Source organism: Euprymna scolopes, chromosome 46 (assembly GCF_053919585.1).
Source record: "Euprymna scolopes isolate OS-2025 chromosome 46, ASM5391958v1, whole genome shotgun sequence".
Classification (NCBI taxonomy): Eukaryota; Metazoa; Mollusca; class Cephalopoda; order Sepiida; family Sepiolidae; genus Euprymna; species Euprymna scolopes.
Window position 1 is genome coordinate 199580383 of NC_136527.1, and position 140716 is coordinate 199721098.

The 140716-nt window shown below is 24.7% G+C and overlaps 1 protein-coding gene and 1 non-coding gene across 2 annotated transcripts; both read right to left on the reverse strand.

Moving 5' to 3' along the window:
* Positions 1-36110: 36110 nt before the first annotated feature.
* LOC145270325 (uncharacterized) lies at positions 36111-95399 on the reverse strand. Its single transcript, XM_080125973.1, has 4 exons — positions 95273-95399; positions 61205-62709; positions 56170-56362; positions 36111-43377 (listed from the first exon to the last, which is right to left on the reverse strand). Exons 2-4 carry the CDS (start codon positions 62291-62293, stop codon positions 42503-42505), a joined length of 2157 nt encoding a protein of 718 aa, XP_079982099.1. The 5' UTR covers positions 62294-62709; positions 95273-95399; the 3' UTR covers positions 36111-42502.
* Positions 93937-94067, reverse strand: LOC145271988 (U4 spliceosomal RNA). Its single transcript, XR_013866123.1, has one exon. It is a non-coding gene; the product is annotated as a U4 spliceosomal RNA (small nuclear RNA).
* Positions 95400-140716: the final 45317 nt, after the last annotated feature.

The window sequence follows — 140716 nt, forward strand, 5'->3', positions numbered from 1 at the left end:
ATTAATTATCGATTTGTGTTCTATTCTATTTTCTCAAATATTCACACTCGCGAGCAGGGCATTTTACATTTCATCTGGTGATGAGGATGAAAAGATAGAAGGATTTAAAAGCAACTGTTTCATGAACATATAAAGTTTTTAACAGCAAGAATCGGCACTTAGACATGACAGTTACCTGAAGCTATTGTTTGTATTTTAGTTTCAGATGTCGCTTGTCAGGGATCGATAACTCTTCCTTTTCTAAAAGTTAGTGCAAACAAAAAGTATATTTTTTTATATATTTTTAGGTACTCTTGCATAATCTGGCCCGAATACTCGTCAATTCCCGTCAAGCATGAATCGGACGAGACCGGCATTCGGCAATCATTGGTGACAGCCAATCGTCGTAACACACACACACACACACACACACACACACACATATATATATATATATATATATATATATATATATATATATATATATATATATATATATATATGTTTGTTTTGGTTTTAGCGATATGTTTTTGACTGAATTCAATTATTTACGAAAATGCATTTTTACCTAAATGCGAGTTGGGAATAATTTTCCCTTTTAAACAATTTGGTACCCCCACTTGGGGAGCGGTATATATATATTATTTTTAAATATAATTATCCACTGACACGTGTTTCGTCGTCTACGACTCATCAGAGTGGCTGAATCTAGCGAGATTCGAAATCGGGACCCCACGGTAATGAGCCGCACCCCCTTACCGCTGACGGCGCTGACCCATCTCGCTCGACCGTCTGAATATATGGCGATTTGCTTAGATGTTTGTTTTGGTTTTAGCGATATGTTTTTGACTGAATTCAATTATTTACGAAAGTGCATTTTTACCTAAACACGTAGGGTGCAAGCAAATTATACTGAATGTTGCTAAGTATCGATTTGTGTTCTGTTAGATTTTTTTCTCATATCCACATCTGCGAGTCGGAACTTTTTACAACATTGCGTTACTTCTCTATCAAAGGAGGGGGTAATACATGGGAGGTCTCAAAACATGACAAGTAAAGCCAGAATGGTGATAACGCGACACATGGCTGAAATGCACAAACAAACTAGAAACAGGTACTACACTTACATTGTTAGTCGTTTGATGCTGATTGCATGTAAAACATCAGTTTTAAGTCTGGAATAATAAGTTAAGGTCATCGTAAAGTTAACGGAATCGAATCTGATAAAAATAAGTCGCAATTTTCATAATGTAATCATGTGATTATTGTTTTGTTTCTTGTTGGTTCAAATCTAGTTTTTGTTATTTGATTGACTTCGCTATTTGTTCAATTCCTTCCTTTTTTAATTGTTTATGTGAAATATTCAGTTTTGCATTTTTTTTATATTTGGATTATTTGGATTACTGTTCTCATCTTGGATGTAAACAGTAGTTCGACTAATCCAAATAATAATGAAATGTTTAATCTTTTACACGAGGAACAAAATAATGATTACACCGTTTTACGATAAGTTCTTTGGTCTCTAAAGCAATTGATTTTTTTCTTCTTATAATAATTTCACGTTTAAATCGTGTTTTTTTGTCTTTTAATTTCGATTCTTTTATATTTTCATATATTTAATTGCTTAATGAATTGGACACGCAAAATAAAATTTGTATCAATTTACTAAAGATTATATTAAGAAATCCTAACAAACAAACAAATTTTCTGCGTTGGACACAAAAGAAAAACGATTTTTTTCGTATTAAATTCCTGGAATGGATGGTAAGTTTATTTTTTTCACTCTACAAAAATATAATTCAACAACTTTAAAATAATCTTAAATATTAAAATAAGTTTATTTTTTTATTGCAATCCAATATGAAAGGTAAGTTATTTTTTTACGCTTTAAAATATGCATTCAATAACTTTTAAAATAATCTGAAATAGTTTTTTTTTTTTTGCAATACCCCTAAAAATATTCATTCTTAAAATAACATTAAACGTAAAAAAGGTTTAATTTTATTGCGATCCAATAAAAATATTGATTTCCTGAATAAAAATGTGTTTATTTAAGTAAAATTTACGTGATTTCTGCGGAAATCCTAATGTTTACCATAAACACAATAATTTGATTCGAAGTTGGTTGAATTGTTAGACAACTGAACGCTGCTTTTTCAGTATGTAATATCTATCTATCTATCTATCTATCTATCTATCTATCTATCTATCTATCTATATACATATCTATAAAAGTGAACGTGTCTGTGTATCTGTGTGCCTGTGTACATTTCCCTACGCAATAACTCTGTTTTTCGGTTTTAAATATATATATTGACCGTACCGAATATATATATATATATATATATATATATATATATATATATATATATATATATATATATATATATGTGCATATATTTTTAGAAATAGTTCTTTGTCATAATTTACCTATTATGTCGCTAGAGAATTCCGTTTAAATTTTGATATTTTATTCAACGTTTTAGGTTTTGAATAAAGGAATAAGGATTCTTTGCGTTTGTTTTACTGTACACATAGATTCGAAAAAGTTGTCACAAAACAAATATATAACAAATAAATGTTTTAGGTTTTGGAATATTATGGAAAAAGGATTCTTTTATTACGCTTACATAAAATGCTTCTATTATTACGCTTACATAAAATGAACACTTAACAGAAACTAATAAAGAAGAAAAAAATGTATTTTTTGTTTTCCATTACGTCTGAAAAGCCATTCAAAATCTTCCGAAAAATAGAATGAAAAACACAAAATGTTAATGTTTAAGACTTTGTTTTATAAATTAAACTTTAAATGAGCACCAACCCCTTCCTAATCTTCCTAATAATAGATGATTCAATATTATATTTACATTTTTATAAAAAATGTGTTTATTTACTTTCGTGATTTATGAGAAAATAATAACGTTTACCATAAACAAAATAAGTTGATCCAAAGTTTGTCGAATGGCTAGACAACTGTGCACAAAATGTTTTTTTTTACTAAATATTTCGCTTGAGAATTGTTAAATTTTGATATTTTATTCAATATTTTAGGTTTTAGAATAAGGAAAATTTTGTTTAATAAAGTTTACATAAAAGTAGCAGTCATTTATTGGTCATAACCAATTAACAGAAAATTAACATAGAAAAAATAATTGGCAAATGTTTACAATCGAAACCAGCACCGTTTTCAGCATTTTTTTTTTACTTTTTTTAAACCTTTTATATTATTTTAATTATATATTATTTTAAATTTACTTTGTTACTTGGTTTTCCTGTTTTGTTTTACCAGTTTATTTTTTAACACCAAGCAAGGCACATTGCCACTATGATGTATGGGCTACTATCAGGAACCTAAGTTACAGGAGTACTATGTAGGGAGTTTAGCAGCAAAATGTGTGTTTACATTACACTTCTGCATGTCAGTACAGTTGGGGAAGCAGGAAGCCAGAAGAGAATTTTTAAGTCTAGCAGTTCTGGGAAAGAAACAATTAGAATAGAAGGCTTTCAGACATCTAAGGATCTCTACTGTGTAGGGGTGGGACTTTGCTGCTTATTGGGTTTGTCGGAGGTATTTTCATTAAAGAGGGTACAATAGCTTGTAGTTCGTCAGAGAATCCACCATTAAAATACTTGTATGCAATATTTTGTTGATGGGACAGCGGCTGAAGCTAAGATGACAGTTCAGGATCAATCAGGTTGGCGACTCTCTTTTGAATCCTGCCCAGGAGCGCGCAGCTAGTAGCAGATGCACCAGCCCAAATGTCACATCAGTACTCCATACATGGGCGAATGTTAGCTTTGTAGAGGTATAGGATATTTTCAAGTGTAAGTAACTTCTTTGTAGCAGTCTTAGCAATGATCTCGATGTATCTATTCCAACTCATGTGCCATGCCTTTACAGAGTTAAAAGTAGACTTTGTAGCTTAGTGGGGATGCCATTTTCTCTTCCCTGCAACCCCTTCTTCACAGCCTGTCTCTGCATTATTTCCATGGCAAGTGCTCGTCTGAGCTCCAGTCTATGGTCCTTCTCGCCAAACTTTCACGAGAAACACTCGTCTAGCTGAAAACACTATCAATAATTTCCCCCACTCTTTATCTGTGCCTAAACATAAACATAGATTTCATGAACAAAGTTTCTTACTTAGAATGCACACCTGTGGAACTCTCTTTCATTTGCCTGCTTTCCAGCTGACTACAATATGGTCATTTTCAATTCCAATGTAAATATGGTCTTAACGAGCCGTTTCCCTTAAGTAATCCAATTTACCAAATTTTCACTAACAATAACGACGACAGTGTTCCATTGACCACTATATGCTTATTAACCCTTATCCTCGAGTGACATCTAGGCCTTACTAATAGTGACTCTTTTGTAAAATAACATAAGTCAAACATAGGTATAAAAAATTCCAAACATAAAATGTTCACTGACTCCAAAAAATATAATTTCAAACTTTTCTTTAACTTGAAAAGATATATTAATTATTGCGTAAAAAACACCTTAAAAAAGCAACTGTTCAAAATTGGGGTTGCAAATTTAAATCCAACATATTCTGTGGAGATCATAAAATTCTATAAAGTCTCTATCGTAAACAATTTGTGCTTTAGTTCTAATTAAATAACTTTATACTTCTTAAGTCTTCACTTTATAAACCACACACAAAATGGATAGTGCCAGCTCAGAAATGATAAGTAAGCCCACCTAATCTAATGCTCACCTAACAGGGCAGTACAACTGCACAATATATATTGTCTGATTATTATCTAAAGACTATTAGTATTGATACAACACAAACATTTTAAGGCCAATCGAGTTGGCAGGTAAGTTGTTACACACTCCTCACACATAGTATAAATTATCCAAGATACTATTGGTCTATTGTCCAAACAACTCTTACACCATTACTATATTTATGACGTCATACCATCTGGTCTGAACATCATAAACCACATGCAAAATGGATATTGGCAGCTTAAAATGAGAACTAAACTTTGTCAACCTGCACATTAGTTAACTTTATCGTCAACAACGTCTGGTATTTCATATGTAACATTATATCAATTCTTTTCAATTTGCACAATTTTTTATTAATCTGTAAATTGTTTATGGTATGTAAATTGTGCAAATTGAAAAGAAGTTATAAATTGATATATTATATACTGAACATCATAAACATATATTTATTGTATGATTATTATTTGAAGCTGAATTAGTATTGATACAACACATAAACATTTTAAGGCCAATCGATTTGGCAGGTGAGTTGTTACACACTCCTTACACATAATACAAATTGTATGAACATCATAAACCACATGCAAAATGGATATTGGCAGCTGAAGATGAGAACCAAGCTTTGTCAATCTGCACATTAGTTAACTTTATAACTTTATCGTCACCGACGTCTGGTATTTTATGTGTAACATTATATCAATTTATAACTTCTTTTTAATTTTTACAATTTTTTATTATTATTCTGTAAAAGAGCTCTTTAAAATTCAAAACCAATTTCATGACGTCATACTTTATGGCATGAACATCATAAACTACATACAAAATGGATAGTGGTAACTGAAAAATAAAAACAAAGCCTCGCCAATCTGCACAATAGCTAATTTTATTGTAACCGACGTATGGTCCCTAATACAGGGTGACTTAAAAAAAAACAAAGGGCATTCAATTGTTTTTCTAAGTATTTTACAGTCAACGGAGAAAAAAGGGCAAAGACCCTAGTGTTTTTATGTGATCTTTTGAATATAATAAACTAGTTATGACCAAAGTTTCATTTCATTTGGACAAAACACTAAGAAACGGAGCCTAATTAGAGTTTGGGCCCGTTTCTTTTGGGTCACTCTGTGTGTAACAATATATCAGTTTATAAATTCTTTTCAGTTTGCACATTTTTTTTATTTGTTCTGTACAACATGACTTTTTAAAATGCTTAAAATTTGTGATTCAAGTTTAAACACATACATCAATTTTATGGCCGGGTAAAGTTTGCTATACAAACAGTAAAGATGATAATTAATGATAATATGGATACTCAGGGTTCGTTGAATTAGCATATCTTTCAATATGGTACTTACCTAACCTCTGCTAATTTTATTACTTAATATCATCTCAGCACTATAAAAACGATATTCAAAATTGATTGCAGCAGATAAAACATCAGGTGTAACAACCCTCAAAATACTCCACGGTAAAGGGAGAAACACCTTAAAGTAATTAACAAGCTGGTTGTAAGGACAATTTCACTACAGCCAGCAGTGCCTGCCGCTCTGTGTACATAAACCACGACCGACAATGCATATTAAATATCGGCAAGATTCTGAAACAAAGAGTTTGTTCTCGTTTGACTTGATCATCTAGTGTTAATCAATTCACTGTTCAGGTACCTAGTTATGATACATCATCATATATTTTCTATTCAAACCTGTAGACTTGTGGAGCTCTGTTTTCATTGCCTATAACAATTAACTATAACATCTCTAAAACTATATTCATTGCCTATAACAATTCACTATAAAATCTCTATAAACTCTATACCTTAAAAATAGAAAAAAAGAATGGATTTTCTAAATATAATAACATTCTATAGATTTATTATTAAATGTGCTGATCTTACATGTGATTAAGTTTTAAAAATATGTTAAACTTAATTAGAGATGAACAAATATTTTTCACCATTGGTTTGGAATAATAGGATTGACACATTGAGAAATACACGAGAAGAAATAGAAAATGTAATTGTCCCAAGCAAAGAAAATATCAATCTATATGTGGTAGTTGTATTGTTATAAAATGTTTAGTTAAAAATCAAAATAATATAATTAGATTAAATGTTTTTATATGTTAATAATAATTTAAATATTTTGTCATACTAATATTTAAATATAAAACATTAAACACGTTTATTAGTTAACGCATTGGTGAATTATGAATGAACAAATGTTTTATCGTTGATTTTTAACTTTTTTGCCTCAAAATAGGAGAATAATTGGATGTTGTTGTCTGTCAAATTGTACGTTTAAAGGATACAATATATTTCTATCATTATAACAATGACATTATTACATTAGTATTTTCGCACACACACGCATGCACACATTTTCTCTAAAACAGAATAGTTTATAATGTATATATTGAATAAACATATCTTAAAATTGCAAAGGTTTATAAAACTCAATGAAAATGTTTTACACTTTCATGTGTTTCATTGCATAAACCAATCAAATCGTCCGACTTTTCTTCAGTTCATCAAAGAAGAAAATTATCACTTTTTTCTTGGTTCAAAAAAGAAATGTAATTTTATAGCTGATTAGAAAGGTTTAAAAGACATAAAATCCAAAATCCAGTAAAAGAAAAAATGCAAAGGAGGTGTAATTTTAAAGCGAAATAAAAAGGTTTAAAAGACACTAAAATATCTACTGGTTATAGATACAACATTAATATGCAGAAGAAAGAAAGAAGTTTAGTTCAGAGAACATGAGTCGAATAAGCTTATTTTACAGGCCATATTTAAATTCATATTAATCTTTGAGCGTTTATACATTTTACAAATTTATATTACCAGAAGGTGAAAATAATTAGGATAAAAATCATAAGGAAACTAAAAAATATATGATTAATAAAAATACGCTAAAAAAGAGTTGGGTGAAACAATTCGTTGAATGCTAGTAATAATTTGTTGAATTTCAAAAATAAAAAAAATATTTTAATAACAATTAAAATAACTACTAAAAATATCAATTCTGTAATGTTAGGTAAGGTAACCAGTTCAGAGATTTCGAGAGTCTTTTCTTGCATGCAAATATGTATTATCAGACGTTAATTAAAAAAGAAAATTGTGATAATCGATTATTAAAACTGTTTATATCATTTGTATAATAAAATACGGGAATGATCATAATGCATTAAAAAAAGTTGGATTAAATAATTTGTTCAATGTAAAAACTGTTGATTTCTAAAAATAAAAGTAAAAAAATAAGAACTTAATTCTGTTGCATTAAATTATTATGAGTATTAATAAATATGTAACGTTAGGAAAATATCCAGTTTAGTATCAAACACATTATAAATAAGCAGCTATATTTCAACACATATGACCTAAACCGACAGCTATTTTAAAAGACCATATTATTATCCATTATAACTAAGTAACTAGATTATATATTGATTTGTATTTTTAACTTTAATTGACTGAATATTTAAATTCACTTTTCTGGTAGTATAACTTATATTTCTATTGTTAGCATTTTTATTTTTTTTCAGTAGACACTATGGTCGTTGTATGCTTATTGTTTTTAATAATTCTTCCTATATTATTGTTTATTTTACTTTATTAATTCCATAATTACTTTATCTATTACGAAATACTATCCAGTGTAGTATCAAACACATTATAAATCAGCAGCTATATTTCAACACATATGACTTAAACTGATTTTACTTTATTAATTCCATAATTACTTTATCCATTACGAAATACTATGGATAGTATTAAACATTTAAACAATCTGAATATAAATTAAGTGATTACCTCTGTGATTTTTAAATGTTATATAAAGGTCTGTTGCTTGTTTTGTTGGCACGATTAAAATAAACAATGATATTAAAATATTAAATTTTATTTTTTTGCAGATGTTCCTGCTTGAATGTGTTTATGAATATTAAGGGGCCATTCTTCTCCTCAAACATTATTCTATATACAATTGTTTCCTTATGTGGCAGACAACATAAACGTCTGCACTCAACATTAATAGACATATATGTGTGAAGAGTTATTTTTATCCTGCAAATAATTTATTAGCAAATTGTGAAAAGAACATACACACATATTTAAATAAAAAAAAACTACAGATTGAAATTGAGAAATCAGGATAAAATGTCATATTCTTTATAACTTGGTAGTGATAATCTTGCGCCAAGAACAATTCAATTTAAATATGAATATACACATTAGAGAAAACACATTCTTGTGAAGTGTGTGGATATTCTTGTTTTAAACAATCACATTTAGTGATACATATGAGAACTCACACTGGGGAAAAGCCACATTCTTGTGAAGTTTGTGGATATTCCTGTTCTAAAAAATCAATATTAGTGAGACATGTGAGAACTCACACAGGGGAAAAGCCACATTCTTGTGAAACCTGTGGATATTCTTATTCTCAAAAATCAAATTTAGTGAGGCATATTAGAACTCACACTGGGGAAAAGCCACATTCTTGTGAAGTGTGTGGATATTCTTTTACTGAAAAATCAAAGTTACTGCGACATATGAGAACTCATACTGGGGAAAAGCCACATTCTTGTGAAGTTTGTGGATATTCTTGTTCTCAAACATCAACATTAGTTAGACATATAAGAACCCACACTGGGGAAAAGCTACATTCTTGTAAAGTGTGTGGATATTCTTGTTCTCGAAAATCACATTTAGTGTCACATATGAGAACTCAACACTGGGGCAAAGCCACATTCTTGTGAAGTCTGTGGATATTCTTGTTCTAAAAAATCAACGTTAGTGAGACATATGAGAACTCACACTGGAAACAAGTTGAATGCCTACTAGACACTATCATCGAGTGTCTAAGGTGATTCTGTAAAGGGGTTTGTCAGAACAACCTGGCATGAGGATACTTTATCCATAGAAGTAAGTCCTGACCAAATAGTCAAAATCACATAGTATTCACAGCCTAAATAAGATCTCCTCACTCTGGCAAACCCACATTAGCTTTTATAAGGAATGATGCACCTTCTCCAAGTGATATTACATCAAGTAATAGCATGAAGCTGGATACTCCACCAGACTAGATAAATTCTTGTCCTGGAATCCAGTAAGACCAAGAGACCAAAATGAAAGATATACAACAACGTATGAAAATGGTCAATTAAGGGAGAGGAAATTATGTTCTCAATTTCTTTCCTAACTCAGTGTTTGAGAGATAAAGAACGTAAATCGAACATGCGATTATCTATCTCATATAGACTTCAAGTGTTAGCCCCAGGTCGTGGGCTCCTTGATTTCTGCAAGCTTACATCGAAGTAAAATAAAACAAGGGAGAATTGAATGCCTACTAGAAACCAATCTCGTGTATCTTCGTTCTCACTGTACAGGGGTTTACCAGGAACTCTGGTATGCGGATACTTTCAATTTTCAGTTTAAAGTAAACCCTGATCAAATATTCAAATTGAAATGAAAAATAAAACTAAATCAACAAAGTGACAGGATGTCGCCCAGGATAAAAAGGTCCCCTCAGCATGGCTAGGCATTGGGTCATAGGAAAATATCCGTGCACCTTCCTAAGAAGGTATGTTACCGCAAGTAACAGCACTAAACTGGACACTATAAGTAAAGTCAAATTCTAGTCCTGGAATCCGGTTAGACCAAACAAAGACAAGAGGAAAAGACAATATAAACAAGTAAAGGGCCGGGGAGAAAAATATTAAAAGAGAATACATCACTAACTAGAAAAAAATACTTTCAATTGTATCATAAGTACATAAATATCTCCCAAAAGATGTTAGAGAGTCAATCAATCTCATAGGATTAGCAAATCTCTCAACGGAGACAATCTTTCTAGGGCAATTGCTCTTGACATATCTAAGGCCTTTGATAGGGTATGGCATAAAGGTTTACTTCATAAGATCTCTAGCTATGGTATAGCTGGAAATGTCTTCTCAATTATTAAATCATTTCTTTCTGATAGGTTCATAAGAGTAGTAGTTGAGGGGCAAAAATCAGAAGCCCACAGTATTAATGCCGGTGTCCCTCAGGGGTCCATCCTGGGCCCAACTCTTTTCCTGATCTACATTAATGATCTTCCAAATCACATCCTTACATCATTTGTAGACATTTATTCTGGCGACACTACCATTTATGGTAGCACATCTAAGACAGTAAACGACCAAGTTCTCTCCAATTCTCTCTCCTCTGATCTTGAGCATGTAGTACAATGGGGAAAGGAGTGGCGGGTTACTTTTAATGCATCTAAAACCAAGCTTCTCTCTTTACATCATCAACATTCTGATCCCCATCTGGCATCTATTGAAATGAATGGCTCTCGTCTTCAGGAGGCCTCAAGTTTTGACAAGCTTCTGGGCTTGACCATTACTCCTGATCTTCAATGGAACACATACATCAAATATGTTGCCAAGGCCGCTGGAAAAATGGTGGGATCTTTCTATCGATCCAGTAGATATATCACTGCTGATGCAATTCTCTATCTATATAAGAGCCAGGTACGTCCAAGGATGGAATACTGTTGCCACATCTGGGCAGGAGCTGCTAGAAAGGACTTGTCCTGCCTTCATAGAGTTCAAAATAGACTTCATATGTCCTTTTCTCCTCCTTGCAACCTCTATCTCACAGAAGAGATGTACGAGTTTGTCTTAGATGTATCGTTATTTTCATAGAAAGTCTTCGACTGAGCTTCAATCTATGATCCCCCCTCGCAAAACTTTCACAAGAAACACTCGTCTAGCTGTAAACACTATCAATAATTCCCCCCACTCTTTATCTGTGCCTAAACCTAAACGTAGATTCCATGAACAAAGCTTTTTTATTAGAACTGCACGCCTGTGGAACTGTCTTCCGTTTTCCCGCTTTCCGGCTGACTGAAAATAACGATACATCAGAGACCAGCTCGCAAAATCTCTTCTGTGAGATAGAGGTTGCAGAGAAGAGAAAAGGACATCTACGAGGCTACAAAGTCTATTTTGAACTCTATCAAGGCAGGACAAGTTCTTTCTAGCAGCTCCTGTCCAGATGTGACAACAGTATTCTATCCTTGGACGTACCTGGCTCTTATATAGATAGAGAATTGCATCAGCAGTGAGATATCTACTGAATCGATAGAAAGATCCCACCATTTTTCCAGCGGCCCTGGCAACAGATTTGATGTACATGTTCCATTTAAGCCCAGATGCTTGTCAAAAATTGAGGCCCCCTGAAGACGAGAGCCATTCATTTCAATTGATGCCAGATGGGGATCAGAATGTTGATGAACTGATTTTTTCCCCTCAACTACTACTCTTATGAACCTATAAGAAAGAAATGATTTAATAATCGAGAAGACATTTCCAGCTATACCATAGCTAGAGATCCTGTGAAGTAAACCTTTATGCCATACCCTATCAAAGGCCTTAGATATGTCAAGAGCAATTGCCCTAGAAAGGTTGTCTCCGTTGAGAGATTTGCTAATCCTTTGAGATATAACTGTAAGCATATCTGCTGTAGATCTAGCAGAATGGAAACCATATTGTGTGTCACTAAGAACGTTATTTTTGCTGAGATTGTTGATTACGTCTGTATTTAACACAGATTCCAGCAACTTACTCATGACACACAGGAGACTTATTGGCCTGTACTGAAAGGGAAGATGAGCGATCACCTGAATTCTTACAGGGCATACTGATGAGATTTTCCAGGGTGATGGGAAGCAATTTTCCTTAAGACAACGTTTAAACAGTTTTGTAAGTATGGGCGCTAGTTCTGGTTGAAGTTTTTTGAGTAGTATAATTGGAATACCGTCAGTGCCTGTTGCTTTACTGGAATCAAGGTTTTTGATTAGCTTGGCAACATCACGTACAGATGTATGTATATCACATAGCGGGTTTTCTGATACAGGAGGAAATATTGGGGGTTGGCGGCCTTGGTCGCACAGGGTAGAATTAGCTGCAAAGTTCTTGGCAAAGAGTTTGGCTTTGTCTGATGCTGACGAGATTACCCCAGGTCCATTGATGATAGTTGGGATAGAGCACACACTTCTGTTCAGGATTCTGTTTACTGTTTGCCAAAACTGGTGGGAACAAAGCCGCTGCTCAGTTACTTTGGACTTCACGGACTGAGCACACAATTCTCTCGCGTTCTTTATTACTTTCTTACAATGGTTGCTGGCAGTCCTGAAAGCGGCTTTAGTTTCCATACATCAATTACGTTGGAAGCAGTGGAAAAGGTGATTTCTGTACGCAATGACAGCAGCGCATTCTGGAGAGAACCATGGCTGGCTGTTAAGTTTTTGCTGGTACTTTTTCAAGGGTATGAAACGGTCTATACCTACAATTAACCATTCCGTCAGGTCTGATACTATAGAGGACATATCAGTTTTAAACATGGAACGCAGAGGTAGATCTGATCTAAATGTACGGAAGCTAGCCCAGTCAGCCTTACTGTATCGATATACTGTAAAATGGAAAGATACGTCTGGTGACTTATTACATTTAATTTTTATCTTAATTGATACAAAGTGTGGTCGGAAGATCCAAGAGGAGACAGAAAAGAAACTGAACATAGTTCAGGGCAAGTTGTGAGAAAAAGGTCTAGCAGACTCGCATCCTGGCCGTCATTGTCGGGCACACGGGTGGGTCTTGCTTGAGTGGGTCAACCATTCGACGTTGTGAACATTGAAGTCTCCACATACGTGAATGTTAGCTGAAGGATAAGCAGATAGGACTTGGTCAATTTTCTCAGATATGCTTTGAAAGATAGTAACTCCGCTGTTGTGGGGGCGATAGAGAGTAAATATAAATGCAGTAGTGTCAGCTAATGCAACCCGGAAGCACATATAGGGTAAGTTAGGATCTTCTTTGGAAATGTCCCTACCACATGGAAAGCCATCTTTAATATAGGCACATATTCTATGCCCATGGCGATCTTGGGGGTCAGATTTAGAAGTTACGAACTCTTCTATTTTTTTTATTTTACACGGTGGATAAGGGTTCAACAGGCGTGCGGTTCTAAGAAAGAAGATTTGTTCATGGAATCTACGTCTTCTAGGGAAATAGCTTGTCCGATGCCAGTTTCACTTAAAAATAAATGGTCTGGTTTAGTCTCCTGTAATTGGGTTTCAACCTCTGGAAGGTAAGAACGTAGACCCCTGATGTTGGAGAAGGGAACATGGTAGTGGGGGTCTAAGAGAGAACAAGAAACGAATAATTGTTTTGTAGAATATGATAAGTAGAAGGCCCCACCAGAAGCTACTGCATGGTCCAGAATCCATTCACCACATTGCAATAGAGCAGCCCCAGTACTTTGCACCTGCTGATAGCACAGCCTTCTTAGTGGTTAATGCAAGGGTCGGGTCCCTGACAATCAGCCGGATTACGTCAGCCCAGATAAAACGTTTATTTCCAGCACTCTTACTAGTGATTGATATGGCTACAAGGATAGACATAGAAACAGAAAATTTCCACCATCTCTGCCAACTGTTCACTCCAAATACGGCCAACCTAGAAAACAGCTTTTTAATTTACCAGGAAAAACAGATAATGTAGCTGACACTCTTCCCTGCTTGTGTGAACTCAACAGTTTTGACAAACATCTGGATTTAGATGCTATCGTGACTGCACAGGAATGACAAACATTCTGCTGAAAAAGAATCCTAATCCTGTTTCAGAAAGTTAAACTGGTGCGATATTTCTGTTGCACACCAAGAACCCTACTTACCTCCTTCTTGCTGTATTTCAACACTTTCACAACTTGACACAACCCAGCAAGCAGGCAACAGTCAGGCTTATCACAGCTCATTACTTTTGCCTACAAAAGTTCATTGCCATATAATCTCTACCCCAGGCAGTTTCTCTCTACCAGGCACATGTTTCTCCCATGATCACCTGGACATTTTTGGACCACTGCGACCTTCTGATGGTTATCGCCACATTCTCACCATGATAGACTTTTTTACACGTTGGCCAGTAGCAATTTCTTTGTATGACATTTCAACAGAAGTTGTAGAGAACTGGATTTCTAACTTTGGTGTACCCACCACTATTACCACTGACATATGTTCCCAGTTTACATCACAAACCTTCCGAGACCTTTGCCAATCCTTCAAAATTTCTCACATAGCAACACTCGCCTATCATCCCTCTGCTAACGGGATGGTAGAGATGTTTCACTATCGACCCACAGCTGAATTAACAACCCAGACCAAACTGCATCGCTGGAGTAAACACGTGCCGCTCATGCTTTTTCCCATTTTTCTTTCCTTTTAGTTCCAGCTATCGTACGTGGGGGGTATTATTGTTAAAACGCTCAACGCGTTTTGCTCGGACACTCAGACACAGCGCAAGCTATGCACAGTTACATACACACACGCAAAAATAAGGTCACCAGGCAAAAAAAAAAAACTTATTCTCCATTGAAAAAATATATAAATGTGCAAGATTCATTAAATATTTAAAAAAGCGGATCGGAATTAAAATCCAGTGATAAATATTAGTCTTTATTTTATTTTTACAATTGTTATTGATTTTCTTATGTTTTGTTTTAGATAAAAAAAGTTTGGATGAGGAAAAAATGACACTGAATGATTATGTGACAGAGTGAAAAGCAATTTATTTTACTTTCAATCTTCGTATTTATGTTCTTTTTGTAAATCATCAACGATCTGATGTCCATCTGGCGTCAATTGAAATGAATCGCTCTCGTCTTGGGGAGGCTTCATGTTTTGACAAGCTTCTCGATTTGATATTTACTCCCAATCTGGAATGGAACACGTATATCAAATCAGTTGCCAAGGTCGCTGGGGAAATGGTGGGGTCCTTCTACTCACTCCTGATGAAATTATCTACCTATATAAAAGCCAGGTACATCCAATGATGGAGTAATGTTGTCATATCGGTCTGAGCTGCTAAAATCAGCTTATCCTTCCTTGACAGAATGTACTTTTTCTCTTCCTTGAAACCTCTTTCCCACAGAAGAGACTTTTCGAGCCTATCTCTACTTTATCGTTATTTGTATGACAAGTGAGCATCAATCTATAGGCTCCCCTCACCAAAATTTCACAAAAAACACTCGTGTAGCCAAAACCACTATAAAAAATTTCCCACCCTCTTTATTTGTGCTTAAACCTAAATGTATATTCCATGAAAAAAGCTTATTTCTTAAAACTGCACGCCTGTGGAACTCTTTTCCCTTTGTCTGTTTTCCAACTGACTACAATCTGATTGTCTCCAAGTGCAATGTAAACAAGTTCTTGATGAACCGTCCCCCTAAGTAATCCAATTTACAAAATTCACACTACTTATGCTTACTTCGCTATAATCACATTGACTAATCTATACCAACTAATCCTTATCTCCAAGTGGCCCCCGCGCCTTCATAACTAGTGATTTCTGTGTAACAAATATTTAATAGTTCTCAATACAAGATATTCTAATAAAATCTTTAATAACATAACATGTTATTGTCTATTCAAACATTTTTTCATATTTGTAAACAAGTAAATCATGCAAAAGGCCAGGGAGACAATTCCAAAAAAAATTTTTTTTTTGGGGGGGGGTATTAAATTGCAATAACAGGAAAAGATATTAAACGACCACCTATTAATATTGATTAAAGAAAACATTTTATTTTAAACATCTTGACATTAACATATGTAGGTAGAATTCATTAATCATTATTTCAGTTATTAATATATGAAATAATGTTTGAAGCGACTTGAATCACTTCCCTTGTTCTCATTTCAATTTTCATCTAAGAAAGGTGATCTCTAATGTGACATGTTCGACTGTACATATTAGTAGGCCATGGGATAGGTAAGAGCATGCGCTATAGTATACTGGTGTGTATATACATATACGTAACGTGCATATGTACGTGTCACGTTGTATTCCGTCTATGTAACCGTGTTCATGTAAATTTATCTATTAATGTATGTATATTGTTTTCTTCTCTGTTTTGTTAGTATACAGCATCTGATGCTTTCCGGAATTGTATGTTTACAACCGGAACAAGAACCGTATGTGAGACAGTTCTTTTTACATTACTGACTAGACATATTTGCGTTGCACGTCATGCAAAATGAAAAAACATACCTTATCCCATTGACCTTCGCTTCTTGCACATCACACAAAAGGGAAACATACCTTATCCTATTTACTTTCGCTCTCTTGGTGGTTTTTACCTTACAAGAAATACATCTTCTTCTGAACAAAACACTATAACACAAGTATATATTATTATATAACTTTATTCCATGTCTGTGACTTTTCTCTCAGTTGCACCCAATTATAGTCTTTGTGATTATTTATTTACTAATATTATATTATTCACTTTTCTCTTTATTATGACAATATTCAATTAGAATTGTTGCATCAATCATGAGTCATTTCAAGTGTGTTCTATGTAATGTTGTCTAGTTTAAAGTTAAAGTTGAAATTAAAGGCAAATAAATATGTTTTAATAATTGTGTGATTTTCATATGCATCAATGGACTTGATTAAAAAAACAAGAATATTCACAAATTGTTCTAAAATATGAATTTTTTAATGTTGAGTTCTCATATGTTTCAATAACTCTCTATTATTTAAAAAAAACTAGGCACACATTTCACAAGAACGTGGCTTTTATTATCATCTAATTTTCTTATCACATTATTTTTGTTGGGACTGGAGCCTTCCACCAGATACCAAACATTCTCCCATTAGTTTAGTTAATCCAAATCAGAGATCTTTTTAAGATTATAACCGTCCATTGTTGTGCAATTGTTAATATTTCTTTTTCACTTGGTTCTCGATTATATTCGCCAAATAGTTTTTGAAATTCTTTTTCAATAGCCTGGTTGCTCCTATAATGAGTGGAATGACAGATCTTCAGATTCCAGTTTAAGTCCAAGTATTTTTATTTCTCTTTGCCAGATAGTTTTTGTAATTCTTCTTCAGTTGCTCCTATAATGACAGAATGATTAAGATCGTCTTAAGATTCCAGTTTCTTTTCATGTCATACAAACATCCTTTATCATTATTTCTCTCAGTTCTGTTTAGGCCAATATAATTAGGGACGCTTCTTTGACTTGAGTTGCTTTTTTCTCCCTCTTATCTCACATCAATATTATATTTGTAGGTATGCAGTAGTCAAAGTGAATGTGAATCACTTGTTCCCAACTGTTTTTTTCTGGTACATGTTCCCAAAACTTGCTACTACGTTGGATATTCAAGTATTTACAGATTTTTCAGTGGAGGTATTTACACACTCTATTTTATCGCATTGCATAATAGCCGTCCCATCAGGACTTTACAACTGGATGTCAGGTGATTACCACTCTATTATTGGGTGGCTGAACCAGCAATTGTTGTTATTGCTTTGTTCTAAAGTTTCTCACTAAATGTGATTTGTCAGAAGTAGAATAATTACACGCTTGACAACAAGGTAGCTTTTCCCATTTTTTTTTTATTTTACTTCAGTCGAAGTTCTCAGAAATCAAGGGGCCCACGACCTGGGGCTAACACTTGTAGTCTATATGAGATACATAGATATTCGAATGTTCCATCGAATGTTCTTTATCTCTCAAGCACTGAGTTAGTAAAGAAATACAGAACATAATTTTCCTCTCCCCAATTAACCATTTTTATACGTTGTAGTATATCTTTCATTTTGGTCTCTTGGTTTACTGGATTCCATGACAAAAATTTATCTAGTCTGGTGGAGTATCCAGCTTCGTGCTATTACTTGAGGTAACATCACTTGGAGAAGGTGCACCATTCCTCGTAAAAGCTAATATGGGTTAGCCATAGTGAGATCTTATTTGGGCAGCAAATATTATGTGATTTTGAATATTTGGTCAGGGTTTACTTCTATGGATAAAGTATCCTCATGCCAGATTGTTCTGACAAACCCCTATACAGAGAGACATTAGACACTCGAGGATATTGTATAGTAGGCATTCAAGTTCTCCCCCAGTGTGAGTTCTTATATGTTTCACTATAATTGATTTAAAAAAAAATCGACATATTTCACAATTGTGTGGCTTTTCCCCCAGTGTGAGGTCTGATATGATTTAGTAACGTTATTTGTCAGAACAAGAATATCAACAAGTATTTGGCTTTTCTCTTTTTTTTGTTTTATTTTACTTCAGTCGAAGTTCTCAGAAATAAAGGGGCCCACAACCTGGGGCTACCACTTGAAGTCTATATGAGATACATAGATATTCAAATGTTTTATTTAAGTTCTTTATTTCTAAAACACTGAGTTTATAAAGAAGTTAAGACATAATTTTCGTCTCCCCAAGTAACCATTTTTATACATTGTAGTATATCTTAGACACTCGTGAGTTCTCAAATGTCTCACTAGGTCTGATGTTGCAGAACAAGAATACTCACACACTTCACAAGAATGTTGCTTTTCCATTTTGGCTTTTCTCTTTTTTTTTTTGGTTGTATTTTACTTCAGTTGAAGTTCTCAGAAATCAAGGGACCCACAACCTGGGGCTTACACTTGAACTCTATATAATATACAAAGATATTCGAATGTTCCATTTAAGATCTTTATCTCTCAAACACTGAGTAATGAAATTTAAAACATAATCTTCCTCTGTTCAGTAAACCATTTTCATTTGTTGTATATCTTACGTTTAGGTCCCTTGGACTAATTGGATTCAAGGATAAGAATTTATCTAGTCTGGTGGAGTATCCAGTATCTTGCTATTACATGAAGTAACATCACAAGGAGAAGTGCACCATTCATCGAAAAAGCTACTGTGAGTTAGCCATAGAGTGGGGATCGTATTTAGGCAGTGAATACTGAATGTGATTTTAAATATTAACTCAGGGTTTACTTAAAGGGAAAAGTATACTCATGCTTGGTTATTCTGGCAATTGTATTGTACAGATTGATCTCAGACATTCAAGGATTATGTATTGTACAGATTTCAGATCTCAGGATTATGTCTAGTAGGCAGTCAAGTTCTCTCCTGGTTGCCAGTGTGAATTTTCATATGTATCACTAAACTTAATTTTTCAGAACAAGAATATCCGCACATTTCACAAGTATGTGGCCTTTCTCCAGTGTGAGTTCTCATATGTATCACTAACCTTGAATTTTCAAAACAAGAAAATCCACACACTTTACAAGTATGTGGCTTTGCCCCAGTGTGAGTTACCTCATGTCTGACTAAGCCGTATTTTGAAGAAAACGAATATCCACACACTTCACAAGTATGTGGCTTTTCCCCAGTGTGAGTTCTCATATGTTTCACTAGGGCTGATGTCGCAGAACAAGAATATTCACACACTTCACAACTATGTGGCTTTTCCCCTGTGTGAGTTCTCTTATGGCGGACTAAGTTTGATTTTCGAGAACAAGAATATTCACACACTTCACAAGAATGTGGCTTTTCCCCAGTGTGAGTTCTAATATGTTTCACTAAGTCTGATCTTGCATAAAAAGAATATCCACACACTTCACAAATATGTGGCTTTTCCCCAGTGTGAGTGACCTTATGTCTGACTAAGTTTGATTTTCGAGAACAAGAATATCCACACACTTCACATGTATACGGCTTTTCCCCGGTGTGAGTTCTCATATGTTTTACTAAACTTGATTTTTCAGAACAGGAATACCCGCACACTTCACAAGAATGTGGCTTTTCCCCAGTGTGAGTTCTAATATGTTTCACTAAGTCTGATCTTGCATAAAAAGAATATCTACACACTTCACAACTATGTTGCTTTCCCCCCGTGTGAGTGACCTTATGTCTGACTAAGTTTGATTTTCGAGAACAAGAATATCCGCAAACTTCACAAGTATGTGGCTTTTCCCCGGTGTGAATTCTCTCATGTTTGACTAAGTCTGCCTTTCGGGAAACAGAATATCCACACACTTCACAAATATATGGCTTTTCCTCAGTGTGAGTTTTCATATTTTTCACTAAATTTGATTTGTTACAAAAAAATACCCGCATACTTCACAAGTATGTAGCTGTTTGCCAGTGCGAATTTGCATGTTTTAGTAACGTGGATTTCAAGAGTATTAACACACTTCACAACATTTTGAATTGTATGAGTTCTCATGTTTTTTATTTACGTTTATTTATAACAAGATGTTGGCTTTTCTTTTTTAGAACAATAAACTTTACCAGAATTTTTCTTTCTGTATGTTTTACTCAATTATATTTGGCAACACAATTATATCTGCACACTTCACATAAATCTCGCATTTTTCTAGAGTGATTTGAGCAATGTTCTACAAAAATTACAGGAACATTGATTTTATCTTTCTTCATTTTAATTCTATTATTAATTTGTTCAATAAAAGATATCAAACATTTACTCACAGTCTTATATATTTCGACCGATCATTGAAAATTCCTATATCATATATGTTACGTTTTACATATTTTTAAGTACTATAGTTTCGGGGACTGTAAGATAAAGCAGCCTAGCAGATTAAAAACAATTTCCACACATTATAATATATATATATATATATATATATATATATATATATATATATATATATATATATATATATATATATATGTCAAACGAGCGAAATGTTTCTTAGTGCTATAGTTTTGGGTGCTTTACAAATGTTGTCTTCTTAAAACCACATACATATACTTCTACAAAAATTTTCTTAATGCTTTAGTTTCGGGTGCTGTAAAAATACTGGCTTCTAGAAGCCCAATACTTTTCTTTCTACAAAATGTTTCTTAATTTTATAGTTTTTATACTTTTCTGCAATTTGATCTCTTATTACCTTTTGCTCTATTCAACAAATAGTTTTGTCAAGTAATGAAGTAATAATGATGTTTAGGAAAATGTCAATCCATTAAAATTTAATAATAGTGTCCAATCAGGAACATCTGTAAAATTGAATGAAATTAATTATTTTTAATATTTGCATTCAACTATTATTATGTCTCTTTATTGTTGTCAATGTTACATGATTCAACTCACAATATCTAGATTAATTTAATCTAAAAAAATTATACAAGAGACATTACAAAAATAACCGGATATTTTCTAACTTGACACAAATTCAGTATCTATACATATCTAGCCTTTTTTATGATTTAGATCAAAATAGGAAGACAAACATATATTACAATATATATAAACACATACAATAAATAAATAATAAGGCAAAATGTATATGCAATACTTTTTGATGGACTTATTTTAATTTACTTTCATCATTACATTAAGGTATATATATCATACATAACAATATATTGATATTATTATATTACATCACACACACATATATATATATATATATATATATATATATATATATATATATATATATATATATATAGTGCCACGCAAAAGTATTGGATACATTACATTATTCTTCATAATAACGGTTCAAGATTTTACCTAAAATTACTATTCTAACTTACATTTGCTGTAGTAATTACAAATTCAAAATTTAGAAAGTTTATATATAATGGAAACCATCAACAAATGCAAAGAACTGGATACATTTAAAAATCTATTTTTTAAAATTATTTTAGATGGCTTTTGCTTTGCGTGTTGCAATACTGCAAGCAAGTTATCATATTCTTCGATCTAAGGTTTGTTTGGGTAAATATATTTTTTGACCTCTAATTAATCTGAATATAAAAATTATTTGTAAATACAGACTTTTAATTAATATAGATGTTAATGCCTAAGCTGTCTTTTAGTGTCGGAATAAACACATTTTAGTTTATTAATTATAATATACAATATGAAATAATTTGAGAACATTACAAAGACTTCTCTTAAAGAGTGGGGTTAGCCTAGACGTTTCCAAAACTTACACTGAGTATCAAATGCACTGAGTATTTTGCCATACATAAGTGAATGCAACAGCCATAACTATATTTGTCAAATCTCATAGATCTGCACTTTGGAATCCCCTCCCTCTTTCCTGCTTGCATGACTATACGGAAATGCAGTAGTTTAAATGTAATGTGAAGAGACGCTACTCCCCTGTTTGTAATAGTTCAAAATAGTAGTCCTTACATCCAGGTTGTAATACAAGTAAAAAAAGAAAGTACTAAAATATGGTAATGTATTATAACGAGGTGCATGAACGACGAAATGATGAAAAACAGTAGATTAACAAGTCTACTTACACGGATGACACCTGATATTTGTATATGTGATCTTAAAGATAAATAAATAGCGACTAAAAAGCGTGGATTACATATTTCAACTTTTTATAGTAATCCCATTCCGAGCAAACAACTAGAGTATAGGACATTAGGCACATCAGTTTGAGGGATTGAACAGGGACTGGAGCTTAGTTGATAAAGTGGGACCGATTAGATTGACAATTCTTTTTTGGACTTTATCTAAGAGGGAGAGACGAGCGGTAGATGCACCAGCCCGGATGTGGCAACAATACTCCATGCATGGGGGAATGGTGGCCTTGTAAATGTGGAGGATACTCTCAGACGGGAGTAGTCTTCTAGCTCGATAGAGGGAACCTACCTTCTTTGCAGCAGCCTTTACAATATCCTTTATTCATTTGCTCCAGTTCATATTGCCCGCAAATGTTAGGCCGGGGAGTTTGAAGGTAGAATTGTTAGGTAGGCTGCTATTTGTCATTGATATAGGGAGTTGGAGAGGCGTCTTATAATTGTTAAAGGAGAGCAGCTTAGTTTTACTAGCATTAAATGTTACCATCAATTTGCGGCCCCACTCCACTATAGTCTTGAGATCATTTTTAATGATTCTGTCATTCACTTAGATTTATGTACATATGTTCTTCCTTCATGCATATTATATAGCGTTGTATCATCAGCAAATATACCCATCTCGGACACAATATTATCAGAGAGGTTGTTTATGTATATCGGGAATAATAATGGTCCAAGGAACAACCCCTGAGGCACTCCGACATTCATGTTATGCTGCTTGGATGTACATCCGTTAAGGACTTCCTTTATGCTTCTATTATCTAAGAAGGATCTAATTATATTTAGTATACGCCCGGTTAGACTGTATGATTAGATTTTCATAACCAGCCCTCTGTGCCAGACTTTGTCAAAGGCTTTGGATATATCAAGAGCTACTTTCCTGGCTTCACTTGCCTTATCCAGTACATGGGAAATGCGTTCAGAGATGACTGTTAAAATATCTCCAGTATTGTCAGAGATAAGACTTGCTTTTGCATGATTAATATTTTAGTGAGGAGTGGAAGGACACTAATGGGGTGATAATTGAGAGGTCTGTTCTTTCACCAGAACTTTTGTACACTGGGAGATTTGGTAGGGAGCTGTTTGTTAGCTCCAAGGTGGAATTGGAGGTGAATCGCCGCCAAGCAGTTCCGCCTACTCCATTGTCGTGCATGCAACCTCCTGGTTGTTGCTCAGTGAGGGAATTACTGATTTCCCTTTATTCACTACACGATTATAGATTTTCCAGAAATTTTAACGAAGAGTGGAAGGAGACTAATGGGGTAATAATTGAGAGATCTGTTCTTTCACCAGAACTTTTGTACACTGGTATCACACAGGCCATCGTCCAGCTATTAGGGAAGCAAGATTCGGCAAGGTATTTATTGTAGGGCTTGGAAAGTATTAGGGCTAGCTCAGCTGAACATTTCCTAATTAGTATAGCAGGAATGAGATAAGGTAAACACACAGTTTTTTTTATGATATCACGGACATAAGAAGACGTGATTTTTACATCATCTAATATGGCTTCAGTCCGCATAGGGAGATTTTGGAGGGAGCTGTTTGTTAGCTCCAAGGTGGAATTGGAGGCGAATCGCCGGGCAAGCAGTTCCGCCTTCTCCATTGCCATGCATGTAACCTTCTGGTGGCTGCTCAGTGGGGGAATTACTGATTTCCCTTTATTCACTACACTATTATAGATTTTCAAGAAATCAGGAGTTCTTATCTTTTGTGAGTCAATGCGTTCCCTGGTTATTCCAATATGCTTTCTTTTGGCTGTTGCTATTTAACTCTTAGAATGATTTCTAGCATCTACAAATTTTTGCCTATTTGTATTTGACTTATGACCTACAAACCAGCGGAATTCATGCTGTCTTTGTGCAATGACAGCTGCAAAATGTGCAGTGAAGCATGGGGGTAAGTGGGGCTTGCTATAATACTTCCGTGTGGGAACATGTGCTTCTATGCCCTGTTGTAGTAGCTTGCTCTTTTGAGCAATGGCTGCTCACCTTGAGGTTGGGATTTAAATGTGATTTCAACTGATACCACTATGTGGTCTGTATTTCCAAGTGGACTGTGAGCATTAGTCATACAATTCTCAGGTGCTGTTGTGAGAAATAGATCTAGAAGCGAAGCCTGCTGAGGTTCCCGATCTGGTAGGCAGGTTGGGAACATTACGGTGTAAGGGAATGGGCTATAGAGAAGCTATAAGTAGAGCATCCAGCTGCATCTGTGAAATCTGAGAAACCATGCAAATTTTTTATGGTGGACATTATAGTCACCAAACACATGTATTTGGGCGTTACTATCTAAGGAGAGTGTGACATGATGTCCTAGGGAATGGTTAAGCTCACCACGGGGAGAAGGGGATACGAAGGCTAAGACCCCGAAATCACTGAAAAATGTCGGGTAGCTAGAATTTTTATTCTTTACTTATCATTGCTATATCCGGGTAATGGCAAAAGACCCTGCTGACAGAAAGATTGGATTTGTAAATTTCATTGTTTTATGAATACGCTATAGAGAAGCTATAAGTAGAGCATCCAGCTGCATCTGTGTAACCTGAGAAACCAAGCCAATTTTTATGGTGGACATTAAAGTCATCAAACACATGTATTTGGGCATTAGTATCTAAGAGGAATGCTGCATCTATACTATCAGAGAAATGATCGATTAGGGTACAATCCTGACTTCAGGAAAAACGGTAGAGAAAATATAAGTAACTAACACAGTGATTAAATATTAGTCGAAAGCACATAAAAGCCTCGTCATCCGATTCAAGATTTTTCTCTCTATTTAAAGGAAGGGTGCTATGGATATAGACTCCAAGTCTGTGCATATATCTATCCGTGCATATATCTATCCGTGCATATATCTATCCTGTGCATATATCTATCTGTGCATATATCTATCCTGTCATGTTAAAGTAATTAGATTGGATTGAAGAGTGTAAGTCTGTTTCACTTAATGCTAAGATATTCAGGGGGTTTAGGTAAGACTCTACATCATCTAGATTACCCCTAAGCCCATGGATGTTTCTGAAAGCGAGTCTCAAGGCGAATTGGTTTTGTTTGTCTGGTTTTATTGTGATATTTCTTTGGGTTACCATTTCATTATGTTTTTGTTTAATGTCAGATTGGGGGAAGAGTGTTGTGCAAAGTGGACCCGTTTTTATGCCAAGTATACACACAGTGGTCCATTAGCCGAGTCCTGTCTAGAAAGTTGTGGCCTTGTGAAAGCCCACCAAAGATACCAGCAGGATCCCTTTTCATGCTTGACATGGCACCACAACTATGCTTGAGATTATACAACTGATGATAGAGCAGCCACTCTAAGCGCTACCAAAGAGTTAGGGCTCCTGTATTGTCAGTTGGAAACAGCAGCCAGACAAGGTGTCAATCAAATACTCTCAACCTCTCAAACAAAACTGGCCCAAACAAGTCGAGTGAGCAAAGTGGCATGCAAGCAAACCTCATTTGCTCAGTTTCTAGGGAGTATGGGAAACAAGGCCAAGCAGAGGGTGGCTCAGGTGAATCCCTGGTTTTATACCTCTGTGGCTGGCTAATAGACAAAGAAAGAGTGTGAAAGCCGGCGATAGGCAGAGCCTATATACTGCTAAAGCAAGTTAGGTTGGCAAACTGAGAATTTGTTTGAGTTACACTCTTTAGGAAGGTTGTCGTCCATGACTGAGGAGGCCTCCCTCACCCAGTTTTTTATCAGAGTTGTTCTTTCTTCTCTACGATGGATGATCTGAAATGATCTATGGGTCCATAACACTGAGAAAGGTAACTATGCACTTGGTTTCTACGCTCGGTATTTCTGCACCTCTACATCATAAGTGAATATGTTGAGTATCTTACTTTAAGTTTTTCTCTATTTTACATAAATAAATCAAGGATTGGTGATAAATTCCCCTCTAACATTTACAAGAAATTGTATCTTTTAAGTACTGTGAGAAAACATATCTGCTGTTGCAACTATTAAAATGAATGAATATGATATTGAATATGCAAAAGAATATAAAGCAAAGGAACAAAAGAAACGGTGGAACATACATAGAAAGGCTACATACAACACGGTGTTCTTCAAGTGACTCATATTGGTCAACTAAACGATCAATGTTTCAACGTGGAATAAATTGGGGTGCAAAATCATTAAATATAATATCGATACACACCAATGTACTTGATTAATACAAATTAAATATTACACTCTTTAGGAAGGTTGTCGCCCAGTTTTTTTATCAAAGTTTTTCTTCTCTAAGATGGATGATCTGAAAAGATCTATGGGTCTATCACACTGAGAGGGGTAACTATGCGCTTGGTTTCTACACCCGGTATTTCTGCACCCCTACATGGATGAATATGTTGAGTATCTTTTTGATCTTTATTTTACATAAATAAATCAAGGATTGGTGATAAATTCCCATCTAATATTTACAAGAAATTGTATCTTTTAAGTACTGTGAGAAAACATATCTGCTCTAGCAAATATTAAAATGAATGAATAGGATATGTATTACTTGAATATGTAACAGAATATAAAGCAAAGAAACAAAAGAAAAGGTGGAACTAGATCTACATAGAAAGGCTACATACAACACGGATAGATAAATACATTAACTTGGTGTTCTTCAAGTGATCCATATTGGTCAACTAAAAGATCAGTGTTTCAACGTAGAATAAATTGGGGTGCAAAGATTAGTGTTGAGTTGAGAGCAATAAGAGGGAGCGATGGAGGATCTGCCTCAAAGGCAAAATGTGGGCTTTGATGTTATTACTTCTTTCTTTTATTAATTGAAACAGTATAATTTTCGATTTCTGTATTAACAATGTAAAGCATACAAACTCCCTTTCTAAAGGTGATGAGTGCTAGAAAAAGATATGCTTATTTCCAATTTATATTGTATCTAAACAGATAATTAATATTGTATCTACACATATAATTAATATTGTATCCATACATATAATTAATAATGTATCTATACATATAATTAATATTGTGTCTATATATATAATTAACATTGTATCCATACATATAATTAATATTGTATCTATACATATAATTAATATTGTATCTATAAATACAATTAATATTGTATCTATGCATATAATTAACCTTGTATCTATACATATAATTAATATTGTATATATACATATAATTAATATTGTATCTATACATATAATTAATATTGTATCTATACACATAATTAATATTGTATCTATACACATAATTAATATTGTATCTATACACATAATTAATATTATATCTATACATATAATTAATATTGAATCTATACATATAATTAATATTGTATCTATACATATAATTAATATTGTATCTATACATATAATTAATATTGCATCTATACATATAATTAATATTGTATCTATACATATAATTAATATTGTATCCATACATATAATTAATATTGTATCTACACATATATTTAATATTGTATCTATACATATAATTAATATTGTATCTATACATATAATTAATATTGTATCTATACATGTAATTAATATTGTATCTATACATATAATTAATATTGTATCTATACATATAATTAATATTGTATCTATACATATAATTAATATTGTATCCATACATATAATTAATAATGTATCTATACATATAATTAATATTAACTCTTTACATATGTTATTTATACATATAATTAACATTGTATCTATACATATACGTCATATCCTATCTATACATATAATTAATATTTAATCTATACATATAATTAACATTATATCTATACATATAATTAACATTGTATCTATACATGTAATTAATATTGTATCTATACAGATAATGTTAACCATTAATATGTAACAAACATGATATGCGGGACCAATCCAGGACAGTAGTGATTCAAGAATATAGAAAAGGAATAAAATAATACAATAAAATAAATTAAGTCTTTTTTTTCTATTTTAAAGGCGGATTAAGGCATGGTTAAAATTATAAAGAGATAAAAACAACTTTTCTTTTTTTACATTTAATACAAATTTCATTATTGTAGTTAAAATCATTTCTGTGTTTTTAACATAGTTTTAAGTGTTTATTTATTTATTAAAGAAAAAAACGAAAAACTGGTCAAAAACCAAATATATAAAATTATTAAATTTGAATATAATTACTGCCGAAACATAAAGCTGACATTTGGAGTCCCGATAATAGCTAAAAATTGAAAATCCAACATTATACTGGTAGAAAGCCAGCTATTAACTGTCACGGTGTCACTTTAGGCAAAGGTTTGTTATACTCAGTAATATTTTATTATGTTTTGTTTATTAAATTGTTACATGAAAATACAGAATCATATTTTATGGTATTTTTGTTTATTAAATTGTTACATGAAAATACAGATTGATATTGTATGGTATGTTTTGTCTAATAAATTGTTACATTAAAATAAAGAATGATATTTTATGGTATGTTTTGTTTTTAAATTGTTACATGAAAATATAGAATATTTTATGGTATGTTCTGTTTATTAAATTGTTACATGAAAATACAGAATGATATTTTATAGTATGTTTTATTTATGAAATTCTTACATAAAAATACAGAATGACATTTTATGGTATATTATGTTTATTAAATTGTTACATGAAAACACAGAATGATATTTTATTGTATGTTTTTTTTTATTAAATTGTTACATGAAAATATAGAATGATATTTTATGGTATGTGTTGTTTATTAAATTGTTATGGCTAATAACTGGGTGATCATTTTATGTAAACATTTTTAAAAGAATATTTGGCACCTCCAAAATTCATCACAGAATTAACCCCCTATATGTAAAACGATGTAACCTTATTATAAATTAATATCAATATAACTTTTGTACCATTTAAAAGACAAAGGGGTAAATAAACTAGCTTTTGAATTTTTTTTTTTCATCGTACGAAAATAATTAATTTGTGAGACGAAAATCGTGTTTACAAAATGGCGCTTTAAATTAACTTTCCAATGTAATAGGCATTCCAAACATGAAAACATACCTGTTTAATAAATCTAGCAAAAACCAACCAATGGTCAGATTTTCATAAAATTCTTTATACTTATCAATTTTAGAATGAAATTACATATACAATGCAGTTTCCATAAAATATTCGAGGGGAAATATTTTTTCTAGTGCGTGTCCCTCCCTATTTATTTTTTTCGAAATTCGAACAAATATATATTTTTATATCGTTCGATTTTTTTTTTATTTATTATGAAGCATAAGAGTTCAAATATCTAAAAAAATAGTTATTTTTTAAAAAAAAATTAAATATACGTATTGAATAAAAACTTATCTTGGAGTTGCAATTAACAAGCTGATATAAATCTAATATTATTATGTTTTTTTTTAAATAGTGTTTTCTCTAATTAATATATACTTTAATCAGTTGACTTGCAAAGAAAAAGAAACTTACTAAAATTAATTAGTTGTTAAAAGATTAAAACGATTAAAACTCCATTATTTCAAAATGTTCCGTTACAAACTAGATTTGGAGTTGTGTTTATTTTTTTTTTAAATATAAACATGAATCTTGCCAGCTATTTTATCGCCAAATAAAAAGAAGCTGCTGTTTAACCAAATGAACACGCGTAAAACCGTATTTCATATTTAATATACAAATGTTTATAATATTAATCATTACACTCTGTAAACCTTAAAAAACTAACAAAATTATAACAAAGATTAATTATTAATTGCAGTTTGAAGAAGATAAACAAAGGTTTTTTAAAATTATTAAGTCGCTTCTGCTTTTCCATAGTTCGTATAGTTAACACAAGTTTGACGTCACGGAATCACGCGTTCTTTTTTTCATAATTCTTCACATTCGTTTGGCAATGCCTAAAGAATATGATCACATTCTTAAATCTAAAGTATTTGATGAAATATTAAAAGTCAAACGAAAAACTCTAACGTCATATTAAATAAGAATATTCAGAATTTAATTTTTTTTAAATATTATACCAATTAAAAACCGCAAAAAGGTTTTGTGTGTTTATGATAAACATTATTATTTTCTAAGAAATCACATAAGTTTTACTAAAAATAAACAAATTTTTTATTTAAAAAAATCTTAATATGAGATTGAATAATATGTTCTTCGGAGATTTTTATTGATTGGAGATTCATTTTTTTTTTTACGTTTGTTAAAAGCGGAATCCATAGTTTTATTGGATTGCAATAAAAAATAAACTTATTTTTATGTTTAACATAATTGTTAAAATTATTGGATGGATTTTTGGAAATTGTAAACAAAAAAGAAGAAGAAAATAACTTACCTTTCATTCCAGAAATTAAATACGAAAAAAAAAAAGTGAGGTGAATTCGTTTTTTTTTTTTTGTATTCGAAACAGAAAATTTGTTTTGTTTGTTAAGATTTCTTTAGTAAATTTATACAACTTTTTGTTTATGTGTTCAATTCAGTAAGAAATAAAATATATGAAAATATAAAAAAATCAAATTTAAAAGATGAAAAAAAAAACGATTTAAACGTGAAATTATCAAAGGAAACAAATCAACTGCTAAAGAACAAAGAACTTAAGGTCACCGTAATAACACGGTGTCACCATTATTTCGTTCCTCGTGTAAAAATGTCTGTTAATTAGTTAAATGTTCGAAATGTTTTCCTATAAAAATGTTTTACAATCAAGTTTAGATTAAAAATTGTCAATACTTCAGCTTGTTGTGATTTCTTTATTAAATTTTTCTTTTCTAGTTTTTTTTTTATTTCTTTAGTAAACTTATTATTTGTATAGGCACCGCCAAAACTGGGTGGGGGGGGGGGGCAGGTCAGTACTTTTTGGCGGACCGTCTTTTTAAAAATGTACCAAAAATCAGGTAATTATCCGATCAATACGAAATTTTCAGCGATTATTAGGAGAAGAATGAACTTTATAACAGTGTACTTATTTTTCAGAAACGATATTTATATATATATATATATTTGCTTACAAAACCCCCCCTTGTTTTGAAGTGGGAACAAATATGGTTAAAATAATCATCTGAAACTGAACAAAACATATTGTGTTGTTGTAAGGGACAGAATTATAGATTAAAAAAAAAAAATTGTTTGCATACCTTATTTTGACGTCTGAATATCAGAACTTCGATTGTGTTTAATTATTCCGCTTTTGAGTTTTGAAGTGTGAAATTCGGTGAATATGTTAAGTAAAATAATTAATTTAAATTAAGCAAAACAACAAAAAAATTTTTTTAATATTTATACGAAAAAAGCCATTTTAAAATTTTTGATAAATAAATTAACAATTTTTTTTTAGCGAGCCGAATAATGCATGGCCATTATTAAACAGGGCATGCTTTGAATAATCGATACAAAAAAAAAAATTCGATAAATATTGTGCCCTTTGTGTTAAAAATAGCATCATTTTTTTCGATCTCGTTTGAAAACGTTTGCCGCCTTTCGACTACGGTGGACCAAACGCGCTGAAATATTTTTTTTTATTCTGCTTTAAATTGCCCCCCCCCATTTTGGGGAGCCTGGCCCCCACACACATACACATTAAAAACCAAACTCATACAAATGGTCACCCATCTGGTACTGGCCAGCCTCAGCTTAATAATACATTGAAATTTTCGTCACTGAAAAATAAGTTTTTTGGGCCTGTTTGGTCTTCCATAGTTTTCTTATCATCAAAAGAAAACGTAAACAGAGTCGATCTGAACTCTACGTCGACGCGAAATATTTGGTTACCTATATGAATAAGTGGAATTATTTGAAATTCAGGTACTTATATTATAATATTTTTGCATATTCTCTTAGAAAATCATCCTAAATCTTAGTTAGACAATAAATAAATAAATTAATTATTTCAAAAAAACTTTTTTTTAAATATTTAAGTACGTTTTTTGTGCAAGACAAAAAATGTCAATTATTTACTTTTTGGGAAAATTTAACATTTAAAATTGAATTAAAAATAGTAGAAAAAGTTTTACATTATTCTGTTTTCTAAATGATAAAATTCAGGGTTTTATCTTTCTGGAAAAAAAAAGTTACTCAGAAATAATGGATTTTAATAAATGTAATTTAGTTTTAAAAAACAACAACAACTTGATTTTGCGGCCATTTTTGGCGGTGCCTAATTTGTATCTTTATTTTATGAAAATAGATTTACTTTTTATTTCTTTAGTAAATATATTATTTGTATCTTTATTTTATTAAAATAGATTTATTTTTTTTCTATACTAAACCTATTATTTGTATCTTTATTTTATTAAAATAGATTTATTTTTTATTTCTTTAGTAAACCTATTATTTGTATCTTTATTTTATTAAAATAGATTTATTTTTATTTCTTTAGTAAACCTATTATTTGTATTTTTATTTTATTAAAATAGATTTTTTTTTCTTTAGTAAACCTATTATTTGTATCTTTATTTTATTAAAATAGATTTATTTTTTATTTCTTTAGTAAACCTATTATTTGTATCTTTATTTTATTAAAATAGATTTATTTTTATTTCTTTAGTAAACCTATTATTTGTATTTTTATTTTATTAAAATAGATTTTTTTTCTTTAGTAAACCTATTATTTGTATCTTTATTTTATTAAAATAGATTTATTTTTTTATTTCTTTAGTAAATATATTATTTCTATCTTTATTTTATTAAAATAGATTTTTTTCTTCAGTAAACCTATTATTTGTATCTTTATTTTATTAAAATAAATTTATTTTTATTTCTTTAGTAACCCTATTATTTGTATCTTTATTTTATTAAAATAGATTTATTTTTTAGGACTGAATTATTATTCAACATCCAATTTCGGGACAAGATCAAAGTGTGGTATCTGTTCTTCAGAATCTGCACTTCAATTTCTTGTTCTCTGTCAGTGGAGGAGAAATCCTTCACGACTGAGACAATTTTAATTTTTGGTTCCTTTTCTCCACGTTAAAAAACTACCCTAGTGTGTAACTCTGTCCCGTGGGGAGGCATTGTAAATAGGAACATCCAAGACAAGAACAGTAATCCAAATAATTCAAAAAATCTTCACATAAAAAAATCGTGAAATTATTTAAATAGAAAACCAACTGCTAAAGAACAGTGAATTTAGATCATCGTAAAACGGTGTAATTATTAATTCGTTCCTCGTGTAAAAGAATCCGTTCATTAGTTAAGAATGCCGAATTTGTTTCCATATAAAGTTTGATTATATTTGTCAATGGTGTAATCATTATTTCGTTCCTCGTGTAAAAGTGTCCGTTTATTAGTAAAGTGTGTCGAATTTGTTTCCATATCAAGTTTCGGTTATATTTGTTAATAGTTAAAGCTTATTAGTATTTTTTAGTAAATTCATCTATTCTGTGACTTATTTATTAAAAATTCATCTAATCTGTGGCTTATTCATTAAAAATTCATCTATTCTGTGGCTTATTCATTAAAATTCATCTATCCTGTGGCTTATGCATTAAAAATAAAATATAGGAAAATATAAAAATAACGTTTATCATGTTTCGTAAGACTATTATATGGGTCTGTTGAATTAATGTTAACATCCAAGATACGAACAGTCGTCCGAATAATCCAAATCGTATAAATAATTGCGAAACTGCAGACAACTGAAAAATTGATTTGGACCAAGAATATACACTATAATCACGTGACTACATTATGAAACTTGCAACTTATTCTTATCAAACACAATTCGGTTATCGATATGTGGAGGATATGATAAGATAGTTATTTTTTGAAACTCTATTACGAGAAAATCAACAAAAAACTTCTCTACATACAAAAGACATAGCTACAAAATCTGCCATATTTCAAGTTATACAAGGGACATAGCTACAAAATCTGTCATATTCAAATGAGATTTAACTCATGCAATTACTTAACAAATTTTAGTTTATTTTTTATTTATTTTATAATTTCTTATAATTTTTTTTGTTTTGTTTTTTCGTTAATGGTAGAATATAGAGTTACTTTGTCTAAGGGTTTGCAGAGTTTTATAGATTTAGCCTCTGTGGTGTTTTTTTTTTTATACATCTCAGCTTGCAGATATATTTGCAGGATCAACTTGGTGTATCAAAAACCGCCATTAAAAATATGTGATAAGAATTTGAATGATTCAACTTACTATCTTTCGAAGCTTATAACTACTTGAAAAATGTAATTAAAACCCTATTTTTTTTTCAATTAAAGGAGCAAAGACCAAATTTTAAAAAATCACAGGTTTAATAGCAAATTATGCAATATTTGTGTTTTTCAATCGGTTTTCTTTAAAAAAAGGTTTAAAGAAAATCAACGAAATTTTACTTACTTCGATTATAAAATATATATATATATTTAAAAAATCACTTATCTATAAAAAGTACTATTCAATGGGTATTCCATTGTTCATTGTTAAGAATTTATCCATATTTATACTTATATTCCATGTCCTTTTTAAATAAAATAATTTATTAAACAAGGATTAAAAAAAAAACGCGAACTCAGATGTTTTTCATAGTTCAAATAAAGGGAGACAAATTTCTCATTTTCTTCGCGTTTATCTTCCAGTGGCTTTGAAGCGCCACAATTAATATCTCTTTCTATTGCGTGCTTTAAACCAAAATTAGTATTTTGGGGCTCTCTTATATGAAAAATGAACACATTCACTTATAAGTTTTTTTCCGTTAAACAAAAACCCATTCTACCGATTTTTTTATTCTCTTAATAAAATACATGAGTTTTTAAATAATACATTTCTTCTTTATCGAGTGATTTTTTTATAAATATCTAAAAAAAAGAAAACATTGAATGAAATAGAAAACATTGTCGTCAGCATCCGATAATTAAGCATAATATGAGCTTTCATTTACAAAATTAAAAAAAAATCGTGGTTAAAAAATAATTTACACTTTGGACTTTACAGATGAAAAAAACTTCTTTTTGTTTTAAATTAGAATATTTTATTTATTGAATTTTTATTTTCAATTTGTGATAAATAAAACTTTGGTGAATAAATTAATTATTTAAATTTTAATAGACATTCAAAATTAGGGGGGTGAATTAAAAAAACAAAACGTATGTCTAAAATATTATATTAGGTTTTTTGGACAGAGCATAGAATTTTTTATTGACCCTGCAAATATCGTAAAAATTGAACCAATAGAAAACATTTGATAGATATTTAAATTTTAAAAATTGAAAAAGAATTAATTCGTAAAATTCAATTGATTTCATACGTAAAAATGGCTGCATGATGCATGCCGACACTTTGTAAACACCGTTTTTTTTAACAGAAAATAATATTTCTATTATTTTTAAACAACTTTAATAGTTTATTTTGGAAGTATATTCCAGAAAGAAAATAAACAACTCACTTTATAAAGAGAAATTACGAGTTTTTTTAAAATATTTTATTCGCAGTTTTGTGTTAGGGGTGTAAAAATTCCCCCAAAATTCTGATACACCTAAGGATCTACTAGTGTGTGATTCACTTGTGTGATGATCGGTTTAGTAAGTAATCGATACTTGCTAAATATCGATTATTACTGTCGTGAGGTTGAAGGAGAGAGAGAGAAAAACGAACACCCGAAATCGGGCTTGGTGAATATACAGACTGACTATCCCCGGATGTCACCAGGGGCCGTAACTCCTGTGACACCAGAAGTTATCTCTCTTTATCGTTAAAGACATTACAATGCTTTATTTTAATATGTATCAAAGAGTTTATTCAAACATAATGTGTTTGGAGTACTTGCACCGATGGGTCTGACTTCTGTGCGAGGGGAGATCCGTCAACCTAAGTGGAGAAAATGAGAATTATGAATTATTATGTAGACGGGTGTTTGGGCATTTAGTAATCAAATGTTTTGGGTGGCCGTCTTATCCGGACTGAATGTCTGAGGTTTGAAGAGTGTTGTCTGTGGTTGTCTTTAGGGTTTGGTGGTATTGTCGCTTGTGTGGGTCCCTCATTCTCAGCTGAGGAATATTCGGGTTCGTTATATGTAAGGTTTGTTAGTGGTTTGGGCATTTTTTGAAGAAGCTGGCATTTCTTGTAATTTGGTTGCCCTTGTGTATGGCAGTGATCATAAATCCCTTTTTCGTTGTTATAGTCAGCGGGGGAGGTTGGTAGAGTGTGAGAGATCGCTTTTTATGATGACTGTGTCACCCACACTCAGATTATTGGGCTTTACATATACTTTTCTGTCGGCGTATTTCTTTATTGCTTCTTTGGCTTGGGTGTCACGTTCCCTAATGCTACAGTCTCCAGCTATAGGTGTAACTAAGTGTGGCATACGGTTTTTTATGGTCCGGCTAAATAGGATTAAGGCTGGGGAAACGCTTGTGGTAGAGTGTGGTGTTCTCCGGTAGTCTAATAGGATTTTGAATAACTCTTGCCTCCAGTTTTGACCTTTGATTAGGGCAGCTTTGATGGAATTTTTACAGTGCGCATAAAGCGTTCTGTTTCAGCATTAGCCTAGGGCCAAAGATGTGTTATCTTCCTGTGTCTGAATCCAGTGATGGAGGCCTATGCTTTGAAATCATAGCTGTTGAAGGGTTGGCCGTTATCTATTTTGAGAGATACCCCAAACTCGGCAAATATCTTATCCAAAGGGAGTATGATTGAGTTTGTTGAGATATTGTCCAGGATGTCACAACAACTTAGCGCGAGTAGTCATCTGTGAGAACAAGAAGATACTTTCCATTCTGGAGGTGACCAAAGTCAGCACTGACTTCTGTCCATGGGGCTGCTGGTAGTGGAGCATTTGCTGTGTCTCTCTTGCCGTTTTGTGGGTGCTGATCTGGCAGATGTGGCAGTTCCTAACATTTTCTTCTACCAAGGGCTGCATGTTTTTGAACCAGACATTTTCGCGGAGAAGGGTTATGGATTTCACGATGCCCTGATGGTCGGTATGTACTATTTTGGAAGCTCTGTCTTGTAGGGCTTTAGGTAGTACTATCCGGCGCCCCTTCAGAATGCTAGTGATTGTTCATCAGGGTTGGAATGTACGGTGTGAAATGTGGCTTTGCTTATGTCATCAATGTCGCCGTGTCATTTTTTGGTGAGAATAGCTTGAATGACGGTGTTGAGTGTCTTATCTTTTGCAGTTTCCATTGCAACTTCATCGATTGTCATTGCTTTTGGGGTTGAAGTTGAGAGAATGTGTTTATATATTCCTCCGCTATTTCATGTTCCCTATTGCTTGATGGCAGATGCATTGGATTTTGGCTGAGATAATCAGCTGGGTTGTCATGGCCTGGTCGGTATATGACTCATATCATATAGTTGTGTTCTCAAAACCCAACATTCAATGCGTGCTGATAGTTGGGAGCGCGTGTTGTTGAAGGTTGATGTTAAGGGCTTATGGACCGTAAATGGAGCTCAAAAAATATATGTGTGAAAGTGTTCACATGCTTATGTGATGGCAAGTGCGTCACGTTTCGTTTGGGAATATCTTTGTTCGACTGTGGCTTGCGAATTGTACTACACGTCCATCTTGCGATAATACAGCAGATATACCTATGGGACTGACTCTGGTATGTATTTCGGTGTGTAAAGTACGCGAGTGAGCATGCTTTGTTAAATGCCCCTTTTCGTGTTTTTTTTGTTAGTTGACTATTATGGTTTAATGTAATCGTTGTTTGTCACATCTCATATGCATTTTTTTTCTTGATTATCGGATGAATTTTATATAGATCAAAGCACTGGAGTCCATTAGCATATGCCTTTTGATAATCGATACCAGCTATGCTTAGATTTCTTCCGACAGTCTTCAAAAATAGTTGTTAATATGCAACTGACCCTTGGTGCCTAAACACTCCCTCCTGCATCTTGCCTGTTCTTTGTCACGCAGATTGGCCTGTACTTGTTAGAGCATTGTGTCTCAACCGTTTTAGGTATGAGGGCAGTATCACCTTTTAATAGCCATGTTGGTGTGTGCTCCCTGATTTAAGTTTTCATATCAGTAAATGTGATTTGTGATAAAAAGAATATTCACACATTTCACAAGAATGTGGCTTTTCTCTAGTGTCTAGTAGGCATTCAAGTTCTCCCCGGTTGTGCTTCTCATATGTATCAGTAAATATGATTTATGATAAAAAGAATATTCACAAACTTCACAAGAATTATTTTCTTCATCTTTTTTCTAGGGGGGTGGGACATATTACCAGAAGTCTGACATGTACCTTATTTTAGTGAGTCCAACCAAGAGATGTTTTTACATAAATTCTTGATATTGTGTTATCTTTTCCCTCTCATATCTGTTAAGCCCTGTAATATTGGGTACACTGACCTCTATTATGTTTGCTTTTTTAACTTTGTCCTAAATCACTATATCTGGTAAATTACCAGATGTCTGACATTTACCTTCTTTTACTGAGTCCAACCAAGAGATGTTTTTACATAAATTCTTGATATTGTGTTATCTTTTCCCTCTCATATCTGTTAAGCCCTGTAATATTGGGTACACTGACCTCTATTATGTTTGCTTTTTTAACTTTGTCCTAAATCACTATATCTGGTAAATTACCAGATGTCTGACATTTACCTTCTTTTACTGAGTCCAACCAAGAGATGTTTTTACATAAATTCTTGATATTGTGTTATCCTTTCCCTCTCATCTCTGTTAAGCCCTGTAATATTGGGTACACTGACCTCTATTATGTTTGCTTTTTTTAACTTTGTCCTAAATCACTATATCTGGTAAAATAGCTGCGTTTTCTAGTTATCTTTCAGTAAATAGTAAATGGTATAGGGGCCATTCTTAACTGCAATCTGGTACATTCCAGGATATTTTACTACAGAGAACGTTTAGTTTCTTACATATGGATAGATTAGATTGACAACTCTTTTTTTGGACTCTATCTAGATGCACTAGCCCAGATGTGGCAACAATACTCCTCGCAAGGGTGGCTGGAGGCCTTGTAGAGGTACAGTATACTCTCAGGTGTGAATGATTTTGTAGCTCGATAGAGGGAACCCACCTTCTTTCCAGCAGACTTTTCAAAGTCCTCTATGTATTTATTCCAGTTTATATTGCGTGCAAATGTTAGGCCGAGGAGTTTGAAGGTGAAATTCGCAGACAGGTCGTTATTTGTCATGTGTATAGGTGGTTAGAGAGGCGTCTTGTATTTGTTAAAGAAGAGCAGCTTAGTTTTACTAGCGTTAAATGTTACCATCAATTTGCGGTCCCATTCCACTATAATCTGAAGGTTATTTTCTAACGATTCTGCCATTGTCTTAGATTTAGGTACATCAGTTCTTCCCCCATGCTTTTTATAGCGTGTTGTATCATCAGCAAAGACACGCATCTCGGACACAATATTATTAGGGTGGTCGTTTATGAATATCAGGAATAATAATGATCTGAGGATCAACCCCTGAGCTACTCCCACGTTAATGTTATGTTGATTGGATGTACGTCCGTCAATGGCAAGCTGTATGCTTCTATTGTCTAAGCAGGACTTAATTATATTAAGTACACGTCCAGTTACACCAGACGATTTAATTTTCCTTAGCAGCCCTTTGTGCCAGACTTTATCAAAGGCTTTGGATATGTCAAGGGCTACAACCCTAGCTTCGCCCGCGTTATCCAGTAGATGGTAAATACGTTTACAGATGACTTAAAATATCTGCAGTAGAACGGTATTACCTGAATCCAGACTGCTTGTCAGAGAGAAGATTTGATTTTGTGAGGTGCTTGATTAATTAAAGTCTCAAAGATTTAGTGAAGTATTGTTCCAGATATCTGACTTCATTACTCTCATCGAGCTCCATGATTCAAAGTGCATCCCGAACTTCATTTTGATATAACTGGAAAAAGTGTGAACAAAATTCATTATCCGAGCTAGCATGCAGCTTTAGATTATTTCTGTAAAATAAATGGTTTATTATTTTGGTAAATTGATTTTGGCGACAATAGTTTAGATTATAATTTAGGATTTTTATATGTGGAATGGATATCCGTCCTCCGTTATGGTTTAGTGTAATAGATGGTGTCTACTCCTTCATTTTGGTAGTTATAATTTCTCTTATGGTCGGGTGAATTTTATATAGTCCAAGGCACTTTAGTATCCATGAGCATACTCTTTAATGATTTCTCATATTTAGGTTCTTTTCACCAGTGTCCGTTCCAATATGTCATTAAAAGTGGTTTTAGAGACAAAGAATATTAACTTCACAAGAATATGGTTTGTCCTCTCTTTTTTTTAAATTTTTCTTCCTTTGAAGATTGTAACTCGCTTTTTTAAAATTTTTTCCTTTGAAGATTGTAACTCTTTTTTTTAAATATTTCTTTTCCTTTGAAGATTGTAACTCTTTTTTTTAATTTTTTCCCTTTGAAGATTGTAACTCTTTTTTTTAATTTTTCTTCCTTTGAAGATTGTAACTCTCTTTTTTAAAAATTTTTCCTTTGAAGATTGTAACTCTTTTTGTTTTTAATTTTTTCCTTTGAAGATTGTATCTGCTTTTTTTAATTTTTTTTCCTTTGAAGATTGTAACTCTTTTTTAAAAAAATTTTCCTTTGAAGATTGTAACTCTTTTTTAAAAATTTTTCTTCCTTTGAAGATTGTAACTCTTTTTTTTTTTCCTTTGAAGATTATAACTCCTTTTTTTTAAATTGTTTTCCTTTGAAGATTGTAACTCTTTTTAAAAAATTTTTTCCTTTGAAGATTGTAACTCTTTTTTAAAAAATTTTTCCTTTGAAGATTGTAACTCTTTTTTTTCATTTTTTTCCTTTGAAGATTGTAACTCTTTTTTAAAAATTTTTTTCCTTTGAAGATTGTAACTCTTTTTTAAAAATTTTTTTCTTTGAAGATTGTAACTCTTTTTTTAAAATTTTTTTCCTTTGAAGATTGTAACTCTTTTTGTTTAATTTTTTTCCTTTGACGATTGTAACTCTTTTTTTTAATTTTTTCCTTTGAAGATTGTAACTTTTTCTTTTTTTAATTTTTTCCTTTGAAAATTGTAACTCTTTTTTATTTTTTTCCTTTGAAGATTGTAACTGTTTTTAAAAACATTTTTCCTTCGAAGATTGTAACTCTTTTTTAAATTTTTTTCCTTTGAAGATGGTAACTCTTTAAAAAAAATTTTTTTTCCTTTGAAAATTGTAACTCTTTTTTTAAAATTTTTTTCCTTTGAAGATTGTAACTCTTTTTTAAATTTTTTTTTCCTTTGAAGATTGTAACTCTTTTTTAAAATTTTTTTCCTTTGAAGATTGTAACTCTCTTTTTTTTAATTTTTTTCCTTTGAAGATTGTAACTCTTTTAAAAAAAATTTTTCCTTTGAAGATTGTAACTCTCTTTTTATTAATTTTTTTCCTTTGAAGATTGTAACTCTGGGTATGTGGCAGCCAACCCAGCTGTCAACATTGCTTTTTATTGAAACCAACCAATATCTTTATTTAGTATCTTCATTGTTTCTTTAACTGCAATTGTCTGGATTTCTTTTGCACTTGGTTCACCAGGAATATTAGTTAGATAGGACTTCAGGTTCCTAAATGGGAGTACTCATGTCTCAGTAAACTTGATTTTCATGAACAAGAATATCCACAAAAAATCACGTTTTCATTTTCTTATCGATTTTTTAAAAATTTTACTGAGTATGGTACATTCTACCAGATGCCAAATATTCATTCTCCCATTTTAAGATTATAATTGTGCATTTAAGTGGTGTGAGTTCCCATATGCTTCACTAATGATGATTTTGTAGAACAAGAATATCCACAAACTACACAAGAATGTGGCTTTTCTCCAGTGTGAGTTCTTATATGGGTCACTAACGTTGATTTTTTAGAAAAAGAATATCCACACAACTCACAAAAATGTGGCTTTTCTCCAGTGTGAATTCTCATATGTGCCACTAATGAGGATTTTACAGAACAAGAATATCCACACACTTCACAAGAATGTGGTTTTTCTCCAGTGTGAGTTCTCACATGTCTTACTAACTTGTATTTTGCAGAAAAAGAATATCCACACACTTCACAAGAATATGGCTTTTCTCCAGTGTGAATTCTCATATGGTCCACTAAATGAGATTTTCGAGCAAAAAGATATCCACACACTTCACACGAATATGGCTTTTCTCCTGTGTGCATTCTCAAATGTTTCACTAAATTAGATTTTTGGGAACAAGTGTATCCACACACTTTGCAAGAATGTGGCTTTTCTCCTGTGTGAGTTCTTATATGGGTCGTTAGATCGGATTTTTTAGAACAAGAATACCCACAAACTTTACAAGTATATAGCTTTTCTCCAGTGTGAGTTCTCATATGGCTTACTAAAGTGTATTTCACAGAAAAAGAATGTCCACACACTTCACAAGAATATGGCTTTTCCCCAGTGTGAATTCTCATATGGTTCCCTAAATAAGATTTTTGAGAACAAGAATATCCACACACTTCACAAGAATATGGTTTTTCCCCAGTGTGAGTTCTCATATGCGTCACTAGCGATGAATTTTGAGAACAAGAATATCCACACACTTCACAAGAATGTGGCTTTTCTCCAGTGTGAGTTTTCAACGTATTCATTTCATCTGATTTTGTAGATCAAGAATGTTCAAAATTTTTATCACAATGTGGCTTTTCCCGATGTGGATTCTTATATGCTTCACTAACTTTAGAACAAGAACGTGCTGTTTCTCTAAATTAACGTTATGCACAAGCTTTCAAAGTTCCCTAGTGTTATTTCTGATGTGGAACTATGTTTTAGAACAAACTTCACAGGCTTATATCTTATTTTCGAGGAGAACGTCGATTTTTCCCTATATGGGTTTTCATATGTCTAAGAATGAGTTTAGTGAATAAAAATATTTATAAACTTCACAAAATGTGGTTTTACCACAGTTTTAGTTCTCATATGTTTAACTAACGATTATTTTTTTCCGAAAGAGAATGTTATGCAGTAATGTTGCCTTTCTCTTTTTATATCAATTATTTTTTAATTTTTAAAATTTGGCGCAGAGCATTCCATAAAATGACAAAACGTTACCCATACATTTTCGTTGTAGTTTGATTTCTCATACGTCTAATTGTTTATTTTATTTCTTATTATATTTTGATTTATTTTTAATTAAACACAAACTTATTACCTTCAGCATGAGTAATGTTTTCACAAATATTTCTCAGAATTCATTAATCTTCCCACAGATATCGCTGTACACGTTCAAATTAAATAATAACTGTTTGTAGGATAATGTTTAAGAAAATCATATTCCATTAAATCCCAATAATAGGCTTCAATCAGGAACATCTGCAAAAAAATGAATTCAATATTTTAAGTATTTACATTCACATATAAGTGTTCTATTTATTGTTTTCAATATTATTAGATTGAACTAACAACCTTAACGTGAATTTAATTAAAACACCATAGGAGACACGTTAAAATATACATATTTTTTAATTTACACAGGACTAGTTGATACAATTATTGCTTAGAATATAATCTATTTAAAATTATATCTGAATTTCTTATATACAGAAATTAACATATTAATGGCCTGGCTAAGCTACAGGGGAGACAATGTAGAAAAAACTAGGTAAATTGACTCTGATGCTGTCTTGCAAATGTAGGCAAATTTACAAATATTTCATTTGTTTGAAAACATAGGTTTTAAATGTATTCATTGGTATAGGATTATAATCTTTAAAAAACCTGCAAATTTCTGTGTAGTTTCGTCTAATAAAACCAAAGCTATGAGCATTTCCATATATATATATATATATATATATATATATATATATATATATATATATATATATGTATATGTATATATATATGTATATATATGTATATATGTATATATACATGTATATATGTATATATACATGTATATATGTATATATACATGTATATATGCATATATACATGTATATATGTATATATGTATATATATATGTATATATATGTATATATATGTTTATATATATATGTATATATATGTATATAAGTATATATATATGTATATATAATATATATATGTATATATGTGTATATATATGTATACATATGTATGTTTATATGTATATATATATACATGTATATATGTATATGTACACATTATCTTAATGTTACAATGAGAGGAAATTACATAAAGTCCACCACTTTTCCTTCTTCAAGCATATACATAAATACATGTATATATATATATATATACATAAATAGATATATATATATATACATAAATACATTTATAAATATACATAAATACATTTATATATATATATATACATAAATACATTTATATATATACATAAATACATTTATATATACATAAAAACATTTATATATATACATAAATACATTTATATATATACATAAAAACATTTATATATATACATAGAAACATTTATATATATACATAAAAACATTTATATTTATATATATATACATAAAAACATTATATATATACATAAATACATTTATATATATACATAAATACATTTATATATATACATAAATACATTTATATATATATATATATACATAAATACATTTATATATATATACATAAATACATTTATATATATACATAAATACATTTATATATATATACATAAATACATTTATATATATATACATAAATACATTTATATATATATATATACATAAATACATTTATATATATACATAAATACATTTATATATATACATAAATACATTTATATATATATACATAAATACATTTATATATATACATAAATACATTTATATATATATATACATAAATACATTTATATATATATACATAAATACATTTATATATATACATAAATACATTTATATATATACATAAATATTTATATATACACATAAATACGTTTATATATATACATAAATACATTTATATATATACATAAATACATTTATATATATACATAAATACATTTATATATACATAAATACATTTATATATATACATAAATACATTTATATATATACATAAATACATTTATATATATACATAAATACATTTATATATATACATAAATACATTTATATATACATAAATACATTTATATATATATATACATAAATACATTTATATATACATAAATACATTTATATATATGCATAGATACATTTATATATACATAAATACATTTATATATACATAAATACATTTATATATATACATAAATATTTATATATATATATATATACATAAATACATTTACTTCATCTTTCTTTGACGACATTTTCAGATTGTCTTGTCTGATTACTGCATCGGCTTCAGTCACGTATATGGATGAAAATCTCCCAAAGAATTTACCAACATTAGATTGAAGGAAAGCAGGTTACATGTCCTTAAAACGCTGTCTGAGCCAAAAGAGGTGACGATTTTACGTTGAATTTATACACTTTTCATTGTTTTCATTTATTTTTACCGCTTAGTTTTTCATCTTTTTATCTACTACGTTGCAACAGTCTAAAAATATCCACAAAAAAAGGAATTTTAACAAATAACATTAAAACTTTAGGTGGAGGATTACTTTCCTATATACGTTTAACGTTAAATGAGGACCTACTTACTGACCAGCTATTGTAGTTTTCGTATTTTTGTGGCAGCAATAAGGAGAGGAATGTCTATCCAGTTCTTGCTTTGTTACGTTTTCAGAGGATAGTCTACTTAACAATGTAGTAAACAAAAATATCATTGCTGGCTTTCTGAAATTTTAATATTCAAATTCATTTTTGATATTTAAAGAAGGCATTGTATATTTTGCCATGTAAAAATGTTTTTATTCACACTTAAAATTCTGGAAGGAGGCATTGATTTTACTCATCCATTTTATTTTTTTTATTGCAAAAAATGACTTCCAATAAAGTTATTATTTAGAAATCAATTGCTAACTAATTTCTAATTTCACGTGTAAATGTTATTTTTGTTTTATTGCAAATAAAAAAATGACTTCTAATATAGTTATTATTTAGAAATCAATTTGTAGTTTCACCTATAAATTTTATTTTTGTTTTATTGCAAATAAATAATGACTTCTTATAAAGTTATTATTTAGAAATCAATTGGTAATTAATTTCTAATTTCACCTATAAATTTTATTTTTATTTTATTACAAATAAACAAAAACTTCTTATAAAGTTATTATTTAGAAATCAATGTGTAATTTCTAATTTCACCTATAAATTTTTGTTTTATTGCAAATTAAAAAATGACTGCTAATATAGTTCTTATTTAGAAATCAATTGCTAATTAATTTATAATTCCACCTATGAATTTTATTTTTTATTGCAAATAAATAATGACTTATACAGTTCTTAGAAATCAATTGCTAACTAATGTATAATTTCACCTATCAATTTTATTTTTATTTTGTTGCAAGCAAAATTTCGAGCGTCATTGCACACTTTTTAATCTGAAAGTGATCGACTGGCGGACGTAGTGGCAGCCAATTCTGCAGAGCCTTCATTCTAACTAATGGCAGCTCTTGTACAGGCCAACAGTTGTTCCACACTCAATGTTTCCATCCTGAATGAAGCACGTAATATATCTCTGACATGTTGCGCTCGTCCAGAAATGAATGCACACATTCACCAACATTCGGGCAATGATTCTCCAAAGAATAGGGTCAGGCGTCGCAGCTCAACAAAAAACTCATCCATCAATTTTATTCTGAAGCATTTATTTATTTTGAAAAAGTAGTGCTGAATCTAACATTACAACAAAACTTTTTATAACGTTTTTTATGCTCAACTATATTTTTATGGCATCTTTTGTTTATTAAGTTGTTAGGTGAAAGTATTATAATAATGACTGATTGCAACGTCTTGTGCCACCTCTTTAGTTAGTGAAAATCCATGTCTGAAGATGACTTTTCAGTCCTGCCAGCGACTTGCACACACTCAAGCAGACAGGACACTAGAGACGGTCATTGCTATACATACGCATAGATACATATATACACATAGACACATATACAAATAAACACATAAACAAATACATATACAGACAATATACATACATATATACATACATACACACATAAACACTTACATATAAAAATAATATATACATGTATACATACATATACTTATATACACATGAACACATACATATAAAAACAATATATATACATATATACATATAGATACACATATATATACATACACCTCGATATATACACACATACACACAAACATATGCATACACATATATACATATACATACACATACATCCATATACATATATATATAAATACACACACATATATATACATACATATACATACACACATATATATATACATACACATACATGCACATACATATATATATATACATACACATACATATACATATGTAAAAATATATATACATACACATTTACACAGATACATACATGTATACATATATACACATATACATACGCACACATACATACATATGATGATTGCAGATCAGTTATTACATACTTCCAGTCTGTCAGGTCTAAATTCGTCACAACTTTTCCATCGCCACATGATTTTTTTTTATTTTTCTAGACAACATGTGAGGGAGTAAGATGTTGCACTTCAATTTCTTGTTCTCTGTCAGTGGAAGAGAAATCCTTCACGACTGAGACAATTTTTATTTTTGTTCCTTTTCTCCACGTTAAAAAACGACTCTGGTGTCCAACTCTGTCCCGTGGAGAGGCATTGTAAATAGGAACATCTGAGGGAGTACAAAGATGTTATTACAAAGTTTTAGCTTTATACGACAGCCGTCTCTCTCTCGGTTAAATGTATTGATTTCCAGGAAGAAGCAAGAGCAAGATAGCCAACAAGACGTCAAACTGCATACCAGCTTAATGCAGGTATTGCGTTTTCCACTTTATAGTTTTTGTAAATCAGTGATTTTTTTCTCCTAAAGGGTTTACCTTCAACACAACTCAACACATACGATACATAAAGCAGGCGGTCATATGTTGCAGTGTCTGAGTAAATACGAAACGCAAGGAGCTTCTCTCTTTACATCATCAACATTCTGATCCACATCTGGCAACAATTGAAATGAATCTCTCTCGTCTTCAGGAGGCCTCAAGTTTTGACAGGCTTCTGGACTTGACAATTACTCCTGATCTTAAATGGAACACGTACATCAAATCTGTTGCCAGGGCCGCTGGAAAAATGGTGGGATCTTTCTATCGATCCAGTAGATATCATTTATGAAACTTTATTTGCATTAAAAAGCAAAAAGAAAATTATGCATTTTTTTAATTACTGAAAATCATAACTTTAGTATAGTTTTGTTTGTTCAATCAAATAATAAATTTCCACTAAGATTTAAATAAAAACAATGGGTTCTTTATATTTTGTGATACTTATTTGATAAATACTGCAAATTTTATTAAAATTGGTTAATTTACTGTTTTTCTTCTTTTTTTGTGAATCTGTCAGTAAAGGGAGTGGTCAAAATGTTTAAACATTTGGTGCATCGGCATTTATTTTGCACATACCTAGTGATGGATCATGTTGTGTTAATTATATAAAAGAAAATGATTCTAAAATCTAAAATATTATATAAAACATAAAAAATGACACGAAAGCGACATAATAGGTAGATAGAAAAAGATTTTTTTTTTATGTAAAACAATGGGTTTGTATTACTGTACACATAGATTCGAAGAAGTTGTCCAAAAAACAAATATATAACAAATAAATGTTATCAAAGGCAAGATAAGTTACTTTTCTACCAAACTGGATATAGTTTTTGTGTTTTTATTCAATGTAACATGTTTATTCAGTTCGAAAAACATGCAGTGTTTACCAATGTATTGGAAAATTCAAAATGGCACCCGACTCTCTTTAACACAGTAAGGTTGGGAAAAGGTGCTATAAATATAAAACTAGACAAAATACTGTTAGAAACTCGCTCAATATATGTTTCCGTGACATAGGTTGACATATATTCGGTGGGTTTTTAATAGTATTTTGTCTCGTTTATTATTTATAACACCTTTTCCCAAATTTACCGTGTTAATGAGAAAGTCGGGCGCCATTTTGAATTTTCCAATACATCGGTAAACACTGTATGTTTTTCGAGCTGAATAAACATGTTACATTGAATAAAAACACGAAAATATATCCAGTTTGGAAGAAAAGTAACTTATCTTACCTTTGATAACATTTATTTGTTATATATTTGTTTTTTGACAATTTTTTCGAATCTATGTGTACAAGCACCGCCAAAAATGGCCGCAAAATCAAGTTGTTGTTTTTTAAAACTAAATTACATTTATTAAAATCCATTATTTCTGAGTAACTTTTTTTTCCAGAAAGATAAAACCCTGAATTTTATCATATAGAAAACAGAATAATGTAAAACCTTTTCTACTATTTATAATTAAATTTTAAATGTTAAATTTTCCCAAAAAGTTAACAATTGACATTTTTTGTCTTGCACAAAAAACGTACTTAAATATTTAAAAAAAAAGAAAAAAGGTTTTTGAAATAATTAATTTATTTATTTATTGTCTAACTAAGATTTAGGATGATTTTCTAAGAGAATATATATTATAATATAAGTACCTGAATTTGAAATAATACACTTATTCATATAGGTAGCACGATATTTCGCGTCCATGTAGAGTCGAGATCGACTCTGTTTACGTTTGCGTTTTATAAGAAGAAAACTATGGAAGACCAAACAGGCCTAAAAAAACTTATTTTTCAGTGACGAAAATTTCAATGTATTATTAAGCTGAGGCTGGCCAGTACCAGATGGGTGACCATTTGTATGAGTTTGGTTTTTAATGTGTATGTGTGTGGGGTCCAGACTCCCCAAAATGGGGGGGGCAATTCAAAGCAGAATAAAAAAAATTATTTCAGTGCGTTTGGTCCACCGTAGTCGAAAGGCGGCAAACGTTTTCAAACGGGATCGAAAAAAATGATTCTATTTTTAACACAAAGGGCACAACATTTATCGAATTTTTTTTTGTATCGAGTATTCAAAGCATGCCCTGTTTAATAATGGTCATGCATTATTCGGCTCGCAAAAAAAAAAAATTGTTAATTTATTTATCAAAAATTTTTAAATTGCTTTTTTCGTATAAATATTAAAAAATTTTTTTTTTTTTTTTACTTAACTTAAATTAATTATTTTACTTAACATATTCACCGAATTTCACACTTCAAAACTCAAAAGCGGGATAATTAAACACAATCGAAGTTCTGACATTCAGACGTCAAAATAAGGTATGCAAACAATTTTTTTTTTTTTTTAAATCTATAATTCTGTCTCTTACAACAATACAATATGTTTTGTTCAGTTTCGGATGATTATTTTAAGCATATTTGTTCCCACTTCAAAACAAGGGGGGGTTTTGTAAGCAAAAAAATATATATATAAATATTGTTTATGAAAAATAAGTGCACTGTTATAAAGTTCATTCTTCTCCTAATAATCGCTGAATATTTCGTATTGATCGGATAATTACCTGATTTTTGGTAGATTTTTAAAAAGACGGTCCGTCAAAAAGTACTGACCTGCCCCCCCCCCCCTCACAGTTTTGCCGGTGCCTAGTGTACAGTAATACAAACCCAAAACAATTAAATATCAAAAAAGCGGTTTTCTGCTCAGTTGTGTAAAAATTCAATCAACTTCGAATTAAATTATTTTGTTTATGGTAAACATTACTATTTTCTTATAAATCATAAATTTTACTTAAATAAACATATTTTAGAAAAATTTACGTCAAATTGAAAAAAATATTTTTAAGGTTTTTTTTTTTTAATTTTATTAGAAAATTCATACTTTTTTTTATTCACGATTGTTAAAAAGCATCGCAGAGAATCAATATTTTTTATTGGATTGCAATGAAAATAAACTTTCTTTAAACGTTTAAGATTATTTTAAAAGTTATTGAATAACTTTTTTTAAATGTAAAAAAAAAAAAGAAAAGAAACTTACCTCTTCTTCCAGGAATTCAATCGGGATGAATTCGTTTTTTGTTTCTTTCGTGTTCAAAACAGAAAATTTGTTTTATTTGTTAAGACTTCTTTAGTAAACTGATACAACTTTTGTTTTTTGTGTCCAATTCATTATTCTCATTCATGAAAATATAAAAGAATAAAAAATTAAAAGACGAGAAACACGATTTAAACATGAAATTATCTAAATAGAAAAGCAATTGCTTAAGTCCAATAAATGCAGGTCACCGTCAAACGGTGCAATAATCATTTCGTCCTTTGTGTAAAATTGCCCGCTCATTATTTAAGTGTACCGCTGTACTGTACCGGATTGTTTTCCTACCAAGATTAGATTTGTAAATGCTTAAGGCTTGTTACGATTTCTTTCGTAATTTTCTTTTGTGCGTTTCCGATTCATTAAAGAAATAAAATCTACAAAGATAGAAATATCACGTTTATTTTTAAAGGCTGAATATTTCATTATTATTTGGATTAGCCGAACTGTTAAAATCCAAGATTAAGAAGGTAAATTATAACCACGATTACATTATAAGCATGCCTGTTAGACATACAATCAGTAGCCAGCGAACAACGAAGAAAGTGTAATACCTGTTCCTGGCTTTATGCTCATATTAATCATATTTCGCGTTATCACAAGTCGTTACTTGTTGCGAGTTCTACTTTTCCAGGCATTAACTCCTTGTTTAATAGGGAAGTAGTTAATTTTTAGTGGCGAAGCGAAGCGCTGCCACTCGTTAATGGCAACGTGTTATTCTTAATGTTTTTCAGTTCAAAGTGCCCCTTCCTCGATTAATTAGTTGTTTCCATATAAAACGTTAAATAATTGAATTTTTACATCTTTGCGGAATCGTAAACTCATGGAAGGCATTCGTGTATGTTAGTTTTATAGGGTTTATCGTTTTTCACGGTCAATGAATTTGTGTGTAAAAACAACTTTTAGTGCTATCGAGGTTTGCACATGGTTTCATGAGCTGTTTATTCCTCTGAAGATAGGACCGTAAAATGAAAGTGCAGTACCTGTTCCTAGTTTACATGCTAATATCAACTATGTTTAGCTTCATCATTCTTCAAACAAGTTAAAGACAACCTTTGCTGGTTGCAATGAAATATAGTTCAGCTGCGACGCAGAAGTTGTATCATCCCAGGCATTATTTTTTTCTTACAGATGTAAGGAGTGGCTGGTTACTTTTAATGCATCTAAAACCAAGCTTCTCTCTTTACATCATCAACATTCTGATCCACATCTGGCATCAATTGAAATGAATGGCTCTCATCTTCAGGAGGCCTCAAGTTTTGACAAGCTTCTGGGCTTGACCATTACTCCTGATCTTAAATGGAACACGTGCATCAAATCTGTTGCCAGGGCCGCTGGAAAAATGGTGGGATCTTTCTATCGATCCAGTAGATATCTCACTGCTGATGCAATTCACTATCTATATAAGAGCCAGGTAGTCTAAGGATGGAATACTGTTGCCACATCTGGGCAGGAGCTGCTAGAAAGAACTTGTCCTGCCTTGATAGAGTTCAAAATAGACTTCGTAGCCTCGTAGGAGATGTCCTTTTCTCTTCCCTGCAACCTCTATCTCACAGAAGAGATGTTGGGAGCTTGTCTTTGATGTATCGTTATTTTCATGGAAAGTGTTTGACTATGGTCCCCCCTCGCCAAATTTTCACAAGAAACACTCGTCTAGCTGTAAACACTATCAATAATTACTCCCACTCTTTATCTGTGCCTAAACCTAAACGTAGATTCCATGAACAAAGCTTCTTTCATAGAACTGCGCGCCTGTGGAATTGTCTTCCGTTTTCCTGCTTTCTATCTGACTACAATATGGTTGTCTTCAAGTTTAACGTAAACAAGTTCTTGATGAGCCGTTCAATATAAGTTTACAAATTTACCGAATTTTCATTAGTAATGATTACTACATTTTCCAATTTCTACTGTACACTCTTTAACCCTTATCATTGAGTGGCCTCTTGGCCTTGATAATGTGGTGATGCCTGTGTAAATAAAATAAAAACAGATGCGTAATTTCCTCATGTCAACTCAAACAACTTTATTATTTTTTTAAATTAATCTTTCTCTTATGTAGGAGAGTTATCTAGAAAGGAAAGAGTTATATAAGAAAGGGAGATGACTAAGTAGGACAATGATAGGGGTTTTGTACACAACACTCCCTTCCATCAGTGAGGGTGTTTTTTTTTTTACTTTTGTTTTACTTCTTAGTTGTGAGAGAATTTTGAATGCCACATGAGAAAGAAAGGATTATTCATTCGTTTTCACACGTTTTTTTAATAACTTGTCCTGAACGTGTAGTCATCTATTGGCTGCCATTCCTTTCATAAATGCTTTCCTCAGTTGATTCGTTTACCTGTGCAATCCTTTTTCTTTGTGGTATAGGTTTGTTAAACTGTTTGAGACTGAAGGTTAATATCAGCTACGCGTGTAGTCTGATGCTGTCCTGAGAAGGAATGTTTTGACTCGGACGTTTTGCGCAGGAATCGTTTGTTTCAGCAATATAGTTGTCCGTCTCTTGCCTTTCCTTTCAGACTGTTGCTCCCCTGCACTATCTTATGTAGGGATTGGGTGAACTCAAACATTGTTTAAACAATGTTTGGGCCTTTCAACTCTTTCTCCGTCTCATTGTGTTTGACTCTTCTTTATAATTTTCTCAATACTTCATCAGTTGAGTGTGGGTAGAAATGCCTAAGTTTTATACGACACATAGCATTATTGATCTTTGTTCTATGCTACTGCTTAGTCCTTTGGTTTGTGTGTTGTGTAGGTTCAACAGCTCTATGAATGGATCTTATCCGGATGCTTTGCATTTGAAGAAGAGGCATTTGTTAATTTTACTGTTGCTTCGGCAGCACCATTTGCTTGGCTGTTGCCGGGTGATTCTGTTTCGTGTTTGAACAGCAATTCCCTGAATGAAAAATTAGATGACAACTGAGGATTATTGTTGGAGGTCAATGCCTCTCGGATACCATGGCGTGCAAATTGCGCTTATATGTATTCCATCATAGCTTCTAATGTGAGGGTATCCAGTTTGTCAATTGCAAATAATTTTTGTATATCCACTGTGCTGTTCCCTTCCATGATAGGAGGTCCGCTGCTACTTGTTGCAAGCTCCTACCAGGACAGGTGCTATTTGGGCTAGCTGGTGATCTGCATAGGTTGCGCAGGTACCAAAGAGTTGAATGTATTGTCTAATCTCTTTGCAGACGCGTGTTTATGTTTAGGTGGCCGGCATGTGCCTTTTACTTCATCTTGGTCCGTATAGCACGCTATTCTCCGCCCATCTTGATCGAATTGATCAGACATTCCTTATAAATTGGTCACTCTTTAGCGATTACTTCTGCCAATATTCTCATATTGAAGTCTTTAATTGTCTTTTGACGAATCTCTGCGAGCTTGTGATCTCATATCTGTTACATTGTCGGATGTTTCATTGATGTTACTTCGTCCAACCTTGACTTGTTTGTTGCTGCTCATGACAGCGTATCTGCTAATTGTATATATTACCCTGGCTTATATTAGAGTCTGTACGCATATTGCTGGGCCACTTGAAGGAGGTTCTGTAGCTGTTTGGGTGCATTGGATAGGACTTTTTGCTGATTGAGATGAGGTCAGTCAAAACCACCACTTCCCTTCCATGGGTATAGTGGTGAAATATTTCTAGGCCACATACAAGTGCCAACATACAATGTGTGCATATCTTCGTTCAGCATCTGTTAGTGTTCGACTTGCAAATGCAACTGTTTTGCCAACCTTTGTTAGTGCTTTTCGTAACCGATGCTCGCATGCATCATTTTTTAGAGTAAGTTCCTTGTAAGGCTCGTAGTACATAAGGAAATGTGAGTATGTTATTGTCATGTTCTGGAGGAGTTTTTCCATTGTTGCAAGGTTTGGAATAATTTTCAGTACATAGTTTGTCATGACTGGGAATCTGGCTGAGGAGTTCAGGCCAAATGGTAGCCGATGACAACAGTATCGGCCAAAGTAGTCAGGTCACTGGATACATCATCGAACTCAACAATCCAATATCCCAGGGATACGTTCACGTTTGTGAAGGTTTTTACATCTAATGCTATAAAGGACATTCGTGGGAATTTATATTGCATAGCTCTCTTGCATAAGTGCTTTTTTGAACTCGTGAGGATCCAAGAATATTCATTTAACTCACATACGACAAAAATATAGACACTTTAAAAAAAAAAGACACTTTCCTAAAATATCAAGTGCCATGTTAACTTTCAAATGACATCCCAAACAATAAAAGTATATGTCTGTTTTACAAAAGCACAATAAATTTATCCTTTCAGCTAGGTTACCCGCCATTGTCCGGGCACCCAATAATGGTTAACAGTTAATATCAGCATAGTTGCTCTGCCTTACTCAATATTTCGGGGGTCTCAATCTCCTCCCAATGGGGAGCCTCACTGCTCCCAGAGGCGGTCACGCCACAAGAAGGTGAGATGCCTGGGAGAGACGAAACCTGAAGTGATAGTGAAATTGTGCTGCGAGCACTGTATTGGATCAGCTGATCGATGGTCGTGACATGGTGCAAGGTATGAAGGCAATCAACCAGCTGGGGGTGTTACGGTGAGGAAAGGTTAAGTGACTTTTGGATGCTTCGGTGCGATAGGGATGACAGGAATAGAAAGTGGAAAGAACATCAAAAAGCAGAAAAAATTGCTGCATTGAGGATGATGATTTCCTGGCGACGTTTGATGGTGAGAGGTGGACAATGGAGTGTTGATTAATCTCTGGGTCGCCAAAAACTACGAAATAAAGTGGATTGCTATCAGAGCATATTGTGAGGAGAGACGAGAAGAAGAATCTTGAAGCATTGGTCAGTAAATCTGCCTACCAAGAACAAGATTAGCCGTACTATACTTCATGTAGCTTGCCATACAGGAGAGGGAATCGGTGTATGCGAAGAGGTCATAAGTAAATTAAGGAGGATAGAGCTGAGAGCGTAGACCTTAAGTCAGCCTATTTGCAGATCCGCATGGACGAAAAGCTTTGGCGGTACTAACTGGTTAATACAAGGGACAGCTGTATTTCTTATGAGGTTGGCATTTGGGCTGTCCAGCTCTGAAAATCATGACTAATGTACTGGACGGTATTGAAGAAGGACTGCAAAATCGACGGGACTACTAGTTCATTTATTGTTGACATTCTTGTGGAGGAGGTAGACATGACAGCAGAGAAGATGAGAGATCATATTGAGGAGTATGGATTAACTGTAAAACCAGCATAGTTGCTAAACTGCATGGCAGCTTTGGGAATGAAACTGGCAAAATGGAAAATGAAACCTTGTCTTCAAATGAAGAAATGAAGTACTTGAAATTGGGACTGAATTGACAATGTGAGGACTTTTCCCATATTAGAGATAGGAGGTTTTACTAAACTAGATAACACTATAAAACTGAACTATCTGGCCCTGATATGGGAATGAAAGTAAATACTGAGTCAGCATCAGGTCTGGTGATAGAAGAATTAAGACAAAAATGCTGCAGATCAAGCGAAAAATGCGGATCTGATTAAGGAGTTCTAAGGTCGGTATAATGACGACAGTAAAGAAGGTTTCGTTGCAGGAAGGAAAGAGTGTATCTTCTGCATGCTGTGCAACAGAGGAGGTTAAACAATTGCATAATATGCATCGCCTTGGTTGGCAGCGAACATTGTTAACCCAGCAATTACCAAAGAAGTCAAGAAGGCAGGGAATGCCAGTCGAGTGACCTCGTATTATCCAGACATGAGGCAGGAGAAATACATGTGGTGGAGGACTGGAAACGGTTGGCCATTGATGTCACGCACTATCGCTCCACACTGTATTGATGGTTGATTGTGGACTAAGGAGATTTGCTATCTGGATAGATATTAATTCTGAAACTGTGTGGGAGATCGGAGTAGTTGCCAAGGAAGTATTTTTGGAGAAAGCGCCAGGTGTAGAGTTGTTAATGGACAATGGCCCTACATTTTTGGTTGAAAGTTTTCAAGGAGATGTGTAGCAAATAGAGTGTTCGGCATTTTTTAGGTCAGCATATCGACCACGTGACAATGGAATAGTGGAAAGACATCATTGTACCATGAAGGCTGCTGCAAAGAGAAGATACATCACACCCATTCTGGTACAACATATACCATACAAAATGAAACAAGAGTATCAAATAAGGCCATACTTACTAATTAATGGCTGCATTATTACACTAAAACAACAGTTGAGGGTGAGAAAGCTACTATCGAAGTGGTTGAGGTGTTGGTGAAGCCTCCCAATGCGACGGGAAGGGTAGGAGGAGTCAAAGAATAATATAATTGTAAATGGCGTTCCCCGATATATCTTAGATCTGGCAGAGTACTTTCCTAGAATTCAAGAGACTCGAGTTTTGAATGCGGAGTTCGAATATGTTAAACTGATCAGCACAAATGGTGGAACATGAGTTTTAGATCCCAGTTTGTTGGCGGTCATCGCTTTGTAAGCTGTGAAGTTGCTTGACTATGAGAATAAATATATTATTTCTCACATTCTGAAAATTTTATACATATATATAGTGCATCAATGATTTCTAATTTCTGAGATTCAAAATTTTTTAAATTGTGGTATGACAAAAACATTTTCAATATAGAGTCGTGTACATTATTTAACTACAAGGCTGTCTTCTTTTGTTTCGTAATACCGTCTCTATAATTTTATAAGATTTCACCTGTTCAATTTTAGTTAATGGTAAAAACACAGAGAACCATCACTGCTACCAACATGAAGTGATAGTTGTTGGGATTTAATTAAGAAATCCACGTAAACCATAGAGAGAGTGATAGTAATTTTGTTCATAAGCCAGTAAGGGTCAAAACTCTTCCACAGCAATGCAAAATAAATAGTGTTTGCGTATTATAACAATCCAGGAAATCCAAGGTAAATAGTAAATATCTGCCGTATTATATTCTCAATTTAATCTCAACATGATGATTATTTTATCTATAGATAAAATGTCAACATTATATGATTATTTATCAATCACTATCATATTTAAGTATTACATATAAATGACAAAACATATAGAACAAAGACAATGCGTGGATTAAGTAATAGTATTATTAATAATCTGTTAAGCTTATTCAACTAAAAAAAGCTGAAAACCTAATTGAAATATAATAAAAACATTTCTGAAACGCTTGAAACATTTATGGAAGATACATTGTACAAATATCGATGAGATCCACAAAAACTTCAATATATTTGTGATATTTTTAGAGGAAATCTATATTACATAGCCAACCCCAAACCTTTAACCTTATATCAAATTAGACGAATATTTAATTTTCAAAACTGTGTGCAAAATATCTGTTCATGGTTTAATTACAAAATGTCACTTATTTTAATAATCGCATAAAATATTTACTAAAACGTGTTTATGTTTTACCAAAAAACAATAACTCTCACTTTAATATCAACACTATCACTTTTATATCAACACTAAATATATGTTGATATCAGCACTATCAGTATTAAATATATTTTAATTAATATTAATGATAATTACATAAAGTTACTTCATTTGGTGAATTTAATGCATTTATTTTTATTAATTAAAAGTTCATGAATAACAAAGAAAATTATATCTTCTTTTTATTGAATTTAATGAGAAAAACATGCAAAATGAAAGAAAAGTTACTTTTTTGAAAATCATGTTGTTTCCATCGATTATGTAATCGTGTGAATAACTTACATCAAATAACAACATCTAACAACAATTTGTCTTCAACAATTTTGCTACAGTTTTCATTTGTAAAGAATTGGTCTTTATATAAAGTTTTTTTTATTACCTGATGAATAATTTAAAGAATCATATCCAATAACTACATATAATAACAATTTGTCTTTACCAACTTTTCCAGTTTGGTCTTGCAAACATTTGGTCTTTATATAAAGTTTTTTTTTATTACATGATGAATAATTTAAAGAATCATATCCAATAACTACATATAATAACAATTTGTCTTTACCAACTTTTCCAGTTTGGTCTTGCAAACATTTGGTCTTTATATAAAGTTTTTTTTTATTACCTGATGAATAATTTAAAGAATCATATCCAATAATTACATATAATGATAATTTGTCTTTACCAACGTTTCTAGTTCGGTCTTGCAAACATTTGGTCTTTATATAAAGTTTTTTTTTTATTACATGGTGAATAATTTAAAGAATCATATCCAATAACTACATATAATAACAATTTGTCTTTACCAATTTTTCCAGTTTGGTCTTGCAAACATTTGGTCTTTATATAGTTTTTTTTATTACATGATGAATAATTTAAAGAATCGTAGTATCACGAGTGCGACACACTTGAGACGGATATTATATCCAAGTGGGACACAATATCATATGAGTTTAATAATTCAAAACATCGTCACAGACACAAGGATTTTACTTTTTTTTGATTTATGAAAGGATTATGTACATATTATTACATTGTTCTTTTCATATTTATCAGTAAAATTGATTTATAAAAATACTATGTGCATATTATTACATTGTTCTTTACATATGTATCAGTAAACTTGATTTATGAAAGGACTATGTGCACATTGTTACATTATGCAAGAAAACTGATTATTGTGTAATAAGATGACTTTCCCTTTTTATTATTTACCTTTCAAGCATGTTTTTGTAATACTTTAGTATTCTAAAAGTTCTCATATTAATCACTTTGATCTTTCAAACATAGTCACACACTTCACAAGAAATGTTTATAAGTCTGATTTTTGTCAGGAAGAGTGAGTTCTCATGTTTAACTTTGATTTTTGTATGACAATATCCATAGACTTTACAAGAATGTGTTTTTTTAAATTATTTTACTTCAGTTTATTTTAAGAAATAAAAGGGGCTTCATTCTGGAGAAAACACTTGAATTCATTTTCATTCGAATCTATATTCGATGGGTTCTTTTAGGAAAAGAACGTGTTCCATTTATGCCTGCTATTTATATTTTGTCACAACCGGTATAATGTTTATTTATTTCAGAGATCATGTCGTTTTTAGAACATTCTTAGGTCCTGATATTTTTTATCTTTTACTGTTCAGTTCTATTAAAGCCAAAATCATTTAGGACAGTAACCGGTAAGTCTATTGATTTCATAAACTATACCTTTTAAAGACATTTTAAGTCCTGATATGTTGATATCTTTTCCTGTTCAGTTGTATTAAGGCCAAAGTTACTATGGCTTGATGGCCTTGTCTTTTATGTATTTACCGCGTATATGTCTTTGTCATAGAACATGGTTACTTTTCATTCGATGTTATCAGTGCTGTTTCATGTTCCCAGCTGTTTGATGATCTGTCAAGTTGCATATCTAAACAAATCTATCGAGGTATGTAATAATTTGTTGTGGCGGACAGTGCGAAATCTATATGTCAATAGGATTGGGTATTCAGATATTGACTGTGAGTTTTTATATGTTTCACTAAAGTTGATATTTTAGAGCACTTATATCCACAAATATTACAAGAATGTGGTTTTTCTCCAGTATGAGTTCTAATATGACGTGTTAAGGTTGATTTTCGAGAACAAGAATATCCACACACTTCACAAGAATGCGGTTTTTCTCCAGTATGAGTTCTCATATGTGTATTTAACGATGATTGTTGAGAGAAAGAATACTCACACAATTGACAGGAATATGGCTTTTCCCCAGTGTGAGTTCTCATATGAATCACTAAATATGTTTTACGAGAAAAAGCATATCCACACACTTGACAAGAATGTGGCTTTTCACCAGTATGAGTTCTAATATGGCGCATTAAACTTGATTTATCAGCAGAAGAATATCCACACATTGTACAAGAATATGGCTTTTCCCCAGTGTGAGTTCTAATATGTATTACTAACGATGATTTTAAAGAACAAGAATATCCACACACTTCACAAGAATATGGCTTTTCTCCAGTTTGAGTATGCATATGTCGCAGTAAATGTGATTTTTCAGAACAAGAATGTCTCATTAATGAATTGTTCTCAGAACAAGAATATCCACACATTTTACATGAATGGGATTTTTTCCCTGTGTGAGTTCTTACATGTTTCACTAATGTTGAACGTTCAGAACATGAATATTCACACGTTTGACAAGAATATGGCTTTTCCCCAGTGTGCGTTCTCATGTGAATAATTAAAGCTGATTTTAGAGAACAGGAATGTCCACACACTTCACAAGAATGTGGCTTTTCCCCAGTGTGAGTTCTCATATGTGTCACTAACGATGATTTTACAGAACAAGAATATCCACACACTTTACAAGAATATGGCTTTTCCCCAGTGTGTGTTCGCATATGTCTCACTAATGCTGATTTTTTAGAAAAAGAATATCCACACACTTCACAAGAATGTGGTTTTTCTCCAGTATGAGTTCTCATATGTCTCATTAAATTTGATTTTGTAGAACAAGAATATCCACACACTTCACAAGCATGTGGCTTATCCCTACTGTCAGTTTTCATATTGGTCAGTGACATTTATCTATGAAAAAAAGAACATCCACACACTTTACTAGAATGTAGGTATTTTATGCTAATTTTCTTAATAATTAGTTAAAACCGAGGCACTATACAGATGCCAAACACCTATCACTATTTCATATGTTTCAACAGAGATTTTTTAAAATTCTATTTGAAATATACAGCTTTTATAAGGTGTTTCTTTTATACAATATAGTTTTATAGCAAGTTTTTGATATTTATTTATATTACCTTCAAGTCGTGGTAAGTTGTCATTGTTTTCAAAATTTCCTTTAATAGTAATGTCCAATATAATAAATTTTCTCGCAGATGTTGTTGTAGTGTTGCAAATAAAATAATAGCTGTTCACAGCTTCATGTTTAAAGATCATGATACGCCATTAAAATTGAATAATAGGGTTCAATCAGGAACATCTGGAAAATAAAATGAAATTCAATATTTTAGTAGTTGCATTCATATATGATTTTGTTTATTGTTGTCAATATTATTGAATGGATCTAAATACATGTAGATTAATTTAATCTAAAAAATAATATAACATGACCGGATATTTTCCAAATTGGAACAGAATAAGTCAATACAAGTGTTTCTCAAGTCTAATTGAAACTATATCCAGCGTTTTGGTGTATTTCATCTTAGTCAGAAGATATATATATATATATATATATATATATATATATATATATATATATATATATATATATATATGAGAGTAGGAAATATTATATGGTTAAGCTGAAACATCGAAAAGTAAAGAACTAGTTGTTAAAACTGGAAAAGAAAAGGACAAGATAAATTTCTTAATGCTGCAATATTCTAAGTTATAAATTCATTATATTTTTACTAGCCGTTTATCTTCCAGTTTTAACTAGTCCTTTACTTTTCGATGTTTACGCTTAACCATATTATTTTCATGCTTGCATTTTTCTATAATCCATGATTTTTCCAGGTTTCCAATAAATTCACTCGTTCTTTGTTAAATTTCAGTCTTATTTTTGCCCCCATAAACACATATGTAAAAGCAATGTACAGAACTCGCCTGCTTTCAATGCAATACCCTCAATTATCTCCTTTTCATGATTTCATTCTGTCTGTTTCACGAGTTACCTCTCTTTTGGCGAGTGTAATCGCTGAAGCAACGATGTTGCTATGAAAACCAGTCATAAAAAGCGTCGCTCACCTCCGTACATATTTTTACGATTTTGAACACCAAACAAATTTATTATAACTTTTGTTTTTCTGAACGAAAATTGGAATTTTTTTCACAATATATTTGAGAAGGTGAACTATAAACTGTAATAATTGTTTTAAATTTGGTCGAAAAATGAGTGAGCAGTGAAGATTTAAAGCAGTTCTAAATGACTGAAAGTGTCACTTAACCATATATTCAAACACCACCGTGTTTGAATGATTATATATATATATATATATATATATATATATACTACCATGGATACCCATTGTTGCCAGGGTCGACATGAAGTTCGGTTTGACCAACCTGCTATACTAAGAATATTGATCAGTTTTTCATTATTATATGTCAACTCCATCGTTACCCTAACAAAAAATGTCAAAAATAAAAGACCGAATAAAAACACAAAAATGTAATCCCCCCACCGAAAAAAGCAGAAGTACGAGACAAACTCTCCACCAGATATTGCGGCAGAAGGGATACGAAGAGAAGCTATTCTCCGGATATTGAGCACCTTTTCATGACTATATTCTAGAATAATTTGTTATTATGGTTTGTTGCAACGAAAACAAATTGTAAGTAATTCAGTTGCAAAAGTACCAAAATAGAATTTGTGTAAACTGAAATACACATTTTTATGTTATAAAAATGATGAGTTATGATTTATTTTGTTATTAAAAGAAAAAAAATAGTTACGATGTCAAAAAAATGTGAAGAAAACAAAACTCGTAAAAAAAAAACGCAAATGATTTTATTTATTTTTTTTGTTTTAAATAAAGAACCATACTGAATTGCATTGTTTGTTTATTTTAAAATATAAAATCCACTGGACCAAAATGTTAATTGCGAAATCACGGAAATTATTTTATCTGAATTGATTCCCAAAATAATGCTTGAAAGTGTGTATGAATTATTTTTGTAAAAATAAATAAAATTAAATATGTTATCAATATAAATCAAATTTAAATAATAAACTTAAATAGAACACTTAAAACAATTCTCTCACTATAAACAATAACTAACACACCGCTATTTAGTAAATCGATTGGCCTTAATGTAATATGCAATTACATCATCTCTCAATCGTCTATTTTACACGAATTATACTATATATAGGACTGAATGAAGCATTAAAGTAATGGACCTTTTGTATATATTAATCAAATTCTAAACAAACAAACAGACAGGAATACGAATATATATATATATATATATATATATATATATATATATATATATATATATATATATCTTAAAGTAACAATAAGAGTAATTTGATATATGGGTGTGTGTGTATCATAATGTAAGAATGTAAGTAAATTTTAAAAATGCAATCAAAAATGTATTTATTGCATACACGTTTTGTCTTCTTTAAACATACATAATATTGATATATGAATATGGAAAATTATAAAAATATTGAAACATTTTTGTTAATCTGTGTTGGTTTTGTGTTGGTTGTAAAGACTACAGTGATCGTTTATACATTTTTATTTTCTAATTATTTATGTTTTATTTTTTCTTTTCTCAATCCTATTAGTTTATCTTGGGTGTGTTTGAGAAAATATAGCCGTTTATTTATCTGAATATAAATAGGACAATAATTTGGTTGTTATACTTATAGTGATATTCTATATTTTTTTTATTTTTTTTATTCATCTTCATACGAAACAAAGCATATTACAACTTGAATGTTAACAAGAATGATAAAGTTGTTTGTTTATTCATATGAATATAAATAGGAAAACAATTTGGTTGTTATACTTATAGTGATATTCTATACATTATAATTTTTATTTTTTTTATTCATCTTCACACGAAACAAAGCATATTACAACTTGGATGTTTATAAGAATGATAAAGTTGTTGGTTTATTCATCTGAATATAAATAGGAAAACAATTTGGTTGTTATACTTATAGTGATATTCTATACATTATATTTTTTTCTTATTTTTGATTCATCTTCACACGAAACAAAGCATATAACAACTTGGATGTTAACAAGAATGATAAAGTTGTTGGTTTCCGTTACATTTGAACTTCTACATATCAGTACAATTAGGGAAGCAGATAGCATAAAGACTAGCTGTTCTAAGGAAGAAGCTTTTAAAGTAGAAAGTTTCCTGGCATTTAGGGACCTCAACAGTGAAGTGGTGAGATTTTGCTGTCAAGCAGGTTTGTTGTGGATATGTACATCAAAGAGGCACACATGTAATGAGTTCATCAGAGCACATTCCATTAAAAGTATTTATAAAACAGTCACCAGGATACAACATTGCGACGAGATGACAGGAGTTAAAGCCGAGTTGAAAAAGTGGGACATAATATCAGATAAGAGAGAGACTTATGGTAAATGCACCGGATATGAAAATGATAGTTTATGTGCAGGCGAATCATAAGTTTGTAGAGGTATAGGATACTCTTAGTTGTGAATAGTTTTTGCAATGTCTTCTATGTATTTGTTCCAGTTCATATTTCCTGGGAATGTTAAGCCAATGAGTTTGAAGGAAGTATCCTCAAGAAGGGAGTAATTTATAGTTTTTTTGTCTTATATTTTTTCAATTTCTCAATCTTAGTCTATCTTAGGTTTGTTTGACGAAATATATTTGTTCATTTATTTGAATATGAAATTATTTGTAACTACATACTTTTATCTCATCAGTTATAGTTTAATTACTATCAAATAATTTAAGAATATTACAAAAACTTATTTTAAAATGTGTTCTTTTCAATATTATAGAATGTGCCCTGATGAACTTATAGTAATTGTACCCCTTCTATGTACATACTTTTTAATGTCCCAACAAGCCACAAAAGAACACCCCTTCCTTGTTGATGTATAAAAATGCCGGAAAGCCTTTTACTTTAATTGTTACCTCCCTTAGTTGAAAAATTTTGAAATTCCTTTCCAGTTTCTTGCTTCTCTGAATCTACTTCAATACAACATTTTAAATGCAATTTAAACAGACATCTCACTACTCATTACTGTTAGTAATAATCCCGATTAATAGGTCCTTATATGCGGAATGTTTTTATCTTCAGATATTACTCTGAACAGATAGTAAATATTTAACGCTTCCGTATCATTATATAATATCCTTATAGTTTTGTTCACAAAAAGAAGTGGCATTGTGACTTATTTTGGGTGAATACGCAATATAAAAATCCCATTCACTCTTACTTCAAAGTTATTTGTAACCAGTTATCAGTGTGTTAATGTTTTATCTTTAAAAACTTGTAAAACAAAATGTTCAAATAACTACAAACAGATAAATAAAAACATTAACCGTATTATTTATGTTTTTACTAATCATTTTATGACAATACAACTCATGCATGCTGGCAATTTTTTTGTACATCTTCTATTTCTTATATCTCTATCAATTTGTCAATCCTATTATTTTTGTAACCTTATTTGTAACCTTATTAGAGTTTTAAAGTTTTATCTTTAATGATATTTTTATTATTTAAAGAAGAGCATTGTTAAAAAAAGCCATCACAATTTCCTGTTACAATTTTGTCTTATAACGTATGAAATTATTGTTTCCCTTCATACAATAATAATTTTGAGTAAGAGAGAGTTACATAACAATTTTGTATATGCCACTATTTTGTGTGTTGTTTATAAGACTTCAAACGTATGAAATTATTGTTTCCCCTTCACGTAATAATAATAATAATAATAATAATAATAATAATACAGTATGTAGTGTGCATTGGATAAGACAGGGTTACAATTTTGAATATGCCACTATTTGTGTGTGATTCATAAGACTTCGAATGTATGAAATTATTTGATTCAAAGTGGAGTACAAATTATTCAAGATAGACACCAGTGCTTTGGACAGAGGTGGAACCTGGTGTCACAACGATATTGCAAGACGGTTTCAGCAACACTCTCAAAATTCAACAAAAATTGATTACCCATATTGTCATTTATTATCCCCTTAGGGAACACTTTAATCAGTCATTAAATTGAGGTTATGTGACTGAGAATTGTATGCGTTTCACATATCATGTCTTCAGGAAATGTTGAAATATGTTGCAATTAAATTTGTGACACCAGTTTTAAGGACATTTTAATAATTACTTTTTAAAGAACAGTCAAAACTTTTTAGTAAATTTAAGGCAATTGTAATTCTGATATATTTTTGCGAGTAAAATAATTTTCTGTTTGGAATTTTACACATCTATTAAACTTTCAAATTTCTATAAAAATACTCTAAATTCTACACGAAGATTGTTGAATTGCTGTAAATTGTTTTCAATCTTTTTATCACAACTCTTTTTTATATTTTCCAGAAAATATTTGAAGCATTTTCATTAATTAAAATGTTAACTTACAACTGGTAATAAATAGAAAATATTTGAAGCATTTTCATTAATTAAAATGTTAACTTACAACTGATAATAAATAGAAAATATTTGAAGCATTTTCATTAATTAAAATGCTAACTTACAACTGATAATAAATAGAAAATATTTGAAGCATTTTCATTAATTAAAATGTTAGCTTACAACTGATAATGAATAGAAAATATTTGAAGCATTTTCATTAATTAAAATGTTAACTTACAACTGATAATAAATAGAAATATTTGAAGCATTTTCATTAATTAAAATGTTAACTTACAACAGATAATAAATAAAAATATTTGAAGCATTTTCATTAATTAAAATGTTAACTTACAACTAATAATAAATAGAAAATATTTGAAGCATTTTCATTAATTAAAATGTTAACTTACAACTAATAATAAATAGAAAATATTTGAAGCATTTTCATTAATTAAAATGTTAACTTACAACTAATAATAAATAGAAAATATTTGAAGCATTTTCATTAATTAAAATGTTAACTTACAACTAATAATAAATAGAAAATATTTGAAGCATTTTCATTAATTAAAATGTTAACTTACAACTAATAATAAATAGAAAATATTTGAAGCATTTTCATTAATTAAAATGTTAACTTACAACTGATAATAAATAGAAAATATTTGAAGCATTTTAATTAAAATGTTAACTTACAACTGATAATAAATAAAAATTATTTGAAGCATTTTCATTAATTAAAATGTTAACTTACAACTGATAATAAATAAAAATATTTGAAGCATTTTCATTAATTAAAATGTTAACTTACGACTAATAATAAATAGAAAATATTTGAAGCATTTTCATTAATTAAAATGTTAGCTTACAACTGATAATAATGAGCAGCTATGCATGTCTTCCCTGCCAGTACATAACCTCTCCATCACAAGACTCCTACAGTGCCACCACATTGGCCACACACGGAAACTTGCGGCCCCAGTCTAAACCTGTAGGAGATCTCAGAGTAGTAGGGGACCCCAGGGGTAGTGTGTTATGGCTCACCGATGTACGAACATGCCCTGACACACTACCAACCCCTACCAACTGTCTTGTGGGTTCTCTTGGTTGGGCAAAGACTAGGGGAACCAACCCCAAAATCAAACACCACTGCCTTGTCGGCCTTATCACAGCAAAAGGCTATGAGATGGGAACTCTGACTTCAAATCCTAATGCTGCCTTGCAGTTTTCCTTAAAATGCTATGGAACCTCATCCAGAAAGAAAAGGTGTAGTAGCGGACACAATAGGGCGACTGTCTACCTCAGTGAGATTACTTTCGGCCAGAAGCTGCAGCCTCCTCTGCTGCCAGTCATCGCAGGTTCGCTCCACTGAAAATAAGCATTGGAGGTTCAGAGGATGCTTATCTGATGCGCAACAGATACTACACTTAAACTGGGCAAGCAAGTTAGGGGCCGAAGTGGGAAGTCCTGTACCGATGTATAAAGCACTGAGACTCCGACTAGTAACCGCCAAGGCTGATGGACTGCATGATGATGATGATGATGATGATGATGATGATGATGACAATGCTTTTAAGATTAGAATGAATATATTGACATTCATAGAGATAGGTTACTTGACAAAGTAATTGCAAACTAAAAGTTATTAGAAGAATTAAAATAATTTTTAAAAATGTAATGCAATCCTGATATTGTTATATATTTTTTAATATATATTTTATTGGATTCAAATATAAACGTTAGTGTAACAACTGCTGACTAAAATAGTTAATTATTAATAAGATACTTCTAATACATTGTTATTTACTTAATAAACAACTTACATTAACACAAAATAAAGACCATTGAGACATAATTTGATGCTATGTGAGAAAGAGGCATACAAATAGAGGCACCGTAAGTAATTAAACTAAATGTAAAACATTATTTCCCAGTTTTTTTACGATCACCAATGTAAACAGGTTTTGATGTGAAACACTTTTACGTGCATGCAGCTAGATAAACAGTTTTGTTTTTTCATCTTAATATTTTGATTTTATATCTTTTAAAATAAATTCAATAGATAAACAGTTTTGTTTTTTCATCTTAATATTTTTGATTTTATATCTTTTAAAATAAATTTAATAGATAAACAGTTTTGTTTTTTCATCCTAATATTTTGATTTTATATCTTTTAAAATAAATTTAATAGATAAACAGTGTTGTTTTTTCATCCTAATATTTTTGATTTTATATCTTTTAAAATAAATTTAATAGATAAACAGTTTTGGTTTTATCCTAATATTTTTGATTTTATATCTTTTAAAATAAATTTAATAGATAAACAGTTTTGTTTTTTCATCCTAATATTTTTGATTTTATATCTTTTAAAATAAATTTAATAGATAAACAGTTTTGTTTTTTCATCCTAATATTTTGATTTTATATCTTTTAAAATAAATTTAATAGATAAACAGTGTTGTTTTTTCATCCTAATATTTTTGATTTTATATCTTTTAAAATAAATTTAATAGATAAACAGTTTTGTTTTTTCATCCTAATATTTTTGATTTTATATCTTTTAAAATAAATTTAATAGATAAACAGTTTTGTTTTTTCATCCAAATATTTTTGATTTTATATCTTTTAAAATAAATTTAATAGATAAACAGTTTTGTTTTTTCATCTTAATATTTTTGATTTTATATCTTTTAAAATAAATTTAATAGATAAACAGTTTTGTTTTTATCCTAATATTTTTGATTTTATATCTTTTAAAATAAATTTAATAGATAAACAGTTTTGTTTTTTCATCCTAATATTTTTGATTTTATATCTTTTAAAATAAATTTAATAGATAAACAGTTTTGTTTTTTCATCCTAATATTTTGATTTTATATCTTTTAAAATAAATTTAATAGATAAACAGTGTTGTTTTGTCATCCTAATATTTTTGATTTTATATCTTTTAAAATAAATTTAATAGATAAACAGTTTTGTTTTTTCATCCTAATATTTTTGATTTTATATCTTTTAAAATAAATTTAATAGGTAAACAGTGTTGTTTTGTCATCCTAATATTTTTGATTTTATATCTTTTAAAATAAATTTAATAGATGATCAGTGTTGTTTTTTCATCCTAATATTTTTGATTTTATATCTTTTAAAATAAATTTAATAGATGATCAGTGTTGTTTTTTCATCCTAATATATTTGATTTTATATCTTTTAAAATAAATTTAATAGATAAACAGTGTTGTTTTTTCATCCTAATATTATTGATTTTATATCTTTTAAAATAAAGATAAACAGTTTTGTTTTTTCATCCAAATATTTTTGATTTTATATCTTTTAAAATAAATTTAATAGATAAACAGTTTTGTTTTTTCATCTTAATATTTTTGATTTTATATCTTTTAAAATAAATTTAATAGATAAACAGTTTTGTTTTTTCATCCTAATATTTTGATTTTATATCTTTTAAAATAAATGTAATAGATAAACAGTGTTGTTTTTTCATCCTAATATTTTTGATTTTATATCTTTTAAAATAAATTTAATAGATAAACAGTTTTGTTTTTTCATCCTAATATTTTTGATTTTATATCTTTTAAAATAAATTTAATAGATAAACAGTGTTGTTTTTTCATCCTTATATTTTTGATTTTATATCTTTTAAAATAAATTTAATAGATAAACAGTTTTGTTTTTTCATCCAAATATTTTTGATTTTATATCTTTTAAAATAAATTTAATAGATAAACAGTTTTGTTTTTTCATCTTAATATTTTTGATTTTATATCTTTTAAAATAAATTTAATAGATAAACAGTTTTGTTTTTTATCCTAATATTTTTGATTTTATATCTTTTAAAATAAATTTAATAGATAAACAGTTTTGTTTTTTCATCCAAATATTTTTGATTTTATATCTTTTAAAATAAATTTAATAGATAAACAGTTTTGTTTTTTCATCTTAATATTTTTGATTTTATATCTTTTAAAATAAATTTAATAGATAAACAGTTTTGTTTTTATCCTAATATTTTTGATTTTATATCTTTTAAAATAAATTTAATAGATAAACAGTTTTGTTTTTTCATCCTAATATTTTTGATTTTATATCTTTTAAAATAAATTTAATAGGTAAACAGTGTTGTTTTGTCATCCTAATATTTTTGATTTTATATCTTTTAAAATAAATTTAATAGATGATCAGTGTTGTTTTTTCATCCTAATATTTTTGATTTTATATCTTTTAAAATAAATTTAATAGATAAACAGTTTTGTTTTTTCATCCTAATATTATTGATTTTATATCTTTTAAAATAAAGATAAACAGTTTTGTTTTTTCATCCTAATATTTTTGATTTTATATCTTTTAAAATAAATTTAATAGATAAACAGTTTTGTTTTTTCATCTTAATATTTTTGATTTTATATCTTTTAAAATAAATTTAATAGATAAACAGTTTTGTTTTTTCATCCTAATATTTTGATTTTATATCTTTTAAAATAAATTTAATAGATAAACAGTGTTGTTTTTTCATCCTAATATTTTTGATTTTATATCTTTTAAAATAAATTTAATAGATAAACAGTTTTGTTTTTTCATCCTAATATTTTGATTTTATATCTTTTAAAATAAATTTAATAGATAAACAGTGTTGTTTTTTCATCCTAATCTTTTTGATTTTATATCTTTTAAAATAAATTTAATAGATAAACAGTTTTGTTTTTTCATCCTAATATTTTTGATTTTATATCTTTCAAAATAAATTTAATAGATAAACAGTTTTGTTTTTTCATCCAAATATTTTTGATTTTATATCTTTTAAAATAAATTTAATAGATAAACAGTTTTGTTTTTTCATCTTAATATTTTTGATTTTATATCTTTTAAAATAAATTTAATAGATAAACAGTTTTGGTTTTATCCTAATATTTTTGATTTTATATCTTTTAAAATAAATTTAATAGATAAACAGTTTTGTTTTTTCATCCTTATATTTTTGATTTTATATCTTTTAAAATAAATTTAATAGATAAACAGTTTTGTTTTTTCATCCAAATATTTTTGATTTTATATCTTTTAAAATAAATTTAATAGATAAACAGTTTTGTTTTTTCATCTTAATATTTTTGATTTTATATCTTTTAAAATAAATTTAATAGATAAACAGTTTTGTTTTTTATCCTAATATTTTTGATTTTATATCTTTTAAAATAAATTTAATAGATAAACAGTTTTGTTTTTTCATCCTAATATTTTTGATTTTATATCTTTTAAAATAAATTTAATAGATAAACAGTGTTGTGTTTTCATCCTAATATTTTGATTTTATATCTTTTAAAATAAATTTAATAGATAAACAGTGTGGTTTTTTCATCCTAATATTTTTGATTTTATATCTTTTAAAATAAATTTAATAGATAAACAGTTTTGTTTTTTCATCCTAATATTTTGATTTTATATCTTTTAAAATAAATTTAATAGATAAACAGTGTTGTTTTTTCATCCTAATATTTTTGATTTTATATCTTTTAAAATAAATTTAATAGATAAACAGTTTTGTTTTTTCATCCAAATATTTTTGATTTTATATCTTTTAAAAAAAATTTAATAGATAAACAGTTTTGTTTTTTCATCTTAATATTTTTGATTTTATATCTTTTAAAATAAATTTAATAGATAAACAGTTTTGTTTTTTATCCTAATATTTTTGATTTTATATCTTTTAAAATAAATTTAATAGATAAACAGTTTTGTTTTTTCATCCTAATATTTTTGATTTTATATCTTTTAAAATAAATTTAATAGATACACAGTTTTGTTTTTTCATCTTAATTTTTTATATTTTATATCTTTTAAAATAAATTTAATAGATAAACAGTGTTGTTTTTTCATCCTAATATTTTTGATTTTATATCTTTTAAAATAAATTTAATAGATAAACAGTTTTGTTTTTTCATCCTAATATTTTGATTTTATATCTTTTAAAATAAATTTAATAGATAAACAGTGTTGTTTTTTCATCCTATTATTTTTGATTTTATATCTTTTAAAACAAATTCAATAGATAAACAGTTTTGTTTTTTCATCCTAATATTTTTGATTTTATATCTTTTAAAATAAATTTAATAGATAAACAGTGTTGTTTTTTCATCCTAATATTTTTGATTTTATATCTTTTAAAATAAATTTAATAGATAAACAGTTTTGTTTTTTCATCCTAATATTTTTGATTTTATATCTTTTAAAATAAATTTAATAGATAAACAGTTTTGTTTTTTCATCCTTATATTTTGATTTTATATCTTTTAAAATAAATTTAATAGATAAACAGTTTTGTTTTTTCATCCAAATATTTTGGATTTTATATCTTTTAAAATAAATTTAATAGATAAACAGTTTTGTTTTTTCATCCTAATATTATTGATTTTATATCTTTTAAAATAAATTTAATAGATAAACAGTTTTGTTTTTTATCCTAATATTTTTGATTTTATATCTTTTAAAATAAATTTAATAGATAAACAGTTTTGTTTTTTATCCAAATATTTTTGATTTTATATCTTTTAAAATAAATTTAATAGATAAACAGTTTTGTTTTTTCATCTTAATATTTTTGATTTTATATCTTTTAAAATAAATTTAATAGATAAACAGTTTTGGTTTTATCCTAATATTTTTGATTTTATATCTTTTAAAATAAATTTAATAGATAAACAGTTTTGTTTTTTCATCCTTATATTTTTGATTTTATATCTTTTAAAATAAATTTAATAGATAAACAGTTTTGTTTTTTCATCCAAATATTTTTGATTTTATATCTTTTAAAATAAATTTAATAGATAAACAGTTTTGTTTTTTCATCTTAATATTTTTGATTTTATATCTTTTAAAATAAATTTAATAGATAAACAGTTTTGTTTTTATCCTAATATTTTTGATTTTATATCTTTTAAAATAAATTTAATAGATAAACAGTTTTGTTTTTTCATCCTAATATTTTTGATTTTATATCTTTTAAAATAAATTTAATAGATAAACAGTGTTGTTTTTTCATCCTAATATTTTGATTTTATATCTTTTAAAATAAATTTAATAGATAAACAGTGTGGTTTTTTCATCCTAATATTTTTGATTTTATATCTTTTAAAATAAATTTAATAGATAAACAGTTTTGTTTTTTCATCCTAATATTTTGATTTTATATCTTTTAAAATAAATTTAATAGATAAACAGTGTTGTTTTTTCATCCTAATATTTTTGATTTTATATCTTTTAAAATAAATTTAATAGATAAACAGTTTTGTTTTTTCATCCAAATATTTTTGATTTTATATCTTTTAAAATAAATTTAATAGATAAACAGTTTTGTTTTTTCATCTTAATATTTTTGATTTTATATCTTTTAAAATAAATTTAATAGATAAACAGTTTTGTTTTTTATCCTAATATTTTTGATTTTATATCTTTTAAAATAAATTTAATAGATAAACAGTTTTGTTTTTTCATCCTAATATTTTTGATTTTATATCTTTTAAAATAAATTTAATAGATAAACAGTTTTGTTTTTTCATCTTAATTTTTTATATTTTATATCTTTTAAAATAAATTTAATAGATAAACAGTGTTGTTTTTTCATCCTAATATTTTTGATTTTATATCTTTTAAAATAAATTTAATAGATAAACAGTTTTGTTTTTTCATCCTAATATTTTGATTTTATATCTTTTAAAATAAATTTAATAGATAAACAGTGTTGTTTTTTCATCCTATTATTTTTGATTTTATATCTTTTAAAACAAATTCAATAGATAAACAGTTTTGTTTTTTCATCCTAATATTTTTGATTTTATATCTTTTAAAATAAATTTAATAGATAAACAGTTTTGTTTTTTCATCCAAATATTTTTGATTTTATATCTTTTAAAATAAATTTAATAGATAAACAGTTTTGTTTTTTCATCCTAATATTTTTGATTTTATATCTTTTAAAATAAATTTAATAGATAAACAGTTTTGTTTTTTCATCCTTATATTTTGATTTTATATCTTTTAAAATAAATTTAATAGATAAACAGTTTTGTTTTTTAATCCAAATATTTTTGATTTTATATCTTTTAAAATAAATTTAATAGATAAACAGTTTTGTTTTTTCATCCTAATATTTTGATTTTATATCTTTTAAAATAAATTTAAGAGATAAACAGTTTTGTTTTTTCATCCTAATATTTTGATTTTATATCTTTTAAAATAAATTTAAGAGATAAACAGTGTTGTTTTTTCATCCTAATATTTTCGGTTTTATATCTTTTAAAATAAATTTAATAGATAAACAGTTTTGTTTTTTCATCCTAATATTTTGATTTTATATCTTTTAAAATAAATTTAATAGATAAACAGTGTTGTTTTTTCATCCTAATCTTTTTGATTTTATATCTTTTAAAATAAATTTAATAGATAAACAGTTTTGTTTTTTCATCCTAATATTTTTGATTTTATATCTTTTAAAATAAATTTAATAGATAAACAGTTTTGTTTTTTCATCCTAATATTTTTGATTTTATATCTTTTAAAATAAATTTAATAGATAAACAGTTTTGTTTTTTCATCCTAATATTTTTGATTTTATATCTTTTAAAATAAATTTAATAGATAAACAGTTTTGTTTTTTCATCCTAATATTTTTGATTTTATATCTTTTAAAATAAATTTAATAGATAAACAGTGTTGTTTTTTCATCCTAATATTTTTGATTTTATATCTTTTAAAATAAATTTAATAGATAAACAGTTTTGTTTTTTCATCCTAATATTTTTGATTTTATATCTTTTAAAATAAATTTAATAGATAAACAGTTTTGTTTTTTCATCCTTATATTTTGATTTTATATCTTTTAAAATAAATTTAATAGATAAACAGTTTTGTTTTTTCATCCAAATATTTTTGATTTTATATCTTTTAAAATAAATTTAATAGATAAACAGTTTTGTTTTTTCATCCTAATATTATTGATTTTATATCTTTTAAAATAAATTTAATAGATAAACAGTGTTGTTTTTTCATCCTAATATTTTGATTTTATATCTTTTAAAATAAATTTAAGAGATAAACAGTGTTGTTTTTTCATCCTAATATTTTCGGTTTTATATCTTTTAAAATAAATTTAATAGATAAACAGTTTTGTTTTTTCATCCTAATATTTTGATTTTATATCTTTTAAAATAAATTTAATAGATAAACAGTGTTGTTTTTTCATCCTAATCTTTTTGATTTTATATCTTTTAAAATAAATTTAATAGATAAACAGTTTTGTTTTTTCATCCTAATATTTTTGATTTTATATCTTTTAAAATAAATTTAATAGATAAACAGTTTTGTTTTTTCATCCTAATATTTTTGATTTTATATCTTTTAAAATAAATTTAATAGATAAACAGTTTTGTTTTTTCATCCTAATATTTTTGATTTTATATCTTTTAAAATAAATTTAATAGATAAACAGTTTTGTTTTTTCATCCTAATATTTTTGATTTTATATCTTTTAAAATAAATTTAATAGATAAACAGTGTTGTTTTTTCATCCTAATATTTTTGATTTTATATCTTTTAAAATAAATTTAATAGATAAACAGTTTTGTTTTTTCATCCTAATATTTTTGATTTTATATCTTTTAAAATAAATTTAATAGATAAACAGTTTTGTTTTTTCATCCTTATATTTTGATTTTATATCTTTTAAAATAAATTTAATAGATAAACAGTTTTGTTTTTTCATCCAAATATTTTTGATTTTATATCTTTTAAAATAAATTTAATAGATAAACAGTTTTGTTTTTTCATCCTAATATTATTGATTTTATATCTTTTAAAATAAATTTAATAGATAAACAGTTTTGTTTTTTATCCTAATATTTTTGATTTTATATCTTTTAAAATAAATTTAATAGATAAACAGTTTTGTTTTTTATCCAAATATTTTTGATTTTATATCTTTTAAAATAAATTTAATAGATAAACAGTTTTGTTTTTTCATCTTAATATTTTTGATTTTATATCTTTTAAAATAAATTTAATAGATAAACAGTTTTGGTTTTATCCTAATATTTTTGATTTTATATCTTTTAAAATAAATTTAATAGATAAACAGTTTTGTTTTTTCATCCTTATATTTTTGATTTTATATCTTTTAAAATAAATTTAATAGATAAACAGTTTTGTTTTTTCATCCAAATATTTTTGATTTTATATCTTTTAAAATAAATTTAATAGATAAACAGTTTTGTTTTTTCATCTTAATATTTTTGATTTTATATCTTTTAAAATAAATTTAATAGATAAACAGTTTTGTTTTTATCCTAATATTTTTGATTTTATATCTTTTAAAATAAATTTAATAGATAAACAGTTTTGTTTTTTCATCCTAATATTTTTGATTTTATATCTTTTAAAATAAATTTAATAGATAAACAGTGTTGTTTTTTCATCCTAATATTTTGATTTTATATCTTTTAAAATAAATTTAATAGATAAACAGTGTGGTTTTTTCATCCTAATATTTTTGATTTTATATCTTTTAAAATAAATTTAATAGATAAACAGTTTTGTTTTTTCATCCTAATATTTTGATTTTATATCTTTTAAAATAAATTTAATAGATAAACAGTGTTGTTTTTTCATCCTAATATTTTTGATTTTATATCTTTTAAAATAAATTTAATAGATAAACAGTTTTGTTTTTTCATCCAAATATTTTTGATTTTATATCTTTTAAAATAAATTTAATAGATAAACAGTTTTGTTTTTTCATCTTAATATTTTTGATTTTATATCTTTTAAAATAAATTTAATAGATAAACAGTTTTGTTTTTTATCCTAATATTTTTGATTTTATATCTTTTAAAATAAATTTAATAGATAAACAGTTTTGTTTTTTCATCCTAATATTTTTGATTTTATATCTTTTAAAATAAATTTAATAGATAAACAGTTTTGTTTTTTCATCTTAATTTTTTATATTTTATATCTTTTAAAATAAATTTAATAGATAAACAGTGTTGTTTTTTCATCCTAATATTTTTGATTTTATATCTTTTAAAATAAATTTAATAGATAAACAGTTTTGTTTTTTCATCCTAATATTTTGATTTTATATCTTTTAAAATAAATTTAATAGATAAACAGTGTTGTTTTTTCATCCTATTATTTTTGATTTTATATCTTTTAAAACAAATTCAATAGATAAACAGTTTTGTTTTTTCATCCTAATATTTTTGATTTTATATCTTTTAAAATAAATTTAATAGATAAACAGTTTTGTTTTTTCATCCAAATATTTTTGATTTTATATCTTTTAAAATAAATTTAATAGATAAACAGTTTTGTTTTTTCATCCTAATATTTTTGATTTTATATCTTTTAAAATAAATTTAATAGATAAACAGTTTTGTTTTTTCATCCTTATATTTTGATTTTATATCTTTTAAAATAAATTTAATAGATAAACAGTTTTGTTTTTTAATCCAAATATTTTTGATTTTATATCTTTTAAAATAAATTTAATAGATAAACAGTTTTGTTTTTTCATCCTAATATTTTGATTTTATATCTTTTAAAATAAATTTAAGAGATAAACAGTTTTGTTTTTTCATCCTAATATTTTGATTTTATATCTTTTAAAATAAATTTAAGAGATAAACAGTGTTGTTTTTTCATCCTAATATTTTCGGTTTTATATCTTTTAAAATAAATTTAATAGATAAACAGTTTTGTTTTTTCATCCTAATATTTTGATTTTATATCTTTTAAAATAAATTTAATAGATAAACAGTGTTGTTTTTTCATCCTAATCTTTTTGATTTTATATCTTTTAAAATAAATTTAATAGATAAACAGTTTTGTTTTTTCATCCTAATATTTTTGATTTTATATCTTTTAAAATAAATTTAATAGATAAACAGTTTTGTTTTTTCATCCTAATATTTTTGATTTTATATCTTTTAAAATAAATTTAATAGATAAACAGTTTTGTTTTTTCATCCTAATATTTTTGATTTTATATCTTTTAAAATAAATTTAATAGATAAACAGTTTTGTTTTTTCATCCTTATATTTTGATTTTATATCTTTTAAAATAAATTTAATAGATAAACAGTTTTGTTTTTTCATCCAAATATTTTTGATTTTATATCTTTTAAAATAAATTTAATAGATAAACAGTTTTGTTTTTTCATCCTAATATTATTGATTTTATATCTTTTAAAATAAATTTAATAGATAAACAGTTTTGTTTTTTATCCTAATATTTTTGATTTTATATCTTTTAAAATAAATTTAATAGATAAACAGTTTTGTTTTTTATCCTAATATTTTTGATTTTATATCTTTTAAAATAAATTTAATAGATAAACAGTTTTGTTTTTTCATCCTAATATTTTGATTTTATATCTTTTAAAATAAATTTAATAGATAAACAGTGTTGTTTTTTCATCCTAATATTTTCGATTTTATATCTTTTAAAATAAATTTAATAGATAAACAGTTTTGTTTTTTCATCCAAATATTTTTGATTTTATATCTTTTAAAATAAATTTAATAGATAAACAGTTTTGTTTTTTCATCCAAATATTTTTGATTTTATATCTTTTAAAATAAATTTAATAGATAAACAGTTTTGTTTTTTCATCTTAATATTTTTGATTTTATATCTTTTAAAATAAATTTAATAGATAAACAGTTTTGTTTTTATCCTAATATTTTTGATTTTATATCTTTTAAAATAAATTTAATAGATAAACAGTTTTGTTTTTTCATCCTAATATTTTTGATTTTATATCTTTTAAAATAAATTTAATAGATAAACAGTGTTGTTTTTTCATCCTAATATTTTGATTTTATATCTTTTAAAATAAATTTAATAGATAAACAGTGTGGTTTTTTCATCCTAATATTTTTGATTTTATATCTTTTAAAATAAATTTAATAGATAAACAGTTTTGTTTTTTCATCCTAATATTTTGATTTTATATCTTTTAAAATAAATTTAATAGATAAACAGTGTTGTTTTTTCATCCTAATATTTTTGATTTTATATCTTTTAAAATAAATTTAATAGATAAACAGTTTTGTTTTTTCATCCTAATATTTTTGATTTTATATCTTTTAAAATAAATTTAATAGATAAACAGTTTTGTTTTTTCATCTTAATTTTTTATATTTTATATCTTTTAAAATAAATTTAATAGATAAACAGTGTTGTTTTTTCATCCTAATATTTTTGATTTTATATCTTTTAAAATAAATTTAATAGATAAACAGTTTTGTTTTTTCTATCCTAATATTTTGATTTTATATCTTTTAAAATAAATTTAATAGATAAACAGTGTTGTTTTTTCATCCTATTATTTTTGATTTTATATCTTTTAAAACAAATTCAATAGATAAACAGTTTTGTTTTTTCATCCTAATATTTTTGATTTTATATCTTTTAAAATAAATTTAATAGATAAACAGTTTTGTTTTTTCATCCAAATATTTTTGATTTTATATCTTTTAAAATAAATTTAATAGATAAACAGTTTTGTTTTTTCATCCTAATATTTTTGATTTTATATCTTTTAAAATAAATTTAATAGATAAACAGTTTTGTTTTTTCATCCTTATATTTTGATTTTATATCTTTTAAAATAAATTTAATAGATAAACAGTTTTGTTTTTTAATCCAAATATTTTTGATTTTATATCTTTTAAAATAAATTTAATAGATAAACAGTTTTGTTTTTTCATCCTGATATTTTGATTTTATATCTTTTAAAATAAATTTAAGAGATAAACAGTTTTGTTTTTTCATCCTAATATTTTGATTTTATATCTTTTAAAATAAATTTAAGAGATAAACAGTGTTGTTTTTTCATCCTAATATTTTCGGTTTTATATCTTTTAAAATAAATTTAATAGATAAACAGTTTTGTTTTTTCATCCTAATATTTTGATTTTATATCTTTTAAAATAAATTTAATAGATAAACAGTGTTGTTTTTTCATCCTAATCTTTTTGATTTTATATCTTTTAAAATAAATTTAATAGATAAACAGTTTTGTTTTTTCATCCTAATATTTTTGATTTTATATCTTTTAAAATAAATTTAATAGATAAACAGTTTTGTTTTTTATCCTAATATTTTTGATTTTATATCTTTTAAAATAAATTTAATAGATAAACAGTTTTGTTTTTTATCCTAATATTTTTGATTTTATATCTTTTAAAATAAATTTAATAGATAAACAGTTTTGTTTTTTCATCCTAATATTTTGATTTTATATCTTTTAAAATAAATTTAATAGATAAACAGTGTTGTTTTTTCATCCTAATATTTTCGATTTTATATCTTTTAAAATAAATTTAATAGATAAACAGTTTTGTTTTTTCATCCAAATATTTTTGATTTTATATCTTTTAAAATAAATTTAATAGATAAACAGTTTTGTTTTTTCATCCAAATATTTTTGATTTTATATCTTTTAAAATAAATTTAATAGATAAACAGTGTTGTTTTTTCATCCTAATATTTTTGATTTTATATCTTTTAAAATAAATTTAATAGATAAACAGTTTTGTTTTTTATCCTAATATTTTTGATTTTATATCTTTTAAAATAAATTTAATAGATAAACAGTGTTGTTTTTTCATCCTAATATTTTTGATTTTATATCTTTTAAAATAAATTTAATAGATAAACAGTTTTGTTTTTTCATCCTAATATTTTTGATTTTATATCTTTTAAAATAAATTTAATAGATAAACAGTTTTGTTTTTTCATCCAAATATTTTTGATTTTATATCTTTTAAAATAAATTTAATAGATAAACAGTTTTGTTTTTTTATCTTAATATTTTTGATTTTATATCTTTTGAAATAAATTTAATAGATAAACAGTTTTGGTTTTATCCTAATATTTTTGATTTTATATCTTTTAAAATAAATTTAATAGATAAACAGTTTTGTTTTTTCATCCTTATATTTTTGATTTTATATCTTTTAAAATAAATTTAATAGATAAACAGTTTTGTTTTTTCATCCAAATATTTTTGATTTTATATCTTTTAAAATAAATTTAATAGATAAACAGTTTTGTTTTTTCATCTTAATATTTTTGATTTTATATCTTTTAAAATAAATTTAATAGATAAACAGTTTTGTTTTTTCATCCTAATATTTTTGATTTTATATCTTTTAAAATAAATTTAATAGATAAACAGTGTTGTTTTTTCATCCTAATATTTTGATTTTATATCTTTTAAAATAAATTTAAGAGATAAACAGTGTTGTTTTTTCATCCTAATATTTTCGGTTTTATATCTTTTAAAATAAATTTAATAGATAAACAGTTTTGTTTTTTCATCCTAATATTATTGATTTTATATCTTTTAAAATAAATTTAATAGATCAACAGTTTTGTTTTTTATCCTAATATTTTTGATTTTATATCTTTTAAAATAAATTTAATAGATAAACAGTTTTGTTTTTTATCCTAATATTTTTGATTTTATATCTTTTAAAATAAATTTAATAGATAAACAGTTTTGTTTTTTCATCCTAATATTTTGATTTTATATCTTTTAAAATAAATTTAATAGATAAACAGTGTTGTTTTTTCATCCTAATATTTTCGATTTTATATCTTTTAAAATAAATTTAATAGATAAACAGTTTTGTTTTTTCATCCAAATATTTTTGATTTTATATCTTTTAAAATAAATTTAATAGATAAACAGTTTTGTTTTTTCATCCAAATATTTTTGATTTTATATCTTTTAAAATAAATTTAATAGATAAACAGTGTTGTTTTTTCATCCAAATATTTTTGATTTTATATCTTTTAAAATAAATTTAATAGATAAACAGTTTTGTTTTTTATCCTAATATTTTTGATTTTATATCTTTTAAAATAAATTTAATAGATAAACAGTGTTGTTTTTTCATCCTAATATTTTTGATTTTATATCTTTTAAAATAAATTTAATAGATAAACAGTTTTGTTTTTTCATCCTAATATTTTTGATTTTATATCTTTTAAAATAAATTTAATAGATAAACAGTTTTGTTTTTTCATCCAAATATTTTTGATTTTATATCTTTTAAAATAAATTTAATAGATAAACAGTTTTGTTTTTTTATCTTAATATTTTTGATTTTATATCTTTTGAAATAAATTTAATAGATAAACAGTTTTGGTTTTATCCTAATATTTTTGATTTTATATCTTTTAAAATAAATTTAATAGATAAACAGTTTTGTTTTTTCATCCTTATATTTTTGATTTTATATCTTTTAAAATAAATTTAATAGATAAACAGTTTTGTTTTTTCATCCAAATATTTTTGATTTTATATCTTTTAAAATAAATTTAATAGATAAACAGTTTTGTTTTTTCATCTTAATATTTTTGATTTTATATCTTTTAAAATAAATTTAATAGATAAACAGTTTTGTTTTTTCATCCTAATATTTTTGATTTTATATCTTTTAAAATAAATTTAATAGATAAACAGTGTTGTTTTTTCATCCTAATATTTTGATTTTATATCTTTTAAAATAAATTTAAGAGATAAACAGTGTTGTTTTTTCATCCTAATATTTTCGGTTTTATATCTTTTAAAATAAATTTAATAGATAAACAGTTTTGTTTTTTCATCCTAATATTTTGATTTTATATCTTTTAAAATAAATTTAATAGATAAACAGTGTTGTTTTTTCATCCTAATCTTTTTGATTTTATATCTTTTAAAATAAATTTAATAGATAAACAGTTTTGTTTTTTCATCCTAATATTTTTGATTTTATATCTTTTAAAATAAATTTAATAGATAAACAGTTTTGTTTTTTCATCCAAATATTTTTGATTTTATATCTTTTAAAATAAATTTAATAGATAAACAGTTTTGTTTTTTCATCCTAATATTTTTGATTTTATATCTTTTAAAATAAATTTAATAGATAAACAGTTTTGTTTTTTCATCCTTATATTTTGATTTTATATCTTTTAAAATAAATTTAATAGATAAACAGTTTTGTTTTTTCATCCAAATATTTTTGATTTTATATCTTTTAAAATAAATTTAATAGATAAACAGTTTTGTTTTTTCATCCTAATATTATTGATTTTATATCTTTTAAAATAAATTTAATAGATAAACAGTTTTGTTTTTTATCCTAATATTTTTGATTTTATATCTTTTAAAATAAATTTAATAGATAAACAGTTTTGTTTTTTATCCTAATATTTTTGATTTTATATCTTTTAAAATAAATTTAATAGATAAACAGTGTTGTTTTTTCATCCTAATATTTTCGATTTTATATCTTTTAAAATAAATTTAATAGATAAACAGTTTTGTTTTTTCATCCTAATATTTTGATTTTATATCTTTTAAAATAAATTTAAGAGATAAACAGTGTTGTTTTTTCATCCTAATATTTTTGATTTTATATCTTTTAAAATAAATTTAATAGATAAACAGTTTTGTTTTTTCATCCTAATATTTTTGATTTTATATCTTTTAAAATAAATTTAATAGATAAACAGTTTTGTTTTTTCATCCAAATATTTTTGATTTTATATCTTTTAAAATAAATTTAATAGATAAACAGTTTTGTTTTTTTATCTTAATATTTTTGATTTTATATCTTTTAAAATAAATTTAATAGATAAACAGTTTTGGTTTTATCCTAATATTTTTGATTTTATATCTTTTAAAATAAATTTAATAGATAAACAGTTTTGTTTTTTCATCCTTATATTTTTGATTTTATATCTTTTAAAATAAATTTAATAGATAAACAGTTTTGTTTTTTCATCCAAATATTTTTGATTTTATATCTTTTAAAATAAATTTAATAGATAAACAGTTTTGTTTTTTCATCTTAATATTTTTGATTTTATATCTTTTAAAATAAATTTAATAGATAAACAGTGTTGTTTTTTCATCCTAATATTTTTGATTTTATATCTTTTAAAATAAATTTAATAGATAAACAGTTTTGTTTTTTCATCTTAATATTTTTGATTTTATATCTTTTAAAATAAATTTAATAGATAAACAGTTTTGTTTTTTATCCTAATATTTTTGATTTTATATCTTTTAAAATAAATTTAATAGATAAACAGTTTTGTTTTTTCATCCTAATATTTTTGATTTTATATCTTTTAAAATAAATTTAATAGATAAACAGTTTTGTTTTTTCATCTTAATATTTTGATTTTATATCTTTTAAAATAAATTTAATAGATAAACAGTGTTGTTTTTTCATCCTAATATTTTTGATTTTATATCTTTTAAAATAAATTTAATAGATAAACAGTTTTGTTTTTTCATCCTAATATTTTGATTTTATATCTTTTAAAATAAATTTAATAGATAAACAGTGTTGTTTTTTCATCCTATTATTTTTGATTTTATATCTTTTAAAACAAATTCAATAGATAAACAGTTTTGTTTTTTCATCCTAATATTTTTGATTTTATATCTTTTAAAATAAATTTAATAGATAAACAGTTTTGTTTTTTCATCCAAATATTTTTGATTTTATATCTTTTAAAATAAATTTAATAGATAAACAGTTTTGTTTTTTCATCTTAATATTTTTGATTTTATATCTTTTAAAATAAATTTAATAGATAAACAGTTTTGTTTTTTATCCTAATATTTTTGATTTTATATCTTTTAAAATAAATTTAATAGATAAACAGTTTTGTTTTTTCATCCTAATATTTTGATTTTATATCTTTTAAAATAAATTTAATAGATAAACAGTTTTGTTTTTTCATCCTTATATTTTGATTTTATATCTTTTAAAATAAATTTAATAGATAAACAGTTTTGTTTTTTCATCCTAATATTTTTGATTTTATATCTTTTAAAATAAATTTAATAGATAAACAGTTTTGTTTTTTCATCCTTATATTTTGATTTTATATCTTTTAAAATAAATTTAATAGATAAACAGTTGTGTTTTTTCATCCAAATATTTTTGATTTTATATCTTTTAAAATAAATTTAATAGATAAACAGTTTTGTTTTTTCATCCTAATATTATTGATTTTATATCTTTTAAAATAAATTTAATAGATAAACAGTTTTGTTTTTTAATCCTAATATCTTTGGTTTTTTATCTTTTAAAATAAATTTAATAGATAAACAGTTTTGTTTTTTCATCCTAATATTTTGATTTTATATCTTTTAAAATAAATTTAATAGATAAACAGTGTTGATTTTTCATCCTAATATTTTTGATTTTATATCTTTTAAAATAAATTCAATAGATAAACAGTTTTGTTTTTTCATCCTAATATTTTTGATTTTATATCTTTTAAAATAAATTTAATAGATAAACAGTTTTGTTTTTTCATCCAAATATTTTTGATTTTATATCTTTTAAAATAAATTTAATAGATAAACAGTTTTGTTTTTTCATCCTAATATTTTTGATCTTTTTCGATTTCCTTTGCTCTTTAAGGAGGGATAATAATTTGTGTGTTGTTTGGAGATAATAATTTGTGTGTTGTTTGGAGATAATAATCTGTGTGTTGTTTGGAGATAATAATTTGTGTGTTGTTTGGAGATAATAATTTGTGTGTTGTTTGGAGATAATAATCTGTGTGTTGTTTGGAGATAATAATTTGTGTGTTGTTTGGAGATAATAATTTGTGTGTTGTGTGAGATAATAATTTGTGTGTTGTTTGGAAAGGGTGAATGTAATAATCATACATTTTACTTTTTTTCCTGTTTCCGTTTAAGAAAAAAACCCTCCCCTCATTTAAAATAAAATGTAAATTCAAATTCTATTTTTTGCCGTTTTAAAAAAAAAAACCGCCTCTCAGTAATAATGTTATGATTTAGAAAGCTATTCTTATCACGAGAAAGAAGGTCCTTGCTAATTAATTTATACTTTCAACTAACAAATAAATATAAGGAAATTTTCTTTGTTATAATTTATTTACTTTTTAAAAAAATGTTACGTTACGTTAGAAGAAGAAAAAATGGTTGATACAAAATGGTCATCTCGGAAGTCCCGATAATCGTCCCAAAATTGCAAAATAAAAAAAAAACTCATAGAAAACCAATAAGATTCAGGCTGATAGCTTTTGCAAAATTTTATGTCAAGCGATTTTTACAATATCTCTTGTTTTTTTTTGTTGTTATTTCTAATTATGAAGTGAAAGTACAGAATAGTTAACAGCATATGACATGTAATCCCCATCTGAAAAAAACGTAAGAAACCAAAAACTAATATGAATCCCCCGTCTCCATCCTTACAACAAAAATTTGAAACTGTAAACGATTACAAGTATCATTGACTGCTAACTGGTCATAAAGTGAGTGCTAATTTTACATTAAATTATATAGGGAAGTGATTCACATTCTACAATCTTAAATAAGTATTATTGATTCATAATTCCTTTAGTGGGTATTTTAAGGCTGTATAAACGTAATAGTAAAAAATAAACACTTTTTAAAGGTTAAACTATGCTGGGTTAGATTGTAATGAGTTACGAATATTATTTTCTACATTAAATAATTGCTATTTGATGATAAATGATCATTTTATGTAAACTTTATAAAAGAAAATGACGTATATTGTAAAATATTAAATATTGGATGAAACACAAAAATTAAAACGGAATTCTCCAACGATATAATAGTTTTTTAAATCTTATAACAATGAAATTAAAAAAAAAAATTCGTGATCAGATGTATTAACAAAAAGCTTAATTCGATCACCTTCAAATTAAATTATTATTTTCTCAGAAATCACACAAGTTTTACAAAAATAATCATATTTTTAACAAAAATCTAAATATCACATTGAATAAAATATTTTAAAGATATTTTTTTAAATCATATTATTATTATTATCATATTTTATTGGATTGCAAAAACAAAAATAAATAAACTTATTTTAATGGTTAAAAGTATATTAGAAGTTATAAATTTGATTTTTAGTGTAAAAAACGAAAAAAAAAAACACAAACTTACGTATATTTCCAGGAATTCAATACGAAAAAACATCGGGATGAATTCGTATTTCTTTTGTGTTGAAAACACAAAAAAAAATATTTTGTTTTTTAAGATTTCTTTAGTAAATTGATGAAACCTTTGTTGTGTGTTCAATTCATTAAGAAATAAAATATATGAAAATATAAAAGAATTAAAATTAAAAGATGAAAAACTCAATTAAACGTGAAATTATTTAAATAGAAAATCAATTGCTAAAAGACAATTAATTTAGGTCATCGTAATAACACGGTGTAATCATTATTTTGTTCCTCGTATAAAAATGTCCGTTTATTAGTAAAGTTTGCCGAATTATTTGTCAATATCTGGGGATTTCTTTATGAAATGTCTTTTCTTTTTGTGTGTGTGTGTGTGTCATTTATTAACATAAAAAATACATGAAGCTTTAAAAAGCAGGTTTATTTATTTGTTTATTTATTGAAGATTGATTATTTCATTATTAATTGGATTAGACAAACTACTCTTAACATCCAAGATGAAAACTGTAGGCAGAATAATCGGCATATTTGCTGTTTCAGGTTTGTTTTACTCAACACATAGATTCGAAAAAGTTGTTTATTTATTTATTTATTTTTTTAGAAGACTGAACATTTCATTATTAATTGAATTAGTCAAACTACTGTTAACATCCAAGTAAGAACTATAGTCAAAAGAATCAGCAGATTTACCGTTTAGTTGTACAAATAGCCTCGAACCATATAATTACTAAAAGGGACTCTTAAAGGTCTACACCGGTATCGAGCAGAAGTTTGTTTACATGTTTCACAAAGTTTAAATGGTTAAAATATAATCACGTAATTATTGAAAATGTGATCATGTGATTAAAATTTATTTTTTTTAACAATGTTGTTTAACAATTTTTTTTTTAATTCACGATGAAGATTAGAAAATTATTAAATGTGTTTTATTTTATAAGTTAAAATTAAAAATATTGAACAACAAAATACAATATTCGGTATTGATGTATTTTTTCATTGAAAGCCATTCTTAAGATGGGGAGGGTGTTTTGTAACTATTCTGTGCTACCACCTTATAATTAAAGAAGAAAAAAATGATATCTTAACTTTAATTTAACCTGAAAAAACTATTTAAAAATAGCGAGGTACCAAAAATGCATAAGCACCAAATTGCGCTATTTTTATATAGTTTTTATTTTTTCAGTTTAAATTCAAGTTTCACAATGTTTTATATAAAGTCGTAAGGCGGAAGCATGAATTAGTTAACACCCTCACCTCCTCATATTAAGAATGGTTTTCCAAATAATAACGTTATTATTTCAGCACGGCACCAAAAATCCATAAGTACCCAAAATTTCATTTTTATTGTTCAATGTTTTTTTTTCATTTTAAATTATAAAATAAAATGGGAACTTGTATAGTTTAATAAAGACATTAAACATTAAAATATCGAAAACAAAATTTATATTGTACGTATCCATTATGGAATGAAGTTCTCTAGAAATGTCTTTACTTCATTTGATCAAGTAGTTTTATTTTATTTTTTTACAGCAAAAAAAAACAACAATTTGTTATGATACCAATAAAAAGGTAGCCGTGTTTCGATTTTTAAGAAAAGCTATTATTTAAGATGGGAAGGTGTCGGTGGTTTAGACTGAGTTATCTCCCCGTGGCGTGTTCTAAACATCCAAACACTGCTATCTTCAGTGCGCTGTCATATAAAATAAATACCTACTCTATCAAACAATTTTTTTTAGTCCAAAACGGATATAACCGTTTTCGATATTTTCATGAAACTGTAGAAATATCAATGAAACATATTTAATCATTGTAAATCTTCATCTTGGGTGGTTTTAATTTGTTAAAGAACATAGTTAAATTAAATTTTAATCACATTTTCAATAATAATATGATTATATTTTACCTTTAATAGTCCTTTTTAGTGATTACCAGGTTTGAGGTAAAAAAAAAAAAACTTCATGAAGCATTTCTCTTGCTACTGTTTTCGGGTATACTTACAACGAATAAGCACCCCAACCTCCCCATGTAAAGAACGGTCCTCGGAATAAACACCTCTAACCTTCCCATGTTAAGAATGGTTTTCGAATTAGACACCCACAACCTTGTCAGCATACTCGAAAACCGTCGTCGAGGTTGTCGATAATGTAGCATATTTCTTGGCTTTGGTAGGACGGTCATTTTAGGCGAGCAACCACGCTGATAATTAATGTAAACGATATACAATATGCTTATAAAAGTTATATTTGTGACGACAGAAGGAAAACGCATATATAAACTGCATGCACACATTAATATGATTTATTATTTTTAATGTAATAAGAAAAAAAAGGTACTTGTACAGTTTAGTCAAAACATTAAAAAATGAAAATATCGAAAAAAGGTTATATTGCACGTATCGGTTATGGAACGAAGTTCTCTGAAAAAAATTTCACTTAATTTCATCTAGTAGCTTTTTTTTTTTTACAGCAAAAAACAATTTGTTATGATACTGAGCGTCCGGGCGAAAGGTTCGATTTTTAGGAAGAAAAGCTAGAATTAAAGATGGGGAAGGGTTATCGGCGCTTTGCATGGATTTATCTTCCCCTGGCGTGTTCAGCAAATTTCAAAATGGCTGACTTCAACACACTCTCATAAAAACGTGTTTCTCCGCTGTAAAAAAAATTACTCTATCAAATTAAATAAAATTTTTTTCGGAGATCTTCAATCCAAAACAAATACGTAAATGTGACCTTTTTTTTGATATTTTCATTTTTTAATGTCTTGACTAAACTGTACACGTACCGAAACAAAATACCAACTTTTACTTTGCTAATGCTCTTTCAAAAACAAATCCGAATAATTTTTATGTGTAATTATTTTATTCACTAGATTAATGTATAAAGATTTTTGTAAAAAAAAACAAAAAACTATTCAATTTTATTTTTAGAAAAAAATCTAATATATCCTTTGATTGCGATAATATAGTATCCCTATATTATCAAGAATGAAATAAAGGGATAAATATGTACTGTAGGTTTAAATAAAAGAAGAGAAGTTTATTAACGTATTTACAGGGAGACAATGTGTAGTGTTTATCGTGTTCAATCTAGGGAGGGCCTCTCTTCTCGTGTATCCAGTGATCAATGTTTGCAATTAAAGGGACATAACTCGCAGAAGAGTTACCTTCCCCTGAAACATTTGCATCAAGAAATTAAACTATAACCACATGATTACATTATGAAACTTTACATTTATTTGTTATCAAACCCGATTCGGTTAAACTTACTATGAAACCATATATAAGGTAAATAAAAAAAGCGCTCGAACAAGTTACATGGCGAGCAGTAGATTGTAAAGTATTGGTTTGTGTCCTTTTCTATTCTCTACCATATTCACACCCGGGAGCCGATGCATCATTTTACAACATTAAACTACTTCTCTTTCAAAGACACGTAATGCATGCGAGGAGGGCACAACACAACTAGGTGTATAAAAATTTTTTTAGACAAAACTGCGAATAAAATTAAAAAAAAAACTCTTAATTTCTCATTTTAAAGTGGGTTGTTTATTTTCTTTATGGAATATGCTTCCAAAATAAACTATTAAAGTTGTTAAAAAAATAATAGAAATATTATTTTTTTTAATTTAAAAAAAAAACACTGTTTACTAAGTGCCAACGCGTCTTCATGCAGCCATTTTTTAAGTAATGAAATCAATTGAATTTTACGAGTGAATTTTTTTTCAATTTAAAAACTTAAAAATCTATTGGTATTTTTTAGATTAGGTCTACTAGGTGTGTCAGAAATTTCGTAAAAATATTGAATAATTCCACCCCGTCTTTCAAAGCTTATAACTACTTGAAAAATCTAAATCAAGCCCTATTTGTTTTTCAATTAAAGGAGCAAGGACCAGGGTTTAATTTAAAATAAAAACAAAAGAAAAAACAAACGTGTCTTTTTTTTTAAGTTTTAAACTTCGGATTTTACAGGTAAATTTCTAAAGAACACTGCTTTTTTGTTTTAAATTTGAATATATTATTTATTGATCTTTTATCTTCAATTTGTGATATATATAACTTTGGTGAGTAAATTATTTACTTTTTAATAGGGGGGAAGGCGTGAATAAAAAAACGTTTGTCTAAAATATTATATTCGGTTAATTGGAAAGAGTATAAAATTTCATATTGCCCCTGAAAATATCGTAAAAATTGAATTAATAAAAAAAAAATTGATAGATTTTTAAATTTTTAAAATTGAAAAATAGTGCGCTCGTAAAATTCAATTAATTTCATTACTGTTTTTCAAAAAATAATAAAAAATGTTCATTACGTTTAAAACAACTTTAATAGTTTATTTTGGAAGTATAATCTATAAAGAAAATAAACAACCCACCTTTAAATGAGAAATTACGGTTTTTTTATATTTTATTCGCAGTTTCGTGTTAGGGGTGTCAAAAATACCTACAAAAATTCTGATACACCTATAGGTCCACCTCCACAATTATCTTATAAATGACAACTTTTATAGGTTTTCGACTATGCTGAATATCGCATTGAAATTTCGCAGAAATAAGTAGTTATCGAGGTATAAAAAGTTGTATTATGCATTGTATTCTTTGGCGGCCATCTTTTTATGCACGTGCAGTGTTAATCATAGATGAGTAGATTTGTTTATGGCGCGCGAACGCGCGTAAAAATATGGCCGCCGAAAATTACAATGCGTAACACAGCTTTTTATATCTCGATAACTACTTATTTCTGCAAATTTTCAATGCGATTTTCGTATTCAGCATAGTCGAAAACCTATAACTGTCGTCATTTAAAAGAAAACTGTGGAGATGGACCTAATCTGAAAATTTACCAAAACATAAAATTGAAGTTAAAAAATAACTTATACAAAAGATAAAATGGGGGGGGATTATATTAAATGAAAAAAAGGGTACAATAAAAACGACATAAAACGAAAAAATAAAATGACACAAAAAAAGACAAAATGTAACTACACATGAAAAAAGAATAGCATCGAAAAGTAAGCCTAGTATTCGTGAAGAAGGAGATGTAAATATTGTCTGATTTTAGTTTTGATTTTACACCTCCTTAGAGGTGTCCAGAAATTGCGTTGGCACTGGGTGCCATCGCGGGGTATTGGGAATAGTTTTCAACTAGCAATAACAACGCCTCGGAAAATCCTCATTGGCTATTGTATCGCCTCTGTGCAAAGCTGAGGACATGATCCTCTCCAACGAAATACATAGCACAGACGCATTACAACCTTAGCGATCCCAAGTTTTCCTTTTCATGTATTAATTAAATCAGCGTATTATACAAAACTATTTTAAGCGAATATTATCAATCAGAAGAGTATCGTGCATCATTTAATAAAGATAATTTATTCAGTTATGCATGTAAAATAGTTTAAAACAACCTTTGTTTATAGAAAGTGCACGATTAAATACAGTTGTCTGCCCTTGACGTCCTTCACCTTTAAGAGTTATGAACACATGAATATACGCGTGGCACATTTACAGTAGCAGGTGCTTTGTTGGGTGTTTTTATGATACTTTTTTGACATCCGCCAATACTTTTTGATATATTTTCCCAATAATATATATATATATACATTTATAAAGAAAAAAAATATTTACATATTTTTTTCCGATAATATATATATACATTTATAAATAAAAAAATATTTACATATTTTTTCCAATAATATATATATATATATACATTTATAAAGAAAAAAAATATTTACATAATTTTTTCCAATATATATATACATTTATAAATAAAAAATATTTTCATACTTTTTTTCCAATAATATATATAAATATACATTTATAAATAAAAAAAAATATTTTCATAATTTTTTTCCAATAATATATATATATATACATTTATAAATAAAAAAAAAATATTTACATAATTTTTTTTTATGATATAAAAAACGATTTGATTCGGAAATCTTAAGTAGGATTCCCACGATGTATTGGCTATGAATTTTTATCCTAGCCCCCAAAATCAACAAATAAAATAAATTAATAAACGGATTAAAAAATAAAAATTGAGCAAATCTATATTATTCAATTAGAATTGGAGAAAGAATCAAATATTACATTAATACAGTGAATTGAAATAGATCATGACATTATTACTTGATCAAATGTAATGTTTATTGATGGCAAGGTAAATTTTGTTCTTTTATATTTTAATTTTTTGGTAACTTTTATTCTGATTCATTATTTTGCGTTTACGATAAGAATTACCTCACATATAACAACATTAATAAAAATAACTTGCTTACGAGTTCCCCATGCAAATTACCTTATATATAACAACATTTATTATTAATAAAAATAACTTGATTACTAGTTCCCCAGGCAACGCAGAGTACCCCTGCTAGTAAAATAAATAAAAATCCAACAAACCTGTGACAAGAACTTGGAGGCGTTTCCAAGGTACACGTTCTCTGGCACCGTGTCCTTCTGTTTCCGATAGAACTTTTTCGAGTACAGCTATTGCTGAGTGGATGTATGGAAGCCGATACCTTTTTCTAAAAAATAAATACACAAGTAAAATACTTTATAAGTGCAATTTCTAAGATATGTTTATATGTGTTATATGCCATTTGATAAATCACTGCATATAAGATACTGCCAAGTCAGCTGCAACAAAAGTAAGGATTAGTAGAAAAAATCGATAAATATCTAAATAAATAATAAATAAATAAATAAACAATCAAAAAAATTATAAAATAGAATAATCTAATAAATAAATCGTATTAATCAGAATATTAAAAATGTAGTTTAAAAATATGATTGATATGTGTTTCTAAATATACTTAATAGTTAGTATGTATGTTAAACATTACATTATAGTTATAATAACTTATATCTATGTTGAATCCAATATATCTGACCACACATTATTTAATATATATATATATACTCATTATGTCAACGTTCATAACTTCATTTGCGAAATATTAATTAAATTTTAATTAAAATATTAAATAAATAGAAAATTATAAATGGGATGTAATTAAGTTCATAGTAGAGGGAATTTAAGAATAATAATAAACAGGGTTGGATATAGTCTAGAATTATTAGGTCTAAACAATATTTATAAATCTCATTAACTGGAATTAAAATTAATACTATGTTTAAATTTGATAAACATTTATTTGATTATAAGTATAATAACATGTCATCAGATGAAGGAACTTTTGTATTATAATCATTGGTGTTTTAGAGGACATAATTATAACAAAAATCACACTTAAATAAGAAATTAGTTTCGCGAAACGTTTATTAAAAATTGAGGTTCGCATGTAGAACGAAGTTAAATTGGAGAAATGTAAAAATTAAATCATTTTTTCTATATAAATAATTGAAGGTGCTGATATTGATTATAATATGATTAAATAGTTAAATAAATAACAAATTAGAGTAATATTGATTATAATATGATTAAATAGTAAAATAAATAACAAATTAGAGTAATATTCATTATAATATGATTAAATAGTTAAATAAATAACAAATTAGAGTAATAAAAACAAAAACTATTTGAAAAAAATAAAAACAAAAACTATTTGAAAAAAATAAAAACAAAAACTATTTGAAAAAAATAAAAACAAAAACTATTTGAAAAAAATAAAAACAAAAACAATTTGAAAAAAATAAAAACAAAAACTATTTGAAAAAAATAAAAACAAAAACTATTTGAAAAAAATAACAACACAAAAAACGTAGTAAAGCAAAAAATAAATAAATACAATAAAAAAAATGATGTTTTTTTTATTGATAAAAACTAAACTGATAATCAATGTTTTTTTTTCACTAACTAAACAAAAGCAGGAATTTAAAAATCGTTTAAGTAAATCTTGCTTAAAATTAGCAGACGAATCGTTAAGACACAATTTAGGAAATAATCTGACGTGTTCGGTAATGTATTCAGACATTCTCAAACATGGTTAAAAGCATTATTAATAGCCTTTTTTTTATTCCTGAAATCCAAGCGTTTCCACATAACCTTATTCTTTGAATACATTCCAAAAGCAAGTTATATTGGTTAAATAATTTGTTAAGTGAAATCCCAAATAACTATTTGAAAATAATAAAAATAAAAACTATTTGTAAAAAATAACAACACAAAATGAAACGTAAGAAAGCAAAAAAATTAAGAAAAAAATGATATGAGGCATCCATCTCTTCCCCATTCAACCAAAAATTGAAAACTGCAAATGATTACAGGTATTTTTTTTACACGGTGGTCACCACTTATTAAGTCCCGGAAGCCACTCAGGGATAAGGGTTATTGCAAGTACAGTACGTTGGTGTGGAGATTTAATGAAGTGTTTACTTAAGAGGGCGGTTCATTAGGAATTTGGTTGGATTTGAAGACATCCAGGTTGTAGTCAGGTGGGAAGCAGGGGGACGGAACAGAGTATTATTGCCTGCTAATTGGTCATTAACTCGGTGCTTATTTTATGTTAAATTTATATAGAAAAGTGATTCCACGTCCTAAAATCTTAAATATTTATTATTATTTGTCGTGTCTTTGAACGATATTTTTTTATTGTTGAAACGTAATAGCAAAAATCCTTAAATTTTATTTTATTTATTTTATTTTTTAGAGAGTAAACAACGCTGGGTTACATTGTAAAGATTTACAAATATATTTTTCTGCATAAAGTTACTGATAATTAATGATGGTCAATAAATATTTGATCATTTTATGTAAACTTTTATAAAAGAAAGTGATCCCCATTCTAAAATTTTAAATATGGGATAAAACATACAAAATCAAACGAAATTCTCTAACGACATAATAGGTAAGTGTAGACAGAAAAAAAGATTTTTTATGTCAAAACAATTAGGTACTTCGGCACTTATGTTACCGTGCTGAAATGACAACCCTTTTATTCAGAAAGCCGTTCTTAACATGGAGAGAGGAAAGTGTTTTGTAACTATTCTGTACTTCTACCTAATAATTTAATAAAATAACATCTCGTAAAATTAAAATTTAACTTAAAAGTCAGATTTTTAAAAATAGAACAGAAACATAAGTGAATAATCATTTAACAATTAAATACAAGAAAATTAGTTTTATTTATTTTATTATATTTTTGTGATCAGTTTTCTTTGAATTGAATTATTGTGTTTACGGGTCTCAGAAATCACACAAGTATTTTCTTTTTAACAATAGATGGTTTTGTATTACTGTACACATAGATTAAAAACGTTGTCAAAAAACAAATATATAACAAATAAATGTTATCAAAGGCAAGATAAGTTACTTTTTTACCTAACTGGATAATTTTCTAGTGTTTTTATTTAATGTAACATGTTTATTCAGCTCGAAAAACATACAGTGTTTACCGATGTATTTGAAAATTTAAAATTGCGCCCGAAGTTTCACACGGTAAGTTTGAGAAAAGGAGTTAAAAATAAAAAAAAACACTGGACAAAATATTGTTAGAAACTCGCTCAATATATGTTACCGTGATACAGGCTGACATATATTCGGTGGGTTTTAACAGTATTTTGTATATATTTTTAAAAATTTTTAACTCCTTTTCTCAAACTCACCTTGTGAAAGAGAGAGTCGGGAACCATTTTAAAATTTTCAAATACATCGGTAAATACTGTATGTTTTTCGAGCTGAATAAACATGTTAAATTAAATAAAATCACTAGAAAATTATCCAGTTAGGTAGAAAAGTAACTTATCTTGCCTTTAATAACATTTATTTGTTATATATATTTTTTTTTTACAACTTTTTCGAATCTATGCGTACAGTAATACAAATCCAAAAAAAAACTTATCTTTTATTTCATGAATTAAAAATAAATGAAATAAATTTGAAATTCACATTTGGTTATAAATTATAATAATTTAATATTTAAGGTTATTAAAAAAATCGGATTAGAAATGTAAACAAAAATATTTAAAACTTACCTTTCATTCCAGTTTCAATACGGAAAAATAAGCGGGTTGAATTTTTTGTTCTTTTGTGTTCAAAACAGAAAATTTGTTAGAAAATTTGTTAGAATTTCTTTTGATACAACTTAAAAAATAAAATATATGAACATATAAAAGAATCAAAATTAAAAGATGAAGAACACGATTTAAACGTGAAATTATTTAAATAGAAAATCAACTGCTACAGAACAAAGAACTTAAGGTCATCGTAATAACACGGTGAAATCATTATTTTGTTCCTCGTGTAAAAATGTCCGTTTATTATTAAAACGTATCGAATTGTTTTCCTATCAAGTTCAGATTATATTTGTCAATGATTAAAACTTATTTTCGATATCTTTTGTAAATTTCTATTTTGTATGTCTAATTCATTAAAAATTAAAATATATGAAAACATAAAAATTAAAATATATGAAAACATAAAAATTAAAATATAGGAAAACATAAAAATTAAAATATATGAAAACATAAAAATTAAAATATATGAAAACATACAAATTAAAATATATGAAAACATAAAAATTAAAATATATGAAAACATAAAAATTAAAATATATAAAAACATAAAAATTCAATTATATGAAAACATAAAAATCAGAAAAACTGAACATTTCATTATTATTCTTATTAGTCAAACTAACGTTAACATCCAAAATGAGAATAGTTGTCTAAATAATTCAATATATAATATAATATAATATAATATAATATAATAACATGAGCGTATGGAAGCAAGGAGAACAAGCAAAGTAATTCAGTTCAAACCTTTATTTAGGGTTAAGGTGAATTGATATACACGGTCTACTAGGCGCCAGGACGGCCGGAATAGGGATCCAAGTGTTTTGGTAGGTTGGAGTCCTCTGGTGGTAGGTCTCAGGGAACGAACAGTGATAGGTGACTAAGCACCTTTGAATCAACTGCTGTCGCCGAGAGAGGAGCTGCCGCTGCTGCTGGAAGTAGCTGAGGGGAACAGCTGTGGCTGCTGCTGCTGCAAAGAGTTGAGGGGATCAGCTGTGGCTGCTGCTGCTGGGGAGAGCTGAGGAGAACTGCCGTGGCTGCTGCTGCTGGGAAGAGCTGGGGAGAACTGGTGTGGCTGTTGCTGCTGCTGATACTGGAAAGGGCTGAAGAGAACTGGCGTCAATGATTAAAACTTATTTTCGATATCTTTTGTAAATTTCTATTTTGTATGTCTAATTCATTAAAAATTAAAATATATGAAAACATAAAAATTAAAATATATGAAAACATAAAAATTAAAATATAGGAAAACATAAAAATTAAAATATATGAAAACATAAAAATTAAAATATATGAAAACATACAAATTAAAATATATGAAAACATAAAAATTAAAATATATGAAAACATACAAATTAAAATATATGAAAACATAAAAATTAAAATATATGAAAACATACAAATTAAAACATATGAAAACATACAAATTAAAACATATGAAAACATAAAAATTAAAATATATGAAAACATAAAATATATGAAAACATAAAAATTAAAATATATGAAAACATAAACATTAAAATATATGAAAACATAAAAATTAAAATATATGAAAACAAAAAAATTAAAATATATAAAAACATAAAAATTCAAATAAATAAAAATATACAAAATAAAATATATGAAAACATACAAATTAAAATATATTACAACATAAAAATTAAAATATATTACAACATAAAAATTATAATATATAAAAACATAAAAATTAAAATATATAAAAACATAAAAATTAAAATATATAAAAACATAAAAATTAAAATATATGAAAACATAAAAATTAAAATATATGAAAATATAAAAATTAAAATATATGAAAACATAAAAATAAAAATATATGAAAACATAAAAATTATAATATATAAACACATAAAAATTAAAATATATAAAAACATAAAAATTAAAATATATAAAAACATAAAAATTAAAATATATGAAAACATAAAAATTAAAATATATGAAAACATAAAAATTAAAATATATGAAAACATAAAAATTAAAATATATGAAAACATAAAAATTAAAATATATGAAAACATAAAAATTAAAACCTATGAAAACATAAAAATTAAAATATATGAAAACATAAAAATTAAAATATATGAAACCATAAAAATTATAATATATAAAAACATAAAATATATGAAAACATAAAAATTAAAATATATGAAAACATAAACATTCAAATATATGAAAACATAAAAATTAAAATATATGAAAACAAAAAAATTAAAATATATGAAAACATAAAAATTAAAATAAATAAAAATATACAAAATAAAATATATGAAAACATAAAAATAAAAATATATGAAAACATAAAAATTATAATATATAAAAACATAAAAATTAAAATAAATAAAAATATACAAAATAAAATATATGAAAACATAAAAATAAAAATATATGAAAACATAAAAATTATTATATATAAAAACATAAAAATTAAAATATATAAAAACATAAAAATTAAAATATATGAAAACATAAAAATTAAAATATATAAAAACATAAAAATTAAAATATATAAAAACATAAAAATTTAAATATATAAAAACATAAAAATTAACATATATGAAAACATAAAAATTAAAAAATATGAAAACATAAAAATTAAAATATATGAAAACATAAAAATTAAAATATATGAAAACATAAAAATTAAAACATATGAAAACATAAAAATGAAAATATATAAAAACATAAAAATGAAAATATATAAAAATATACAAAATAAAATATATGAAAACATAAAAATTAAAATATATGAAAACATAAAAAATAAAATATATAAAAACATAACAATTTAAATATATAAAAACATAAAAATTAACATATATGAAAACATAAAAATAAAAATCCATAAAAACATAAAAATTTAAATATTTGAAAACATAAAAATTAAAATATATGAAAACATGAAAATTAAAATATATGAAAACATAAAAAATAAAATATACAAAAACATAAAAATTTAAATATATAAAAACATAAAAATTATAATATATCAAAACATAAAAATTTAAATATATCAAAACATAAAAATTAAAATATATGAAAACATAAAAATAAAATATTTCAAAACATAAATATTAAAATATATGAAAACATAAAAATTAAAATATATGGAAACATAAACATTAAAATTATAAAAACATAAGAATTAAAATATATGAAAACATAAAAATTAAAACATATAAAAACATAAAAATTAAAATATATAAAAACATAAGAATTAAAATATATGAAAACATACAAATTAAAATATATGAAAACATAAAAATTAAAATATATGAAAACATAAAAATTAAAATATATGAAAAAATAAAAATTAAAATATATAAAAACATAAAAATTAAAATATATGAAAACATAAAAATTTAAATATATAAAAATATAAAAATTAAAATATATAAAAATATACAAAATAAAATATATGAAAACATAAAAATTTAAATATATGAAAACATAAAAATTAAAATATATGAAAACATAAAAATTTAAATATATAAAAACATAAAAATTAAAATATATGAAAACATAAAAATTAAAATATATGAAAACATAAAAATTAAAATATATGAAAACAAAAATAAATATAAAAACATAAAAATTAAAATATATGAAAACATAAAATTTAAATATATAAAAACATAAAAATTAAAATATATGAAAACATAAAAATTAAAATATATGAAAACATAAAAATTAAAATATATGAAAACAAAAATAAATATAAAAACATAAAAATTAAAATATATGAAAACATAAAAATTAAAATATATGAAAACATAAATATTAAAATATATGAAAACATAAAAATAAAAATATATGAAAACATAAAAATTAAAATATATGAAAACATAAGAATTAAAATATATGAAAACATAAAAATTAAAATATATGAAAACATAAAAATAAAAATATATAAAAACATAAAAATTAAAATATATGAATACATAAAAATTAAAATATATGAAAACATAAAAATTAAAATATATGAAATCATAAAAAATAAAATATATCAAAACATAAAAATTAAAATATATAAAAACATAAAAATTAAAATATATGAAAACATAAAAATTTTAGTATATGAAAACATAAGAATTAAAATATATGAAACATAAAAATTAAAATATATAAAAACATAAAAATTAAAATATATAAAAACATGAAAATTAAAATTATGAAAACATAAAAATTAAATATATAAAAACATAAAAATTAAAATATATAAAAACATAAAAATTAAAATATATAAAAACATAAAAATTAAATATATAAAAACATAAAAAATAAAATATATAAAAACATACAAATTAAAATATATGAAACCATAAAAATTATAATATATAAAAACATAAAAATTAAAATATATGAAAACATAAAAATTAAAATATATAAAAACATAAAAATAAAATATATCAAAACATAAAAATTAAAATATATGAAAACATAAAAATTAAAATATATTAAAACATAAAAATTAAAATCATGAAAACATAAAAATTAAAATATATGAAAACATAAAAATTAAAATATATAAAAACATAAAAATTAAAATATATAAAAACATGAAAAATAAAATATATGAAAACATACAAATTAAAATATATGAAAACATAAAAATTAAAATATATGAAAACATAAAAATTAAAATATATGAAAACATAAAAATTATAATATATAAAAACATTAAAATTAAAATATATGAAAACATAAAAATTAAAATATATAAAAACATAAAAATTAAAATATATGAAAACATAAAAATTAAAATATATGAAAACATAAAAATAAAAATATATGAAAACATAAAAAATAAATATTAGGAAAACACAAAAATTAAAGTATATGAAAACATAAAAATTAAAATATATGAAAAAATAAAAATTAAAATATATAAAAACATAAAAATTAAAATATATGAAAACATAAAAATTAAAATATATGAAAACATAAACATTAAAATATATGAAAACATAAAAATTAAAATATATGAAAACAAAAAAATTAAAATATATAAAAACATAAAAATTCAAATAAATAAAAATATACAAAATAAAATATATGAAAACATACAAATTAAAATATATTACAACATAAAAATTAAAATATATTACAACATAAAAATTATAATATATAAAAACATAAAAATTAAAATATATAAAAACATAAAAATTAAAATATATAAAAACATAAAAATTAAAATATATGAAAACATAAAAATTAAAATATATGAAAACATAAAAATTAAAATATATGAAAACATAAAAATTAAAATATATGAAAACATAAAAATTAAAATATATGAAAACATAAAAATTAAAACCTATGAAAACATAAAAATTAAAATATATGAAAACATAAAAATTAAAATATATGAAACCATAAAAATTATAATATATAAAAACATAAAATATATGAAAACATAAAAATTAAAATATATGAAAACATAAACATTCAAATATATGAAAACATAAAAATTAAAATATATGAAAACAAAAAAATTAAAATATATAAAAACATAAAAATTAAAATAAATAAAAATATACAAAATAAAATATATGAAAACATAAAAATAAAAATATATGAAAACATAAAAATTATAATATATAAAAACATAAAAATTAAAATAAATAAAAATATACAAAATAAAATATATGAAAACATAAAAATAAAAATATATGAAAACATAAAAATTATTATATATAAAAACATAAAAATTAAAATATATAAAAAAATAAAAATTAAAATATATGAAAACATAAAAATTAAAATATATAAAAACATAAAAATTAAAATATATAAAAACATAAAAATTTAAATATATAAAAACATAAAAATTAACATATATGAAAACATAAAAATTAAAAAATATGAAAACATAAAAATTAAAATATATGAAAACATAAAAATTAAAATATATGAAAACATAAAAATTAAAACATATGAAAACATAAAAATGAAAATATATAAAAACATAAAAATGAAAATATATAAAAATATACAAAATAAAATATATGAAAACATAAAAATTAAAATATATGAAAACATAAAAAATAAAATATATAAAAACATAACAATTTAAATATATAAAAACATAAAAATTAACATATATGAAAACATAAAAATAAAAATCCATAAAAACATAAAAATTTAAATATTTGAAAACATAAAAATTAAAATATATGAAAACATGAAAATTAAAATATATGAAAACATAAAAAATAAAATATACAAAAACATAAAAATTTAAATATATAAAAACATAAAAATTATAATATATCAAAACATAAAAATTTAAATATATCAAAACATAAAAATTAAAATATATGAAAACATAAAAATAAAATATTTCAAAACATAAATATTAAAATATATGAAAACATAAAAATTAAAATATATGGAAACATAAACATTAAAATTATAAAAACATAAGAATTAAAATATATGAAAACATAAAAATTAAAACATATAAAAACATAAAAATTAAAATATATAAAAACATAAGAATTAAAATATATGAAAACATACAAATTAAAATATATGAAAACATAAAAATTAAAATATATGAAAACATAAAAATTAAAATATATGAAAACATAAAAATAAAAATATATAAAAACATAAAAATAAAATATATCAAAACATAAAAATTAAAATATATGAAAACATAAAAATTAAAATATATGAAAACATAAACATTAAAATATATGAAAACATAAAAATTAAAATATATGAAAAAATAAAAATTAAAATATATAAAAACATAAAAATTAAAATATATGAAAACATAAAAATTTAAATATATAAAAATATAAAAATTAAAATATATAAAAATATACAAAATAAAATATATGAAAACATAAAAATTTAAATATATGAAAACATAAAAATTAAAATATATGAAAACATAAAAATTTAAATATATAAAAACATAAAAATTAAAATATATGAAAACATAAAAATTAAAATATATGAAAACATAAAAATTAAAATATATGAAAACAAAAATAAATATAAAAACATAAAAATTAAAATATATGAAAACATAAAATTTAAATATATAAAAACATAAAAATTAAAATATATGAAAACATAAAAATTAAAATATATGAAAACATAAAAATTAAAATATATGAAAACAAAAATAAATATAAAAACATAAAAATTAAAATATATGAAAACATAAAAATTAAAATATATGAAAACATAAATATTAAAATATATGAAAACATAAAAATTAAAATATATGAAAACATAAGAATTAAAATATATGAAAACATAAAAATTAAAATATATGAAAACATAAAAATAAAAATATATAAAAACATAAAAATTAAAATATATGAATACATAAAAATTAAAATATATGAAAACAAAAATTAAAATATATGAAATCATAAAAAATAAAATATATCAAAACATAAAAATTAAAATATATAAAAACATAAAAATTAAAATATATGAAAACATAAAAATTTTAGTATATGAAAACATAAGAATTAAAATATATGAAACATAAAAATTAAAATATATAAAAACATAAAAATTAAAATATATAAAAACATGAAAATAAAATATTTGAAAACATAAAAATAAAAATATATAAAAACATAAAAATTAAAATATATGAAAACATAAAAATTAAAATTATGAAAACATAAAAATTAAATATATAAAAACATAAAAATTAAAATATATAAAAACATAAAAATTAAAATATATAAAAACATAAAAATTAAATATATAAAAACATAAAAAATAAAATATATAAAAACATACAAATTAAAATATATGAAACCATAAAAATTATAATATATAAAAACATAAAAATTAAAATATATGAAAACATAAAAATTAAAATATATAAAAACATAAAAATAAAATATATCAAAACATAAAAATTAAAATATATGAAAACATAAAAATTAAAATATATTAAAACATAAAAATTAAAATAATGAAAACATAAAAATTAAAATATATGAAAACATAAAAATTAAAATATATAAAAACATAAAAATTATAATATATAAAAACATGAAAAATAAAATATATGAAAACATACAAATTAAAATATATGAAAACATAAAAATTAAAATATATACAAACATAAAAATTAAAATATATGAAAACATAAAAATTATAATATATAAAAACATTAAAATTAAAATATATGAAAACATAAAAATTAAAATATATAAAAACATAAAAATTAAAATATATGAAAACATAAAAATTAAAATATATGAAAACATAAAAATAAAAATATATGAAAACATAAAAAATAAATATTAGGAAAACATAAAAATTAAAGTATATGAAAACATAAAAATTAAAATATATGAAAAAATAAAAATTAAAATATATAAAAACATAAAAATTAAAATATATGAAAACATAAAAATTAAAATATATGAAAACATAAACATTAAAATATATGAAAACATAAAAATTAAAATATATGAAAACAAAAAAATTAAAATATATAAAAACATAAAAATTCAAATAAATAAAAATATACAAAATAAAATATATGAAAACATACAAATTAAAATATATTACAACATAAAAATTAAAATATATTACAACATAAAAATTATAATATATAAAAACATAAAAATTAAAATATATAAAAACATAAAAATTAAAATATATAAAAACATAAAAATTAAAATATATGAAAACATAAAAATTAAAATATATGAAAATATAAAAATTAAAATATATGAAAACATAAAAATAAAAATATATGAAAACATAAAAATTATAATATATAAACACATAAAAATTAAAATATATAAAAACATAAAAATTAAAATATATAAAAACATAAAAATTAAAATATATGAAAACATAAAAATTAAAATATATGAAAACATAAAAATTAAAATATATGAAAACATAAAAATTAAAATATATGAAAACATAAAAATTAAAATATATGAAAACATAAAAATTAAAACCTATGAAAACATAAAAATTAAAATATATGAAAACATAAAAATTAAAATATATGAAACCATAAAAATTATAATATATAAAAACATAAAATATATGAAAACATAAAAATTAAAATATATGAAAACATAAACATTCAAATATATGAAAACATAAAAATAAAAATATATGAAAACAAAAAAATTAAAATATATAAAAACATAAAAATTAAAATAAATAAAAATATACAAAATAAAATATATGAAAACATAAAAATAAAAATATATGAAAACATAAAAATTATAATATAAAAACATAAAAATTAAAATAAATAAAAATATACAAAATAAAATATATGAAAACATGAAAATAAAAATATATGAAAACATAAAAATTATTATATATAAAAACATAAAAATTAAAATATATAAAAAAATAAAAATTAAAATATATGAAAACATAAAAATTAAAATATATAAAAACATAAAAATTAAAATATATAAAAACATAAAAATTTAAATATATAAAAACATAAAAATTAACATATATGAAAACATAAAAATTAAAAAATATGAAAACATAAAAATTAAAATATATGAAAACATAAAAATTAAAATATATGAAAACATAAAAATTAAAACATATGAAAACATAAAAATGAAAATATATAAAAACATAAAAATGAAAATATATAAAAATATACAAAATAAAATATATGAAAACATAAAAATTAAAATATATGAAAACATAAAAAATAAAATATATAAAAACATAACAATTTAAATATATAAAAACATAAAAATTAACATATATGAAAACTTAAAAATAAAAATCCATAAAAACATAAAAATTTAAATATTTGAAAACATAAAAATTAAAATATATGAAAACATGAAAATTAAAATATATGAAAACATGAAAAATAAAATATACAAAAACATAAAAATTTAAATATATAAAAACATAAAAATTATAATATATCAAAACATAAAAATTTAAATATATCAAAACATAAAAATTAAAATATATGAAAACATAAAAGTTAAAATATATAAAAACATAAAAATTAAAATATATAAAAACATAAAAATAAAATATTTCAAAACATAAATATTAAAATATATGAAAACATAAAAATTAAAATATATGGAAACATAAACATTATAATTATAAAAACATAAGAATTAAAATATATGAAAACATAAAAATTAAAACATATAAAAACATAAAAATTAAAATATATAAAAACATAAGAATTAAAATATATGAAAACATACAAATTAAAATATATGAAAACATAAAAATTAAAATATATGAAAACATAAAAATTAAAATATATGAAAACATAAAAATAAAAATATATAAAAACATAAAAATAAAATATATCAAAACATAAAAATTAAAATATATGAAAACATAAAAATTAAAATATATGAAAACATAAACATTAAAATATATGAAAACATAAAAATTAAAATATATGAAAAAATAAAAATTAAAATATATAAAAACATAACAATTAAAATATATAAAAACATAAAAATTTAAATATATAAAAATATAAAAATTAAAATATATAAAAATATACAAAATAAAATATATGAAAACATAAAAATTTAAATATATGAAAACATAAAAATTAAAATATATGAAAACATAAAAATTTAAATATATAAAAACATAAAAATTAAAATATATGAAAACAAAAAAATTAAAATATATAAAAACATAAAAATTCAAATAAATAAAAATATACAAAATAAAATATATGAAAACATACAAATTAAAATATATTACAACATAAAAATTAAAATATATTACAACATAAAAATTATAATATATAAAAACATAAAAATTAAAATATATAAAAACATAAAAATTAAAATATATAAAAACATAAAAATTAAAATATATGAAAACATAAAAATTAAAATATATGAAAATATAAAAATTAAAATATATGAAAACATAAAAATAAAAATATATGAAAACATAAAAATTATAATATATAAACACATAAAAATTAAAATATATAAAAACATAAAAATTAAAATATATAAAAACATAAAAATTAAAATATATGAAAACATAAAAATTAAAATATATGAAAACATAAAAATTAAAATATATGAAAACATAAAAATTAAAATATATGAAAACATAAAAATTAAAATATATGAAAACATAAAAATTAAAACCTATGAAAACATAAAAATTAAAATATATGAAAACATAAAAATTAAAATATATGAAACCATAAAAATTATAATATATAAAAACATAAAATATATGAAAACATAAAAATTAAAATATATGAAAACATAAACATTCAAATATATGAAAACATAAAAATTAAAATATATGAAAACAAAAAAATTAAAATATATGAAAACATAAAAATTAAAATAAATAAAAATATACAAAATAAAATATATGAAAACATAAAAATAAAAATATATGAAAACATAAAAATTATAATATATAAAAACATAAAAATTAAAATAAATAAAAATATACAAAATAAAATATATGAAAACATAAAAATAAAAATATATGAAAACATAAAAATTATTATATATAAAAACATAAAAATTAAAATATATAAAAACATAAAAATTAAAATATATGAAAACATAAAAATTTTAGTATATGAAAACATAAGAATTAAAATATATGAAACATAAAAATTAAAATATATAAAAACATAAAAATTAAAATATATAAAAACATGAAAATTAAAATTATGAAAACATAAAAATTAAATATATAAAAACATAAAAATTAAAATATATAAAAACATAAAAATTAAAATATATAAAAACATAAAAATTAAATATATAAAAACATAAAAAATAAAATATATAAAAACATACAAATTAAAATATATGAAACCATAAAAATTATAATATATAAAAACATAAAAATTAAAATATATGAAAACATAAAAATTAAAATATATAAAAACATAAAAATAAAATATATCAAAACATAAAAATTAAAATATATGAAAACATAAAAATTAAAATATATTAAAACATAAAAATTAAAATCATGAAAACATAAAAATTAAAATATATGAAAACATAAAAATTAAAATATATAAAAACATAAAAATTAAAATATATAAAAACATGAAAAATAAAATATATGAAAACATACAAATTAAAATATATGAAAACATAAAAATTAAAATATATGAAAACATAAAAATTAAAATATATGAAAACATAAAAATTATAATATATAAAAACATTAAAATTAAAATATATGAAAACATAAAAATTAAAATATATAAAAACATAAAAATTAAAATATATGAAAACATAAAAATTAAAATATATGAAAACATAAAAATAAAAATATATGAAAACATAAAAAATAAATATTAGGAAAACACAAAAATTAAAGTATATGAAAACATAAAAATTAAAATATATGAAAAAATAAAAATTAAAATATATAAAAACATAAAAATTAAAATATATGAAAACATAAAAATTAAAATATATGAAAACATAAACATTAAAATATATGAAAACATAAAAATTAAAATATATGAAAACAAAAAAATTAAAATATATAAAAACATAAAAATTCAAATAAATAAAAATATACAAAATAAAATATATGAAAACATACAAATTAAAATATATTACAACATAAAAATTAAAATATATTACAACATAAAAATTATAATATATAAAAACATAAAAATTAAAATATATAAAAACATAAAAATTAAAATATATAAAAACATAAAAATTAAAATATATGAAAACATAAAAATTAAAATATATGAAAACATAAAAATTAAAATATATGAAAACATAAAAATTAAAATATATGAAAACATAAAAATTAAAATATATGAAAACATAAAAATTAAAACCTATGAAAACATAAAAATTAAAATATATGAAAACATAAAAATTAAAATATATGAAACCATAAAAATTATAATATATAAAAACATAAAATATATGAAAACATAAAAATTAAAATATATGAAAACATAAACATTCAAATATATGAAAACATAAAAATTAAAATATATGAAAACAAAAAAATTAAAATATATAAAAACATAAAAATTAAAATAAATAAAAATATACAAAATAAAATATATGAAAACATAAAAATAAAAATATATGAAAACATAAAAATTATAATATATAAAAACATAAAAATTAAAATAAATAAAAATATACAAAATAAAATATATGAAAACATAAAAATAAAAATATATGAAAACATAAAAATTATTATATATAAAAACATAAAAATTAAAATATATAAAAAAATAAAAATTAAAATATATGAAAACATAAAAATTAAAATATATAAAAACATAAAAATTAAAATATATAAAAACATAAAAATTTAAATATATAAAAACATAAAAATTAACATATATGAAAACATAAAAATTAAAAAATATGAAAACATAAAAATTAAAATATATGAAAACATAAAAATTAAAATATATGAAAACATAAAAATTAAAACATATGAAAACATAAAAATGAAAATATATAAAAACATAAAAATGAAAATATATAAAAATATACAAAATAAAATATATGAAAACATAAAAATTAAAATATATGAAAACATAAAAAATAAAATATATAAAAACATAACAATTTAAATATATAAAAACATAAAAATTAACATATATGAAAACATAAAAATAAAAATCCATAAAAACATAAAAATTTAAATATTTGAAAACATAAAAATTAAAATATATGAAAACATGAAAATTAAAATATATGAAAACATAAAAAATAAAATATACAAAAACATAAAAATTTAAATATATAAAAACATAAAAATTATAATATATCAAAACATAAAAATTTAAATATATCAAAACATAAAAATTAAAATATATGAAAACATAAAAATAAAATATTTCAAAACATAAATATTAAAATATATGAAAACATAAAAATTAAAATATATGGAAACATAAACATTAAAATTATAAAAACATAAGAATTAAAATATATGAAAACATAAAAATTAAAACATATAAAAACATAAAAATTAAAATATATAAAAACATAAGAATTAAAATATATGAAAACATACAAATTAAAATATATGAAAACATAAAAATTAAAATATATGAAAACATAAAAATTAAAATATATGAAAACATAAAAATAAAAATATATAAAAACATAAAAATAAAATATATCAAAACATAAAAATTAAAATATATGAAAACATAAAAATTAAAATATATGAAAACATAAACATTAAAATATATGAAAACATAAAAATTAAAATATATGAAAAAATAAAAATTAAAATATATAAAAACATAAAAATTAAAATATATGAAAACATAAAAATTTAAATATATAAAAATATAAAAATTAAAATATATAAAAATATACAAAATAAAATATATGAAAACATAAAAATTTAAATATATGAAAACATAAAAATTAAAATATATGAAAACATAAAAATTTAAATATATAAAAACATAAAAATTAAAATATATGAAAACATAAAAATTAAAATATATGAAAACATAAAAATTAAAATATATGAAAACAAAAATAAATATAAAAACATAAAAATTAAAATATATGAAAACATAAAATTTAAATATATAAAAACATAAAAATTAAAATATATGAAAACATAAAAATTAAAATATATGAAAACATAAAAATTAAAATATATGAAAACAAAAATAAATATAAAAACATAAAAATTAAAATATATGAAAACATAAAAATTAAAATATATGAAAACATAAATATTAAAATATATGAAAACATAAAAATTAAAATATATGAAAACATAAGAATTAAAATATATGAAAACATAAAAATTAAAATATATGAAAACATAAAAATAAAAATATATAAAAACATAAAAATTAAAATATATGAATACATAAAAATTAAAATATATGAAAACATAAAAATTAAAATATATGAAATCATAAAAAATAAAATATATCAAAACATAAAAATTAAAATATATAAAAACATAAAAATTAAAATATATGAAAACATAAAAATTTTAGTATATGAAAACATAAGAATTAAAATATATGAAACATAAAAATTAAAATATATAAAAACATAAAAATTAAAATATATAAAAACATGAAAATAAAATATTTGAAAACATAAAAATAAAAATATATAAAAACATAAAAATTAAAATATATGAAAACATAAAAATTAAAATTATGAAAACATAAAAATTAAATATATAAAAACATAAAAATTAAAATATATAAAAACATAAAAATTAAAATATATAAAAACATAAAAATTAAATATATAAAAACATAAAAAATAAAATATATAAAAACATACAAATTAAAATATATGAAACCATAAAAATTATAATATATAAAAACATAAAAATTAAAATATATGAAAACATAAAAATTAAAATATATAAAAACATAAAAATAAAATATATCAAAACATAAAAATTAAAATATATGAAAACATAAAAATTAAAATATATTAAAACATAAAAATTAAAATAATGAAAACATAAAAATTAAAATATATGAAAACATAAAAATTAAAATATATAAAAACATAAAAATTATAATATATAAAAACATGAAAAATAAAATATATGAAAACATACAAATTAAAATATATGAAAACATAAAAATTAAAATATATACAAACATAAAAATTAAAATATATGAAAACATAAAAATTATAATATATAAAAACATTAAAATTAAAATATATGAAAACATAAAAATTAAAATATATAAAAACATAAAAATTAAAATATATGAAAACATAAAAATTAAAATATATGAAAACATAAAAATAAAAATATATGAAAACATAAAAAATAAATATTAGGAAAACATAAAAATTAAAGTATATGAAAACATAAAAATTAAAATATATGAAAAAATAAAAATTAAAATATATAAAAACATAAAAATTAAAATATATGAAAACATAAAAATTAAAATATATGAAAACATAAACATTAAAATATATGAAAACATAAAAATTAAAATATATGAAAACAAAAAAATTAAAATATATAAAAACATAAAAATTCAAATAAATAAAAATATACAAAATAAAATATATGAAAACATACAAATTAAAATATATTACAACATAAAAATTAAAATATATTACAACATAAAAATTATAATATATAAAAACATAAAAATTAAAATATATAAAAACATAAAAATTAAAATATATAAAAACATAAAAATTAAAATATATGAAAACATAAAAATTAAAATATATGAAAATATAAAAATTAAAATATATGAAAACATAAAAATAAAAATATATGAAAACATAAAAATTATAATATATAAACACATAAAAATTAAAATATATAAAAACATAAAAATTAAAATATATAAAAACATAAAAATTAAAATATATGAAAACATAAAAATTAAAATATATGAAAACATAAAAATTAAAATATATGAAAACATAAAAATTAAAATATATGAAAACATAAAAATTAAAATATATGAAAACATAAAAATTAAAACCTATGAAAACATAAAAATTAAAATATATGAAAACATAAAAATTAAAATATATGAAACCATAAAAATTATAATATATAAAAACATAAAATATATGAAAACATAAAAATTAAAATATATGAAAACATAAACATTCAAATATATGAAAACATAAAAATAAAAATATATGAAAACAAAAAAATTAAAATATATAAAAACATAAAAATTAAAATAAATAAAAATATACAAAATAAAATATATGAAAACATAAAAATAAAAATATATGAAAACATAAAAATTATAATATAAAAACATAAAAATTAAAATAAATAAAAATATACAAAATAAAATATATGAAAACATGAAAATAAAAATATATGAAAACATAAAAATTATTATATATAAAAACATAAAAATTAAAATATATAAAAAAATAAAAATTAAAATATATGAAAACATAAAAATTAAAATATATAAAAACATAAAAATTAAAATATATAAAAACATAAAAATTTAAATATATAAAAACATAAAAATTAACATATATGAAAACATAAAAATTAAAAAATATGAAAACATAAAAATTAAAATATATGAAAACATAAAAATTAAAATATATGAAAACATAAAAATTAAAACATATGAAAACATAAAAATGAAAATATATAAAAACATAAAAATGAAAATATATAAAAATATACAAAATAAAATATATGAAAACATAAAAATTAAAATATATGAAAACATAAAAAATAAAATATATAAAAACATAACAATTTAAATATATAAAAACATAAAAATTAACATATATGAAAACTTAAAAATAAAAATCCATAAAAACATAAAAATTTAAATATTTGAAAACATAAAAATTAAAATATATGAAAACATGAAAATTAAAATATATGAAAACATGAAAAATAAAATATACAAAAACATAAAAATTTAAATATATAAAAACATAAAAATTATAATATATCAAAACATAAAAATTTAAATATATCAAAACATAAAAATTAAAATATATGAAAACATAAAAGTTAAAATATATAAAAACATAAAAATTAAAATATATAAAAACATAAAAATAAAATATTTCAAAACATAAATATTAAAATATATGAAAACATAAAAATTAAAATATATGGAAACATAAACATTATAATTATAAAAACATAAGAATTAAAATATATGAAAACATAAAAATTAAAACATATAAAAACATAAAAATTAAAATATATAAAAACATAAGAATTAAAATATATGAAAACATACAAATTAAAATATATGAAAACATAAAAATTAAAATATATGAAAACATAAAAATTAAAATATATGAAAACATAAAAATAAAAATATATAAAAACATAAAAATAAAATATATCAAAACATAAAAATTAAAATATATGAAAACATAAAAATTAAAATATATGAAAACATAAACATTAAAATATATGAAAACATAAAAATTAAAATATATGAAAAAATAAAAATTAAAATATATAAAAACATAACAATTAAAATATATAAAAACATAAAAATTTAAATATATAAAAATATAAAAATTAAAATATATAAAAATATACAAAATAAAATATATGAAAACATAAAAATTTAAATATATGAAAACATAAAAATTAAAATATATGAAAACATAAAAATTTAAATATATAAAAACATAAAAATTAAAATATATGAAAACAAAAAAATTAAAATATATAAAAACATAAAAATTCAAATAAATAAAAATATACAAAATAAAATATATGAAAACATACAAATTAAAATATATTACAACATAAAAATTAAAATATATTACAACATAAAAATTATAATATATAAAAACATAAAAATTAAAATATATAAAAACATAAAAATTAAAATATATAAAAACATAAAAATTAAAATATATGAAAACATAAAAATTAAAATATATGAAAATATAAAAATTAAAATATATGAAAACATAAAAATAAAAATATATGAAAACATAAAAATTATAATATATAAACACATAAAAATTAAAATATATAAAAACATAAAAATTAAAATATATAAAAACATAAAAATTAAAATATATGAAAACATAAAAATTAAAATATATGAAAACATAAAAATTAAAATATATGAAAACATAAAAATTAAAATATATGAAAACATAAAAATTAAAATATATGAAAACATAAAAATTAAAACCTATGAAAACATAAAAATTAAAATATATGAAAACATAAAAATTAAAATATATGAAACCATAAAAATTATAATATATAAAAACATAAAATATATGAAAACATAAAAATTAAAATATATGAAAACATAAACATTCAAATATATGAAAACATAAAAATTAAAATATATGAAAACAAAAAAATTAAAATATATGAAAACATAAAAATTAAAATAAATAAAAATATACAAAATAAAATATATGAAAACATAAAAATAAAAATATATGAAAACATAAAAATTATAATATATAAAAACATAAAAATTAAAATAAATAAAAATATACAAAATAAAATATATGAAAACATAAAAATAAAAATATATGAAAACATAAAAATTATTATATATAAAAACATAAAAATTAAAATATATAAAAACATAAAAATTAAAATATATGAAAACATAAAAATTAAAATATATAAAAACATAAAAATTAAAATATATAAAAACATAAAAATTTAAATATATAAAAACATAAAAATTAACATATATGAAAACATAAAAATTAAAAAATATGAAAACATAAAAATTAAAATATATGAAAACATAAAAATTAAAATATATGAAAACATAAAAATTAAAACATATGAAAACATAAAAATGAAAATATATAAAAACATAAAAATGAAAATATATAAAAATATACAAAATAAAATATATGAAAACATAAAAATTAAAATATATGAAAACATAAAAAATAAAATATATAAAAACATAACAATTTAAATATATAAAAACATAAAAATTAACATATATGAAAACATAAAAATAAAAATCCATAAAAACATAAAAATTTAAATATTTGAAAACATAAAAATTAAAATATATGAAAACATGAAAATTAAAATATATGAAAACATAAAAAATAAAATATACAAAAACATAAAAATTTAAATATATAAAAACATAAAAATTATAATATATCAAAACATAAAAATTTAAATATATCAAAACATAAAAATTAAAATATATGAAAACATAAAAATAAAATATTTCAAAACATAAATATTAAAATATATGAAAACATAAAAATTAAAATATATGGAAACATAAACATTAAAATTATAAAAACATAAGAATTAAAATATATGAAAACATAAAAATTAAAACATATAAAAACATAAAAATTAAAATATATAAAAACATAAGAATTAAAATATATGAAAACATACAAATTAAAATATATGAAAAAATAAAAATTAAAATATATGAAAACATAAAAATTAAAATATATGAAAACATAAAAATAAAAATATATAAAAACATAAAAATAAAATATATCAAAACATAAAAATTAAAATATATGAAAACATAAAAATTAAAATATATGAAAACATAAACATTAAAATATATGAAAACATAAAAATTAAAATATATGAAAAAATAAAAATTAAAATATATAAAAACATAAAAATTAAAATATATGAAAACATAAAAATTTAAATATATAAAAATATAAAAATTAAAATATATAAAAATATACAAAATAAAATATATGAAAACATAAAAATTTAAATATATGAAAACATAAAAATTAAAATATATGAAAACATAAAAATTTAAATATATAAAAACATAAAAATTAAAATATATGAAAACATAAAAATTAAAATATATGAAAACATAAAAATTAAAATATATGAAAACAAAAATAAATATAAAAACATAAAAATTAAAATATATGAAAACATAAAATTTAAATATATAAAAACATAAAAATTAAAATATATGAAAACATAAAAATTAAAATATATGAAAACATAAAAATTAAAATATATGAAAACAAAAATAAATATAAAAACATAAAAATTAAAATATATGAAAACATAAAAATTAAAATATATGAAAACATAAATATTAAAATATATGAAAACATAAAAATAAAAATATATGAAAACATAAAAATTAAAATATATGAAAACATAAGAATTAAAATATATGAAAACATAAAAATTAAAATATATGAAAACATAAAAATAAAAATATATAAAAACATAAAAATTAAAATATATGAATACATAAAAATTAAAATATATGAAAACATAAAAATTAAAATATATGAAATCATAAAAAATAAAATATATCAAAACATAAAAATTAAAATATATAAAAACATAAAAATTAAAATATATGAAAACATAAAAATTTTAGTATATGAAAACATAAGAATTAAAATATATGAAACATAAAAATTAAAATATATAAAAACATAAAAATTAAAATATATAAAAACATGAAAATTAAAATTATGAAAACATAAAAATTAAATATATAAAAACATAAAAATTAAAATATATAAAAACATAAAAATTAAAATATATAAAAACATAAAAATTAAATATATAAAAACATAAAAAATAAAATATATAAAAACATACAAATTAAAATATATGAAACCATAAAAATTATAATATATAAAAACATAAAAATTAAAATATATGAAAACATAAAAATTAAAATATATAAAAACATAAAAATAAAATATATCAAAACATAAAAATTAAAATATATGAAAACATAAAAATTAAAATATATTAAAACATAAAAATTAAAATCATGAAAACATAAAAATTAAAATATATGAAAACATAAAAATTAAAATATATAAAAACATAAAAATTAAAATATATAAAAACATGAAAAATAAAATATATGAAAACATACAAATTAAAATATATGAAAACATAAAAATTAAAATATATGAAAACATAAAAATTAAAATATATGAAAACATAAAAATTATAATATATAAAAACATTAAAATTAAAATATATGAAAACATAAAAATTAAAATATATAAAAACATAAAAATTAAAATATATGAAAACATAAAAATTAAAATATATGAAAACATAAAAATAAAAATATATGAAAACATAAAAAATAAATATTAGGAAAACACAAAAATTAAAGTATATGAAAACATAAAAATTAAAATATATGAAAAAATAAAAATTAAAATATATAAAAACATAAAAATTAAAATATATGAAAACATAAAAATTAAAATATATGAAAACATAAACATTAAAATATATGAAAACATAAAAATTAAAATATATGAAAACAAAAAAATTAAAATATATAAAAACATAAAAATTCAAATAAATAAAAATATACAAAATAAAATATATGAAAACATACAAATTAAAATATATTACAACATAAAAATTAAAATATATTACAACATAAAAATTATAATATATAAAAACATAAAAATTAAAATATATAAAAACATAAAAATTAAAATATATAAAAACATAAAAATTAAAATATATGAAAACATAAAAATTAAAATATATGAAAACATAAAAATTAAAATATATGAAAACATAAAAATTAAAATATATGAAAACATAAAAATTAAAATATATGAAAACATAAAAATTAAAACCTATGAAAACATAAAAATTAAAATATATGAAAACATAAAAATTAAAATATATGAAACCATAAAAATTATAATATATAAAAACATAAAATATATGAAAACATAAAAATTAAAATATATGAAAACATAAACATTCAAATATATGAAAACATAAAAATTAAAATATATGAAAACAAAAAAATTAAAATATATAAAAACATAAAAATTAAAATAAATAAAAATATACAAAATAAAATATATGAAAACATAAAAATAAAAATATATGAAAACATAAAAATTATAATATATAAAAACATAAAAATTAAAATAAATAAAAATATACAAAATAAAATATATGAAAACATAAAAATAAAAATATATGAAAACATAAAAATTATTATATATAAAAACATAAAAATTAAAATATATAAAAAAATAAAAATTAAAATATATGAAAACATAAAAATTAAAATATATAAAAACATAAAAATTAAAATATATAAAAACATAAAAATTTAAATATATAAAAACATAAAAATTAACATATATGAAAACATAAAAATTAAAAAATATGAAAACATAAAAATTAAAATATATGAAAACATAAAAATTAAAATATATGAAAACATAAAAATTAAAACATATGAAAACATAAAAATGAAAATATATAAAAACATAAAAATGAAAATATATAAAAATATACAAAATAAAATATATGAAAACATAAAAATTAAAATATATGAAAACATAAAAAATAAAATATATAAAAACATAACAATTTAAATATATAAAAACATAAAAATTAACATATATGAAAACATAAAAATAAAAATCCATAAAAACATAAAAATTTAAATATTTGAAAACATAAAAATTAAAATATATGAAAACATGAAAATTAAAATATATGAAAACATAAAAAATAAAATATACAAAAACATAAAAATTTAAATATATAAAAACATAAAAATTATAATATATCAAAACATAAAAATTTAAATATATCAAAACATAAAAATTAAAATATATGAAAACATAAAAATAAAATATTTCAAAACATAAATATTAAAATATATGAAAACATAAAAATTAAAATATATGGAAACATAAACATTAAAATTATAAAAACATAAGAATTAAAATATATGAAAACATAAAAATTAAAACATATAAAAACATAAAAATTAAAATATATAAAAACATAAGAATTAAAATATATGAAAACATACAAATTAAAATATATGAAAACATAAAAATTAAAATATATGAAAACATAAAAATTAAAATATATGAAAACATAAAAATAAAAATATATAAAAACATAAAAATAAAATATATCAAAACATAAAAATTAAAATATATGAAAACATAAAAATTAAAATATATGAAAACATAAACATTAAAATATATGAAAACATAAAAATTAAAATATATGAAAAAATAAAAATTAAAATATATAAAAACATAAAAATTAAAATATATGAAAACATAAAAATTTAAATATATAAAAATATAAAAATTAAAATATATAAAAATATACAAAATAAAATATATGAAAACATAAAAATTTAAATATATGAAAACATAAAAATTAAAATATATGAAAACATAAAAATTTAAATATATAAAAACATAAAAATTAAAATATATGAAAACATAAAAATTAAAATATATGAAAACATAAAAATTAAAATATATGAAAACAAAAATAAATATAAAAACATAAAAATTAAAATATATGAAAACATAAAATTTAAATATATAAAAACATAAAAATTAAAATATATGAAAACATAAAAATTAAAATATATGAAAACATAAAAATTAAAATATATGAAAACAAAAATAAATATAAAAACATAAAAATTAAAATATATGAAAACATAAAAATTAAAATATATGAAAACATAAATATTAAAATATATGAAAACATAAAAATTAAAATATATGAAAACATAAGAATTAAAATATATGAAAACATAAAAATTAAAATATATGAAAACATAAAAATAAAAATATATAAAAACATAAAAATTAAAATATATGAATACATAAAAATTAAAATATATGAAAACATAAAAATTAAAATATATGAAATCATAAAAAATAAAATATATCAAAACATAAAAATTAAAATATATAAAAACATAAAAATTAAAATATATGAAAACATAAAAATTTTAGTATATGAAAACATAAGAATTAAAATATATGAAACATAAAAATTAAAATATATAAAAACATAAAAATTAAAATATATAAAAACATGAAAATAAAATATTTGAAAACATAAAAATAAAAATATATAAAAACATAAAAATTAAAATATATGAAAACATAAAAATTAAAATTATGAAAACATAAAAATTAAATATATAAAAACATAAAAATTAAAATATATAAAAACATAAAAATTAAAATATATAAAAACATAAAAATTAAATATATAAAAACATAAAAAATAAAATATATAAAAACATACAAATTAAAATATATGAAACCATAAAAATTATAATATATAAAAACATAAAAATTAAAATATATGAAAACATAAAAATTAAAATATATAAAAACATAAAAATAAAATATATCAAAACATAAAAATTAAAATATATGAAAACATAAAAATTAAAATATATTAAAACATAAAAATTAAAATCATGAAAACATAAAAATTAAAATATATGAAAACATAAAAATTAAAATATATAAAAACATAAAAATTATAATATATAAAAACATGAAAAATAAAATATATGAAAACATACAAATTAAAATATATGAAAACATAAAAATTAAAATATATGAAAACATAAAAATTAAAATATATGAAAACATAAAAATTATAATATATAAAAACATTAAAATTAAAATATATGAAAACATAAAAATTAAAATATATAAAAACATAAAAATTAAAATATATGAAAACATAAAAATTAAAATATATGAAAACATAAAAATAAAAATATATGAAAACATAAAAAATAAATATTAGGAAAACATAAAAATTAAAGTATATGAAAACATAAAAATTAAAATATATGAAAAAATAAAAATTAAAATATATAAAAACATAAAAATTAAAATATATGAAAACATAAAAATTAAAATATATGAAAACATAAACATTAAAATATATGAAAACATAAAAATTAAAATATATGAAAACAAAAAAATTAAAATATATAAAAACATAAAAATTCAAATAAATAAAAATATACAAAATAAAATATATGAAAACATACAAATTAAAATATATTACAACATAAAAATTAAAATATATTACAACATAAAAATTATAATATATAAAAACATAAAAATTAAAATATATAAAAACATAAAAATTAAAATATATAAAAACATAAAAATTAAAATATATGAAAACATAAAAATTAAAATATATGAAAATATAAAAATTAAAATATATGAAAACATAAAAATAAAAATATATGAAAACATAAAAATTATAATATATAAACACATAAAAATTAAAATATATAAAAACATAAAAATTAAAATATATAAAAACATAAAAATTAAAATATATGAAAACATAAAAATTAAAATATATGAAAACATAAAAATTAAAATATATGAAAACATAAAAATTAAAATATATGAAAACATAAAAATTAAAATATATGAAAACATAAAAATTAAAACCTATGAAAACATAAAAATTAAAATATATGAAAACATAAAAATTAAAATATATGAAACCATAAAAATTATAATATATAAAAACATAAAATATATGAAAACATAAAAATTAAAATATATGAAAACATAAACATTCAAATATATGAAAACATAAAAATAAAAATATATGAAAACAAAAAAATTAAAATATATAAAAACATAAAAATTAAAATAAATAAAAATATACAAAATAAAATATATGAAAACATAAAAATAAAAATATATGAAAACATAAAAATTATAATATAAAAACATAAAAATTAAAATAAATAAAAATATACAAAATAAAATATATGAAAACATGAAAATAAAAATATATGAAAACATAAAAATTATTATATATAAAAACATAAAAATTAAAATATATAAAAAAATAAAAATTAAAATATATGAAAACATAAAAATTAAAATATATAAAAACATAAAAATTAAAATATATAAAAACATAAAAATTTAAATATATAAAAACATAAAAATTAACATATATGAAAACATAAAAATTAAAAAATATGAAAACATAAAAATTAAAATATATGAAAACATAAAAATTAAAATATATGAAAACATAAAAATTAAAACATATGAAAACATAAAAATGAAAATATATAAAAACATAAAAATGAAAATATATAAAAATATACAAAATAAAATATATGAAAACATAAAAATTAAAATATATGAAAACATAAAAAATAAAATATATAAAAACATAACAATTTAAATATATAAAAACATAAAAATTAACATATATGAAAACATAAAAATAAAAATCCATAAAAACATAAAAATTTAAATATTTGAAAACATAAAAATTAAAATATATGAAAACATGAAAATTAAAATATATGAAAACATGAAAAATAAAATATACAAAAACATAAAAATTTAAATATATAAAAACATAAAAATTATAATATATCAAAACATAAAAATTTAAATATATCAAAACATAAAAATTAAAATATATGAAAACATAAAAGTTAAAATATATAAAAACATAAAAATTAAAATATATAAAAACATAAAAATAAAATATTTCAAAACATAAATATTAAAATATATGAAAACATAAAAATTAAAATATATGGAAACATAAACATTATAATTATAAAAACATAAGAATTAAAATATATGAAAACATAAAAATTAAAACATATAAAAACATAAAAATTAAAATATATAAAAACATAAGAATTAAAATATATGAAAACATACAAATTAAAATATATGAAAACATAAAAATTAAAATATATGAAAACATAAAAATTAAAATATATGAAAACATAAAAATAAAAATATATAAAAACATAAAAATAAAATATATCAAAACATAAAAATTAAAATATATGAAAACATAAAAATTAAAATATATGAAAACATAAACATTAAAATATATGAAAACATAAAAATTAAAATATATGAAAAAATAAAAATTAAAATATATAAAAACATAACAATTAAAATATATGAAAACATAAAAATTTAAATATATAAAAATATAAAAATTAAAATATATAAAAATATACAAAATAAAATATATGAAAACATAAAAATTTAAATATATGAAAACATAAAAATTAAAATATATGAAAACATAAAAATTTAAATATATAAAAACATAAAAATTAAAATATATGAAAACATAAAAATTAAAATATATGAAAACATAAAAATTAAAATATATGAAAACAAAAATAAATATAAAAACATAAAAATTAAAATATATGAAAACATAAAATTTAAATATATAAAAACATAAAAATTAAAATATATGAAAACATAAAAATTAAAATATATGAAAACATAAAAATTAAAATATATGAAAACAAAAATAAATATAAAAACATAAAAATTAAAATATATGAAAACATAAAAATTAAAATATATGAAAACATAAATATTAAAATATATGAAAACATAAAAATAAAAATATATGAAAACATAAAAATTAAAATATATGAAAACATAAGAATTAAAATATATGAAAACATAAAAATTAAAATATATGAAAACATAAAAATAAAAATATATAAAAACATAAAAATTAAAATATATGAATACATAAAAATTAAAATATATGAAAACATAAAAATTAAAATATATGAAATCATAAAAAATAAAATATATCAAAACATAAAAATTAAAATATATAAAAACATAAAAATTAAAATATATGAAAACATAAAAATTAAAATTATGAAAACATAAAAATTAAATATATAAAAACATAAAAATTAAAATATATAAAAACATAAAAATTAAAATATATAAAAACATGAAAATAAAATATTTGAAAACATAAAAATAAAAATATATAAAAACATAAAAATTAAAATATATGAAAACATAAAAATTAAAATTATGAAAACATAAAAATTAAATATATAAAAACATAAAAATTAAAATATATAAAAACATAAAAATTAAAATATATAAAAACATAAAAATTAAATATATAAAAACATAAAAAATAAAATATATGAAAACATACAAATTAAAATATATGAAACCATAAAAATTATAATATATAAAAACATAAAAATTAAAATATATGAAAACATAAAAATTAAAATATATAAAAACATAAAAATAAAATATATCAAAACATAAAAATTAAAATATATGAAAACATAAAAATTAAAATATATGAAAACATAAAAATTAAAATCATGAAAACATAAAAATTAAAATATATGAAAACATAAAAATTAAAATATATAAAAACATAAAAATTAAAATATATAAAAACATGAAAAATAAAATATATGAAAACATACAAATTAAAATATATGAAAACATAAAAATTAAAATATATGAAAACATAAAAATTAAAATATATGAAAACATAAAAATTATAATATATAAAAACATTAAAATTAAAATATATGAAAACATAAAAATTAAAATATATAAAAACATAAAAATTAAAATATATGAAAACATAAAAATTAAAATATATGAAAACATAAAAATAAAAATATATGAAAACATAAAAAATAAATATTAGGAAAACATAAAAATTAAAGTATATGAAAACATAAAAATTAAAATATATGAAAAAATAAAAATTAAAATATATAAAAACATAAAAATTAAAATATATGAAAACATAAAAATTAAAATATATGAAATCATACAAATTAAAATATATGAAAACATAAAAATTAAAATATATGAAAACATAAAAATTAAAATATATAAAAACATAAAAATTCAATTATATGAAAACATAAAAATCAGAAAAACTGAACATTTCATTATTATTCTTATTAGTCAAACTAACGTTAACATCCAAAATGAGAATAGTTGTCTAAATAATTCAATATATAATATAATATAATATAATATAATAACATGAGCGTATGGAAGCAAGGAGAACAAGCAAAGTAATTCAGTTCAAACCTTTATTTAGGGTTAAGGTGAATTGATATACACGGTCTACTAGGCGCCAGGACGGCCGGAATAGGGATCCAAGTGTTTTGGTAGGTTGGAGTCCTCTGGTGGTAGGTCTCAGGGAACGAACAGTGATAGGTGACTAAGCACCTTTGAATCAACTGCTGTCGCCGAGAGAGGAGCTGCCGCTGCTGCTGGAAGTAGCTGAGGGGAACAGCTGTGGCTGCTGCTGCTGCAAAGAGTTGAGGGGATCAGCTGTGGCTGCTGCTGCTGGGGAGAGCTGAGGAGAACTGCCGTGGCTGCTGCTGCTGGGAAGAGCTGGGGAGAACTGGTGTGGCTGTTGCTGCTGCTGATACTGGAAAGGGCTGAAGAGAACTGGCGTGGCTGCTGCTGCTGGGAAGAGCTGAGGAGAACTGGCGTGGCTGCTGCTGCTGATGACACTGGAAAGAGCTGAAGAGAACTGGCGTAGCTGCTGCCGCTGGGAAGAGCTGAGGAGAACTGGCCTGGCTGCCGCTGCTGCTGATACCCGAGAGAGCTGAAGAGAACTGGCGTAGCTGCTGCCGCTGCTGGGAAGAGCTGAGGAGAACTGGCGTGGCTGCTGCTGCTGATACCGTAAGCAAGGCGACCCGCTCTGATTGGCAGTCTGCCGGTAACTGACTCCTTTCTCTGATGGTCGGCTTATTTATACAGCGAGCGTGGACGTTGTAGATGACATAGCGGCTCCGAGGCAAAAATGGCTGTCGTATTTTTTATTTGTGTTAGTTTTCCGTAATTAACCACACATCAGGGATTCGCTTATTTGGAGGTATATTCAGTTGTATATATCCCATCAAAGCTGTAAACATTGCGAATCAGCTTATGTAGCAAATACATCGCGACCGTACTCCGTGACCTAACTATTTATGTTTGAAGTGCATGTGAGAGGGGTTGTCAGGTGTATTATCAATGTTTCTACTCCTAATTTAATGGATGCCGTTAATGTGTTTTCCCCCCGGATGATTTGCGGGTTATGCTGTTGATGTGGGTGTGGGAGTGGATGTGTTTTGACACCCCGATGTGTGCTTAATACGGCTCTGAACATTTTGCCGACAAACGATATCTGTCTCCGCGCCACCATTGTTGTTCCATAGTTCCTCCTCGTCCCGTGCTTCGTTTATGTAACTGTGTGGGGATATTGCGATATAACAATGCTCCCCCCCAGATCTCGATCACATTTACATGACGAATCTCTGAAGCGTGTAGGGAGTTGTCCTCTTGTTGTTCTGGCTGGTAATCTCCTGGGTTGACTGGCTTGTGAGGATGGCGTCCGATTCTCGTCAGGATTGCATGTGGGGCCGTTCGTGGGCTGCTGTTCGTCGGTGATACTGGGTGGGGGTGGGAGGTCTGTGATAGACAGGTGCAGTGGGCATGGTGCTATTCGTCGTATGTGCGCCCGGTGTATCCAGGTTGTGATGCCGCTCTCATCTTGTACTTGATACATCATGCTGTTGGTTTTGGTGATAGTAAAGCTTCCTATCCATTGCATGTGTGTTGATTGCGCCGTGGCTGATTGAGGGCGGTGAAGTAGGACCTTGTCTCCTACTTGTAGCGGGTTCTTGTGGGAGAAGTGCTTTGCGCGGCTCTCCATTTTGTGATCTGCTTCATCATTGGCCAGGGCGACATGGTGATGAACCTGACTTAGCAGGGCATTGATTTGCATGCCATATGCACCTGGGTCATCACTCCTTGCTTCCTTTCTGTGGGGTGTAGGCAAGCCGATGCTGGGGTGGCGACCCGTGGTTGTGAAATGCGGGGAGACACAGGTGGCCTTGTTGGTTGTGGCGTTCATGGATGACACAACCGATTCGAGAACATCTGTCCACTCGCAATTCCTGTCTTCACACAGCATGTAGATGGCATTCTTCATTGTCTGGTGTTGTCTCTCGATATTCTCTGAGCTCTGTGGGCGCCAAGGGCAATGCAGTTCCTGTGTGATGGTCATTTGTTCGCAGAACTGTCGATATACTTCCCCTGTGAAGTGTGTGCCTCGGTCGGAGGACACTATGCGTGGGATTTCTCTGTGTCGGAGGAAGAACTGATACAGGCCACGGGCGGCGTCATTGACCCGGTCTCTTGCACATGGTATAGCCATGAGGTGCCGGCTGAAGCTGTCCAGTATTGTAAGTATATATCTTTTTCCCTTTGAGTTGGGCATTGTGACAAAGTCCACAAAGATGAGTTCAAAAGGTCTCTTGCAGTGGCCCATGGCCCAGCGGGTGCGTCTACCATAATTTCCCTTGCATTTTGCACATGTGATGCAGGAATCAGCTTGATGTCGTTGTTCTTGGATTCCCACTAGTAACTGGAGAGGAGTTCCTGCATCCGTGTTATGCCTGAGTGGTTGTTGGCGTCGTGTGCTTGATGCAGGTATTTGGGTCTGAGCTTGTATGATATGACCAGCCTAGGGGAATGTTTGTGGTCTCTTATCATTAGGACCGTAGTTCCCGGTTCTAAGAAGAATTGATGTAGTTTTCTCTTGAACAACTTAGCTCGGTGGTCATCGGGATCAATTTGTGGACCGTCCGAGTATGATGCTTGGAGTGCGTGTATCATTCCGGCCAGGGTCTCATCCTTCTGTTGTTCAGTTGCAATATCCAGGTGTTCACAGATTTGTTCAGCAGGAATGGAGGAGTAGGTGTGGTATGCGAAAAACGCGTCGCTCATGCGTCTTTGTGTGTGGGCGTTCCGTGGTGTGTGCATCTTGGGAATAAGTTTCAGACTGTCGATATCACCGATGCACCATGATGGGACGTAGATGCGTAAGCTCGATCCATCCAGTGTGAATGTCCTTCCTGCTGGATTGGGGTCGCTGGGAGTCTTGATCTTCTTCTGTCCACAGCCTCTGCTGAGCATATCCGCCCAAACGTTAGATTCGCCCTCCACGTATTCTAATACGAATTTGTAGCACGATATCTCGTCCTGCCATCTTCGTATCTTTGCATTATTGAATTCTCGTTGGTCAAGATATGTCAGCGATCTGTGGTCGGTGAACACAACGAAGGGACGGTTACGTAGAAAGTAGTCAAATTTCAGTATCGCCCACTTCACTGCATATGCCTCGCATTCCGTTGTGGACCAGTTTTGCTCTGTTGTATTGAAGGAGTGGGACGCGACTGCGACAATGTTCTTCTTTCCGCTGCTGGACTCTTGCATCAGGATTGATCCGCATGCGACATCACTGGCATCAGTAGTGAGCGTGAAGGGCACAGAGAAGTCTGGAAATGAGATAACCGGCGGGGAGGATACTCGGTCCTTGATCTTCCCGAATGCTCTGTCCGCATTCTCGGTCCAGTGGAATGGCTTGTTGGCTTTGTTGAGCTCGTGTATAGGAGCCATGAGTTTTGTGAACATGCTCGATTTGATCTGTTCATGAAGGCACGTCTCAAGGAATTGTCTGATCCAGACCAGTCGGCCGATGAGACTTTGGAGTTCCTTTCTTGAGGTTGGGGGTTTCATTTCTCCTATGGCACGAACATATTCGGAGTCGGCCTTGAATCCTTCGCTGTTTATTATGCGGCCAAGAAATTTTGCCTCAGGTGCGAGGAAGGAGCATTTGTCTGGGTTCAGTTTAAGTCCAAACTTTTGGAGGGCCATGAACAATTGTTCTAGCGCGATGATGTTGTCCTTGAACGTCTTAGCATGCACCAGGTTGTCGTCGATGTAAGATGATATGTTGCTGCGTGATGTGACCGTGGCTAAAGCCTCTGCTACACAACGGGAGAAGATTTGTCTGGTTGAAGTGAGACTAAAAGCCAGGCGAGTGTACTGGTAGCATTTGTCCTTCCATGTGAAGGCTGTTTTGTGCCGGTCCTGCTCATCTATTTAGATCTGCCAATATCCACTATGCAGATCAAGGGATGCAAAATACCTGTTGCCCTTGCCGATTTTGTTGAGCAGGTGATCCATCCTGGGTATTGGGTAGGGGTCCAGGTCGACTAGCACCTTGTTTAGCGCTTTTGAAGTTTGCAACAACACGAATTGACACATTTTTCTTACGTATGGCAAATACTGGACTGTTGAAACCTTTGGGGTCGCTGCATGCTTCAATGATGCTTTTGTTTGCCATGCGGCCAATCTCGGCATTGACTTCCTCTTCCAGGGCTTGGGCAATTGGATGTTGTTTTTGGCTGCGTGATTGGCCGTTGGTTGATATCTGAATGGGGCCGATGAATGTGCACTTGTCGCCATTTTCAGTACCGATGATGTCGGCATAGCGGATTAATACGTTGGTGGTGGCCTCTAGTTCATCTCGGTTAGGATGGTTAGGTAGTGTGAGTGCTGTGTTGTGTTTTAGCCATGTAAGCTTTTCGTCCAAGGTGTGGAGTTCATGATGGGGTCCGATAGCAAGCTAGTCCTGGATGACATTGGTATGTGAGTCGCCTGTGGGACTGTTTCTCTCTCATCATCATGGATGTTTTCCCTGTGACCCCGTAGTGCCAAATAAATCTTTTGCAACTTTATCAGTCAGACTTCGGTTTAGTGAACATTTCTACAATGTTAGAGTAGCCTGGAAATGATGATTATTCATCATTTTAGGTTCAATTTATGCACGAAATTTTACATTTAAACATAATTTTTTGTGCTTTTTTCTAGCGAGATTTTCAAAGTGCCCATATGCAATCGCATAAAACAAAATAAAAGTCGAATAAAACAAAAGGAAAAAATCATTTTAGCCTTTTTTGTTTACTCTAAGATACAAAGTTTACATCTGCCGTACGGAAATGAAAGCTTCCAATGATTGACTTGCATTGAATTACAACTTTTGATACTGGACATAGAATGGTAAAATCATAATCTGATAAAAATAACGAAATACAGTTTACGGGTTTAGAAAGTTTACATCTGCACATTTTACACGTGTCATAAACTTGTTCATGTTTCACAAAGATACAACTGAGAAATTTTAATAATCATTTCTATACTGAATTTTCAAATGTAATGTTTATTTATCTGTGACTTTCAATCTTGAATGAATAAAAGAACACACATATATTTAAAGAAATAATTTTATTTCCAATCTTTTAATTAAAGAAAAGAAACAGTTGAACATCTAATTAAAAATTGGAAATGATTTTTTGCATCTTGAAATTATTGGTGTTGCTTGTCATATATGTTCAGTTTTTTGCATCCTGAAATTATTGGTGTTGCTTGTCATATATGTTCAGTTTTTTGCATCCTGAAATTATTGGTGTTGCTTGTCATACGCGTCCAGTTTATTGCAATAGAAATTATTGGTGTTGGCTGTCATATACGTCCAGTTTTTGGCATCTTGAAATTATTGGTGTTGCTTGTCATACGCGTCCATTTTTTTGCATATTGAAATTATTGGTGTTGCTTATCATATGCGTCCAGTTTTTTCCATCTTGAAATTATTGGTGTTGGTTGTCATATATGTCCAGTTTTTTGCATCTTTAAATTATAGGTATTGGTTGTCATATACGTTCAGTTTTTGTCAATAGTATTTACTAGTGTTGGTTGTCATATACATCCTTTTTTGCAATAGAAATTATTGGTGTTGGTTGTCATATACGTTCAGTTTTATTGGATAGAATTATTGGTGTTGGTAGTGATATAGGTCCATTGTTGTTTAAATAGAAATTATTCGAATAGATTTGCATATATGGTCAATTTACTGCAATATAAATTATTGGTGTTTTTGCCGACTGTTTTTTTTTAGTTCACAGCAGACATTTTTATGATATTATTTGTTTGATTGCCCTATTATATAATCTTATTGCTGGTGTGTATGTACGGATGAAGTGTATTCTTGTATGGAAGTATTTTAAGATAATCCTTTATTAAGAAAGTCGATTTTACAAAAATATCTATAATATAAGAATATCGGTTTTTATATATTTTAACAAATTTCGGAAATGAACGTCTTATGTGTTCCTCGTACACTACTGCAATGAACTTCTTTTCAGCATGATTTTAGAAATTTAAACCTATCTGCCTTTTGGATATGTTGAACCAATCTGTTTTTGGATATGTTGTGAAAAAACGTTTTTATGTTTTTTTAATGTATTTATCCAGTTATTCATGGTGTTACTATTAGTTGTTTTATTGTAGAGTGCATGAACTCTGCTTTGGATTTTATTTCAATTATTTTGGGAAAGTTTTCCTTATTCTTTATGTCGTAAAATTATTTTTGATTTGATCGACTTGTAGAAGTGCAAGTCCTCATATGTCTCACTAAGGTTGAGTTTTTAGAAATAGAATATTCACGATATACAAGACTATGTCTTTCCCCCACTGTGAGTTCCCATATGTGCCATTAAATTTGATTTATTAGAACAAGAATAATCACATATTTTACAAGAATATGGCTTTTCACCACTGTGAGTTCTCATATGTCTCACTAAACTTGACTTGTGAGTAAAAGAATAATCACATATTTTACAAGAATATGGCTTTTCACCACTGTGAGTTCTCATATGTCTCACTAAATTTGACTTGTGAGAACAAAAATAATCACATATTTTACAAGAATATGGCTTTTCACCCCTGTGAGTTCTCATATGTGTCAGTAAAGTTGACATTTGAGAACAAGAATAATCACATATTTTACAACAATATGGCTTTTCACCACTGTGAGTTCTCATATGTTGCACTAAAATTGTTTTTTGAGTAAAAGAATAATCACACATTTGACAAGAATATGGTTTTTCACCAGTGCGAGTTCTCATATGTATCAGTAAAGTTGACTTGTGAGAACAAGAATAATCACATATTTTACAAGAATAAGGCTTTTCACCACTGTGAGTTCTAATATGCATAACTAAATGTGACTCTTGAGTAAAAGAATAATCACATATTTTACAAGAATATAGCTTTTCACCACTGTGAGTTCTCATATGTTTCACTAAATCTGACTTTTTAGAACAAGAATACGCACACATTCTACAAGAATGTGGCTTTTCTTTAATGGAAGTTCTAATATGCATAACTAAATTTGATTTCCGCGAAAAGGAATATTCACACATATTACAAGTATATGGTTTTTCGCCATTGTGAGCTTTAGTATGCTCCATTAAATCTGATTTCCTAGAGAAAAAAATATCCACACACTTCACAAGAATGTTTTCTCGCCAGTGTGAGTTCTCATATGTGACTTTAAATCTGATTTTCAGGAACTAGAATAATCACATACTTCACATAAATATGTCTTTTTCTCTGTGCGAGTTTTCATATGTGTCACTAAATTTAATTCATCAGAACAAGAATATTCACATATTTCACGTGAATAGGCATCTTCTGCACTGCGAGTTATTATATGTATTACTAAATTTGTTTTATTTGAACAATTATATTCACATATTTCACAAGAATATGAATTTTCTGAACTGTGAGTTCTAATCTGAATCTGATTCATCAGAACAAGAATATTCACATATTTCACAAGAATAAATCTTTTCACCAGTAAATGTTTAGAAAAATAATGATCAGTTCAAATACATCTTTTCACCAGTAAATGTTTAGAAAAATAATGATCAGTTCAAATACATCTGTTCACCAGTAAATGTTTAGAAAATAATGATCAGTTCAAATACATCTTTTCACCAGTAAATGCCTATAAAAATAATGATCAGTTCAAATACATCTTTTCACCAGTAAATGTTTAGAAAATAATGATCAGTTCAAATACATCTTTTCACCAGTAAATGTTTAGAAAAATAATGATCAGTTCAAATGCATCTTTTCACCAGTAAATGTTTATAAAAATAATGATCAGTTCAAATACGTTTTTTCACCAGTAAATGTTTAGAAAAATAATTATCAGTTCAAATACATCTTTTCACCAGTAAATGCCTATAAAAATAATGATCAGTTCAAATACATCTGTTCACCAGTAAATGTTTAGAAAATAATGATCAGTTCAAATACATCTTTTCACCAGTAAATGTTTAGAAAAATAATGATCAGTTCAAATACATCTTTTCTTCAGTAAACGTTTAGAAAATAATGATCAGTTCAAATACATCTTTTCACCAGTAAATGCCTATAAAAATAATGATCAGTTCAAATGCATCTTTTCACCAGTAAATGTTTATAAAAATAATGATCAGTTCAAATACGTTTTTTCACCAGTAAATGTTTAGAAAAATAATTATCAGTTCAAATACATCTTTTCACCAGTAAATGCTCATAAAAAAATGATCAGTTCAAATACATCTGTTGACCAGTTAATGTTTATAAAACTAATGATCAGTTCAACTTCAGCTAAATTGTTCAACCATGAATATCTGCAAATAAAAAATGAAATTCAATTTTTTTAGTATTTGCATTCAGTTTGTTTTATCTTAAATGGTAAAATATTTCATTACCATGCAGACTCTTAATTGATTCATTCTTTTACGTTTTAATTATTTGCATAAAAATTTTCTCCGTTTACATGGTATTTGTAATGACACGTTAATACGTTTTACTTTGAATGAGAATTTCAAACTGAGATTTGATCATTCCTTTGACTGTCGCTATCATTTACATGAAACAAACTTTTCTGAGCGTTTTCTACCCAAATAACGAAAGCCTGCTTTAATTCATAATTTGATTCATAGAGATCTCAGGAGTTATTCACTTAGCAGACTTTACTCTGAAAAGAGATAGGACGAGGAAAATATTGATTAAAATGCTTATCCAGAAGATCTTATTAAGAAATAAAGATTTCAAATTATCAAAATTATTATAGTTTAAAATGTATTCTTTATTTCAAATTACTTTTTGGGAAATCATATAATTGAAAAACACATTGTTAGTATGATTATAACTTGTTTCCTTAGGTTTGGTGTATACTACTAGACTTACCTGTCTTTTGCACAATGTCATTGTGCTTTATGTCAACTGCAGTAATGTTGTTTATCAATTTAAATTCCAATGTGATACTGATTTTGTGGGGCGTGATTTAATGCATTTAGAGATCCGGATAAAGCAGGACCATCCATTTAAATTTAAAAAAAAGGAAGGATAAGATTTGCGTCTCCCTTCCTCTTCAACTGGACACGCTGCTATCAACCAGCATTTGGTTGAAAGTCAATGCTGTGTCAGTAATTATATTCAAATAAAGTGTCTGTAATATAATAAAATAAAGTGGTTTAAGGTCATACGTCGAGCTGAGCTTAGAAAGCATTAAAAAATTTGAATACAACAACTTCCTTATAATTAAGGAGTGCATTATAACTTAAAATCTCTTGGGAGAAATTAATCCATCGTTTCCTACTCACAGTGTGCCATTTAAATCGTGTCAACATAAATGTATAATTAACTTATTTTAATCTTCCCTAATACTTAAAATTCCTTTAAATGCTTTTTAAGGAGGAATACTCGTACAACTGATTTCTTTTGATAAGATGATACTTAAAATGCCTACACCGACTTTTCTGTTTGATCTATACATTCTTTACCTAAACCATTTACAAACATATTATGGAGTAGTTTTTTACATACACACATTTAATCATTTGCATATAAAATTATACAATTATATGAATGAATTAAAACCTTTAATCATTTGCATATAAAATTATACAATTATATAAATGAATTAAAGCATTTAATCATTTGCATATGAAATTATACAATTATATGAATGAATTAAAACCTTTAATCATTTGCATATAAAATTATACAATTATATAAATGAATTATACCATTTAATCATTTTCATATAAAATTATAAAATTATATAAATGAATTAAAACATGTAATCATTGAAATATAAAATTATACATTTATATAAATGAATTAAACCATTTAATCATTTACATATAAAATTATACAATTATACAAATGAATTAAAACCTTTAATCATTTTCTATTTAAAATTATACAATTATATAAATGAATTGAAACATTTAATCATTTACATATAAAATCATACAATTCTATAAATGGATTAAAAAATGTAATAATTGGCATATAAAATTATACAATTATATAAATGAATTAAAAAAATAATCATTTACATATAAAATTATACAATTATATAAATGATTTCAATTATATGAATGAATTATACACTTTAATCATTTACATATAAAATTATACAATTATATGAATTAAAACATATAAAATTGAACAATTATATAAATGAATAAACACATTCAATCATTTGCATATAAAACTGTACAATTATATAAATGATAAAACCTGTAATCTTTTGCATATTAAATTATACCATTATATGAATGAATTATAAAAATTAATCATTTACATATGAAATAAAACAATTATATAAACGAATTAGAACATTTAATCATTTGCATATACAATTGTACAATTATATAAATGATTAAAACTTTTAATCATTTGCATACACAATTATACAATTATATGAATGAATCAAAAAATCCAATCATTTACATATAAAACTATACAATTATATACATGAATTCAAACATTTAATCATTTGCATATAGAATTATACAATTATGTAAATGAATTAAAACATTTTATAATTTGCATATAAAATTATATAATTATATAAATTGATTAAAACATTTAATCATTTGCATATAAAATTATACAATTATATAAATGAATTCAAACATTTAATCATTTGCATATTAAATTATAGAATAATATAAATGGATTAAAACTTTTAATCATTTGCATGTAAAATTATACAATTATATAAATGGATAAAAACATTTAATCATTTGCATATAAAATTATACAATTATGTAAATGAATTCAAACTTTTAATCGTTTGTATATAAAATTATACAATTATATAAATGGATTGAAACATATAAAAAATTATACTCAATTTGAAAGTAATACACCTATGATACTAAACTCTTGCAAAACACACAATATGATGACTGGGCTGGGAAGAAATTTGGATGGAAATAAAATAACACTACAAATTAAATAAACCTGTGATACTAAACTCTTGAAAAACACTCAACACGATGAATGGGCCAGGAAAAAATTTGGATGGGAATTAAATAACACTACAAATTAAATAAACCTATGATAATAAACTCTTGCAAAACACCCAACACGATGACTGGGCCGGGAAGAAATTTGGATGGGAATTAAATAACACTACAAATTAAATAAACAGATGATACTAAACTCTTGCAAAACACCCAACACGATAACTGGGCCGGGAATAAATGTGGATGGGAATTAAATAACACTACAAATTAAATAAACCTGTGATACTAAACTCTTGCAAAACACCCAACACGATGACTGCGTGGGGAATAAATTTGGATGGGAATTAAAAAACACTACAAATTAAATAAACCTATGATACTGAACTCTTGCAAAACACCCAACATAATGACTAGGTTGGGAATAAATTTGGATGGGAATTAAAAAATACTACAAATTAAATAAACCGATGATACTAAACTCTTGCAAAACATCCAACACGATGACGGAGCCGGGATTAAATTTGGATGGGAATTAAATAACACTACAAATAAAATACACCTATGATACTAAACTCTTGCAAAACACCCAACACGATGACTGATCTGGGAATAAATTGGGATGGGAATTAAATAACACTACAAATTAAATGAACTAATATAATAACTCTTGCAAAACACCCAACACGATGACTGGGCGGGGAAGATATTTGGATGGGAATTAAATAACACTTCAAATTAAATAAAACTATGATACTAATCTCTTGCAAAACCCCCCAACACGATCACTGGGCCGGGAAGAAATTTGGAAGGAAATTAAATAACACTACAAATTAAGGAACCCTATGATACTATACTCTTGCAAAACACCAAATACGATTACTGGGCTGGGAATAAATTTAGAAGGAAATTAAATAACACTACAAATTAAATAAACCGATGATACTAAACTCTTGCAAAACACCAAACACGATGACTGGGCCGGGAATATATTGGGATGGAAATTGACTAATGCTAAAAACTAAATAAACCTAGGATACTAAACTCTTGAAAAACACTCAACACGATGACTGGGCCGGGAATAAATTTGGATGGGAATTAAATAACACTACAAATTAAATAAACAGATGATACTAAACTCTTGCAAAACACCCAACACGATAACTGGGCCGGGAAGAAATTTGGAAGGAAATTAAATAACACTACAAATTAAATAAACCTGTGATACTAAGCTCTTGCAAAACACCCAACACAATGACTGGGCCAGGAATAAATTTGGATGGGAATGAAATAACACTACAAATTAAATAAACCGATGATAATAAACTCTTGCAAAACACCCAACACGATGACTGGGCCGGGAAGAAATTTGGATGGGAATTAAATAACACTACAAATTAAATAAACAGATGATACTAAACTCTTGCAAAACACCCAACACGATAACTGGGCCGGGAATAAATGTGGATGGGAATTAAATAACACTACAAATTAAATAAACCTGTGATACTAAACTCTTGCAAAACACCCAACACGATGACTGCGCGGGGAATAAATTTGGATGGGAATTAAAAAACACTACAAATTAAATAAACCTATGATACTGAACTCTTGCAAAACACGCAGCACGATGACTGGGCCGGGAATAAATTTGGATGGGAATTAAATAAACCTACAAATTTAATAACACTACAAATTAAATAAACCTATGATACAAAACTCTTGCAAAACAGCTTAATCGAGAAAAAATTTGGAAGGTGAATTAATCACTAATGTGATATTTATCGGTAATACAACATCTT

Bases quoted from the DNA above. Each gene is read 5' to 3' on its own strand.
- LOC145270325 (XM_080125973.1), bottom strand. From the start codon at position 62,293: ATGTCACTGACCAATATGAAAACTGACAGTAGGGATAAGCCACATGCT. The intron at 56,363-61,204 runs TCCTATTGACAT...TAACACCCCCAG, and splicing joins GTCAATATCTGAATACCCAA to CTGGTTGATTGCCTTCATAC. The intron at 43,378-56,169 runs GTAAGGCAGAGC...CTACAAAATCAG, and splicing joins TGAGACCCCCGAAATATTGA to ATGAAATGAATACGTTGAAA.